General features: G+C 41.7%; 4 protein-coding genes and 1 long non-coding RNA gene across 7 annotated transcripts; 2 read left to right on the top strand and 3 right to left on the bottom strand.

Moving 5' to 3' along the window:
• Window positions 1-5,226: 5,226 nt before the first annotated feature.
• Window positions 5,227-11,491, bottom strand: LOC120062682 (glycolipid transfer protein). Its single transcript, XM_039012733.1, has 5 exons — window positions 11,342-11,491; window positions 7,682-7,740; window positions 7,445-7,578; window positions 6,900-7,050; window positions 5,227-6,597 (listed from the first exon to the last, which is right to left on the bottom strand). Exons 1-5 carry the CDS (start codon window positions 11,442-11,444, stop codon window positions 6,415-6,417), a joined length of 630 nt encoding a protein of 209 aa, XP_038868661.1. The 5' UTR covers window positions 11,445-11,491; the 3' UTR covers window positions 5,227-6,414.
• Window positions 11,492-13,134: 1,643 nt separating this feature from the next.
• On the top strand, window positions 13,135-18,662 carry LOC120063078. Its single transcript, XR_005478460.1, has 6 exons — window positions 13,135-13,231; window positions 13,456-13,635; window positions 16,629-16,784; window positions 16,891-16,966; window positions 17,321-17,443; window positions 17,828-18,662. It is a non-coding gene; the product is annotated as an uncharacterized LOC120063078 (long non-coding RNA).
• Window positions 18,143-53,754, bottom strand: LOC120063077 (ARF GTPase-activating protein GIT2-like). 3 transcript variants are annotated; one of them, XM_039013209.1, is made up of 19 exons: window positions 53,488-53,754; window positions 32,948-33,081; window positions 32,688-32,794; window positions 32,182-32,287; window positions 31,991-32,077; window positions 31,520-31,650; window positions 31,263-31,357; window positions 30,824-30,869; window positions 29,126-29,177; window positions 28,922-28,994; window positions 28,580-28,677; window positions 28,281-28,392; window positions 28,033-28,163; window positions 27,747-27,896; window positions 25,451-25,723; window positions 21,614-21,696; window positions 21,297-21,482; window positions 19,811-19,874; window positions 18,143-19,647 (listed from the first exon to the last, which is right to left on the bottom strand). In XM_039013209.1, exons 1-19 carry the CDS (start codon window positions 53,537-53,539, stop codon window positions 19,435-19,437), a joined length of 2,193 nt encoding a protein of 730 aa, XP_038869137.1. In that variant the 5' UTR covers window positions 53,540-53,754; the 3' UTR covers window positions 18,143-19,434. The 3 variants fall into 3 exon arrangements, with proteins under 3 accessions (XP_038869137.1, XP_038869139.1, XP_038869138.1); XM_039013211.1 differs by lacking the exon at window positions 25,451-25,723 and having other exon boundaries at window positions 21,297-21,479; XM_039013210.1 differs by lacking the exon at window positions 25,451-25,723.
• A 2,272-nt stretch (window positions 53,755-56,026) lies between these two features.
• On the top strand, window positions 56,027-64,033 carry LOC120063079 (ankyrin repeat domain-containing protein 13A-like). Its single transcript, XM_039013213.1, has 15 exons — window positions 56,027-56,291; window positions 57,780-57,915; window positions 58,446-58,570; window positions 58,670-58,715; window positions 58,807-58,950; window positions 59,091-59,280; window positions 59,400-59,466; window positions 59,683-59,764; window positions 60,057-60,118; window positions 60,266-60,396; window positions 60,834-60,991; window positions 61,322-61,480; window positions 61,713-61,882; window positions 62,172-62,236; window positions 62,352-64,033. Exons 1-15 carry the CDS (start codon window positions 56,193-56,195, stop codon window positions 62,554-62,556), a joined length of 1,839 nt encoding a protein of 612 aa, XP_038869141.1. The 5' UTR covers window positions 56,027-56,192; the 3' UTR covers window positions 62,557-64,033.
• Window positions 64,034-85,158: 21,125 nt separating this feature from the next.
• LOC120063537 (sodium-dependent serotonin transporter-like) lies at window positions 85,159-100,173 on the bottom strand. The gene is made up of 13 exons (XM_039013900.1): window positions 99,951-100,173; window positions 96,498-96,632; window positions 95,952-96,171; window positions 95,433-95,571; window positions 94,985-95,119; window positions 90,010-90,113; window positions 88,238-88,365; window positions 87,929-88,041; window positions 87,643-87,774; window positions 87,300-87,399; window positions 86,946-87,046; window positions 85,447-85,614; window positions 85,159-85,242 (listed from the first exon to the last, which is right to left on the bottom strand). Exons 1-13 carry the CDS (start codon window positions 100,171-100,173, stop codon window positions 85,159-85,161), a joined length of 1,782 nt encoding a protein of 593 aa, XP_038869828.1.
• Between the last annotated feature and the right edge of the window lie 44,006 nt (window positions 100,174-144,179).

Raw genomic sequence — 144,179 nt, forward strand, 5'->3', positions numbered from 1 at the left:
GAGGGGTGACAAATGAATGAGTCATCGGCCAGGCGTGTTTGAGACTACTCTGTTTGAGTTCAAACACAGAATGAGTCCAGAACCAGGAGCTAATACTATTGTGTTCACACCAGTGGAAGCTGACTTCAATTTAATGGTTCAATGCAGCCGTTTTTTTTATCTCAATATCAAAGCATTTCAGGGTAACAATATAAGTACCTTAAGGTGATCCTTTTCAATTAAAATGGTCAAAAAAATAACAAAAATGGTTTCTTAGCAGCTTCTTCAAGCAAGAATTATGCTAGGCCTGTCTGGGAGTGGTCTGAGTGGGGATGGGAAAACTGAAAATGTGCTGTTATTGGCAAAGAAGTTTGTAACTCTTCTTATTGGTCTATTAACTAATTTACCGCATGGTGATGTCACCATGGAAGGCTAAAACTCCATCCCACGAAAACAGGCTGAACCTTCAGGCAGACTTTTCAAACAGCTCTTACACTAAAAGGGGATCATTATAAATTGCACATATTCATATTATTATTCCAACCTCATAGTATGGAAATATATATAAAAAACATAGGGAAATCACGTTTTTGACTGCACTGGTACTTTAAATCAGAGGACAGGCTCATTAATGCAATGGAACTGTGTCAAATACAAAATGTATAACGTTCCATTAATTCAATTCCAGCCACTACTATGAGCTGTCCTCCCTTCATCAGTCTCCACACATTCACACACTCCTCCAACATATTGGTAGTAGTAATGATTTATGATGACATGTCAGCTGGGTCAGACTGAGGATAACTATCCCCTTAGAGACACAGTGTGACTTCCTTAATCCTCCTCTTGGATTTAGTGGATATGATCCAGACCACTGGGGAATGTCCGGGTGCAAATATGGTTGTGGGAAAATGGGGGTTAGCAAAACAAGTTCCACTATTGTTTCAACCACAGCCCCCAACTCTACAATAGGTTTCACATTCATGTGGATGCATGCCTGACAGCAGAGGATATGTCCATAACCTCAATGTCTTAAAACTACAATATGTAACTTTTCGGGCAATCTGAGCAAATTCACATAGAAAACTGAGTTGTAGATCTTTCATTCCCGTTGAAAGCAAGTCTAAGAAGCGCTAGATCTGCTCTATGTGTGCTATTTCTATGCTTCCCATTCTGAAGTTTATTTTTTGTGTCTTTTACTTTCGGTTTTGTACACCAGCTTTAAACAGCTGAATATACAAATATGTTTGGTTATGGATATATATTTCACAGCGGGTTAATGGTACAATGATTTTCTACACAATGACTGCAATTAGGCGAACTATTAGAATTTTAGAAACTAGGTAATGGCGGAGCGATTTCTGCATTTAATTGTATATTTTGGCCTTTTTACCCAAATCTGAATAGAAAAATTCAAATAAAAAACAATTAAAGATGCACTATGCAGAAATTGCTCTGCCATTTCCTGGTTGCCAAAATTCTAATAGTTCGCCTAGTTTATGTGACAAAACAAACAATCATTGTGAAGAGAATCGTTGTAGGCCTACCATCTAAACCACTGACATATTTTCCATAACCAAAAATATTGTATATTCAGCTGTTTGAAGCTGGTGTACAAAACCAATTTTAAAAGACACAAAAACTTCAGAACCGAAAGCTTAGAAATAACACACATAGAATGGGCACAACATGCTAGATACCTTCATAAAGTGTTCTTCAAATGCAGTTCTAAAAATATGAAATACATAGTTTAACACAAAATACTCTCTGTTGAAAATAGGAACCCTTAATGGGGTAAAACGTGTTCGTGCTTACCTTGTCCTGTAATCAATGGACCTTTTGTGCAGCGCAGTTTTTCATTCTTAAAGATAGGAAAAGTTCTAAAAAGTTTGTGGACACAACATTTGGATCGACTTCCTCCCGACTTTAGTACCCGAGTTACTTCTTTCTTCAACTATTTTTGAAGAAATTGGTGATCTGATTTCGCGTGTAGCCTAGTCCAGTCATTATTCAGCTCTCGAGGCAGTGTTCCCAGTTAAATTTACACACTGCTACAGCAGCATACATCAGTCCTTTGCTTTCCATGTTCACGCATCCAACTCACCGCCCACCTAAACAAGGGGCGCTTTATTAAAAGTGTTTGTGTGGGGACTACCGGTACAGTGACTACTCTTAACGTCAGTCCCACAGGATGACTTTTTTGTTTGTAAAACTACAAAACTCTTTGTAGTGGAGTTTTTCCTAATTCCATTAATTGTCTATAATCACATGCCGTCTAAATCAGATAGGCTACTGTAATAACTCAGTCTGAAAACCGCCAGAAAGTAACCCAGACGCACCCCAAGTGGATTATAAAACAACTTGACCTGTTTATTTTACCCATGAATGTATCTAACTGAACAAAAATATAAACGCAACATACAACAACTTCAAAGATTTCACTGAGTAACAGTCAATGAAATAAATTCATTTGCCAGCAGCATACTGCCCTGCATCCCAATGCTAGCTTGCTTCTGAAGCTAAACAGGGTTGGTCTCTGGATTGGAGACCAGAAACTGCTGGAGTGGTGTTGGAGGGCCAGTAGGAGGCACCCCTTCCTCTGGTCGAAAGAAAATATCGCAATGCCCTGTGTAGGGTGCTGTTTTTCGGATGGGATGTTAAACGGGTGTCCTGACTATCTGTGGTCACTAAAGATCCCATGGCACTTATTTTAAGAGTAGGGGTGTTAACCCTGGTGTCCTGGCTAAATTCCCAATCTGGCCCTCATACCATCACGGTCAACTAATCATCCCCAGTTTACAATTGGCTCATTCATTCCACCTCCTCTCCCTTGTAACTATTCCCCAGGTTGTTGCTTAAATGAGAATGTGTTCTCAGTCCTTACCTGGTAAAATAAGGGTTAAATAAATAGAAAATAGGACCTAAGGTATTGATTTCACATGACAGCGCAAGGGTGCAGCCATGGGAGGCCCACCCACCCACTGGGGAGCCAGTCCCAGCCAATCAGAATATGTTTTTCTCCCACAAAAGGGCTTTATTACAGACATAAATACTCCTCAGCACCCCCTCAGAAGATCCCTTAGGTGAAGAAGCCGGATGCGGAGGTCCTGGGCTGACGTGGCTAAACGTGGTTTGCAGTTGTGAGGCCGGTTGGACGTACTGCCAAATTCTCTAAAACAACGTTGAAGGTGGCTTATGGTAGAGAAATTAACATTCAATTCTCTGGCAACAGCTCTGGTGGACATTCCTACAGTCAGCATGCCAATTGCATGCACCCTCAAAACATCTGTGGTATTGTGTTGAGTGGCTTTTTGTGTCCAGCACAAGGTGCACCTGTGTAATGATCATGTTGTTCAATCATCTTTTTGATATGCCACACCTATCATGTGGATGGATTATCTTGGCAAAGGAGAAATGCTCCCTAACAGGGATGTAAACAAATTTGTGCACAACATTTGATAGAAATAAGCTTTTTGTGCATATGGAAAATATCTGGGATCTTTTATTTCAGCTCATGAAACCAACACTTTACATGTTGCGCTTATAACATACTTTAAACCTAGGCTGCTGTAACTGAAGTGTGTGGCCATGCACCATTGAATATCACAAAATACGCACACACATTGTCATAACAATGCACGATTCAATATGAAATTACAAACAATTGGTCATTGTTTATTGTGAAAATTAGTTTTCAATATTAGTTGAATATAATGTAAATTATCTTGCAGTATTAATGCACTGCAATTAAATGATTTTCATCACACAAATGTTTTCAGAGATAAATACATTTTCATAGCCAGAAAATGAAATACTGTTCAAATAGGCAATACATTTTCAGTGTATTTAATGTTTGCTTGAAATTTGCTATAATTCCATAGTGTCTTATTACATTCTTTGAAGTCCAGGCAACCACACAAATTCCTATTGCATAGGCATAGGGCATGGAAAGGGAAACATCTCACCTAAACCTTCTTCATCTTATAAGATTACACTATTTAAAGATTATCTTGAGGCACATGAGGTGGTATTAGGAAGAAATTCAGAATTGAAACTGAGGCATACCAAGCAAAGATACATGACATGGAGTATGATGGAGCAAGACTAACTATCTACAAGTGTTGTGTTCATTAGAACACACCGTAATAAAACGTTTTGGAACCGGAATGGAAAACATGCATTTCTTCCATTTGGTGATGAACATGACCCAACTCAAGAGGCAGCCATTCAGTAAACTTGCACTGTTGGATGAAGACAAAGATAGTGAGTTCACCCTCTCCCCTGTGTCACTAGCAGAAGGCACAGTTAGGTTAACTATATTAGAGGGCAATAGTCTGTGGTTTGAATCACCCACTTCAATTACAAAGCACACTTCAAATAAACCTGGTTTACTATTCATATTGAACACGGCATCATGATTTTATTTCACAATTAATCACATTTATTAACCTCTACGGGATCGGTGTCTCCACCCGCGGGACAGTTAAGCTAACGTAGGCTAATGTGATTAGCATGACATAAGTAACAAAAAAAATCCTAGGACATAGACTTATCTGATATATGCAGAAGGCTTCAATTCTTGTTAATCTAATTGCACTGTCCAATTTACAGTAGCTATTACAGTGAAAGAATACCATGCTATTGTTTGAGAGTGCAGAATTATTAACTTGAAAATGTATTAATAAACCAATTGGGTACATTTTGGCAGTCTTGATACAACATTTTGAACAGATGTGCAATGGTTGAACAGATGTGCAATGGTTCATTGGATCAGTCTAAAACTTTGCACATACACTGCTGCCATCTAGTGGCCAAAATCTACATTATGATCTTTCTCTTGCATTTCAAAACCCCCCCCAAAAAACGTATCTTTGTATTATCTTTTACCAGATTTCACACTTCCACAAACTTCAAAGTCGATGCATATCCTTGCTTCAAGTCCCGAGCTACAGGCATATTTGGGTAGGTCATTTTAGGCAAAAATTTAAAAAGGCTCATATCCTTAAGAGGTTTTAAACAGACTAAAATGAAATGTTCCCATGGATTGATTTCAATGTCACTCATCAAGTAATGGTTATACAATATTTCCTTTGTAACAAATGGCTTTATTTTTACACAACACTTTAAAAGTCTCACTTATTTGAATCTTAAACTTATAAAAACAAATCACTTTGACTTGTGTTTACTTTTGCAGGTTTATTGACTATATGAATACTAGTATCTTGTGACAAGACTGTTTCCGCAAGACAGATTTAGTTTTGAGTTCCAAGATGTGATTATGTAAAATTGCATTTTTATGATTATATAAGACACTAATCAATACCACAATATATTTAGTAACACACAATCACATTGATGTACCAATGGAATCAGCTCTTAGGATGGAAATTTAACAAAGAATAAATAACACACATTTTTTTTATTTATATTTACTGTCCTAATGATACAGTTGCATTATCAAAGTCAGAAAATTCTAACATATAAACAAATAAGAAATAGATGACATTTTCAAGTAGATAGAATCAATAAATCACATACCAGCAGAGTTAAAAAGGTTCATTAATATAAAATACAAATATTTGTATATTATTATTCAAATATCATAAGAAAATACATAATTATGAACTAAATATATTTTTGGTTTTGATTATTCTTTTACCACAATCCTCGAAAACATTCTCAAAGTGCATAGGTTACTCATGTGACTACAAACAATTACCAAATAGCAATTACTAATACAATCATTTCCTCCATCTCTACTGTTAGTAGTTTTAAAAGAGTACTATGGAACTGCCCGCTATGCAGTTGTGTATAATAAACTCAATGAAACGTACATACACAAAATAATAATATCTAAGTTACTTGGGTAAGATGAATTTATAATTACAGTAATTCTAAAACATATGTATTTCAGTGAAAATAAATTACAGTTGACCAAAATGTTTATCCATAGACTATACTTTCGACAGTTCAGATGCATCTGCAGTTTTGCTCTATTGGGGCAAGAAATGGCAAATGTTTTAAAACGATTTGCAGTGGAAAACAAAAATGATAATTCCTTATTGGATAAGTCCAGGTAGTTCCTCCCCATTTCAGTACGTTTTCTTTCATTTTGTGCCTAGTGAACCTGATAACAATCAAACACAAATCGCCATGTAGAGACTCGGGTCCTATTGAAAGCTATTCCCTGTAAGAAAGTTTGAGGCATTGAAAATAAGCCACTAAACAGTTGACAGAGAAACATACTGATTAAGAGCAGCAAGCAAATGCACTCAAAGGAGATCTTAAAGAGCACAGACTGGATGTGTGACACAACACCGGATCTAACAAACACACACACACACAAACCTGTAGGAAAGCATAGCAACTCTCACTGCTTGTAATTGTCCCAATGGGGGGCAGATCATTGAGGGAATCGGGGGTTAGCTTGCGTGGTCACACGGTGTAATCTAGCTCGGCATTCATCTTGGTGTACATTTCATAGACAGCATCATTAGCGGCAGTAAAGTTGACTAGAAACTGTCGGATTTTGTCCAGGCAGTCCTCTTCCTTGACCTTCCGCCCCTTGGACAGCGCCGTCAGGAAATCTGCCTTGTAGGGAGCTGCGAACACGGCTGCCTTCAGTGGAAGACATTCAAGTAAAGTCAGTTCAAAATGCAGACTCATCAGAATCATAAACAAAAGTTGCCTTTTAGATCTCAGTGAAGGTGACATCACTTGAACGATAGCCACTACTAGCACAACTAACTATCAATCGATTTATTTGAAAAAAAACTATATATAAATTTAAAACATCTATTAAAAAAAAAATATATAATAATAAATAATAATCAGCTACACTTGCACAGTTTAAATGGCAACGGAGAAGCTGTGTAATCAAGCAGTAATCTAAAGCAATCGTGCTATGGTGAGACGCTTACCTTGAAGAGCTTCTGCACCAGCCAACCATGGTACTTCTTCAGGGCCAACTCATAAGCTTTGGTGCAATTTACACGGATAAGGTCAGGGTTGTTCTCATCCTTCTCTCCATCCACCAGACTCTGCAGCAGGACCTGGATGAACCGGAGTCCCCTGGTCAATGAAGAACACGGAAACAAACAAATCATATAAAATCAGACAGACAATACAAACGTGGGGCAACATACAGTATAATCTAAGTAGACAGACTCAAGGGTAACAGAAATTTCAGGTGGAACGCTTTATAATAAAGCGACTAGGTACATCCCTTTATTATTATGAGCAGATATGAGGCTTTATAATGTCTTATAATAAGGATGATATTAATATCCCTCTATTGAAGTTTACTGAATCAAAACGGCTGGTACTTATTAGAATCATTATGAGATGACGCAGAGATCGTATGCTCATGACAAGTCTTATAATGCATTATATCTGCATCATAATGCATTACAGCTGTAGGCATTAAGTACCGACTCAAAGATCCAAAAATACAAAGTTGTCTGACCTCTTTAGCCACATAAGTGCCAGGGTGGCTCCCACTTTGGGCCAGTCTGCTCCATGCAGCTCCTTCTCCGCCTCCAGGATTTTTTGGAGGGTCTTGAACCTGCTAGGGTTGCTGTCAAAAACTGCTTTGATTGTCTAAACAGGGATAGTACAGTAATATAGTCGTTTGTTTCCTTATGGATCTAAGGTTACCAGTTTGAACTTTGACCGTATAAAAATGTTGCTGTAGGCTACTTACTGTGATGTTCCCTACAATGTCTGCTTTAATTGGAGCAAAAACAGTAGAGCCAAGGCAGTCTGTCGAGAGATGTAAAAATACCATGTTTGCCAGTACTGGAGAAATAACATCCTCCACAATTCACATGTCAGCTTTGTCTACATTCCCAAGAGCTAGGATAAGAGCTAGGATAATACAAGAGAGAGGGGTACAATTAGCATTACTGCAAAACTATTTTGCTGAAACTTCATTGTAACTATCAGTAAGACATGAATCCCCCAAAAATGGTCAAAAAGCCATCCATGGACATCCCACACCAATCCCAACAACAGGCTGCAGTATCTCTGTCTGACGAGTAGAATGGAGCTGCGGGTCAAAGTATTGTTTCTTCAGCCTATGTAATGTATTTGGTGATGTTTTTTTCCCCCTACTGTTCAGAGAAATTAGTTATTGAAGTTGTTCGGTTCATGTCCCATCCTGCATCCTGATATTACCAGGTTCTGACAACTAAAAGTAACATCATGGAGTTACACAATTCAATTTTTGGGCCTACCGAGTGGCGCAGCAGTCTAAGGCGTTACTACAGGGTTCATTCCTGGGCTGTGCTACAACCGGCCGTGTCCGGGTGTCCCATAGGACGGGGCACAATTGGCCCAGCGTCGTCCGGGTTAGTGGAGGGTTTTGACAGGGGAGGAGGGCTTTACTTGGCTCATCGCACTCTAGCGACTTCTTGTGGCGGGCCGGGTGCCTGCAGGCTGACCCTGGTCACCGGTTGAACAGTGTTTCCTCAGACACATTGGTGCTCCTGGCTTCCGGGTTAAGCTGGCGGGTGTTAAGAAGCGCGGTTAGGCGGGTCATGCTTCAGAGGACGCATGACTCCGCCTCTACCTCTCCTGAGCCCGTTGGGGAGTTGCAGCGATGAGAACAGATCAAAAATTAGGGAGAAAAAGGTGGGTGAAAATACAACAAAAATGAAAATGAAAATGCTAATAGAGGTACAATTTATTTGCATTGGATTTGTGCCACAATTGCTTAAAAGTTAGCAGTTGAAACAGTGACCAACAAAACCAAAGCATGGGTGGCTGTCATACCTTGTCTATAGACTGCTTACAGGGTAAGAAAACCAATGTAATTTGGGTGAACTATCCCTTTAACATTGAAAGGGGGGGGCTTCAAACTTGTGGTCAGAACTTGGTAATATCAAGATGTAGGATGGAACACGCACCTTACAACTTCAATGACATTTCTCTGAAATACGGAAAATAAACATCACCAAATTCACTGGGAATACATTACATAGGATGAAGGAACAAAGAATACTTTGAGGGGCAGCTCCATACTATATACTTGTTGTTGGGGTGGGATTGGTGTGGGGTGTGAGGGGTCCGTGGGTAGCTTTTGACCACTCCTTTGGAATCCTTGTCTAATTTTTTTAAAGTTTGGTCCAATTCAGATGTTTGTTACAATATTTCTTGAATATTATATGAATCCTATAAATTAAAATTGTCAATTTCGATGCAATCAATTAGATCAAATAATATTTCAACAAAATAATCTTCTGTTTCTAATAACATGCATAATTTCAGAACAATTTGAGATGGTGGGTGTGCTTTTTGAGGTGGAACGAGAGAGAGAGAAAGAGAGACAGGACTACCTGTGGCCTCAATGGATCACGTCCCTTGAAGATTAACAATGCAGCCTAATAAACCCCTACGCTCTGTCAAATACTTTTGGCAAAACAAAGCCATTTCATTAGAACTAGAAAAACACAGGGTTGAGACAAACAGAGAATAGCATTCTGAGCTCTATGACTATGACTGAGCATGACTTGAATGCTTTTGATACAAAATGGTAGGTCGACAGCAAACTCTTATTGAACTTGAAAATCAACAAAATGCTAAATAATTCACTCTGCTCAGAGCACCTGACAGATTTCTGAAAGCACCAGAGAGACTCATAAAACTTTAAGTAGGTCCTAGTATCGTGCCAAATCCAATGGGTCTAATCCAATGCATCCCATCATTGGCCCTAAGCCTATCTATGCAACCGGAAAAGGAAATATATCCTCACATCATCTGTCTCTTTGAACCTTGGCGAGACCTCGAACAGGACCAACATTTTGTCCCACATTTTCAAACAGTTTATTTCTTCTTCATAGCAAGGTATTGGCTAGTTCTGTATAGTAACCTACATGTGCACATTCAGTTTAAAGACTTCCAACAGTTTGTCACAATGCATTCTTCACTTAGCCTCGTCTTTCCCCAAGCCATTTACATAACTACATAAAAGGGGGCCTGGCTGTTAATTTGGGGTAGCCCAGTGGACGACTTACATTCCGACCACACACGGCTTAAAGTGGAATGCAACTGACAACTGTTAGCCCTCAGCCCCAGAAGGCTATCCATTGTGCAAGTGGTACTGGTATCTTCTCTAGTTACAGAGAAGCCCCACCTTTGTCCTTATCATTTAGAGAGAGACATGCCTCTATCTATCCTGAATGTTATTCATTCATGACTACCACCAAAGATGCCCATCCCTCATTTTCCACCCCATACAAATAAAACCCTTTTCTCTCTCTCAATTGCTTCCACATAATGCTTTTGTGCAGTTGCTTTGGAAGGTCCAGGCTATGTGATGAAAGCAGAGGTCATCAATTTATTATCGATGAATCCTAACATCAAGTGTAAATACACAACTGAGGTAAAGGTTGGTGGAAAAACAAAGAGAAGATCCTATCCTAGGCATATCCTCCAAAGAGATTTGAAATTCCAACATTATATACGCTAGTCACAACTCAATGTAGCAGTTATGTATAATTGAGTTGCGACTGATTATATCATGACACAAAATTCGTTACAGCATTAAAAAAAAGATAGAACACAAAATAAACCATACAAACACATATCCAGTTTCTTGAGTTGATAAGGTCAAATGGAAAGTTGCCTAAGAAATTATTAGGTCAGTTGGATCAATGATAACAAAATGGAAAGATGTTAATTTCAACACCAGACTTGGGTGTTTTCAGGGGTTTCACCTGCCTAATTCAGTAGAGTATCTTTGGCATACAGGATGAAGCCACACAATGATGCCCGGTGGGCTACACAGTCAGTGAATAGCCAAGGGGAACTCAACACCGCGCTAATCAATTTTAACAACTTCAAATCGAGGCCAGTGAATTAAATTATTAATGCAAAAGGTTTGTTGACTGCTTGATAAAGAGACATACGATCCAAAAAAAAGATTGGCCCTTATGGCATTTAATTGCTTGGGATTGACAGAGGTGTTTTTGACAGATTGCTTCTCACATTCTGAAATCCCAAAAGCAAACTATCCCACAGGCAAATCAGACTATGAAGTTAATTTAAGTCCGTTTTCTACACATATGAATGTTTCTCCTCACTCCTGGCATTGTCAGGTCAATCAAATGTTGATAACTCCACCCTTGCAGGCATACAAAATATTCAGAGAAAAGCAATTTGCCTATGACAAGTTGATGGCTAGCCACAAGAGTGTGATCATAAATTGTCTTTATCCATGATGGGCTGTATTAAATGGTGTGGCTTAACGGACAATATGTTGTTTGTTGCAACAAAATAGCGAGCAATTTGGGTGGTCGTCTATGCACAGACTGTGGCTAGAATTCATGTAGCAAGCTGAAATCATAGTTTGCAAGCTACTTACCAAAGAATGGCGGAAGATATGACACCGACTCCAAGAATGATCTAGTTTCCACTTGTTTATCGGCTGGAAGCTGTTTAAATTGGTGCTCCATAAGAAGAGCCATCGTTAACACTAGACACAATATCTCTGACAATAACCGCGACCAGTGAAGTGATTTGTAAAACCCGGAACTGCCACCGAAGTGAGTTTGTGAGCCTCTCCAACAGTGCACGCCCCTTTCTGGTCCGAAAGATGCCTGGAAAGCACAGAAGCTGACTCAGAATGCTCATTTAAATAGATGGGAAGCAGTGCATCAATCACGTGAAAAATGAGGGTTATTAAAACACTACATGGAATTTTGCATAGGTATCTATCTCACAGCAGAACGTCTCAACATGTAGTACATTATGTAATAGTAGCCTATGCAACTTGTAAAAGCTGCCTTTTTAAATGCTTAATTGGTCAGGGAGCTGGGTACTTTTTATACATCATTATACGGCCAAGTGGATTATATCCCGTGGTGTAATCATTAGCCAAACAGTTGCAACTAAAACACGAGTTTCTATTGGACAAATTCAGATAGTTTCCTCCCAGTTTCGTTCCGTTTAAGAAACGTTTTGCATCAGAATCGGCGTAATGAATATGCCCCTGTTTGCTGTTTTGGTGTCAGAAGATGGATGATGCTCACTCATGTGGTCATTGAAAAGGACTTGTGAAAGTGATGTAGGTATTCCTGCAACTGTCTAGTGATCAACAATACAATTAGAACAAAATGAGCATACTATATTCAAATTGAACTCATTGTGCGCTGCTAGACGTTTCGCAGAGAAAGGAAGATAAAACCTTGTACTTCTGGTCTAATTCCTTGATATAGCAGATACAGATGACAAAGGCCGAGAATGATCTGTTCTCCATTAAAGATTTAGCTATATATAAATAATTCATCAGACAATTATGTCTCCACTTAAGCCTACTCCTGGTGTGCTTCTTTATGCAATGTGGAATCACAACTTGGTGACAGTGGGCCAAGAACGAATTTGCATACAATTACTGCAGGAAATGTACTCCCGAAAATTCTGAGGGTTACCTCTACCCAGGTCACTGCGACTGTCAGTCCAACACATTACCTGCTATGCAAAGACATCTTGACAAGGTCGCTAGGAGTTGTACTTATAGGTGTATACACACAACCCCTGTCTTCAGAAAGCTCGTCCCTTCCCACATTTCACTCGAACAAGTCCCTTGATCTTGCTCCTACGTTGGGATATGCTGTCGAAGACTACCCATGTACGTTTCTCACACTGAACGCTTAGAAGACATTATCGATGTCTGCAACCAAGGGTCATCCCTCTTCTAACACCAATGTAGCGAAGTCAGAGGGCACATTGAACCACATACATTGAACTGTCACCCAACCCTTAGCCGTTACGGAGAGATCTGAACATTCATGGTGAGGTCGCTAGGTGTTTGGTTAGTCGCTACAGTAGCATACAGTATGTTGCACTGGCCAATATGAAGGCATGCGCTGTTCCTTTCGCTGATTTGTCCCAATCAGGGATCCCACCTACCCATCACCTCACCAATCAATCAATCAGCAAATTCACTAGTTTCAGTTTTTGGCAAAATTCAATACCACCAGCTGGTCTAAAGCAAAAACGCTGAATTAAAATCATGGATTTGGGTTGAAGTGCTGCGTGTATGCTTGGCATACATTCATCAATCGCCAATAAATTACAACGCCATTCTCGTTGCGCTGTTTGACCCTTGTGATGCGCCATAGTGTAACTAGGAAGAGAATTGGTTACTAAGTGAAACGGGAAGAGAAAGAAATGCAAGGATTTTCTCCAGTTACAATCTAACATAGCTAGCTAATTTATATGAAATTATATTTTGTAGAAGGAACGTAGACCGGTAAGCAATGTTATTCAAAAATATCTCTGTAAATACAGATGCGAATTTTACGCTAGCTAACGTTTGCTACGACTTGATAATGGTTTGCTAGCGTCATGACACGTCATGATATTTTGAATCTACGTTAGCTAAATTAGCAAACCTAAAGCGTTAACTACCTAGCCAGTAACGGCTTTGTCCATTGCGGTTGTCTTTAACACCAGCAGTTTTGTCTTTCTAAATAGCTAACTGAATAGGTGAGTTTTTCAATCTGGATCAATGGCTCTACCAACCCTCTCTGCCCACATTGGCCGAGTCGAGTTCGTTCTCTGGAAAGCCAGATGGTGCGGCAGGGGGAACAGGAGGCACGTTGGCGGCAACACTGGGAGCTGCACGCAATGCACTAAAGACAACAACAGAACATTGTAAGCATTAAGCAGGCACACTGGAGTTCTCGTCAATCATACCAGATGAGGCAGGCTAATTAACAACGCAACTGCATTTTCTGTCCACTGTTTCGTTGATACTTTTGAAACTGATCATTGCCTGAGACACTATGATGGGAACTAGTCTGTTATTGCTAGTGTGTGTGTTTTATTTATATCTATATATATATATATATGTATGTGTGTGTGTGTGTGTGTGTGTATGTATATATATGTGTGTACAGTTGAAGTCGGAAGTTTACATACACTTAGGTTGGAGTCATTAAAACTCGTTTTTCAACCACTCCACAAATTTGGCTGATTTCTTTTTGCATGACATCAAAATAAATCAGCCATATTTGTTGAGTGGCTGAAAAACGAGTTTTAATGACTCCAACCTAAGTGTATTTAAACCGACTTCAACTGTGTGTGTGTGTGTGTGTGTGTGTGTGTATATATATATATATATATATATATATATACACACACACACACACACACACACACACACGGGGTGGCAGGAAACCTAGTGGTTAGAGCGTTGGACTAGTAACCGAAAGGTTGCAAGATCGAATTCCGGAGCTGACAATGTAAAATCTGTGGTTCAGCCCCTGAACAAGGCAGTTAACCCACTGTTCCTAGGCCGTCATTGAAAATAATTATTTGTTCTTAAATGACTTGCCTAGTTAAATAAAATAAAAATAAAAATATATATATATATACATACACACACACACACACACACTTGAAGTCGGAGGTTTACATACACCTTAGCCAAATACATTTAAACTCCGTTTTTCACAATTACTGACATTTAATCCCAGTAGAAATTCCCTGTCTTAGGTCAGTTAGGATCACCACTTTATTTTAAGACTGAAATGTCAGAATAATAGCAGAAAGAATGATTTATTTCAGCTTTTATTTCTTTCATCACATTCCCAGTGGGTCAGAAGTTTACATACACTCAATTAGTATTTGGTAGTATTGCCTTTAAATTGTTTAACTTGGGTCAAATGTTTCGGGTAGCCTTCCGCAAGCTTCCCACAATAAGTTGAGTGAATTTTGGCCCATTCCTCCTGACAGAGTTGGTGTAACTGCGTCAGGTTTGTAGGCCTCCTTGCTCGCACACGCTTTTTCAGTTCTGCCCACAAATTTGCGATAGGATTGAGGTCAGGCTTTGTGATGGCCACTCCAATACCTTGACTTTATTGTCCTTAAGCCATAATTTTGGAAGTATGCTTGGGGTCATTGTCCATTTGGAAGACCCATTTGCGACCAAGCTTTAACTTCCTGACTGATGTCTTGATGTTGCTTCAATATATCCACATAATTGTCCTACCTCATGATGCCATCTATTTTGTGAAGTGCACCAGTCCCTCCTGCAGCAAAGCACCCCACAACATGATGCTGCCACCCCCGTGCTTCACGGTTGGGATGGTGTTCTTCGGGTTGCAAGCCTCCCCCTTTTTCCTCCAAACATAACGATGATCATTATTGCCAAACAGTTTTATTTTTGTTTCATCAGACCAGAGGACATTTCTACATAAAGTACAATCTTTGTCCCCATGTGCAGTTGCAAACCGTAGTCTGGCTTTTTTATGGCGGTTTTGGAGCAGTGGCTTCTTCCTTGCTGAGCGGCCTTTCAGGTAAATGTCGACATAGGACTCATTTTACTGTGGATATAGATACTTTTGTACCTGTTTCCTCCAGCATCTTAACAAGGTCCTTTGCTGTTGTTCTGGGATTGATTTGCACTTTTCGCACCACCGTACGTTCATCTCTAGGAGACAGAACGCATCTCCTTCCTGAGTGGTATGACAGCTGCGTGGTCCCATGGTGTTTATACCTGCGTACTATTGTTTGTACAGATGAACGTGGTACCTTCAGGCGTTTGGAAATTGCTCCCAAGGATGAACCAGACTTGTGGAGGTCTACAATAGTTTTTTCTTAGGTATTGGCTGATTTCTTTTGATTTTCCCATGATGTCAGGCACTGAGTTTGAAGGTAGGCCTTGAAATACATCCACAGGGACACCTCCAATTGACTCAAATGATGTCAATTAGCCTATCAGACGCTTCTAAAGCCATGACATCATTTTCTGGAATTTTCCAAGCTGTTTATAGGCACAGTCAACTTAGTGTATGTAAACTTCTGACCCACTGGAATTGTGATACAGTGAATGATAAGTGAAATAATGTCTGTAAACAATTGTTGGAAAAATTACTTGAGTCATGCACAAAGTAGATGTCCTGACTGACTTGCCAAAATTAACAAGAAATTTGTGGAGTGGTTGAAAAACGAGTTAATGACTCCAACCTAAGTGTATGTAAACTTCTGACTTCAACTGTACATATATATATATATACGCACACATACATACACACGTATATATATATATATATATATATATATATATATATATATACACACACACACATAGATCTATATACACACAGTTGAAGTTGGAAGTTTACATACACCTTAGCCAAATACATTTAAACTCAGTCAACAAGCAAGGGAGTCCACACGTTGGCAGCTATTTATTAAATAAAGTATAAAACTACAAAGGAAAACTAACCTGTGACGTGTGAAAGTAGGCATGTGAGGGGTGTAATGGAGATATAGGTCAAATGTGTGTAAGTGTTGAAGGGTGCACCCTAATCAAAAAACAATCAACCAAATCACAAAACAAAATGGTGCTTATGGAGAGAGCCAGGACTGGGCACCAGGAACTTTTATATCGTAGATGATCCCAAACCCAGGCACAACTTGTCACCTTAATGACCCAATCAGCTCCACCTGTCCCCAATCTGCAAAGAAGACGAGTCAAGTGACACAAGCCTCATTTGAGGCTATTGCACTGTCCAACTAAAGAGCCCAGGATGAGCTCTCATGTCCCCCTTGTTTTTTTTAACTGCATGTGAATTGACACAATGGGATCATCCCCCTTCACCAAAGGGACCTCTGCTTGTAATGTCTGTGTTGTCCACCAGGAGGAGTACTGCAGACTCCTGCCAGACCTGTTGTAGTAGGAGCAGGGGGACCAGAGGCTGGAGAGGGCGGTGGCAGACGCCGCCAGGAAGAAGCATGTCATCGAGGAATAGCTCCAGTTGGAGAGGTGGTGGGAGGCTGTTTGCTGTCCTGTACAGGTTAGTAGTATCACCACTTATGACTCCCGCTGCCAGTCTAGGTCTGACTAAGGGGTGGAGATCTGCATTTGTGTTGCAAAGTGAATTGAATGTCTTGTCCTGCCAGGGAGAAGTCCCAGCGTGTTTGGGAGAAGTTGGAGGCAGAGTAGGAGAGGAGAGCCAGGGAGAGGCTCATGCAGGAGGTGAGTGGACTTGAGGGGAGGGCATGTGCAACACACCAAGGAGTGCCAAGCTTGTCTTTGTAGTGACAGCAGACTAGAGAATCCCAGCTCTCTCCCTTTGCTCCCTGAAAGGCTCTTGCAGATGGAGCTCAAGATGCAGGAGAACCGTCAGGCTCAGAATGAGTCTCTGAGGAGGCGGGGGGAGGGCTGATCCAGGAGCTGGAGAGGCAGACCAGACGCCGAGAGGGAGGAGGAAGAGGGCCAAAAGACGGCTCGGATACAGGAATAGCCTGTGTTGACCGGGGTCAGTTGGCCGGGTTAGATGGAGTGGAGGGAGGCCCAATGATGTAGCTCATTGTTCTCTCTCCCCTGCAGGTGGCGCAGTGGGAGGAGCAGCGCCAGAGGGGGCAGGTGAAGGAGAGGGATGCTCTAAGGCTGCAGGAGGAAAAGCGGAGGCTGGAGACTCGTAGGATGGCCCAGCAGGGCTACCAGGACATGGTACTGGTCCAGTTCCATTAGGGCAAGCAAAGCCAACGTTTTTACCTGGTAGCTAAACAGATGACAATCAATTTGGCAAATATACATGCCCCTCCATATGTATTTGGAGGTAAAAATGGCTCATTTCTAAACAGTAAATCAGATATGCATGAAAATACCTTAATAAAAGGTGACATTGTGTACTGTTGTCTTATGACACATTTGATCTTAAATCCAAAATGCTGGAGTATAGAGCCAAATCTTGCATCACTGTCCAAATGCATGCGGAGTGGGATGTAAGCCTATTGCAGTCGATTTGCATTGCTATGTTTTTTGTGTGTTAATTGCTGAAGCATTGGATTCGTTTTGTCCCCTGTATTTACTCTTGCCTTCCTCCGCTCATAGATTTTTAGCAGACCTGATCAGCCTGGACATGAGGATACCGTGAGGCCAAAAGACACTCCTATCATGTTTTTATACACAATTATTCTTAACGGGTTTAAGATGTGTCAAGTATTCCTACACCATGCTTATATCAGCTGCTGCATGTGGTGGTTGTAAGGTATGTTACATATTTAGCAAACTGGTTTAAGGGTGTTGTAATCCTGGTGTGGTTTTATGTTTTTCTGATGGAATAGTTTTTTACATTAACATAATTTCTTTCTTTGCACGTTTCTCTACACATCAGTTGCACAGTACGTGGCCAAATACGACATGGCATGAGGTTACAATTATAAATTAAGTTTATTTAAAAAAAATAAGGCTTCCCCCCCAACTGTAGCTATGATTACTGCACAACTGACACCTGTTATGAAGTCCATTCAGAACAAGAGTCAAGCAGAGGGACATTTCCTTGATTACATTTCAAGTATAACACAGCTCTGAACCATATGCTGACGACAACCAGCCACTTGTGGAAATATCTACAATCCAATTAGCTGCACATGTCATAAAGCTAGCAGCATTATAGAACGGAGCACAAACACACATGGAAGAGGGCAAATGATTATTTGCGCTGCAAATCTATCCACTGTCACAGTACTAACACTGTTCTAGCACAAGACTGTGTCTAGCATCTTAGCTTATAAATAAAAAATTCACTAGAACTCAATACAAGTACAACATATTGCTGGTGAAGAGCATCATTTGCCCCCCTGAACTAGTGTTGAAATGCAATAATAGATGGCTCTAGTAGATGCAGTTTGAAATTAAAGCAATTACACTTGGACGGGGGAGACATGGGCATTGCAGGGATACAAAAATGTGCACAGATGAGTGATGGTTCATCAGATCCAACTCTCCCAACATTCCTCCCTACGCTTGCTGGAATTGTATTAAATGATACATTAGAATTCCATAGTTATGTAGCTCCAAGGTGAGTAAAGTTTGTTATACACTTACGGCTTATTCATAGCTTTCACCACATCCTTAACCATGTGGAATACTATACTGGATCGCATTTGGCCTGGGGGCTGCCAGTGTGAGACCCCTGGTTCTGAGAAGGCGCATCAAAGTGGATGAAAGGCATTTCTCAGGAGGAGGGTATAGGTGTTAGGGAGCAAAAAAAAAAAAAATGGCTTCTTCGTTGGTGTGAGAAATACTGTATCTGGAAGTATGTAGAACCACAAAACTAAGAAGTGTGGTTAGGAAACTGCATATTAGCAACAAAGGATCTCCTGGAAATGCCCAATCATCTTGTCAGTATTTGGCTGTACTGTGGATTCCTGTAGTAGCTCACGACAAACAGCTTCTCCCTTCCAGTTAGTAGAGCTACGGATGATTTCCCATAGCTGTTCAGTCTTTTTGTCCCAATATTTATACTCTCATTTTGTACATTTTGTATTTAAATAAATTACATGCAAATATCAAACACAGATTTTTTTTTAAACGACCACAGTAAAACAATGCATAAAAAAAAAAACATAAGTTAATGGATGAACAATACATTAACAAAATGGAGACGTTACAGGGCCATACGGTATCTAAAAGCCCTGCGACGGTGGCCATGATGGTCAGTTGCTGTTCTCCTTGGTGGTGATGGTGACAAGCTGCTTGGCAGCTTTGGCAATGTCATAGGCACACTGGATAACCTGCTGGGTGACCAGCTGCAGGTCGGGCCCTGGGCCTTCCTCGGGGGGCGCTGCCTTCCGACACTCACCCTGGAGCCGGAAGGAGCTAGACGTCAACAGGCGCAGGGGGCCTCTCACCATCTCCGAATGGGGTCTCTGGAAAGCGTAAGGTGAGATGAGGTTAAACACATCATGCGACTATGAGCTGGGTTGTGTTCATTAGGAAATAAAACAGAAGAGAAAGTTATTTTCCGTTGCAAAACATTTTTAAATACCTTTGCATGTGAGTGATGGAACCATGGAGGATTTGTAAGCTTACCTTGGGAAAGAGAGCGGCCATCTCTGTCACGGCCACATATATTCTTTCGGAGCATGGTATAAAGCTGTAAAAGAAAAGGCATCAGGAGAGTGGTTAATAAGACAGTCTCTTAACATAATTATTTCATGGAGGAAATCCAAAACTTGGATTAAAAAGTTACCTTTTGCGATCCCAAAACAACACTATTCAAAACAAGTCACAAATAAAAACTTTTTAGTCTGGGTGAGGAGGGGAGGCAAAACACAACACTGGCCAAGCTACATGCTGGAATACAAACCGCAGTCCCAGGTTAATGCTTGGTTAATCTATTTTACTATTCCAAATATTGCATTCTGACATGGTCAGACAGCAGCTGCCACAATTCTTGTAGCCTGGATGCCAATCTGTTTCTGCACTATGGAGTAGGCAAGAGGCAGTGGCAACCAAGCTACTGTATAATTCACGGTTAAACAATAGGAGTGAGGGATTAGAGCTGATCATGTGATGAACTATCAGCTACACCAAAACAAGAAAATATATATATTTTTAATAATTGCTCATATGGATATTAGACTACAGGGCACAATTCCTTAACCTAAACGCATACATAAATGATCTAAAATTGATAAGACTGCTTGTATTCATTATGCGCTTGGTGATGGACTACTATGGATGCAACTAGCTCCAGCTCTACTCTAAACACAAGGAATACCACACATGGGTACCTTGAATATCAAAGCTCTTTGATGGGTTGTCTGAGTTTAGTTGAGGTAGTGGTGTTTGCAACAGAAGAAATGAAGAGAGTAGGTGAGTGAGAGTTCATTAAGATCAGTCTTTCACTCTAATGCCTAGCAGACAACACACCATAGCAAAAGGAGGAAATCATCGGAATTGGGAAACAGCAGGGGCAGGAGAGAGAGAGAGATAAAAGACACTGTGCCTGGGAGGCAGGGACAGAGGCTAGTAGAGTACCGGGAGGCAGGATCAGGGGAGCACAGTCTGAGGGGCTGCATGGGAGAGGGGGCCTTCTCAGCCCAGGGCACCAGGGTGCTGAAACAGCCCAGACTGTGCCTGAGCCGGCGCACACCCTCACAAGGTCTGCTTACAGGAATAGGATAGGGGAGGGGGGCAGAGACACCCCCACCCCCGAAAGAATGAAATGCCAGCACGAGGAGGGGAGAACACAGAAAGTGGAAGAGGTGAAATCATAGGGAAGATTATATTTTTTTAAACTGAACCGAGAAGAACACATACTGTAAAAATGCAATAAACAGTGACAGTGGGGGAACTGAAGAAGAATCTAGAAAGTGGAAGTACTTTGAATACAAAAAAGGGAAAAGGCGACGCTGCTATAATGAATTCGGTTAAACAAAAGGGGGGTGACTATCTGGAACTTTTCAAGAAACACAGAAAAAGCCTTGTTTTATCTCCATAGAGATAGTTACAACAGAGTTATATTTCATTCGGCTTCATTGTTCGAGCTTGTGGCCTGTCACTTCTTCCTCACCTGTCGTGCTTGTTCTCCTGCGCGGCACGGAGCAGCTCCTGGATGTTCTTGGTGATCTGCTCCGTCTTGCGGATGACATCCTCAGTGCTGGGGAGCACTGAGTCCGGTTCTGCCCCCAGGTCATCCAGCTCAGGGATGGAGCTGCCCTCCCCCAGCCAGCCACTGCTCCTCAGCCTCCCACGTCTACTAAGGGGTAGACAGGATCATCCAGGATGTTACTACAATCTCTGCACCCCTACATCCAGCCCTAACTGTCCACCTGATGTGCAACACAGAAAGCAGTGGCAACTTCAAAGTGACACAGTGTGTGTTCCTACCCAGAGTCCTTCATCTCATGGTCATTGGTTGTGTTGTCATAGTCACTGTCTGGCATGCTGCTCTGCTTGTCCAGCTTGGAGGCCTAACATGAGGGAGAGAAAACGAGAGTAACAAAAATGTGTCACAGTGACAAATGCCAATGATAATGCAAGCAGAAAGAGGATATAGAGTTCTAGATAAAATCCCAATTTCAATGCACTGCATCATACTCACAACATACAAAATAGTTTCTAGCAGTGTAGCACAAACCATTGCATTATATCTATCCCTAAAACATAAATAGTAGCTGACAGAAATTTGACTTTGAAACAGTTTTACATCGTTGTATGGCAGTGACAAATGAAACTAACTAAAAACCACGGGAAAGCAACATGGAGAACGACAACGCATTAAACAAGTCAACAAGCAAAAGCATGGAAGCACAACAGAAAATCATAGTAAAGCCTTTTCAATTTCATTGCCAGGGTTAGTAAAAAGAGGTTATCCGGGGGTTAAAAACATGTTTTTTTACCCTCACGCAATTGGAAAAAGTTGCAAGTTCAATGTCTATAAGCTATTGTGACAGAAACCACACTGGACAAATGGAATGGCTGATTGATTGGTACCATGCCAAGTGGAGATGCTAGGCTGGTTCAATGTCTATTGCGTGTAAAATATGGAGACTTTTGGACGATATTAAACCATGGCGATGAATCAAGGGCCAAATGCATAGTCCAGGAAAAGCTTCAAACACTGCCACGCTGGCTGCACCCCTTTTTAAAGCCATATGCCAAGACAGATGAAGTCAGGGATGTTTGAGGAGAGAGAAATCGCTGGATAGCTATCACACAGAAAGAAACAACCGCTACTGAATTACATCAGAACCATGATCCATTCCAGATCTCTGATCCAAGACTTTCATTAAGAGTCATAATAACTTTCATGACATGGAATCAAGGTTCCGATGAATTCGGGTCAAAAGTCAAGAGGGGAAAAAAAAGCACTGTGACAATGGACAATTGTGTGGCACAAATTCAACGTAAGTCATTGGCTAAGACGATGCTGATGGAGATACTGCTTAACAAACGTGTATTTGACCATCTAAAGTTGGCTGTACTCAATACGCAATACTGTGTGGTGCTCCACCCAGCCTGTAAGCGTTGGTGCTGCGTCATGAGACTGGTGGACAATATCGCTTGAGCTGTACTCTAATATCAGATAGGAAGCTTTGGGTGCACAGCACTGACCCCGCACTGTCACATCCGCGCAGATCCCGCCCTCTTTCTGCACAGAAGAGAAACTATGTAGGAGGAGGTGCGTTTTCAAAGAAAGGAGCAGAGACAAACACCAAGAGGGACACAGGCCACATACCGTACAGTTACATACCCTTTCCAGCCTAGCCCAATAGACCCGCTCAAACAACATCCTCTTCCTGTCTGCAGGACAAGATGCCAAGACCCACACAAACTACAGCAAACTGCCGAAAGTGGGATTAGCTCATACAGGTGTTTTGTTGATTTCTCTCCCACTGGGCTTGCAGTTCTGCGCATGTCAGTCAAAGGCCCAGTCCAGAAACAACCCCTAGCCCCTACCCCCTAGACACTTGTGGAGATTTGATAGGTTTGAGCAATATGGTGATAGCTCCACCTTGCCCTCTGATAGGTTCGGTGGAATTGTTATCATATTGCTTTAAATCTACTAAATCCTCTCAGATCTTCGACAAGATCTCAGCAAGTGTCTAGGGGGTAGGGGTTGTTTGCTTCTGGAAAGGTCCACAGTCTCAGTGAGGAACAGACTCCTGGATAACCGGAGAGTTTGGGTGTTACTAGAGGGGAGGGAGGGCGTGCTGGATGAAGCTCACTGGGCGACAGCCGTGTGCTGATTAGAGATGGAGAAAAGAGGTCATCAATAAAAAAAAAAATGTTGGCTATGGAGGTGGAAGGAGCCCAAGGCTTTTTTTTTTGGTTAAAATTAACAGCATGAGGAATTTGGGAAAATGTAAGAAAGAAAAATCTCAATAGACTGAGCGCTTAACCTAGCAGCTGGTCTCACGGAGAGTAGGCAAACCTTTACATCGAGATGGGTGTGTGATCTTGATGCATTGAAAACCTTCTAGCTGATTGTAACAGGCATGAGGATGAGGACAGTGATGGTGGAGATGCGTGTGGGTGGTGGTGCTGAAGAAAAGGCAGCCCATGGGGGGGGGGGGGGGGGTTTGGCTCATGCAGCAGGACAGGTAGGGAGCAGCATATGGAGGGAGGGAGGGGCTCCCCCAGTAGATTTGCTGCGTCCCGAGAGGCACGGACCAAGTGAGGAGGTACTTAACCCTTAGAGCACTTTTGTCCCGAGACCAGGACAGGGTGGATGGGAAGGAGGGGAGGGATGAAGAGGCCACAAAAGCACCCCTTCCCATCTAGAAAGGGGTTCAAATGATATGTTTTAAAGAAATAAAACAATGGGTTTTATAAAAACTAGTTAGTGCTCTCAAGAATAAAGTCTTGTTTAAACCACATCATGGAAATAACAGGGTTTGGGAACACTAAAATAAAAATATCATTCAAGAAAACAAAACCATAGTAAGAATGAAGAACACCATAAATTGTGATTATGACAAGGAATTACACTTAAATGACTGCATTTCAATTCCTTGTTGGATCTGAGCATACTGTACCTCAAATCCCATACCTTGAACGTTATAAACATCTAGACAATGAACATATTTTATCATTTGATATCGCATAGTACACGTTTGTTTCATAGACATTGAAAGGGGCAATCCGGGATTCGAACGGCAACAAAGCGTTACCCACCACCTGTTTTGGTGAACAGCTGAGGGAATGGGGCTGGAGAAATGCAAACCCTCAAATTCACAGAGCTACAGATGAAAGGACAGACCATCCATGAGATTGCAGGGTAAAGTTTTTTATTTTATTTTTATTTTAAGCTTTAGACTATTGTTTACAATTACATTGTTAACAAACAATGGCGTGAAACAATCTTACACTTTGAGTTCTGACCGTGTAGAACAAATATATGTGCCAATCCCGAATTGCTCCTCTTGAAATACTGTACCAGAACTAAGAGATTCGTTACAATTAGAAAAACACAAAATTCCCATATATGTTTAAAAGAGAAATGACAATGCACCTGGATTTAGAACCAGAAATCATCTTGTTAGTCAGAGACAGAATCAAATAAACACTGAACAAATTTGAATGGGATGTTTAATTCTTATTTGAAGTTACATGAAAACCTTCAAAATATTTCAGATTCAACCTTGAAATAACATTTGTCTATTGTCTACCTGAGAAAATGTTTGAACAGAGTACTCCGAATACCTTCAAATGCACCCGGCCTTTTCTTTGAGGAAATCGCTAATCTAAACACATTAACATTGGTGAAAGCAACAGAGTGGAAATGTTTGCACACGTCCATTCACGTAAAGATCAGGGATTATCTCAAGGAAGAGAGAGGAAGGATGCATGTTAAAGGTATTGGAACAGGGGCCAGGTGAACATTGTGGAAACCAACAGCCCTGAGAAGAATCCTATGAGACTGCAGCCATTCAGAGCAGACACCGAGTTGAGAGTGGCTATGTGTGACCTGTGTGCTTGGCATTGTATTGGCTGATTATCACCATCAGGTTCCAAATAACAGCTACAGGCAAACACTACCAGTACACCAAAGAACAACAGATTTGAGTAAAAGTAGAAAGGAAAGGGAACAATCAGAAAGAAAAAAAAGGACTGCAGAAACAGACACAATGAGAAAAAAAAGGAGGAGGAAGAGGAGAAGACGCCTAAAAGATGGAAATGGGAGAGGAAATAGCAAAGGCTGGATGTGGGATTTTTACTTACATGAGGTGGGAGGAAGGGTTGCAGGGTGGGGACACCCTCCTCTGGGTAGGGGGTGTCCCCCTTAGGGAGGTGGGGCTTCAGACCTGAGCCAGTCTCATAAATAGACATGGACATGGGCCGGCTGGCCCGCGCCGACTGCCGGCGCTTCATGGCCGAGGGACTGGAGGAAGAAGGGTCAGTGTACTCTGACCCGCTGCTGATGGGGACCTGATAGATATGGGTGGTTGGGCCCTGCCGCCTGAGAGACGTGTTCTCGCTTTGCAGAGAATGCAGCTGGAAGAGACGAGTCAGCAAATACACTAAGAGGACGCTTTTCTTATCAGCGAGCAAGGTGACTTGTTTTTCTAGCTTTAACGCATGCTTTATTCTCTACAGGGCGAATCCTGACTTTCACTTCAGTTGAATTTCACTTGTCATGAATTGATGTCAATAGGAGACTAAGTGAAAATGTAACTAAAGCGGATGTTAGGATTTGTCCCCATTTCCCCTTCCTCTAAATGTTTACTTCAGGTGTTGGGAACTGTCAGCATCCATCTGTACGAAGCTAAGGCCAACGCTACTACTCATGTCTTTATAACATCGTCTTGTTAAGCATTTCCCCGCTGGTGTTACTCATGCTAGGCATCCGAAAACTCCACTCAAAAAGCAAGGGGTAAGAGCAAGCAGAAAGTGTTGCAGGCAAGCCAAACAGTTCAGATAGCTCGTCTCTGTCTAATCTATCTGAACTAGATAGATAGATAGGACAGACAGGATAGATATATAGGACAGATAGAAAGCCCTCAATGGCGCCCTCTATCCAACTCTATGGTCTGTGCTATTTATTCAGAGAGGGCAACAGGGAAGTTCTCTGACGGCTAAGAAAGACAATCGAATGTGCCATCAGTTCAATCAATGCCAGCCCACACAGCTAAATCACATACTGTACACGTCCACCACTGAGGAATGCCAGTTTGACTTCTACTGTCTGTTCCATAGAATATTATTGAGAGCATTTTTTTTTTTTCTTTAAAAAGGATGCACGACCCAGGATAAAGAAGGGGTTCAAATGCACGATCCGGAGCCTACATGTCTGCAACAACAGCTGTTCAAACCACGACAAGAGCATCTCACCACCTTGTAGAGTCATACCCTATATTTCTATGGTTACTCAATCGTTCTCGTAAAAGGCGTTTGTCACCATTTATGCCTTTTAGGTTGAACAGAGGCTGTTGATTGGGGCAACGACAGTTTGGTCTATTGCCAAATCAAGTGGTGGGCCTGCTGTTGGGCTGAAACACACACTCCGGATTGTGACTTGAAAATCATTAGGGATTCTGTATGATAAATCATAGGGGTCATATGGATAAGAAGACTCCAATTTAGAGTCAAACGATAGTGTAACACTTTGTAACACCGACTGTGGAGGAGAACTCTGGAAGTGACAGTACTCCTGAGCATTTAAGATTATTATGAATGGACACAGGGGCCCTGATCCTAAATCAGCACTCCTACTCTGAGACGCTTTATAAATACAGCTTTGTTAGGAAACAATCAGACGTAAAGAGTCTTACTAAAACCACAGCAGAGGACCATTGGAATGTTTTCGAATGACAAAGGCAAATGCTGCACCTGTGTAGCAATAAGAGCTGTGCTATCGAACACCTTCAAGGAGGAGTCTTCTGATGAGCGAACATCAAGGTTAAGAAGAAAATCCCGTATAATTGATAAGCTTGTTGAAATCACAATGCAGGGTCACACAGATAGAACACAAGATAACAACAATGCTATGCTTACTATGTTAGTCACCATACAAACGACTAGAGGAGGGAAATTCACAGTGTGAGTGATGTCATGCTGTTTACTTGAGCATGCCTGTTAGTCGTACCATAAGAAAGAACACCGCTTTCAGTGTATGATACACTGTATCCAGGGGGAGGGAGATAGTTTCCCACAATAGAGTGGAGCAAGAATGCATCTCTTGAACACAAGTAAAAAAAAAAAAAAAAATGCGAAGAATTTGTCAAGCTATAGAAGCCATTGTCTGAACATGGACTGAAACATGCTGGCCCAAATAGTGGAGCTAGATGGAGAGCAGTCTTGCCTTGCAGGAGAACCTTCCCAGCAGCCTGGTGGTTACCGGTTAGGATCCTCACTCGAACCAGTGTGTGAAGGGAGGTTACCGTGAGGGGAGGGACCAGAGCTCAGCTGACCAACCGCTGTGCCCCCCTCAGTCCAGCCCTCCGTCCCATTGGTCGAGTGGCAGACGGACCGAACGGTGTTAGTGATCTGATTGGTGGATCTCTGCAGTGGGCGGTACCTTTTTCTGCATCAGCCGCAGCTCGTCGCTCAGGTTGCTGTTGACCTTCATCAGCTGCTGGATCTTGGCCTCCGAGGCCGACAGGGCGTTCTTCACCTCCAGGAACTCCTGCACCGTGACAGGCCCGTCTGACAGGTCCGAGTCCAGACTCTGTAGGGGGAAAAGTCAGAGAGGGTGGGCTTTAGGACTTGTCTGAGTCCAGACTGCGGGCGCTCATTTTCAGGTTAAGTAAGTACTACTTCAAACCCTTTACTAGGTTTGCGTGCCAAGAGATCACATTAGTCACCTTGGTCCGGTCCTTGTCCGAGAGTGTCTCCTTATCCGTGTCCTCGTCAGAGGCCACGCTGTCGTAGTCCGGTTGGTCGTTGTCCAGACCATCGCCACCACTCCGGCTTTTTAGGATGAGTTCAACGTTTTCTGTAACCACAAAGCAAATGACCCCTTTCTCATTTCATATAAAGACATGCAATTTTAATTATGACCATAAGCCATGTGTGTCTGAGATAGTAGGTCCATTATCTTCCAGTACTTTACCTTTGGGACGTATCGTAGAGTTCCCCAGCTGTCGACGTTTCGAGTCGCTTAATATGTCGATGACAAGAGTTGCAAATTCATGTGCGTTAAATCTCGCAAGCTTTTGCCGTCCCTGGAGAAAAAATAAAAAAGCCTAGCAAAATGCATCCTCTCCTACTGCATCTGTTGAAACGTCACTGAGGGAACCGAGAATCAGTCATATTTAAAGGGGGAGAGAAAACCAGCAAGGGGGAATGTATTTAACTAAAGCAATCAGTATCAAAGTGTTAACTAGGGAAGGAGTTATGCAGCAGACTTGCCTGGTTTCGTGTGGATGAGTACTCTGGGTTCACAGGAAGGAAAGGCACCACTGTGGTCTCTGTCACCAGGGTGCTGTGGTTCTGTGTCGCCAGCCATACTGTGCAGAACATAGAGGAGTGTTGCATCAGGGCCATATTCATTAGGAAACGCAAACGGAAAACGTTTTGCAACGGACAACAAAAATGTGTGTTTCTTATTGGATAAGTCTAGGTAGTCCCTCCCTGTTTCAGTCCGTTTGGTGCCAAATGAACGCCACCCAGATGTTTGACTGGACATGGTGGACCGAATGCTTAAGAAACATGCACCGACCATTACTCCGCATCACTGTCTGTCCGTCTTACCAGCATCGGTCTCCCTTCGGTCCACTTCGTCAAACACGTCCATCGCCAGCTCCTCAAATAAATGATTACTAAGCTGAAATGAAATGTGTGATTTGTAGAAAAATCAACCCAGAACTAGTTGTGTGAATACGTTTTTGATTACATAGGTCTCTAGATTGTAATATCATACAACTTATCCATTCAAATCTTAAAGTGAACACTTACAGACTGGAGTTTCTTCTTTGCCGCCTTTGCCAGTTCTGATAAATCTAAACTGCTATACATGGGGAAAAAATAAATCTGCTTAGCCTCTCATGTTGAATGGGAGGGGAAATGGTCAAACCTAATTATGATAAAATACTTACATGTTCCTTATCCATCAAGACAGCAATAAAAAAGAGAACATGTTTTGAGTTCAAATATCAGAACTATGCTATAATAAGTTAATAATATGCTGTAATAAGACCAACCAAACTGTAGCAATTTAGCTCAGATATGTATTATTAATATTATGGTGCAATAACAATACTGGGTACATTCACACTAGTCATATTAATAAAATAGTTTGACTAAAACGTTTACATGCTTTGCAAGAAGAACAATTTCCCTAATAATCCGGTTTACATGGACACATCTGAAATCAGGCTACCTGAAGGGACTTTGATAAATGCAGAAAATTGTCAATCAAAATAAATGTTCTACCACAGCGACCATGTTCTTTTTTGGAAGCCATTTTGATTTTGAGTTCGGACATATGAAGTATGTACTTCAAAACCATTTCTAAGATGTATACTTTTAGTTTTTCCCGAACTCACTTCCCTCGCGCAAAAGGAGGTAGGCTTGCGCTGCTGGTGCTAACACATTCCCAGACCAAATACACCGCTGGAACTCAGATTAAGGTGTTTATATGTCCTAATAATTACAACAATTTCCCAGAAAACCTGGTGTTTTAATTGCCGTATGCTTACTTAAATGATGACCTTACACCAATTAATATAAGCAGAGTAAGGTGTTTACATGACTAATGCCATACTCGGCCTACGGCCATAATCGAATTATTAGTGCGCATGTAAATGTACTCAATGATTTAAGGGGAAGATTATGATCTTGACAACATGTAACAATTGCTTCAGCCTGTTTCATCTCATGCCTGTTACAAAAAGCCACAAAATATATGTCCTAGCAGGCTCTAGAGTTGGATTGCACTGTCAAACAGCTCACGTTTTCTTTGCCCCCCCCAAAACACATTTAAAACTTCACCCACTTTACTTATCCTAGAACAAGCCCCCCCAAAGTGCTATTTAATTAGTCTGGTCCCAGATTGGTTTAAGCCGTCTCGCCAACTCCTACGGTCATTGTCAGTTGGCAATGACAACGACGAAAGGGTTCGGCTATTTTTCATTATACCTTTATTTAACCAGGTAGGCAAGTTGAGAACAAGTTCTCATTTACAATTGCGACCTGGCCAAGATAAAGCAAAGCAGTTCGACACATACAACAACACAGAGTTGCACATGGAGTAAAACAAACATACAGTCAATAATACAGTAGAAAAATAAGTCTATATACAATGTGAGCAAATGAGGTGAGATAAGGGAGGTAAAGGCAAAAAAAAAGGCCATGGTGGCGAAGTAAATACAATATAGCAAGTAAAACACTGGAATGGTAGATTTGCAGTGGAAGAATGTGCAAAGTAGAGATATAAATAATGGGGTGCAAAGGAGCATAAATAAATAAATAAATACAGTAGGGGAAGAGGTAGTTGTTTGGGCTAAATTATAGATGGGCTATGTACAGGTGCAGTAATCTGTGAGCTGCTCTGACAGCTGGTGCTTAAAGCTAGTGAGGGAGATACGCGTTTCCAGCACAAAGCCTGGGACCAGGCTACTATTTTATACATTGAGCCACACAATGCTTCCTTACCTGTCGGCCATCTGTGGGACGATGAAGTGTTGGCCATTTTTATGATCTGAAAGCAAGCACGGATGGGTTGTGGTGATAAGAAACCTCATGGGAGACACTGTATGCGATCAGTTGAGTAACCCCTGAAACTAGGCTGCAAGTGTTGCGTGTGCATTGTTTCTTGCCTGCTATACCAGAACCGTAGAGGCAAACATCTAAAATGCATGCCACTTCTGTGTGTGCTTCAGAGAGGCATGTCTCTGCCCTAGACGTGAAGCGGAAAAATGAAATGTTTAGCGACCCACGAGTTGCTTCACTGACGTGCTGCTTCTGTGGCTGGTGTAGCATTTCTCACTGATTACTGTGGGTTTGTTTCAGCTGTGGCTGACGGACGCTAGGATAAGCGGACACGCAACACTTGCAGTCTAATTTGAGCAGGCGAAAGCCTCTCCTCACTTACTAGGCTTTCTCCCACAGAGATAGAAAGCCAGTCTGTCAGTAAGTTCATACTGGATCTCTACCAGCCTATCAGCCAGGTCATGGTAGCCAGCTTGCCTGAGAAAGAGACACACAATAGAAATCAGTTAGGCCTCTTTTCTTGCCCATTAAGCCTGCCTGGTCACACAGCCACTAAAACATGAAAAAAATGACTTTGATAAAATAAGTTAACATCCTAAATGTTAAACTATCCCTTTAAAAGGCTGGATGTTGCAGTACCTTGCATAGTTGATGGGGGTCTTGGCGTTGGAGTCGGGGGCGCCGGGGTCAGCCCCGTAGACGGTCAGCAGCTCTGCCTGAGACACCTGCCCTGCCTTTGCAGCCACATGCAGCGGCGTATTTCCTTTTTCCTGGAGAGAAGGTAAGACACCACCCATACGTGAACAATTAAAACTAGGGGGGAAAAATACTAAAATACATAGATAGGGTATGAGAAAGGGTAAGGGTCGGTTCATACTGCTTGCGGACATTTAACTGGTTGTAGTGCAAGGTTGCAATTAATCCAATGAAAAGGTTTCCTTTTTGGCATAGTTTTTTTCCACAAGCAGTGTGAACGGTCCTTCCCTCTTTCTATTAAGTTGCTCTCGTACCTGTGTGGCAAAGCAGTATTTATGGAAGTAACACTGTTGTATTAACATGTTGTTAAGGATATGTTTAGAAGCTGGATGGGGGAGAAATGAGATCTCTTACTGGGTCAAAGAAATTGGCCTGGGCTCCAAGAGAGAGTAACCTCAGACATGTCTCCAAGTTACCAGTGCGGACGCTGGAGTGAAGTTGCTGAGGAAAAATAAAATCAACATTTATTGGTAAAATATTGCTCATTCAAGCTTGATACACCTTCATTAGGGAATTGTGTGGGCACAGAGTGGCAGATGTCTCACCTTGCTTAAGTCCTTGGCTGTGAAGCTGTCGTCATCTCGACAAGGCATCCGGTGGACAAAAGCCAGCATTTGGTATTTGGCCTTTATGAACTCTGTCTTGTTTGGGCTTTGGGAATAACATAAAACAGAGGGGGGTTAACAGAACAGCAGAGCATTGTAGGCGGATTTCAATTGAAGCACTTCCAACTTCATGCAACAATCACTCTTAGGTTCAGGTGAATTGACCCGACCATAAGTTAACTGAAGCAATTCAGGTTTCTCCAGCATTGTGTGTTCCTGCTGAAACCCATACACTTTTCATGCTATCATGCTGAACCAAACCAGTACTTTGGTGGATGTGTATCCAGGCCAGTGCAGTTCAGCCAGTTAATTCCTCATTTGGGTCTCGAGCTGAAAAAGCTTAAGAACCTATGTACTAGTGTAACTGGGCCAATTGCCTTTCCTTCACTAGTGAACAAGGCTGCACTCCTGGCTCACTCGGCAGCCATCAAAAATACATGACTCACTGCACTTTGTCCTGAGGGTTGGCCTTGCGTTTACCACTCATCATCGGGTCCAGTAGACAGTGCTCCCATATCGAATTTGCACCATTGTTGTATAACGTCTGAACCATCTGATTAAAAGACAAAGAGATATTATCCATTAAATGAAATATACAGACAGCCTATTCTATCACAAAAGCAGAAAAGGGGATACCTTTGACCAAGGTAAAGAATAGTGTGTGTGTGTGTGTGTGTGTGTGTGTGTGTGTGTGTGGAGATCTTACTTGTAGCTGTGTAGGAGCCCATGGTGTGTGAGTCAGGTGACGCACTTGGGAGCTGTGTCTGCCCAGACTCCGATGAACACTACAGCACTCGTCGCAGATCAGCACGCCCCTGTTCACAGAGGCCCAGCGAGGCTCTAAGCATAAAGGAAACAAATACGTATACTAAATAAATACAAAGACATTCATCTGAATATTTCATCACCTCAATTGCAAAGCCTTATTTAGCTTTCGTTCATTCATTTGTAATGCCACGTAGTAAATATACTGCGAAGGACATGTGGGAGTAAATACACTGACAGTGCGTGTAACCTATTCTTATAACCTATTGCTTAATAGTCACTAATTTTAATAACTGGGCAATTCCACAGTAACAGAATTGCAAAAAGACAAAAAGATATTTCACTTAAAATATATTCCAAACAAAAAAAACATTGATTTCAAAGTGTAACTCTACGCACAAGGAGTACTTTTAACAATTTACACTGAACATTTAACAAAAACACATTTACTGGAACAACTGTGCAGATGCAAAGTTTGGCAACAGAATATCTGTCAACTTCTCTTTTTTGTTGTTGTGTGTGTGTAAACAACAAACTCAAATATCTTCTCTGAATTAAGATTCAAATATGTCGGCAGAAAGAATGGGGCTATGACTTGACATGCTTGACTCTGAAAAAGTTTTACACCAGGTAACGGAATTGCAGTAACGGAATTTCGTTGTGGGTCCCTTATCTGTAAGACACATAAATTAATAATTATGGAAAGGAATGTCATTACCTGCATAGTAATGTCCTGTACTTTAAATAGGTACACAAATGTAGAAATATGCAATATCCACATTTGCATATTATTCTACACACTGGCTATTATTTTAATGAGCTCTCCTCCAAACAAGACCAAATTTGGTTGGTCCGAACGAACCAAATCTGAACCAATCATAGACATCTATGTTTCACAAGTTTGGACATCAACGTACAGCACAGTAAGAGTTCAGTGGAGTACAGTACAGTAGAGTCAGGGTTTCCATTAGGAAAATGTTGCCTGTCAAATGTCCAGCGCCACATATTCATTTACAGGACTTTTGGCGTAAACTAATTAGGGCGTCCACCCACGGTGCTCAGAATTACATAATTCCCCATTTAGAATATGGTAGGCTAATTCATATTAACAGAACATGCAAGTCTAGGATGCAACCATTCTTACTGAATTCTGATGTGCACTTTGAACGTGTTAGAATAACTGCCCACACTTACTTTTCCTCGAGTACCAAAAAGCAAAATCACTAGGCTACGTCAATCTACTATAGTAGAAAAGTTTAGGCTATTCTATTGGTCAGCTTGTCGTGAAAAAAATTGCCTATTCCAAACAGACTCTGGGAAAGTTGTGGGACGACAGATTCATTCATACAACCTAGGCCCATTAAAAAATTAAAAAACACCTTTAAAATAAATAAGTTTGATGCAACAGATCAGAACGTTTAGCTTAAAATGCTGATAAACTATTATTTCTTCACATTATAAGCGCAGCAATGCACACAAGGCAGTATGTTACACATGAATGTTCGTTCTATAATGCAATTAGCGGGAAAACGCCGTTGTCAAAAGGGCACCGCACACGCGAGTGGTTTCACGTGACAGAGGTGAAAATATCTGTAAGAGATTTTGAAAGAGAGTAGACATAATAGGCATTCCTCATAATATGTATGAAAACGTTCAGGTTTCAAAACAATTAAGTATAGGCTATTTGTATGCTGTACGCTTCTGATTAATAAGATACATAACTAATATACTGTACACGCACGCCAATTTAATGCCACAAAATTATGCAAACTACCTATAGACGGATAAGCATGACCTGTCAAATGTATTTCCATCGACTGGTATTTCCATCAATGAATAAGCTAAAAAGCATTATTTCGCAATGGGATTTATTCTTCTCCCAGACAGTTGGCCGGCGCCTATTTATTTAAATCGGCTTTTCTATATATCCTTTTTAATTTTTTTCAATCGGACAAAAGCCGGCTATTACCGGCTAATGGAAACCCTGAGTAAAGTATAGTACAGTATAGTAGATTTCAATACATTAGTGTACTCAACTCTAATGTGCTATACTGTGTACTGTACTGAACTCTACAGTACTTTAATTTACTGTACTCTACTGTGCTATCCAAACTTGTGAACCCAACCGCAGTTTGCAGACTACTATGTTTCCCATCCCCCCATTTTCAAACAGTCCATTTATATTTTCCAACTGGCCTATACATTTGGATGAGTTTTTTTTCTCTCGCCTGAGTAGCCTCGTTTCACTGCCAAAAATAAAATTAAACCATCTAGTGTTCAGCGAAATAACAACAATGTTAAATACAGGTAAGCCTAGTCAAATAATTAACATCCAATCACATTAACCGGTACTCTCTCGCAGGAATTCCACTAACGGTCTGTATGTAGCTGCTGCTCATTCCGTTTACTTTTTTTTTTAAAGTAAGGCCCGCGTCCTGCTACTACCAGCAGTATAACACCTGCACCTGTTGACGACACAAGTTTTTCTGCTTCCACGAGCACATCCAATGCTAGCATCAGTAATTCTACATTTATTGTTAGCCCAGCTAGCATGGACACTGACAGTTGTGAATCTGATGCAGCCGAAGAGCTACTCTCTCACAACTTGATGAAGCCTTCATTCTTTGCGCAGACATTTAGAAACAAAACATGCCAATTTGAAAAATAAGCCACCGGAGTTTTTTGGGTGAGAATTAAGACGATTTTCGAGTAGTTAGACATGTATAAAAGCAACAGATACCATTAATAAGTAGGGTCTAGAAGCGTCTTATATGGTGAGCTACCAAGTGGCTAGGACAGGCAAGCCCCATACTATTGTGGAGGACTTAATTCTTCCTGCTGCTGAGGATATGGCTGGGACAATGATGGGGGAAAAGGCCCCAAAAAAAATATACAGACTAGAGGTCGAACGATTAATTAGGGCCGATTTCAAGTTTTCATAACAATCGGTAATCGGCATTTTTGGACACCGGTTATGGCCGATTACATTGCACTCCACGAGGAGACTGCGTGGCAGGCTGACTACCTGTTACGTGAGTGCAGCAAGGAGCCAAGGTAAGTTGCTAGCTAGCATTAAACTTATCTTATAAAAAACAATCAATCTTAACATAATCACTAGTTAACTACACATGGTTGATGATATTACTAGTTTATCTAGCTTGTCCTGCGTTGCATATAATCGATGTGGTGCCTGTTAATTTATCATTGAATCACAGCCTACTTCGCCAAACGGGTGATGATTTAACAAGCGCATTCGCAAAAAAAGCACTGCCGTTGCAACGTGTACCTAACCATAAACATCAATGCCTTTCTTAAAATCAATACACAAGTATATATTTTTTAAACCTGCATATTTAGTTAATATTGCCTGCTAACATGAATTTATTTTAACTAGGGAAATTGTGTCACTTCTCTTGTGTTCTGTGTAAGCAGAGTCAGGGTATATGCAGCAGTTTGGGCCGCCTGGCTCGTTGCGAACTGTGTGAAGAACATTTCTTTCTAACAAAGACCGTAATGAATTTGCCAGAATTGTACATAATTATGACATAACATTGAAGGTTGTGCAATGTAACAGTAATATTTAGACTTAGGGATGCCACCCGTTAGATTAAAATATTTTACTGAAAAAATAAACGTTTTGTTTTCGAAATGATAGTTTCCGGATTAGACCATATCAATGACCTAATGCTCGTATTTCTGTGTGTTATTATATTATAATTAAGTCTATGATTTGATATTTGATAGAGCAGCCAGACTGAGCGGTGGTAGGCAGCAGCAGGCTCGTAAGCATTCATTCAAACAGCACTTTACTGTGTTTGCCATCAGCTCTTCGCTGTGCTTCAAGCATTGCGCTGTTTATGACTTCAAGCCTATCAACTCCCAAGATTAGGCTGGCAATAGTATAGTGCCTATAAGAACATCCAATAGTCAAAGGTATATGAAATACAAATGGTACAGAAAGAAATAGTCCTATAATAACTACAACATAAAACTTCTTACCTGGGAATATTGAAGACTCATGTTTAAAAGGAACCACCAGCTTTCATATGTTCTCATGTTCTGAGCAAGGAACTTAAACGTTAGCTTTTTTACATGGCACATATTGCACTTTTACTTTCTTCTCCAACACTTTATTTTTGCATTATTTAAACCAAATTGAACATGTTTCATTATTTATTTGAGACTAAATAGATTATGTATTATATTCAGTTAAAATAAAAGTGTTCATTCAGTATTGTTGTAATCGTCATTATTACAAATGTATATAAAAAAAATCGGTATTGGCGTTGAAAAATCATAGTCGGTCGACCTCTAATACAGACAATGCCTTCATCAAACAACACTGTTTCACGACACATCAATGACATGGCAAGAGATGTTTTGAAACATTTACTGCTTCGCATACAAGCCAGTGAACTCTATGCGTTACAGCTGGATGAGTCAGACGTGGCGGGCCTGGCACAGCTCCTGGTATATGTCCGTTACGTTTATGGGGGGTCAATTAAGGAAGACATCCTCTTCTGCAAACCACTGGAAACCAGGACAACAGGAGAGGAGAGGATTTTTTAAGTACTGGACAGCTTTGTGAGATCAAATGGACTTTGGTGGTCTAGATGTGTTGGTATCTGTACTGATGGCGCAAAAGCCATGACAGGAAGACATAGTGGAGTGGTAACGCGCGTGCAAGCAGTTGCTCCCGACGCCACTTGGGTACACTGCAGCATCCACCGAGAGGCTCTTGCTGCCAAGAGAATGCCTGACAGCTTGAAAGACGTTTTGGAAACTACAGTGAAAATGGTTAACTTTGTTAAAGCAAGGTCTTGAACTCTCGTGTATTTTCTGCATTATGCAATGATATGAGCAGCAACCATGTAACACTTTTACAACACACAGAAGTGTGCTGCTTATCAAGGAGCAAAGCATTGACATGTTTTTTTAAAAATTGAGACGAGCTTAAAGTTCTTTACTGACCATCATTTTCACTTGTCTGACCGCTTGCATGATGACAAGTTTCTCACACGACTGGCCCATCTGGGTGATGTTTTTTCTCACCTGAATGATCAGAATCTGGGATTACAGGGACTCTCCGCAGTTATATTCAATGTGTGGACCAAAATTGAGGCTATGATTAAGAAGTTGTAGCTCTTCTCTATCTGCATTAACAAGGACAACACACAGGTTTTTCCATCATTGTATGATTTTTTTGTGTGCAAATGAACTCAAGCTTACAGACAATGTCAAATGTCATATAGAGCAGCACCTGAGTGAGTTTGGTACGCAATTACGCAGGTACTTTCCTGAAACGGATGGCACAAACAACTGGATTCGTTATCCTTTTCATGCCCTGCCTCCAGTCCACTTACCGATATCTGAACAAGAGAGCCTCATCGACATTACAACAAGCGGTTCTGTGAAAATGTAATTTAAATCAGAAGCTACTGCCAGATTTCTGGTTTGGGCTGCGCTCAGAGTATCCAGCCTTGGAAAATCACGCTGTTAAGACACTGATGCCCTTTGCAACCACGTACCTATGTGAGAGTGGATTCTCACATAGCATGAAAACTAAATACAGGCACAGACTGTGTGTGGAAAATGATTTAAGACTGAGAATCTCTCCAATACAACCCAACATTGCAGAGTTATGTGCATCCTTTCAAGCACACCCTTCTCATTAACCTGTGGTGAGTTATTCACAATTTAATTTAAAAAAAATAAGGTTTTAAATGTAAGATGGTTAAATAAAAAGAGCAAAATGATTGATTATTATTTGTGCCCTGGTCCTATAAGAGCTCTTTGTCACTTCCCACGAGCCTGGTTGTGACAAAAACTCACACAAATATTTAATGTTTAATAAATGTATCGTATATTGTGTGTGTGTGGCAGGCTAACAATGATGGCAAAAAACAACATTTGAGAGTGCGCTGACCCTGGAGCTAGAGGGGGTACGCAGCTGGAGGTTTAATGTTTGAAGGGGTACGGGACTATAAAAAGTTTGGGAACCACTGCCTTAGACCTATCAATTAGTTAGTGTTTATCATTACTTGTTACTTCTGTGAACTTTCATTATTCTCACTCATGAGGGAGAGAAATTAGAAAATATCTTAAAGATGTGGGTTTTGGTAACGGAATTTCATGTTTCTTAAAAAACTTACAGAAGGCAGAAACATTTCTCCAAAAACAAATTGTTGATATTAGTTGGCAGGGGTCTATTTACTTCAACATTGTGTTTTGATGTATTTGTAAAACTTTTAAAGACTTAGTCCTGGTAGTTGTTTACCAAGACTCCTTTTCCATCTATTTGACCAGAAATCAAAGTATTTGCGTACTCCAAATTTTTAGGATGGAAAATGGTTGAAAAATGTATATGCGCCTTAACTTCTCAAAACATATAAACTCTTATCTTTCATTTGACACCAAATTTGACATGCACTTCATGTTAATGCTCATGGGTCCTTTTACATGGAAATGACCAAACTGCCACTTTTAATATCATCAATATTCTACAGTACATCAGCAGTCAAGCTTTAAAGGAATAATTTGGATATTGGTAATAAGGCCGTTTATCTACTTCCCCAGAGTCAGATGAACTCATGGATACCATTTTTATGTCTCTGTGTGAAGTTTGAAAGAAGGTGCTAACCAGCGCTAGCGCCATTGCTAACTAGCGCTAGCACAATGACTGGAAGTCTATGGGTATCTGTTAGAATGCTAACAGACACCCATAGACTTCCAGTCATTGTGCTAACGCTCAATAGCATTGGCTTGCAAAACTACCTCTAACTTCATACTGGACACAAACATAGAAATGGTCTCCACAAGTTCATCTGATTCTAGGGAAGTAGAATTAGGGCCCCATTGCCAAAATCCCAAAGTGTCCTTTTAAGTCCAGAGAAGTTTCTGAAATCCATCTTCAAGCTAACACTTAAGGCGTCCACATGCTTCCCAGCCGAAACAGTTCGGAAGTTTGTGCATATAGCATGACAACATTTTGTGGCGTTCTCATTTTTTTGTTTTTACTTCGGTAAGTTTTTTTTTCAGGTTGTTCAGGCACAAAACATTTGAGGCAAGCCGGAGTCGGTATCCGAAGTCTACACCCCTTCGTCAGTGATTGGTCAGCAGTAAGGATTCTTCAGTAAAGTCTGTCATTCAACGAGAGACGACTCGTTTTCATGCACGTTTTTTCATTGAGAAATACTGCACCAAACAAACATCTAAGATGTAAAATTGCGTGACTAAGATCTCCTCAGCAAAAACGTTATAATTAGTGACAGATTTCTTGAATTATCTTAGATTATTTCTGACTATTTTGAGGAAGTGTAGACTGTCTACGGCATCTCAAAATGAACAAACAGTGCACTTGCCACTTTAAAAAAATATAGTTTTTCAAGCAAAGGTTGACTTTTAAGAAAGTATCCAAGCACACTTGTTTGGTTCGCCTAGCCGTCTTCGGCTAGCTGAACTGAAGCATGCTGATGTCTTTACACAATCACAGCTTATCTTGGTTTCTTACACCTTCCTTATGACTGGGTTTTTCCACTGCTCCTCACATTCATTATTCAAATTTCTGGCACGCCGCCTTTGGCATCTAGGCCACTTCACGTCTCACTCAGCTGCGAACTCACTCTGGCCCCAGCCTCTCCATTCTTGTGGCATCCCAGTTAGGCTACATTGACGGGACAGCCGTCCCAAACACACCTTTGGAACCTATACGCCTGAGGTCTAACTGGTCCTGTTTAGATGCCTTTGTTGATTAAGGAAACCCTATTTAGGCTCATGTAACCTGGAGACAACCTCGGGGCACACTATTCTGATAGCAGATAAGAGTGAGGCATCTAGTCTGGTCAGTTAACTTATTGTGACAGTTTTTTTTCACAGCTGTCATATGCAGTGCATTCGGAAAGTATTACCACCCCTTGACTTTGTCCAAATTTTGTTACATTACAGCCTTATTCTAAAATGCATTTAAAACAAAATTGTCATCAATCTATACACAATACCCCATAATGACAAAGAAAAAGTTATCTTGTGCAAATGCATAAAAAATATATGTACTTAAGTATTCAGAGCCTTTGCTCAGGACTTTGTTGAAGCACCTTTGGCAGCGATTACAGCCTCGCGCCTTCTTGGGTATGACGCTACAAGCTTGGCACACCTGTATTTGAGGAGTTTCTCCCATTCTTCTCTGCAGATCCTCTCATGCTCTGTCAGGTTGGATGGTGAGTGTCGCTGCACAGCTATTTTCAGGTCTCTCCAGAGATGTTCGATCGGGTTCAAGTCCGGGCTCTGGCTGGGCCACTCAAGGATATTCAGAGACTTGCCCCGAAGCCACTCCCGAATTGTCTTGGCTGTGTGCTTAAGGTCGTTGTCCTGTTGGAAGGTGAACCTTCAGCCCAGTCTGAGGTCCTGAGCAGGTTTTCATCAAGGATCTCTATACTTTAGTCCGTTTAGCTTTCTCTCAATCCTGACTAGTCTCCCAGTCACTGTCGCTGAAAAACATCCCCACAGCATGATGCTGCCACCACCATGCTTCACCATACGTATGATGCCAGGTTTCCTTCAGACGTGACGCTTGGCATTTAGTCCAGAGTTCAATCTTGGTTTCATCAGACCAGATAATCTTGTTTCTCATGGTCTGAGTCCTTTAGGTGCCTTTTGGCAAACTCCAAGCAGGCTGTCATGTGCCTTTTACTGAGGAATGGCTTCCATCTGGCCACTCTAACATAAAGGCCTAATTGGTGGTGTGCTGCAGAGATGGTTATCCTTCTTGAAGGTTCTCCCATCTCTACAGAGAAACTCTTGAGCTCTGTCAAAGTGAACATCAGGTCCTTGGTCAGCTCTAGGAAGAGTCTTGGTGGTTCCAAACTTCTTCCATTTAAGAATTATGGAAGCCACCGTGTTCTTGGGGACCTTCAATGCTGCAGAAATGTTTTGGTACCCTTCCCCAGATTTGTGTCTCGACACAATCCTGTCTTAGAGTACTACGGACAATTCCTTCGACCCCATGGCTTGGTTTTTTGCTCTGACATGCACTGTCAACTGTGGGACCTTATATAGACAGGTGTGTACCTTTCCAAACCATGTCCAATCAATTGAATTTACCACAGGTGGACTCCAATCAAGTTGTAGAAACATCAAGTATGATCAATGGAAACAAGATACACCTGAGCTCAATTTCGAGTCTCATAGCAAAGAGTCTGAATACTTATGTAAATAAGGCATCTGTTTTTAATTTTGTATAAATTAGCAACATATTAAAAAAAAACTGTTTTCGCTTTGTCATTATTGGGTAGTGTGTATAGATTGATAAGGAAAAACATTTATTGAATTCATTTTAGAATAAGGGTGTAACATAACAAAACGTGGAAAGGGGGAAGAGGTCTGAATACTATCCAAATGCACTGTAATTACAATGCTAGTAATAAGAAATAGCTCCCATATACACTCAGTGTCCAGTTTATTGGGTATACCATCCCGTTCACGAAAATGGTTTGCTCCTACAGACAGTGAGTCACGTGGCAGTGGTTTGCTATATAAAGCAGCCATACAGGCATCCAGTTACTGTTCGATTGAACGTTAGAATGGGCAAAACGAGGCTGGTGGCGGTGGCGTAACTGTGTGTGGAATGTTTTCCTGGCACACGTTAAGTCCCTTGATGCCAATTGAGCAATGTTTCCATGCCCCAGAGAATTCCGGCTGTTCTGGAGACAAAGGGGGGTCTGACCCAATACTAGATGGGTGCACCTAATAAACTGACCACTGAGTGTATAGGCCTATAGCCATATATATATATATATATATATATAACCCTAAACTGTACAACCCCCAGTTCACTACATTTAGGTAGTGACGTCATGCAGAATGCAAAGGGGAAGTTAAACCACACACTTCCATATATGGACAGTGTCAAAGAGACTGCACCAACATCTCGTCCTCTTATGTTTTGTAGCTGAGAGAGCAAAAGAGACATTTCCTCTTTCACTGACTTCCGTACAACCAGCCACAAAATATATGCACTTCACAGGCATGTGCACTCCACTAACCAATATATGGGGATGGTAGTCTCATTCTAGGCTCATGGTGTATTGCAGGGGTCTGAGTGGATATAATGACAAAAGGACTGTGCAAGAGACATTCAGCGTAGATCACACAGAGCTTCAAAGAGGATCGCTAACTGCAGAGAGAAATGAAACTTGTTTGAACTTGTGCATACCGTGCTGCTGGTAAAGTAACAGCAAACACACAGAGAGACAGAGGGATAGGCCTTCTGAGACAGACAGTCTCTACAAAATAAAATAAAAAGTCAGTATTAAAAGGCTTGTCATTAGATTTCTCTGACTTCTTACTTGAAGCAACAGTCGTTCCCCTAATTTAATTTCTTTGAAGGTGTGGCGCAAAGGCATCCAAAACATGCTAATGTATGCTAATCTTTATTTGTCAATTGAAACCAATAGAAGGCAAGCTTCCTTTGAGGTAGGGGGCAACAGAATTAACACGAGGACTGCCTCAACGCCCCAGGCATGCATTCTCCTCATGTGACCCCATAAGCCCAAGGAGAGAAGTGATCAACTGATCTGCATCTCCATTTAGAGAACTCTCTGTATTCTCTACAACTGAGCCCTAGAGTCAAAACTAAATAGGCTAGGCTGTGGTTTCCCTTCTAAACCAGTTTATAAAAATACTGAACAAAAATATGAACGCAACATGTAAAGTGTTAGTCTCATGTTTCTTGAGCTGAAATAACAGATCCCAGAAATGTTCCTTAAGCACAAAATGCGTATATCCAACTGACAGGTGTGGCATATCGAGAAGCTGCTTAAACGGCATGATCAATAAAAGGCCACTCTAAAATGTGCAGTTTTGTCAAACACCACAATGCCACAGATGTCTCAAGTTGAGGGCTGACTGCAGGAATGTCCACCAGAGCTGTTGCCGGAGAATTCAATGTTAATTTCTCTACCATAATCTGCTTCCAACGTCATTTTAGAGAATTTGGCAGTACGTACAACCGACCTCACAACCGCAGACCACGTGTAACCACACCAGCCCAGGAGTCTGGACCTCCGCATCCGGCTTCTTCGCCTGCAGGATCGTATGAGACCAGCCACCCGGACAGCCGAGGAAGGTGTGGGTTTGCACAACCAAATCATTTCTGCACAAACAAACTGTCTCAGGAAAGCTCATCTGGGTGCTCGTCGTACTCACCAAGGTTTTAACCTGACTGCAGTTTGGCATTGTAACCGACTCCAGTGGGAAAATTCTCACCTTTGATGGCCACTGGCATGCTGGAGAAGTGTGCTCTTCACAAATGAATTCCGGTTTCAGACGTACCGGGCAGATGGCAGACAACGTGTATAGCGTTGTGTGGGCGAGCGGTTTGCTGATGTCAACGTTGTGAACAGAGTGCCCCATGGCTGCGGTGGGGTTATGGTATGGGCAGGCATAAGCTATGGACAATGAACACAATTGCATTTTATCGATGGCAATTTGAATGAACACAGATACCATGACGAGATCCTGAGTCCCATTATCGTACCATTCATCCGCCGCCATCACCTCATGTTTCAGCATGATAATCTACAGCCCCATGTCGCAAAGATCGGTACACAATTCTTGGAAGCTGAAAATGTTCCAGTTCTTCCATGGCCTGCATATTCACCAGATATCACCCATTGAGCATGTTTGGGATGCTCTGGATTGATGTGTACGACAGCCTGTTCCAGTTCCCGCCAATATCCAGCAACTTCGCACAGCCATTGAAGAAGTGGGACAACATTCCACAGGCCATAATCAACAGCCTGATGAACTCTATGCGAAGGGGATGTGTCGTGCTGCATGAGGCAAATGGTGGTCACACCAGACACTGACTGGTGTTCTGATCCCTGCCCATATTTTTTTTTTTAAAGGTATCAGTGACTAACAGATGCATATCTGTATCCCAGTCATGTGAAACCCATAGATTAGGGCCTAATACATTTATTTCAATTGACTGATTTCCTTATATGAACTGTAACTCAGTAAAATCTTTGAAATTGTTGCAAGTTGTGTTTATATTTTTGTTCATTGTATGTTTTGAGATTAGACGTTCACCTTCCCTGGGTGACTTGCTCTTTCACTTCCTTGTGGTTCAATATAGAGATGTAGAACCTTCAGGGAAGAATTTTGGCGAGTACTGCAATGAATGTCTAAATACAATATTGGTGGCAGTGTGTTAGCTTAAAATACTGTTTGTGGCATTCTATTGAGCTGAATGTTGCTAGCTCAAGTTACACTGACAAACTTACCAACATATACAGTTGGTTGGCTGCCAGATTGACCGACAAACTAGCAAACAAAATTGCAACTCATAAACAGACAAGCAAAAATTGCAAATGAGTGGCAGTGGGGTTGTCATGTCTCCCTGGCGACAGCTGAAGTGTGTGTGTGTGTTAGGGGAGGGGGACATGGGCCGAGGACCAGGCTCTGACACCTGGTCCACCGTTCTTTTTTTATTTAACTAGGCAAGTCAGTTAAGAACAAAATATTATTTACAATGGACGGCCTACACCGGCCAAACTCTCCCCTAAGCCGGACGACACTGGGCCAATTTTGTGCCGCTCTATGGGACTCCCGATCACAGCCGGTTGTGATACAGCCCTGGATCGAACCAGGGTGTGTATTGACGCCTCTAGCACTGCGATGCAGTGCCTTAGACCGCTGCGCCACTTGGGAGCCGGAGTTCTGTTTGTCTCTTCGTCTTCCTATCCAGTGAGAGATTGGTGTTGTCAAGCCCAGTCAACAACTGGTAACAGCCCCAAAGAGGGGCAGTCCAGGCCAACTGGTGTTGGGAGGGAGGGACCTTGACAAATTCATTGTGATGGTCAGAGAATTGGATATAGAAATATGCTGAAATGGATGTAATGAACTGCAGTGAGTGGTAACCCTATCTGTTGGTAAATACATTGGGGAAAATCCATTAGAAACCTTTTTTACAGCATTTATTTTCAATTTTTTTGCTCATGGAAGAAATGGTCAGAATGTGACTTTTTGGAACTGAATGCCAAAACATTCCAGAGATAAAAGTATTCAAAGTTGACCCATTTTGCATACCCCACCATGAGATCCATGTCTTCATCACTGGAAAAGATACACTGTTGACTTTGATATCATTTAAAAGCTTACCAACAGGGTATGCAAAATGGGTCAACTTCGAGCATCTTTATCTCTTTAATGGTTTTGCCATTCAGGTCCAAAAAGTCACTTTCTGAGCACTTTGAAGTTGTGGCTGAACAAAGACATGGATATTATACATCTAGCTGTTTTTTCTATGCATAGTCAAGACTGAACGGCAGCTTCGGGTAAGGTTAACAGGGAGGTGTGTGTGTCTCTTTGTTAACAACAGCTGGTGCGCAATCTCTAATGTTAAGGAAGACTAAAGGTTCTGCTTGCCTGTGTTAGAATACCTCGTGATAAGCTGCAAACCATACTATTTATCAAGAGAGTTTATCTATATTTTTCATAGCCGTCCATTTACCACCTCAAACCAATGCTGCCACTAAGACCACACTCAACGAGCTATATAGGCCCATAAGCAAACAAGAAAATGCACATCCAGCGGCGGTGCTCCTAGTGGCCGGTGATTTTAATTAGAGGTCGACCGATTAATAGGAATGGCCGATTAATTAGGGCCGATTTCAAGTTTTCAAAACAATCGGAAATCGGTAATTTTGGACGCCGATTTTGCCGAATTTATTTATTATTATTTTTACACCTTTATTTAACTAGGCAAGTCAGTTAAGAACACATTCTTATTTTCAATGTCCGCCTAGGAACGGTGGGTTAACTGCCTTGTTCAGGGGCAGAACGACAGATTTTTACCTTGTCAGCTCAGGGATTCAATCTTGCAACCTTACGGTTAACTAGTCCAACGCTCTAACCACCTGCCTCACGAGGAGCCCGCCTGTTACGCGAATGCAGTAAGAGGCCAAGGTAAGTTGCTAGCTAGCATTAAACTTATCTTATAAAAAACAATCAATCATAATCACTAGTTATAACTACACATGGTTGATGATATTACTAGTTTATCTAGCGTGTCCTGCGTTGCATATAATCAATGCAGTGCGCATTCGCGAAAAAGGACTGTCGTTGCTCCAACGTGTACCTAACCATAAACATCAATGCCTTTCTTAAAATCAATACACAAGTATATCTTTTTTTAAACCTGCATATTTAGCTAAAAGAAATCCAGGTTAGCAGGCAATATTAACCAGGTGAAATTGTCTCACTTCTCTTGCGTTCATTGCACGCAGAGTCAGGGTATATGCAACAGTTAGGGCCGCCTGGCTCATTGCGAACTAATTTGCCAGAATTTTACGTAATTATGACATAACATTGAAGGCTGTGTAATGTAACAGGAATATTTAGACTGATGGATGCCACCCGTTAGATAAAATACGGAACGGTTCCGTATTTCACTGAAAGAATAAATGTTTTGTTTTCGAGATGATAGTTTCCGGATTCTACCATATTAATGTATGTATTTCTGTGTGTTATTATGTTATAATTAAGTCTATGATTTGATAGAGCAGTCTGACTGAGCGATGGTGGGCACCAGCAGGCTCGTAAGCATTCATTCAAACAGCACTTTCGTGCATTTTGCCAGCAGCTCTGTTGTTTATGAATTCAAGCCTATCAACTCCCGAGATTAGGCTGGTGTAACCGATGTGAAATGGCTAGCTAATTAGCGGAGTGCGCGCTAATAGCGTTTCAAACGTCACTCGCTCTGAGACTTGGAGTAGTTGTTCCCCTTGCTCTGCATGGGTAACGCTGCTTCGAGGGTGGCTGTTGTCGATGTGTTCCTGGTTTGAGCCCAGGTAGCGGCGAGGAGAGGGATGGAAGCTATACTGTTACACTGGCAATACTAAAGTGCCTATAAAGAACATCCAATAGTCAAAGGTATATGAAATACAAATCGTATAGAGAGAAATAGTCCTATAATTCCTATAATAACTACAACCTAAAACGTCTTACCTGGGAATATTGAAGACTCATGTTAAAAGGAACCACCAGCTTTCATATGTTCTCATGTTCTGAGCAAGGAACTTAAACGTTAGCTTTCTTACATGGCACATATTGCACTTTTACTTTCTTCTTGCATTGTTTAAACGAAATTGAACATGTTTCATTATTTATTTGAGGCTAAATTGATTTTATTTATGTATTATATTAAGTTAAAATAAGTGTTCATTCAGTATTGTTGTAATTGTCATTATTACAACAACAACAAACAAAAAAAAATCAAATAAAAATCGTCCAATTGATCGGTATCGGCTTTTTTGGTCCTCCAATAATCGGTATCGGCGTTGAAAAATCATAATCGGTCGACCTCTAATTTTAATGCAAGGAAACTGAACTCCATCTTACCTCATTTTTACCAGCATGTCACCTGTGCAACTAGAGTTGAAATAACTCTAGATCATCTTTACTTTACACACAGAAATGCATACAAATCCCTCCCTCGACCTCCATTTGGCAAAGCTGACCATAACGCTATCCATCTGATTCCTGCTTACAAGAAAAACTGAAAACAGGAAGTACCAGTGACGTGCTCAATACGTAAATGGTACGATGAAGCGGATGCTAAGCTACTGGACTGTTTCGCAAGCGCAGACTGGAATATGTTCCGGGATTCATCCAATAACATTGAAGAGTTTACCACATCAGTCACCGGCTTCATTATTAAAATGCATCAACGACGTCATCCCCACAGTGACCGTACGTACATATCCCAACCAGAAGCCATGGATAACAGGCACCATCCTCACTGAGCTAAAGGTTAGAGCTTCCGCTTTCAAGAAGCGGGACACTAATCCGGACGCTTATAAGAAATCCCGCTACGACTAAGATCGAATCCTAACACACCGGCTCTGACGTGCGTCAGATGTGGCAGGGATTGCAAACTATCATAGATTATAAAAGGGGAACCCAGCAGAGAGCTGCCCAATGACACAAGCTTACCAGACAATCTAAATTTCTTCTATGCTCATTTCGAGGCAAGCAACACAACCATGTATGAGAGCACCATCTGTTCCAGACAACAGTGCGATCTCGCTCTCCATAGCTGATGTGAGTAAGACCTTTAAACTAGGGCGGAATACCGGTATTGATGCACGGACTGGTTTGGGTTTTAAATTGACCTTATAACGGTATTTGAATTTTTGGTTTGTTAAATGTGAGATGCCGTATGTAACATCCATTTTTACAGTTTACTCCACTACTTGAGTCATCTCTCTCCACGCCGCTTTCCACACAGACCTAGCCCCGACCTTCCTCGACCACGAGACACTTGTGTTCAGTCTGCATGGTCAATGCAGCACATGCAACAATGTTGATGACAACGATGCTGTTTTCACTTTGCTTCTTAATATAAATCCACTAGCATTCTAAAATTACACTATTAGTTGTTGTTTTTTTTACATCTGCAAACAGCTAGTTTGTCTTTTCTTAGCAAGTTGGGCCTAAATCGTGTCAGCAGCTAATGCTAATTGCTAGTTAGCTAGCTAGCTAATAAATGTACTGAGTCAGAGCAAACGTAACTAGCTATACAGCCTGATAATACCAGTGATACTGCAGACCTAAATCAACATGCTGTTTGTGCAACAGTATCTTCAAAATCAAAGAGGAATACGCAAAGCATGAATATGTTAGCTACATGAAGTAGCTAAGACAAAAAAACGTAATGTAGCCAAAGATTATAGGGCCCCGTAGGAAACATTCCTACCCTGTCACAATAACTCCTCCCTGGCATTTCCATTCATTGTCATGTCAAACAACACTAAGTGCCCACTATTATATTCTAACTATTTCCATGAATTCTACAGTCCACCCAAGAGTTTGGCTCTAAATCACAATTGCAATATTTGGTTAAAAATACAGCCTAAATTGTTTGCCCATATCTTGCATGGCAGTGTGGAAATGATCTCAAATGAGCGCAGGAAATGCAGAAATGGATCAATTATTTTTGGTTGAAGTTGAATTGAACAGTATAAAACAATCAGAATGTAGAAAGACCCATTGAAATCACATAGAATGTATGTGTTGCCACCCTAGGGTCACGCACTACTCATAGAAAATGTGTAACTTATTTTTCAAAAACATAAATACAGTCATACCGTCAATTTCTTTTTAAATACCGTGATAGGACATTTTGGCCATGTCGCCCAGCCCTACTTTAAAACAGGTTAAGATTGACAGATTACTAGGAAGCCTACTCAGAGCATGCGCTGACCAGCTGGCAAGACCCTTCACTGACATTTTCAACCTCTCCCTGACACAGTCTGTAACACCTACATGTTTCAAGCAGACCACCATAGTGCCTGTGTCCAAAAACGCCAAGGTAACCTGTCTAAATGACTATCACTCCGTAGCACTCACATCTGTAGCCATGTAATGCTTTGAAGGGCTGGTCATTGCTCACATCAACACCATCAAAGACCCACTCTAATTCGCATACCGGCCCAACAGATCCACAAATGACGCAATCTCTATTGCACACCACACTGCCCACTTCCACCTGGACAAGAGGAAAACCTACGTGAGAATGCTGTTCATTGACTATAGCTCCGCGTTCAAAACCATAGTGCCCTTCAAGCTCATCACTAAGCTCAGGACCCTGGGACTGAACACCTCCTCTGCAACTGGATCCTGAACTTCCTGACGGGCCACCCCCAGGTGGTGAGGGTAGGCAACAACACATCCGCCACGCTGATCCTCAACACGGGGGCCCCTCAGGGGTGCGTGCTCAGTCCCCTCCTGTACTTCCTGTTCACTCATGACTGCATGACCAGGCACGACTCCAACACCATCATTAAGTTTGCAGATGACACAACAGTGGTAGGCCTGTATAGGGAGGAGGTCAGTGACCTGGTAGCATGGTGCCAAGACAACAACCTCTCACTCAACGTCAGAAAGACAGGAGCTGATCGTGGACTACAGGAAATGGTGGGCCGAGCACACCCCCATCCACATTGAAGGGGCTGTAGTGGAGCGGATCGAGAGCTTCAAGTTCCTCGGTGTCCACATCACTAAGAAATTATCATGGTCCACACACACTTCCCCTCAAGAGGCTGAAAAGATTTGGCATCCGACCGCAAGGCGCTACAGAGAGTAGTGCGTACAGCCCAGTACATCACTGGGGCTGAGCTCCCTGCCATCCAGGACCTCCATTTTATTTAACTAGGCAAGATAGTGAAGAACAAATTCGTATTTACAATAATGGCCTACCCTGGCCAAACCCTAACCCGAACGACACTGGGCCAATTGTGCGCCGCCCTATGGGACTCCCAATCATGGCCGGTTGTGATACAGCCTGGAATCGAACCAGGGTCTGTAGTGATGCCTCTAGCACTGATATGCAGTGCTTTAGACCGCTGCGCCACTCAGGAGCTCTATACCAGGTGGTGTCAGAAGAAAGCTCTAAAAAATTGTCAAAGACTCGAGCTACCCAAGTCATAGACTGTTCTCTATACTACTGCATGGCAAGCGGTACCATTCTATCAAGTCTGGAACCAACAAGACCCTGAACAGCTTCTACCCCCAAGCCACAAGAGTGTTAAACAGTTAACCAGACTATTTATATTTATCCTTTTTTTAATCAAAATTGGTGCTGTCAAAAAGTGAATGAATTGAAGTGTGGGGAATTCCATTGGGAACAGGTTGGTATGGGCTAGCCTACTTCAAAATGACCCTAGGCTAATGTATACAGCTTAACCTTGTACCAAGGTTCAATTGAGAGAGAGCCGGCTATAAGACAAGACTACATACAGCTAGGCCTACTTATTGTCACAATAATTAGGTTAGGCCTATTTCTCAACAAGGATATCCAATATTCTAACCAAGCAGTGTTCCTCTTTTAACTAAGAACATCAACCATTGACAAATTACATCTAACCTCCATGTTTAAAAAAATAAATAAAATGTTTTAGACAAATATTTCACAAAAAGGAAACGTGCAGATGCTTGTTCAATAGGCCTAAACTGATTTAAAACTCCCTATGATAGAAGAACCTACTGAGAGCAGTGGAAGAAAAGTACAAAAATAGGTGAGGCACATTTTATACTAAGTCAAATACAATAGCCACAATTCTCACTGCATCCTCAGCATCCAGTCAATTCACTCAACATCCTGTTTTTCTTCCTGTGCTCATTGGACATCACGTCATTCCTGTACGAAATAGTCTAAACATTATGCAAAACAACCCTCATAACACTTAGCCTAAATCTCACAGCTAAGCAGGACGTTACATGATTTCTACACATTTTGGATGAGCTCTAAATTGTTAGGAAATGTTCATTATTCTATCAGATAAACAATGTATGGTATTTGTAGTGGATTTCGTTTACTAACCACTGATAAAGAGCCTCTTAGTGGAGTGACAACATCAAATTGGACGGCACACCAGCATCATTCTTAAATCGCAGGTTGACAGTTGGTTCATTTCCCCAAAATGAACAGCAGTGTGAGGTTGTAACTAGGGGACCCATCCAAAGTTCAGATGTGGAAGCAGTGTGTACCTGGTCAGCTGTTCTCCTACTCTTGTCAAAACTCATACCAGAAGGCAATTGAAGGGAAGCACCTCTAGGTAGTAGAATCTAAAACCATGACCACTGGGGCAAATTCTTCTTCCCTCTGTAACGACTCTTCAGAAGCATGCAGCCAGACAGACACAGGAAGACAACCAACAACACTAAAGCGCCACAATCAGGTGTGCAAAAGGGCAAACACACTGAACTACACCACATTGTAACCATCTTCTGATATTTTATAGCAGAAAGAGACTTGATTGTTGTCTGTATCCCATGTCATACACATTTTACCTGGGCAGATGAGAAAGGAGATTTGCATGCCCTAACTTAAACTGAGACTAAGAGACAATGGCCTGTCTGAAAATGAACATATTACTTCACTTGCCAACCCGATTAAATACATTGTGGCAGCCCTTTGACAGGAAATCGTATTTGAAATGGTTATTCCTGCAAAATCAAAACACCACTACATTGGAATAACCGCACCGTGATCACATCACGCAAAGACTTGCATGACTCACGCAAGGACTCAGGAGATGGCTTGATGGTTTATTTTATAACCAATGACCCAGCAGTAATTACATTTTACACTGTAGTTGATAATGTTGGCTTCATAGAGAGAAGACACCGCTTGTAAAACTGTCATAACTAGCTAGTTTAGTTAACCTAATCGCATGCTTACGTTTGAGCTCAGTGCTAGCTTCAAACACCAACACATCAACTATTTTACTGATCAACGCTGGGTAGCTAGAAGCTAGCCAAGCCATACAAATAGATCTATCAGCTATTACTTGCTAGCTAGCAAGTACGCTCACTAGTAATAGCTGATAGATAGATCTATTAGCCATGTTAATAGAAGTATTCTGTCTGAATAATGTATGGCTTGGCTAGCTACCCACCTTCGATCAGTAAGTGACTTACCTGGGACACTGCAATCCGCGCAAACCTCACTATTCCTTAATCGTTTAGACATCCTTTGCAGAGAAAAAAAAGGCCTTCAAAAAAAGTCAAGGGAATTGATGTGCTTCTATACTCATTTGATAACCGGAAAGAATTTATCTAAGCGAATTACATATGACCAGTTGTTTAAAAAAGCAGTTGATTGGCGAGGAGCAAAATAGTTCCCTCTTCAATCTTAGTTTCTTGCCCCAACCAAGCTACCGCTAGCTAGCTTGCGCACAACAAGCAGCTGCGATTGTCAGGAAGGAAACTCTTGCCGCAAGTGGTCTGTAGCCGGATTTTCACTAGTTACTCCAGCCACAGTCAAACCTCGTCTATTTCTCAAATATATCCTCTAAAAAGCTGATTTTAAACCAAAACATAATCACACTGCTAACCTTATACCCAACCCTAACCTCGATTGAAGACCCAAAAGCAAATTTTTGTTTTCATGAATTTTTACGATATAGCCAATTTTGTTGGCTGTGGTAACTAGTTAAAACCATGTAGCCGAGTGGTTACGAATTATCCGTGGACAGCAGTAACACTAGATAAAACATACTTTGTAGATTGTGATCAATCGGCAGTCGCCCAATGTTAAACGACTAGTCAACTACTGACATTCGTTTAATTTAAAAAATAGATGTAAACTGGTAGAGTGTGCCAAAGATTTGCGCAAACTAGTACCAAAGACGATGGACAAATTAAGATAGTTCACTCAGGCCGTTAACCATTGACAAAAATGGTCAATTCCGGGGTACTTAACTCGGCGTGTCCATATACACCAATGTTATAGCAACTGGGTCTAGTCTACTTAGTTCATTGACTTGCATTGAACCAGGAGAAGAAAAACAGCGAGTGGGGTGTCTCGCTTCCTCTTCCCTCTCTGCTAGTACTAGCTGTGGTACAAGTAGTCGGAAGAGGAAGCGAGACATCTTACTCCCTCATTTGTTTCAGTGGAAGTCAATGAACTAAGTAGACCAGTCCCAGCTGTTATCACATTGGTGTCTATGGGAGAGCCACCCCTTAAGTACACCGGCATTTATATTTTGTTCAATGGTAAACGGCCGGAGTAAACTATTTTCATTTATCAACCATCTTTGCTATTAGCTAGTTGTTCAGTGGTCATGGCTAGAAGGCTTCCAGATTTTGTCAAATTCATTTCAGATTTGACGTTATGTAGCAGGTTAGGAAAATGAATGTAGCAGGTTAGGATAATTAGGTTAAGGTTAGGAAAAAAGTTGGGGTTTGCTATACTGAGCAAAAAAATATAAACGCAACATGCAAAGTGTTTGTCACATGTTTCATGAGCTGAAATAAAAGATCCCAGAAACCTTCCATATGCACAAAAAACATATTTCTCAGAAATGTGCACAAATGTGTTTACATCCCTGTTAGTGAGTATTTCTCCTTTGCCAAGATAATCCATCCACTGGACAGGTGTGGCATATCAAGAAACTGATTACAGCATGATCATTACACATATGCACCTTTTGTGAAAAATCTAAAATGTGCAGTTTTGTCACAATGCCACACATCTCAAGTTGAGGGAGCATGCAATTGAAATCCTGACTTCAGGACTGTCCATCCGAGCTGTTGCCAGAGACTTGAATGTTAATTTCTCTACCATAAGCCAACATTGTTTTAGAGAATGTGGCAGTACATCCAACTGGCCTTACAACCGAAGACCACTTGTAACCACGCCAGCCAAGGACCTACACATCCAGTTTCTTCACCTCCTGGATAGTCTGAGACCAGCCACCCAGACAGCTGATGAAAGTATTTGTCTGTAGTAAAGACCTTTTCTGTGGTGAAAAACTCATTCTGATTGGCTGGGCCTGGCTCCCGAGTGGGTGAGCCTTTGCCTTCACAGACCAACCGATGGCTGCATCCATGCTCAGTCATGTGGAATCCATAGATTAGGGCCTAATTAATTAATTAAAATTGACTGATTTCCTTATATGAACCTTAATAGTAAAATCGTTGAAATTGTTGCGTTTATATGTTTGTTCAGTATAAAAAAGCAAAGAAATAAAACACTTGACGTCCATTTGACAAAAGCTGGATCCCTTCTAGCCATGACCTTCGTAAGTGCTTGTTGTGGTTAAGGGATGTGACGTCGATGGTAAATAGGATCACAGAAATTGTTGTCATTGATTTGCAGTTTAATTGCGCAAATATGCACTACTTGAAGTAGCTTTCTATATTTACAATACTTAAATTATATGTACGAAAAAGTATTTGTATTTGGCACAAATTAGTAAAGCCTCGCTTCCCCCGGCCATAGCGTAACATGGTCACGTCCTTGCTTGAAAAAATATATATTTTCGCGAGGATTTTTTTTTTTTTAACAAATATTGAACTTAAAAACGTGTCTTTATTTAAGAAATATATACATGTAATAATATGTATTCATAAATATAGTCATATATTGGTCTTTATCCTCAAATAGTTTATCTCAAACACCCCTACCACAAGTCTCAACGTGACACTTCCTTGTTTTTCGAAAAGTTTTATTTGGTAGTAGTTGGCTATCTATGGCTAGCACAATTTGACATGGATCCTATTGGAATATGAGATGAGGTGCATTGATTAACATTTATTCAACTTTAAGGTTTAGCTTTTAGGTTGTCCATGGCTGTAAATATAGGCTAGATAAATTGAGAAGTTTAAACTAGTAGGGGAAGATGTTATCCGCGGGCAACGAAGATTTCAGGGTGAAGTTTCCACTACATTCCTTAGTCTGGGAAAATGATTACAGGAAATTGGAAAACGACTCAACAAAGGTAGCTATGTCAAAATATGGACAATGAGTTAGCTATAGGTACTTTTCTGTTTTGCCGCCTTTAGCTAACTACCGTAACTACAGATTTATCTGCTTCAAAATGTCTGAAGCTAGCTAGCACGTTACTAACTTGGCTACCTTGATAGCTAACGTTAGTTACTTGGCCTGACATGGATAACCATATACTTTGATTGGCGTAATTCCTAGGCTATGTATGCTCTGCCAGTTTAACCGTTCATGGAATGCCATGTTGCATTATTGATCATATTAACTACAGTACACATTTCATTCAGCATAGCTAGCCGCCTTGTTTACGTTACTACCTGGCTACTTTGTTCGACATCTGACAAGACTGGCCACTGATTCTTGAAGAACATAAACGCCTTAAGAGCTTAGGAACGGTATTTTCCTACTATAATAACCTAGCTGAGAATTGATGTGGAGTGGATAATTATCAGTAAATCATAACCCAAAGATATGGTTGCTTTACGCCATTCTAAATGTTTTTGTGGTCAGTTGAGTATTTGTTATTAACAGGAAATGAGGGAGTTCTTTTAACCTGAGCCGCGGTGAACCGGTCTATGGCCCGTGGTGAGGGAGGAGCGCCCTTTACAAATGAACAGTAATCTGAGCTGCTCGGTCAATGCAGCATTTAGCCTCTTTTAGAATAGGAGAGTGAAATACACTCTCGTCTCTAACATGTAGGCTCAGCATTCCGGAACAGTCTCATTACAAGCCAGAATGTTGAACAAACTCCATTTCAACTTACTTCACCTGTTGTCTTCCGATTTTGCCACTATGTCTGAGGTAATCTGATACAAAATACCCACAGGGAAGTGTTATCAATCAGACCTTCAGTATGCTGGTCTGTATATTGATTTGTATTTCCGGTTTTTATTTTCAATACTGACACAATTCGCACAAACACTTGCACAATATGGCCGAGCCAAACCGAACCACAGGGTGCATGTTGTCCCGCACAATCAGCTGGCAAATTTTACTAACACTTCCAGATTGAGGAAACGTGCTTCGGATGATACGTTTGGTTACATTTGGCTATTGTTTACATATTGTGCAATGCGTCGGGAGATTGAAAATAAAAGCGGCAGAACCTACTGGTGCTGCAAAAAGTTGGGTAAACAACACTTTCCTGTGTATACCCTATCTCCACCTCCTAACTTCAAAAGCACCAACAGCATGTACAACCGGTAAAGTAAGTGTAAATATAATTTTATTCAACATTGGCTTGTAGATACTCGTTTGTAAGCAGATTTCTTTCAGACTGAATATCCATGGGGAAATCTAATTCAATCACTTTTCACCCGGTGCAAACTCCTCCCACCTGGGTAACCCGGGCCAGATGATCGAATCTCCTCAGTGTAGCTATAACTTCCAGTGTGTATGATGTCGATCTCGAGAGATTCTCTTTAGGTAGCTAGGCTATTTGTTTTTGAAGGCATTGCAATGCTTGTTTGTTTATTTCTCTCAGAACGACGTCGAGGCTGTGGATCCCAGGGGAAGGACACCGCTCCACCTGGCTGTGTCGCTGGGCCACCTGGAGTCGGTGAGAGTGCTTCTGAGACATGGCGCTGAAGTTACCAAAGAGAATGCCAAGAATTGGACAGGTTAGGCCGGCTATCCTCCATGACATACTACAATTCAGACCTCTGTGCTTTGCCTTCATTAGCCATATAAATAGTATGCCAAATTCATGATATTTATAATAAACATTTACGTTTTGATATTGTCTTTTTTATTTATGTAATGAATAAAATATAACGTATATCCAAATGTAAATGTTTATTAATACCATTACTTTGGCAAACTATTTATATGGCTATGGCTTCATCGGACGCGCCTTGGTATAGGTCTATTTGTTGGTTGTTAAATTGTGTGATCAAAGTCACTTCCACAAATTGACCTTGGGGGTTTCCGTAACAATTTCACACAATATGTACGCTTGAATCAATAGGTGTCTTTTCCAGTCGGAGTGGGACACTTTCTTTCTACTGCTTCACACAATACCTCTTGTTACTACACACACAGCTTACTAGTTGATGCTGGCCATAACAAATGTATACAAAAGTAAGAATTGTTATCACAGAAGATGTTATATGTTAAAAATATCTTGTTGTAAGCATGTGTTTGTGTGTAGTGCTGCAGGAGGCAGTCAGCACCGGCGACCCAGAGATGGTGCAGCTAGTGCTCCAGCGGCGAGACTACCTCAAAGCCTCCACAGCTCTGGGAGGAGTGCCTGAGCTTCTGAGCAAGATCCGTGAGGTGTTCTCTCTCTCTGTTTGCTCCCCTCTCTGAAATGTTTTTCACTCATCGCAAAAAACTAAGAACTGCAAACTCAAGCCTCTTTTCAATCCCCCCCAGTCCCCAGATTTCTACATGGAAATGAAATGGGAGTTCACAAGTTGGAGTAAGTTCTACTTGAAAATCCCCCTTTACAATTGGCCATGTGTGGATGTTTCCAACGTTGTAGTTTACATTACTTTCCCATCCTTTCCCAGTCCCTCTCGTTTCCCGGGTTTGTCCCAGTGACGTGTGTCGGATCTGGAAGAGTGGGGCCAGCCTGCGTGTGGACGCCACTCTGCTAGGCTTCGAGAACATGACCTGGATCAGAGGTCGTCGGAGCTACATTTTCAGGGGAGATGGTGAGTCCCTTTTTCCCTGAGTGAGGCTTACACACAGCTGTGTCCTCCTGACCTCTGTTTTAGCAGGCCGTCTCATCTTTGATCTCGTCTTTTGCTCTGTTGGCTTATGTTTCATAGTGTGTGTTTGTGCCCATTGGCAGATGCCTGCACAGAGTTGATGGAGGTGAACCATGACGAACAGGTGGTGGACACGGAACGCTTTGACATCTCCAGGGAGATAGAAGACGTAACGCTGGACTCCATGCAACCTGCAGAACAGGAAGTGGCCAAGCGGCTGACCACGCCCGTTGTCAATACCTTTCTGGACACCAGGGACATTGCTTTTGAGAGGCAAGACCCAAACCGTACTTTATCTTGTTTCTCTATTGTGTAGTATAATGTGTCTGTTGAAGGATGTGTAAACTTGTATAGGGATTTATAGTAACATGACATTAAATTGTTTTTCACAGAAATAAATCTGGGTTTTGGGGTTGGAGGAGTGATAAAACGGAAGTTGTCAATGGTTTCGAGGCTAAGGTTTGTGCATTTATTAAAGCATTCTTGTGTTGATATTTAATTATTTTGTCGCTTGTCTATGTTTGCTGACCTTACGCAAGTCCCTTTCTTTAATTTGACAAGATCTACAGTAGATTGCCAGCTTTTTTAAAAATAGTTAGTTGTTTTCTTTTAGTACCAGTAAACGGAAGAATAGTATGCGGTATACTGCACAAGTTGTTTTTCTTTTCATTGCAGGTTTTCACTGTGAACAATGTAAGCGTGGTGATCCGGACGAGGACAGAGCATCTCACCGATGAGGAGAAGGCTAGAATAAAAAGTATACACTCTTTGATCCCTCGAGGAGGTGGTAGAGGGACATACCAGTTAGTCTGTATCTGAAATGGCACCCCGTTCCCTACGTAGTGCACTACTTCTGGCCTAAGAGACATGGTCCATATCTCAATGTTTAATAAGCAGAGTTTCAGTTGCAGTGTAACGCTAGGAGACTCTTGCACAGCTATAATAACCCAGAGAGACCTGTCTCGGTTTAGAAGGGGACTTGTTGGAGACCAGCGCTCTGTCAGACACAATAACACTTTGTGTGGATTGTCTCTTTTTTTGGCTTCTAGGTGAGAGGAATGTTCTGGAGTCTCTTCTGGGCACAGTGGAGCAGCAGATAAGTGTTCAAGGGGTAAGAGATCAGCAGACCTGAATTTGAGGTTATTGCGGGATTATCCCATCAAATTTCTGTAATACCTACATAGACAGAATCTTACTTGCCTATTTGGTTTATAATGGCTTCAATAAGAATGCTCTACTCTGGTCATATTGTGGATAGGACCTCACGCTGGAGTACGCGACAGCCAACAACCCCACCGCCATCACACCGGAGGAGTACTTTGACCCTGCGTTTGACCTTGAAGACCGAGACATTGGCCGGCCCATTGAACTTACCATCCGAACCCAGAAGTAAGAAAATTATGCTGCAAAACCCAAGAGAGAGCGAGACTTTCTGATCAGTATTCATGTCATCAGAAGTCTTGATTGTCTTTATAACAGGTTCCCTCTCAGTTCATATGAAGGTGTTGGTGTTGAGGTTTTAGCATAAGGGTGGTTGTATTGAGATGGGACTACTTTGCAGTGTGCATAATCTACAAATCGCCATATCTACAAATGACTACTCATGATGGGATCAAGATTAGCGATTCTGCGCTTCCTCAAACTGATTCCTCAAACACGATCAGAGTGTTTTCTGGTTCGTATTCATTAGGCACCAACAGAAGAAAACGGGACTGAAACAGGAGGGACTACCGTAACTTGTCCAATAAGAAATTCTTATTTTCATTTTCCGTTGCAAAATGTTTTGCTACGGTGTACAATAATGAATACCACCCTGATGTGTTCAGGTTCAAGGGTACATTGTGGATGAGCGAGGAACACCCCCTCTCCCTGGTGGAGCAGGTCACCCCCATCATCGATCTCATGGCCCGGACCAGCACCCACTTCGCCCGGCTGCGGGATTTTGTCACCCTCAAGTTCCCTCCAGGGTTCCCTGTAAAAATAGGTACAATCACGCCTCTGGAACAGCGTGACGAAATGAGTATGTTTACACAAAATGCTAGTGCCAATCAGCTCATTCAAGCGCAACTGTATCAAGCGTCTCAGAGGAGGTCTGCTGATCAAGGATCAGTCCTGTCCATATAACCTTATTCCTTGTGAACTAAAAGGCAAATCAGCACTCCTACTCTGAGACGCTTCATACATACAGGGCCTGATTGAGGGAAAAACTGCACATACACATACAAGGTATCACAATGAAAAGCCCACCATAGAGACGTTTGCTTATAGATAATGGGATCCGTGGAGTGACCCGTCTTTGTTTCCTCTCACACAGAGATTCCCCTATTCCATGTGCTCAACACCCGCATTTCATTTGGCAGTGTCAACAAATGCAGTACGGGCGAACCCTTGGAGACACCCCCCTCCGCTGCCACATCCGAGGAGGAGGAGGTGAGGGAGGTGAGGGAGGAGGGCGGCTGCAGCGAAGCTGCAGGTAGGCAAAGCACGCCCATGCCGCTGACCAGGGTGACTCCGGCATTCGTCCCCATGGGGTCTGAACAAAACAAATCGCACATTTAGTCATTTCTCAAATGTATTTCTTCAGTTGCATTTAACAGATGAACAACCAATACTAATGTTTCTATCCATATCACTTTTGGTCGAAATGTCAATATTAACAGCCACCACTAGTAACATCATTCTGTATGACTGTTCCCTCCACCCAGTTCCCCCTCTATTCCAGGTGTGCCCGTCGGTGTTTGAGGTGCCCTCACACTACCGCCACCGAGGAGGGGGTGGCAGCCGCCACACGCCGGTGTCAAATCATGACGAGGAGCTACTGCAGTATGCCATCCACCAGAGTCTGCTGGAGTCCGGTGGTGGAACCCTGGGACAGGTCCTAGATGCCACACACACACACCCCTCCTACTCATCTGTTTCACTCCCTATCTGGTCCTCTTGCGCTCACGGCCATCCGCCTTAGTGTTCATCTGTTCGACCGGTGGGCGGTCTGTTCAGGAAGCTGCAATGTTGTAAAACTTCTAGATAGAATGTATTGCGTGGAAAAGATATTATTGTTTAACATAAGGAATAGGGAACTCTGTCCGTTACATTTATGCAAGTTTTATTTGCGACGTGCCGGGAGTTTCACCTTTCTAACTCCACCTTTTTGTTTTGTCCTCTAGGAAGTGACCTGGGAGGATGCCAATGGTGACCTCACAGACCCCATACTCAGTAGCCAGAGTGACGGGTACACCAAGTATTCATGCATATCATTATCTACACTTTTCACTTTTGTCCAAAGTGACTTCCAGTTAGCGCATACAGTATATTCAGACTATATCCATATCCCTCTGTTGTTCCAGAAGCATCCCAGAGGGGGTGCTGGTGGACCTGGGAGACACCACGTCGAGTCAGGCGAGCTCGGGCACCTCGGCCTCCAGCCCCGACACTGACCTCCGCATGGCCATGGAGCTGTCGGCCCGGGCCCAGGCCGAGGAGGAGAGGAGGAGGAAGGAGGAAGAGGAGGAGCTGGAGAGGATATTGCAGCTCTCGCTCACAGAGAAGTAAAAAAAGGAAAATAGGAGGGAAAAAAATAATAATTAAGGCCATGCCTTGCCATAACTGCATTAACTTTTCGTTGATCAAGAAGCGGCCACCACCACACCCCCAATCCAGCCCCACCCCACCCTCCTCCTTCACTACAATCTGCCATGACACTGGAAAAACATCCATGTAACATATGTCAAACACAACCATCTGTATTTAATACTTTAATACCTATTTTTGTAAAAAAAAAAAAAAATTTGAACAGATGTATTGCTAGATTTGTATTCTGTATAACACTTAGGCTCTGTCTTAAAAGTGTAGAAGCTGTCAAATCCTTGATTCCTCCCGTCCTTTTAAAACAGAGCCAAAGCCACTCCGCTCTCCCGAAGAGGTATCCAGGTATTCTTTGATATTATTTTGGGAAGGATTTCCATTGGAGTGTAAGGGTTCCAACAAGTGATTGTGTTTGTTGGGTGTTGTGAAGAGCAGGTTAAACTTGGGACCGGTAGCTGCTTTAGTTGTGGCTCTGGAAGGTTGTTGTTTTAGAGCCCTGGGTCATGTTCATTAGGCACCAACTGGAAGGGAGCAGAATGAAACCGAGAGGGGCTACCTGCACATTTTCAGTTTCCTGTTGCAAAAAGTTTAAAACATGTTTTATTTTTTTATTAAGATGACCCTGGAAATGGCATTCCAGTCACACAGCCATTTGAAAAATTGAATATCTCAGGGTTCCATTGTTCTACAGTTCCTCTGAAACTAGTGAAAGTGCAGTATGTTAGTTTATTGTAGACACATCGAACATGGTTTTCTGGTCATCAATATGGATTTTTTTCAAACAATATGACTTGCTGGTGCTTCCAACCCTTTTTCTTCTCGTGCTGCAAGAATTCATGTTTTGGATTTGTGTTGTCATTGACGCAATGTTAAAATGAAAGTGAACTACATGATCATTCAAACAGGTTTTGACTTGCCCCCAGAAACCAGGTTTTATTCAAAGGGCTTGTTATGTAAGAGGGTTTGATCTTGTTGGCCATGGGCACCATCAAGCATCAGAACCTCAACAAAGCAATAGCAGAAGCCGCTGTGCCTACCTGTGGATGACAAAGGAGCATACACACGGTTCAGTGGTGCTCGCAAACAAACAAGGTCGAAACATTGATTATCGTAGGCTATCCATTGTATAACTCTTTATCCTTTCTTAAATGTCAAAGAATCTGTCCATTAGACTTCAAACTCAGCAGGGTTCTAAGTTCTCCTGTTAGGGCTGTCTTTTTTATTTTTTTATCTTGAAACTACAGAGACCTGTGAACTGAGTGACGTGTGAGATCTGCTCCATGTAGCATCATCATTTTGTACTGAAGGAAGCGATCCCCTCTAACGTTCCCAATCCCAAATGGATCTTACCTACAGTGCCTTCGGAAAGTATTCATACCCCTTGACTTTTTCTACATTTTTAGTTACAGCCTTATTCTAAAATTGATTAAATAGTTTTTTTTCACTCATCAATCTACACACAATAACACATAATGACAAAGCAAAAACAGTTATTTATAAATAAAGTATTCGAACCCTTTACTCAGTACTTTGTTGAAGCACCTTTGGCAGCGATTACAGCCTCGTGTCTTTTTGGGTATGACGCTACAAGCTTGGCACACCTGTATTTGGGAAGTTTCTCCCATTCTTCTCTGCAGATCCTCTCAAGATTTGTCAGGTTGGATGAGGAGCATTGTTGCACAGCTATTTTCAGGTCTCCAGAGATGTTTGATCGGGTTCTGGCTGGGCCACTCAAGGACGTTCAGACTAGCCCCGAAGCTTCTCCTGTGTTGTCTTGGCTGTGTGCTTAGGGTCGTTGTCCTGTTGGAAGGTGAACCTTCGCCCCAGTCTGAAGTCCTGAGCGCTCTGGAGCAGGTTTTCATCAAGGATTTCTCTGTGCTTTGTTTCGTTCATCTTCCCTCGATCCTGACTAGTCTCCCAGTCCCTGCTGCTGAAAAACATCCCCACAGCATGATGCTGCCACCATGCTTCACCGTAGGTATGGTGCCACATTTCCTCCAGACGTGACGCTTGGCATTCAGGCCAAAGAGTTCAATCTTGGTTTCATCAGACCAGAGAATCTTTTTGCTCATGGTCTGAGAGTCTTTAGGTGCCATTTAGCAAACTGCAAGCAGACTGTCATGTGCCTTTGACTGAGGAGTGGCTTCCGTCTGGTCACTCTACCATAACGGCCTGATTAGTGGAGTGCTGCATAGATGGTTCTCCCATCTCCACAGAGGAACTCTAGAGCTCTGTCAGAGTGACCATCGAGTTCTTGGTTGCCTCCCTGACCAAGGCCCTTCTCCCCCGATTGCTCACCTTGGCCGGGCGGCCTGCTCTAGGGAGAGTCTTGGTGGTTCCAAAATTCTTCCATTTAAGAATGATGGAGGCCACTGTGTTCTTGGTGACCTTCAATGCTGTAGACATTTTTTGGTTCCCTTCCCAGATCTGTGCCTCGGCACAATCCTGTCTCGCTCTGCGGACAAATTCTTCGACCTCATGGTTTGGTTTTTGCTCTGACATACACTGTCAACTGTGGGACCTTATATAGACGTGTGTGACTTTCCAAATAATGTCCAATCAATTGAATTTAACACAGGTGGACTCCAATCAAGTTGTAGAAACATCTCAAGGATGATCAATGGAAACAGGATGCACCTTAGCTCAATTTTGAGTCTCATACCAAAGGGTCTGAATACTTATGTAAATAAGGTATTTCTCATTTCTAAAAACCTGTTTGCTTTGTCATTATAGAGTATTGTGTGTAGATTGCTGAGGATTATTTTTGTATGTTATCCATTTTAGAATAAGGCTGTAACGTAATAAAATGTGGAAAAGTCAAGGGGTCTGAATAATTTCCAAAGGCACTGTATGCTCTTGTGCAGACCTGAGAAGATTTGATAGGTGTACGTGATATGGTAATACATTTAACTTGCCCTCTGATGGGCTTGGGGAATAAAAATTTTTAAAAAATTGTATTGCCAATTACAGTATATCACAAAAGTGAGTACACCCCTCACATTTTTGTAAATATTTGAGTATATCTTTATGTGACAACACTGAAGAAATTACACTTTGCTACAATGTAAAGTAGTGAGTGTACAGCTTGTATAACTGGAAATTTGCTGTCCCCTCAAAATAACTCAACACACAGCAATTAATGTCTAAACCGCTGGCAACAAAAGTGAGTACACCCCTAAGTGAAAATGTCCAAATTGGGCCCAAAGTGTCAATATTTTGTGTGGCCACCATCATTTTCCAGCACTGCCTTAACCCTCTTGGGCATGGAGTTCACCAGAGCTTCACAGGTTGCCACTGGAGTCCACTTCCACTCCTCCATGACGACATCCCGGAGCTGGTGGATGTTAGAGACCTTGCACTCCTCCACCTTCCGTTTGAGGATGCCCCACAGATGCTCAATAGGGTTTAGGTCTGGAGACATGCTTGGCCAGTCCATCACCTTTACCCTCAGCTTCTTTAGCAAGGCAGTGGTCGTCTTGGAGGTGTGTTTGGGATCGTTATCATGTTGGAATACTGCCCTGCGGCCCAGTCTCCGAAGGGAGGGGATCATGCTCTGCTTCAGTATGTCACAGTACATGTTGGCATTCATGGTTCCCTCAATGAACTGTAGCTCCCCAGTGCCGGCAGCACTCATGCAGCCCCAGACCATGACACTCCCACCACCATGCTTGACTGTAGGCAAGACACACTTGTCTTTGTACTCCTCACCTGGTTGCCGCCACACACGCTTGACACCATCTGAACCAAATAAGTTTATCTTGGTCTCATCAGACCACAGGACATGGTTCTTAGTCCTTAGTCTGCTTGTCTTCAGCAAACTGTTTGCTTGCTTTCTTGTGCATCATCTTTAGAAGAGGCTTCCTTCTGGGACGACAGCCATGCAGACCAATTTGATGCCGTGTACGGCGTATGGTCTGAGCACTGACAGGCTGACCCCCCACCCCTTCAACCTCTGCAGCAATGCTGGCAGCACTCATACGTCTATTTCCCAAAGACAACCTCTGGATATGACGCTGAGCACGTGCACTCAACTTCTTTGGTCGACCATGGCGGGGCCTGTTCTGAGTGGAACATGTCCAGTTAAACCGCTGTATGGTCTTGGCCACCGTGCTGCAGCTCAGTTTCAGGGTCTTGGCAATCTTCTTATAGCCCAGGTCATCTTTATGTAGAGCAACAATTCTTTTTTTTCAGATCCTCAGAGAGTTCTTTGCCATGAGGTGCCATGTTGAACTTCCAGTGACCAGTCAGTATGAGAGTGTGAGAGCGATGACACCAAATTTAACACACCTGCTCCCCATTCACACCTGAGACCTTGTAACACTAACGAGTCACATGACACCGGGGAGGGAAAATGGCTAATTGGGCCCAATTTGGACATTTTCACTTAGGGGTGTACTCACTTTTGTTGCCAGCGGTTTAGACATTAATGGCTGTGTGTTGAGTTATTTTGAGGGGACAGCAAATTTACACTGTTATACAAGCTGTACACTCACTACTTTACATTGTAGCAAAGTGTAATTTCTTCAGTGTTGTCACATGAAAAGATATACTCAAATATTTACAAAAATGTGAGGGGTGTACTCACTTTTGTGATATACTGTATATCTCCACAAGTGCATAGTAGGGTCTTGATTCCATTTGGGCTTGGGCCACAGACATGATTTGGTTGGGAGGATCAGTGTTCTACTGCTACTTAGGCCAGACCTACTAAAGACAGCAGAGAACATTTGAAATGTCTCATCTTTAAAGCTGTGATCAAGGGGCTTAAAAAAATGTTTCCCGTCCAGTGGTGTTGCTGGACATAAAATTAATTAACCAATGTAGTTAATTACACTGATAACCAACAGCACTTTGGGCATGTTACTGATGCGTCTTTTTGTATGTTTTCTGGGGGCTTGAGCTCAAAACGGCTAATGATCAAGTTGCCAAACAGCAGAACATTCTCTAAAGTACTAGAGTTCACTTTGATTAGATTTCTGGGGAACAGTCTTCGTACTGCTTTATTTGCTAGCAGGTAAGCTTATTTTTTTAACAGAATTCAAGAAAGCATTTGTTAACTGATGTTGGTTTCAAATTGTTTTCTTTCTTAAATAAATGCACTTTATTTCAATTTGGGTGAACTATGGCTTATTCTTTTACAAGTAGCTGTTTCCTAGCCTGCTTCTTGCTAAGAATAACAGCAGATGGCGCAAACCCATTCCTTTTTCTGATCATAAAAACACAATCGTTTTTCAGACACAAATCTGCCCTGATCATTGACTGGTGAATGACCCCTGAATTGCTGTAAATTTTCAGATTTCACCGTTTTACAGGACTGGATTAATTGGTCACAGCAATGCCCTTTGTATTGTTTCATCAATAATCCTTGGTATATATGGTTAGATTATCACATAGATCTATGAATGGGTGGTATGTTTTGTTTGGCTAAATATAGTCACCGCCTTCATTCAAATCCTGACATCTGCTCTGTGCGTACCACACTGACCAATTAGAGCATCTGAACTGTTTACCGTAATCCAATTGGATGCTATAAAAAATATTATGGTGGATATACACGGGCACCATATTGTGTAAGAGGAATCAACTCTGAAAATGGAATCGAAAATTCTATTAGCCCTCTCCATGAACTGAGAGCGATTATTCATAATCAGATACCTGTCATCTTTCCAAATTTCACATTTAAAAAACAAAATTAGACACAAAATGAGCAACAGGGAAATGGTTTTGGTGTCTTCAACTATTTCTATTCTTTATTGATTTTATTACAATTTGACATTTTAGTCGAGGGATCTGGTTTGAGGTAGATTTTCAGTTTAGATGCTTGTAGTAATGCTGTCACCTTGTGTATTATTGACCTTTTCTAATCTTGACAGCATGTGAGTGAGTACCAATTGTGAATCTCTTTGAAAGCGACAGCTACATCATGGTGTCATATGTTTTAAGCACCATGCAACCAGTCTCACTTCGATGTCTCCTGTAACACTTAAAAAGGGAAAAACAGGCAACAACAAAATATATAGGCATTTGAACACTAAGAAGGTGATTACACACTGATGTAGCTTCCAAATGGTGAAAAAGTACTGTGGATAATTGCACTATTTACCTTTTTGGCAGCTATGAGAAGTCCCTTTTTTTTCAATTATCCATTTAAGTGTATTTTCTAGCCAACTGTTACCTGATAAAGGTGTGCGTGCTAACTTGTCTAACAATGAGAACAACCCCATTTTGTAAGATACCTTAATGCTCTGTCACAGCTTGGTGTTTGGGGTTCTTTTTCACATGCATTAATTATTTAACTCTCAAGCCACCAGATGGCCCATCTCTAATATGCTTCTCTACTATTCCAAATTATATTTTTTCTCCCAATTGGGAAATTTGTTGTGCAGTCGGGGTTCAACAATAAAAAACATTCAAAACAGTGACAACCATACAATCGATATAAACACAACATGAAACAATGAGATGGATAAAAAGGAGTAATCATTGTGCAGAAGTGCAGCAATAGATGGACATTTCATGTGCAGATTCAGAAAGTTAATGGCCTGCGGGATAAAATAGTTATTGTATATGTTGCTATTGAGTTTGGGAAGTCTTTGATGACCTGAGGGGAGAAGTGCAAAATGGTCAAGGAGGGGGTGACCAGGACAGTCTGATACCGTTAGTTCTCTTCACCACTTGCTTTCTGAACGTCACTGAGCTGTGCTTGTTGCCTTCTGATGACCTTGCTGGCCACCTTAACCACCCTGTACAACCTATTTCTGTTGCAAACATTAAGATTGCCAAACCAAGCCACCTTTGAGAACATCAATACGGATTCAATAAAACTCCTGTAAAACAGTGTCATCATTGTCTTGCTGACAAAAGAGTTCATCTTTCTCAGATGGTATGTGTTCTCCTCAAACGTCAACTTGTTGTCCAGCACTGTTCCCAGGTACTGACCAGCTCAATGTCATGTCCCATGACCACAGTGGGTGTGGGGTTCAGTGACAGCCTTCTGAAGTCAATATCTTTAGTTTGGGAGACATTCAGTTGGAGGAAGAAGTTCTCACACCATGACACAAAGTCATCTACCACAGGCCCATGCTCAGACTCTCCATCCTGTAGTAGACCGACGATGACAGTCATCAGCAAACTTGATGTACCTGTTTTCATATTCGCTACGACAGTCATTAGTGTAAAGTATGTACAGGAGAGGAGAGAAGACACAACCTTACCAACCGGCGGAGGAGCAGAGCTGCTTTGACATGACGCCTTTTACTCACACTTGTTGGGACTGGTCGGTAAGGAAGTCCACTATCCAGCCCACAATGCTCACATCCAGCTTGATGTGGGAGAGGAGCTTCTCTGCTAGTATGTGAGGCTGGATAGTATTGAAGGGAGACGAGAAGTCCATGAACAGAAGCCTCGTGTGTTTTTTTTTGGCCCTCCAGGTGCTTGTAGAGGAAGTTGAGTAGGGTTAGAGTGGGGTCCTCCATCCCTCGCTTGGCCCTGTATGCAAACTCAACCTGACGCAGTACATCCTTCTTGATTAACTTCTCAAAATGATTTCATCACCGAGGACGTCAGTGCCACTAAAGTCATTTAGCAACTTGGGGAATTTGCTTTTTGCCACAGGAACAACAGTAACATACTTCCAGAGTTTAGGCACCTTCTGCAGCTCGAGTGAAAATGTGATGAAAAATTCCACTGAATTGTTCGGCACATGATGTAGGTACCTGTCCATCAATGTTGTCTGGTCCTGCGCTCTTTTTAACTTTGGTCTGTCTGAATACGCTCGTGACACTGGATGCTAAATTCAATTTTGGGAGTAGCAATTGTCCTCATACGCATCTCAGTAATTCCTCCACTAAAGGTCTGATTGTCAAATCTGAGATAAGCTAAATGGTTTTATCAGCCAGTCCTTTGAGTTAAAACCGTCAACCTGTATCATCTTGTTTCCCTTGTCTTGTAGCCCAACCACAGTTCTCATTCCATTCCAGGCAGCCCTCAGATTGTTGCTACTGAGTTCATCCTCAATCTTCTCATATTTCAGTCTAGATTCCCTTTTAGCAGTCACATAGCCTTCATAGAAAGCAATATTTATTTTACACAATAAGCCCTTCAAGGGATAAATAGTAAACATTTTGCTAGGATTGCTGTATTTTCACAGAAGGAGATGTAACTGCACACCACATCAGTGAGTTCATCTATATTGGCGCTATAGAGACTCAGAGTCTGGGATTAAAAAGGTTTAATCCAGAATATAGTAAATATGCTAAATACAATTATAAAGATGACCTAATGTAGAGGAATAAAGTTCAGACAACTTTTAGATTTCTAAATATATATCCCTGTGAAGGTTAGTATTTGACTCAAACCCAATCCCCATCTGGTGTTTAGAATAGAGAGCCAAAAATGGGGGCATGTGTTGATCCCTCCCTCGGGCTCTCGGCACATGCCCAAATTGCTTGGGACATGATCAGAACTCCTACTCTGAGATGCTTTATGAATATGGGCCTGGGTCCCGTTTTCCACCACTTTAACATGAAAGAAGGGACCAGATCCAACAGAGCACTCTGTTTCCATGACTTTGGATTAAGGGGATGAGTTCACTCAACCACCTTAACCTGTTTTTTAATGAATGTAAGAACGAATGTAAATCTGATGCTCATTGATGAGTGGTGCACATGTGAAAAGAGGCTTTGTTGAGTGGCATGCCCCCAAAAATTACTGTTTGTCTGTTGCCCTCTCATTCACATTTACACTGATGCTTCAGTCCATGTCTCAAACCTGAATTCTGTTTTTATTTTTAAGTAACTTGCTTTGGACTCAATAATGCCTAACTCTTTATAATAACTTTAATGAATAAACATGAATAGACTATTTATAAACTATGAATAAGTAACATTAATAATCTGTTAACATTTTTAAACATGTATAAGCAGTTAATAAGCATATCAAATATGTAAACCATTTAGAATGGATTATTCATGAGTTATATTATACTGAACAAAAATATGAACGCAGCATGTAAAGTGTTGGTCCCATGTTTCATGACCGGAAATAAAAGATCCCAGAAATGTTCCATATGCACAAAAAGCTTATTTCTCCTACATTTTGTGCACAAATTTGTTTACATCCCTGTTAGTGAGCATTTCTCATTTGCCAAGATAATCCATCCACCTGATAGGTGCGGCATATCAAGAAGCTGATTAAACAGCATGATCATTACACAGGTGCACCTTCTGCTCTAAAATGTGCAGTTCTGTCACACAACACAATGTCACAGATGTCTAAAGTTTTGATGTAGCATGAAACAGGCATGCTGACTGCAGGAATGTCCACCAGAGCTGTTGCCAGAGAATAGAATGTTAATTTTTCTACCATAAGCCGACTCCAACGTTGTTTAAAATAATTTGGCAGTACGTCCAACAGGCCTCACAACCGCAGGCCACTTATAACCACGCCAGCCCAGGACCTCCACATCTGGCTTCTTCACCTGCGGGATCGTGTGAGACCAGCCACCCGAACAGCTGATGAAATTGTGGGTTTGAACAACCAAAGAATTTCTGCACAAACTGTTAGAAACCGTCTCAGGGAAGATCATTTGCGTGCTCGTCGTCCTCACCAGAGTCTTGACCTGACTGCAGTTCTGCATTGTAACTGACTTCAGTGGGCAAATGCTTACCTTCGATGGCCACTGGCACGCTGGAGAAATGTGCTCTTCACAGATGAATCCCAGTTTCAACTGTACTGGGCAGATGGCAAACAGCGTGTATGGTGTTGTGTGGGCGTGAAACAACTGACGCCGGAGACAAGAAGCAGGTACGGAGAGTTGATATTTAATTAGGAACCCACGGATATACAATGACAAATGATAATCAATGCAGCAGCGGGGAACCGAGCTGGGGAACTGACAAATATAGGGGAGGTAATAAACAGGTGATTGAGTCCAGGTGAGTCCAATAATCGCTGATGCGCGTGACGGGGGGAAGGCAGGTGTGCGTAATGATGGTGGTAGGAGTGTGCAATGCTGGGGAGCCTGGCGCCCTCGAGTGCCAGGGGGAAAGAGCGGGAGCAGGCGTGAAAGTGCGAGCGGTTTGCTGATCTCAACGTTGTGAACAGAGTGCCACATGGTGGTGTTATGGTATGGGCAGGCATAAGCTACGGACAACGAACAATTGCATTTTATTGATGGCAATTGGAATGCACTAAGATACCGTGACGAGATCCTGAGGCCCATTGTTGTGCCATTCATCCGCCATTATCACCTCATGTTTCAGCATGATATTGCACGGCCCGATGTCGCAAGGATCTGTACACAATTCCTGGAAGTTGAAATTGTCCCAGTTCTTCCATGGGCTGCATACTCACCAGACATGTCACCCATTGAGCATGTTTGGGATGCTCTGGATTGAAGTGTACGACAGCGTGTTCCAGTTACCGCCAATATCCAGCAACTTTGCACAGCCATTGAAGAGGAGTGGTACAACATTCCACGGGCCACAATCAACAGCCCGATGAAGGTGTGTCGCGCTGCATGAGGCAAATGATGGTCATACCAGATACTGACTGGTTTTCTGATCCATGCCCCTACCTTTTTTTAAGGTATCTGTGACTAACAGATGCATATCTGTATTCCCAGTCATGTGAAATCCATAGATTAGAGCCTAATGAATATATTTCAATTGACTGATTTCCTTATTTGAACTGTAACTCAGTCAAATCTTTAAAATTATTGCATGTTGATTTTATATTTTTGTTCATTGTATATAAAGTGTTACCCAATAATTTGGGTCATTTGCATACAGCATGCCTGGAGAAATGGGAGTCTTTAAGTAAAGGATTTAAGTACAGTATTTCATTCACTTAATGAATTTTGTCAAAATAAAAACCTAAATAAATAATTACTTATGTTTGTTAACCCTTTTAAAACTTCTTATGGCTGAGATCCCGTTAACAGGATCGACTTGACAACAGCCAGTGAAAGTGCAGAGCGCCAAATTCAAACAGAAATCTCATAATTAAAATTCCTCAAACATACAAGTATTTTACACCATTTTGAAGATAAACTTGTTGTTAATCCCACCACAGTGTCCGATTTCAAAAAGGCTTTACGACGACCATCTGATTATGTTAGGTCAGTACCTAGTCACAGAAAAACACAGCCATTTTTTCCAGCCAAAGAGAGGAGTCACAAAAAGCAGAAATAGAGATCAAATTAATCACTAACCTTTGATGATCTTCATCAGATGACACTCATGGGACTTCATGTTACACAATACATGTATGTTTTGTTCGATAAAGTTAGTTTACATTGGCGCGTTATGTTCAGTAATGTTTTGCCTCCAAAACATCCGGTGATTTTGCAGAGGGCCACATCAATTTACAGAAATACTCATAATAAACATTGATTAAAGATACAAGTATTATACATGGAACTTTAGATAAACTTCTCCTTAATGCAACCGCTATGTCAGATTTCAAAATAACTTTACGGAAAAAGCACACCATGCTATAATCTGAGTACAGCGCTCAGAGACCAAAACAAGCCATACAGATATCCGCCATGTTGTGGAGTCAACAGATGTCAGAAATAGCATTATAAATATTCACTTACCTTTGATGATCTTCATCAGAATGCACTCCCAGGAATCCCAGTTCCACAATAAATGTTTGTTTTGTTCGATAACGTCCATAATTTATGTCCAAATACCTCCTTTTTGTTTGCGCGTTTAGTTCCAAAATCCAAATTCATGATGCGCAGGCCAGACGAAAAGTAAAAAAAATCCATTACAGTTCGTAGAAACATGTAAAACGATGTATAGAATCAATCTTTAGGATGTTTTTAACATAAATCTTCAATAATATTTCAACCGGAGAATTCCTTTGTCTGTAGAAATGCGATGGAACGCAGCTACCTCTCATGGGGGCGTGCCTCGTGGCACTCTGCCAGACACCTGACTCAATCAGCTCTAATTCCCTCATCCTTCACAGTAGAAGCATCAATCCCATAGAACATTTGTGGGCAGAACTGAAAAAGCGTGTGCGAGCAAGGAGGCCTACAAACCTGACTCAGTTACACCAGCTCTATCAGGAGGAATGGGCCAAAATTCACCCAACTTATTGTGGGAAGATTGTGGAAGGCTTCTCGAAACGTTTGACTCAATTTAAACAATTTAATGGCAATGCTACTAAATACTAATTGAGTGTATGTAAACTTCTGACCCACTGGGAATGTGATGAAAGAAATAAAAGCTGAAATAAATCACTCATTTCACATTCTTAAAATAAAGTGGTGATCCTAACTGACCTAAGACAGGGAATTTGTACTTGGATAAAATGTCAGGAATTGTGATAAACTGAGTTGAAATGTATTTGGCTAAGGTGTATGTAAACTTCCGACTTCAACTGTACATGAGACAAAAGTCCCTAGAGGACTGACAAGATATGACGGCTTATTACACAAAGATGGAAAAGGGGGTGAGGAAAATAGAAAGATAGGGGGAAAGGGACATTTTTCGTACATTTGGTAACTACGCTCACAGTAACCATATACTTTGCACACGAGCCGCTGCCCGTTTTGGTAAGAAATGCAATGTATTTACGTGTAGATGTCTTTATCTGTCGTCTCTCTGTTGAAACCAATCGATCCTTCTATGGGGAATGGCTCGATGGGTGTAAGGCTCTGGTTGTCCACCAGAGGTCACAATGTCCTTCTTCTTAGTTTTGGTCTTGTAGTGGAGTGTTCAAATAGATCAGATACTCTGTGATTGTCTGAGATGGGATTTTCTTCCTTCCCACCTTGTGTCTTTAGTCAAAGTTCTAGATCCCTTTACATGCACAGCTGCAAACTCAATGTTTTGGTCTAGTGAGTTTTTCTTCACCCCGTGTTGAGTTTCCAACCATTTCAACGTGTGGCCACGGCTTCACGTCTGCTGTTCTCAGTTCAAAGTTTCGAACCATTTCAACGTGTGGACCACAGTCTCACGTCTTTTGGTCTACATGTTCATTCTTAACGAGTCCTTTTAAGCACTCTGGTCGAAAAGAGCGGTTCCATCACACTGACACGCTCTTCTGACCTCATTCGGGTGTGGCTTAGTTAATGTGCAATGGACATGAAAACTATGATCTCGTTAGAAAACTAAAATCACATTCCTATCTTAACAAAAATAGGCTCATCATTATGCATATTGTATTAACATCATAATGGATGGGGTTACGTTTTTTAAAAACACCACACAATGAAAAGCAATATGACATGATTATTCTTTAGATCCCCACTAACCATTCTTAACATTCCTATCTTAGAAATATTGTTCCAATATTCACTTTTTGGACGTTATAGTTTTGGTGGCAAAAGTTACCTGGAGGACAAAGGCGTTCCTTTGGTTGGTACTGAAGAGCAGGAGAGGGTTCTTTGCTGCATAAAATGTACGATTGGCGTGAGATGTCATACAACTGGCCCAGCACCCCCCTCTCCTGTGAGAGAGAGGGGGTCTGGCTATCTGCCTGCCCTCGACCTGCCCTGGCCTGTCCCCTGAGAACTGTACAATCCGCCTCCTGTGTCTGCATCTGGGTCATATCCTGAGTCGTCATAGTCCGGGAGGTGACCAAGAACCCAATTTCTCTCTACAGTAATTCAACAATCTTGGCTTTATGGGAGAGTGGCCAGACAAAAGCCACTCTTGAGAAAAAGGCACATGACATCACGCCTGGAGTTTGCAAAAAGGCATGTGAAAGACTGAGACCAAAAGGCAAAAGATTCTGGGGTCTGATGAGTCAAAAATGTAAGTCTGGCCTGAATGCAAGGTGCTATATCTGGAAAAAACCAGGCACAGCTCATCACCCGTCTAACACCATCCCTACCGTGAAGCATGGTGCTGGCAGCATCATGCTATGGGGATGTTTTCAGAGGCAGGGACTGGGAGATTGGTAAGGATAGAGGGAATAATGAATGAAGCCAAATACAGGCAAATCCTTGATGAGAACCTGCTTCAGAATACAAAACGACAGACTGGGGTGTAGATTTACATTCCAACAGGACAATGACTCTAAGCATACCGCTAAAGCAATGCTGGAATGGCTTCAGAATAACAATGTGAAAGTCCTTGAGTAGCCCAGGCAAAACTCAGACTTGAATCTTATTGGAAATCTGTGGAAAGACTTCTTGATTGCTGTTCAATGCCGCTCCCCATCTAATTTAACAGAGTTTAACAGAAAATCAGCAAGGCAGAATGGAAGAAAATCCCTAATCCAGATGTGCAAAGCTGTTACAGACATACCCAAGATGACTCCCAGCTGTAATCGCCTGCCAAGGTGGTTCTACAAAGCATTGACTCAGGGAGGTGAATAGTTATATAAATGAGATTTCTTTATTTATTTTCCACTAAATTGGCAAAAATGTCTAAAAACATGTTTTCACTTTGTGATCATGGGGTATTGTGTGTAGATGGGTGCGGGGGGGAAATCAAATCCATTTTGAATTCAGGCTGTAACAACAAATGTGGAATAAGTCAAGGGGTATAAATACTTTCTGAAGGCACAACTAATCATCCAGTATCTCAGGGCAACTAAGCAAATATCTTCAAATAAATACAACAATGTTATGAAATAAAGATAAATAACGTGAACAATCATTTAACCTGTCTGACTCTGGCGTTCCGCTAGCGGAACTCCTCCCACATTCCACTGAAAAGGCAGAGCGCGAAATTCAAAATATATTTTTTTGAAATATTTTACTTTCATACATTAACAAGTCCAATACAGCAAATGAAAGGTACACATCTTGTGAATCCAGCCAACATGTCCGATTTTTAAAATGTTTTACAGCGAAAACAGCACGTATATTTATGTTAGCTCACCACCAAATACAAAAAAGGACAGACATTTTTCACAGCACAGGTAGCATGCACAAAGCCAACCTAACTAACCAAGAACCAACCAAACTAACCAACAAACAACTTCATCAGATGACAGTCTTATAACATGTTATTCAATAAATCTATGTTTTGTTCGAAAAATGTGCATATTTCAGGTATAAATCATAGTTTACATTGCAGCTACAATCAGAAATTGCACCGAAAGCAGCCAGAATAATTACAGACACCAACGTCAAATACCTAAATACTCATCATAAAACATTTCTGAAAAATACATGGTGTACAGCAAATGAAAGACAGGCATCTTGTGATTCCAGCCAATATTTCCGATTTCTTAAGTGTTTTACAGCGAAAACACAATATAGCGTTATATTAGCTTACCACAATAGCCAGAAACACAAGCCATTCCCCAGTAGTAAAAGTTAGCGATCGTGACAAACCAGCAAAAGATATATAATTTTTGACTAACCTTGATAAGCTTCATCAGATGACAGTCCTATAACATCAGGTTATACATACACTTATGTTTTGTTCGAAAATGTGCATATTTAGAGCTGAAATCAGTGGTTATACATTGTGCTAATGTAGCATATTTTTCCCACAACGTCCGGATATTTTTCTGACACTTTTTCTGACACACATATTCTGACCAAATGACTATTCATAAACATAACTAAAAAATACATGTTGTACAGGAAATGATAGATACACTAGTTCTTAATGCAATCGCCGTGTTAGAATTCTAAAAATAACTTCATTACGACATCCAGCTTAGGTATAGCGAGAGAGTACCCAAAAGCTGGGCGCAAACGACTAGCACAACATGTTCGACAGATATATGAAATAGCATCATAAAATGGGTCCTACTTTTGCTGATCTTTCATCAGAATGTTGTACAAGGGGTCCTTTGTCGGGAACAATCGTTGTTTGGATTTAGAACGGCCTTTTTCCCTCTCGATTTAGCAAGCACACTTGCCAAGTGGCGCGAATCTCTCCATGTCAACAAACGGAAGAGAACGGAACACGGCAAAACTCCCGAAAAAAATTCAATAATCTGATTAAACTATATTGAAAAAACATACTTTACGATGATATTGTCACATGTATCAAATAAAATCAAAGCCGGAGATATTAGTCGTCCATAACGGCAGCTTATCAGAAGGCAAATCCAGGTCCCTCCTCGCGCTCTCCAGAAAACAGGAAACTGGTGACACGTCATGCCAAGAGCTATGATTCGAGTCCAGATCAAGTTACACACTCAATTTCTTCTCTCACTGCTTGTCGACATCTAGTGGAAGACGTATGAAGTGCATCTAAACTAATAAATAACAAGGACTTTAATAGGCAGCCCCTAGAAGAGTGCATCGATTTCAGATTTTCCACTTCCTATCAGGAAGTTTGCTGCAAAAGGAGTTCTGTTTTACTCACAGATATAATTCAAACGGTTTTAGAAACTAGAGAGTGTTTTCTATCCAATAGTAATAATAATATGCATATTGTACGAGCAAGAATTGAGTACGAGGCCGTTTATTAAATTGGGCACGATTTTCCCCCAAAGTGAAAACAGCGCCCTCTGTCCTCAACAGGTTTTAACAGCAGCAGGAATATTACGTCACATAAAAAAATACATCAAATCATATCAAATAATATGGTGTAACCGAGACACACAATCCAGTGGTATGAACTTTATTAGGCTAAACAAAACAAAAAAATTCAAATGAATAAAGGTTTATACAAATGATGGACACTGTCCCTGATGTTTTATATTCCCGTTTATCACATCACATGCTGACTAGACCGGGCATGCGTGTGCGTCCTCGTGCGCATGTTGATTTTGTCCATCTACACCAGACGCGATCAGGACACACAGGTTGAAATCGGTTGTTGACTCACGTGAGCAGTTTGGATAAATTGATTGAATGACATGTATGTGTAAATGGCTTTCGCAACGCTCACTCACGCAACGCGGGCGGTGTGGTCAGCATGTCAGACAGATACAGCAAGCTATGCGTATGGATTTTTGATTGTTGAATCCCTTGGTTGTTGATTCCCCTGGATCCAGTCGGACAGCATGACGTCGCTGCACTGCTTCACCAGTGACTAAATGGTTTATATACACAAACTGCCATGACAATCGTCACCACCAGGGAATTTGTGTGACCGGACCTTTTCAAATAGTACTTGAGTAGCCCTGGGCAACAGTAACCCGCATAAAAACTTTACACAAATGTTGATTCTGTAGGACCACATATGCCCTGAAAAAAAAGTCCTACAGGAATCCTGCAGGAATTCAACCATTTGTGAAGTAATTGTTCAGGTGTCCTGCAGGGATCCTGTAGGATTGACAAAATCCTGCAGGAAAAGTCCCTGATGCTCCTGCAAGAGTATGACTTGTCCTGCATAAATGTTGAAAATCCTGCACAAACATGACAATTCATGCAGGAATCCTGCAGGACCGAACCCTGCAGGATTTTGATATTCCTGCAGGATATGGCAATTCCTGCAGGACCAAGTACATTCCTGCAGGAATCATGTAGGAACAAAACCTGCAGGATATGGCAATTTCAAGTTAACTATAGGATTTGAGATACAGTATGTTGTGATAACAGAGAAAATAGACTTTTGAAATATAGTGCAATATCAGACATTTCAACTCAACAAATGAGAAATGTAATAAATGACCATGTCCAAACGCAATAAATATAGTGTGTTATTTTTATTTGATAGATACCAACACAATTGATAATGGTTTCAGTAGGCCCACAGTTCAGTCAATGTAATAATGCATTTATATTTGGGTTCCCAAGTGGCGCAGCAGTCTAAGGCACTGCATCTCAGTGCTAGAGGCGTCACTACAGATTCCAGGCTGTATCACAACTGGCCGTGATTGGGAGACCCATAGGGCGGCGCACAATTGGCCCAGCGTCTTCCGGGTTAGGGTTTGGCCAGGGTAGGCCATCATTGTAAATAAGAATTTGTTCTAAACTGACTTGCCTAGTTAAAATAAAAATATCATGCTGCCAGTTTAAGAAACAGCTTCATTCATTCAACAGCTCTGAATAAATAAATATAATGTAAAGAAAGTTGTATACAGTTAACTCCGTTTTATTTATTTGTTCGAGGGCCTACTGTATACATGAGGCCAACTTACCATATTATACCGGAGGCATAGCTACTAACACACCCAGTCTCATTACTTTGCGTGAATGATATCTCTCAACTTTAAACAATGCAAAATTCGAATACAAAATCATTTGTTTCGCTTCTTTCTTTTCAAACACAAAGGGAATTCAGCGATTACAATTGTTTACTTCATCTTTGTGGGTTCCTGAGGAAACGGTAACATCCATTACTGTAGTTAGGTTAAGTCAACCAGTACTCTATGGCTCAGCGGTGTGCTGATTCCAAGATCCAGACATGAGCGAGTGCTCGGCTCATTCTGACACTGTGTGCACCCGTACGCATGCTGAAATCTACACCCCAAATGACATGTATTTAAGTATTTGTTGTTGTAGTGGGGACAGCGACAGAACTTTGAAAAATGTTTTTATATTATTATTATTATTATTACATTTTTTATGTTTAGCTCACATAGTAAAGGTATGCATTAAGGTGTCTGTACTAGAATAAGTGTTGCAAAAACAAGTGTAGACATTAAGAAATGCATTTCTATACCTTCAAAGTTATTTTATACAATTGTGGGGGATTGCCAAAATGGAGGCACGGTGGCTTCAAAACACAGTATTTCAGTTGCGTAGCCTATCTATCACTCAGTATCATCTAGTCGAGTAATTCTACTCAGTTTCTTATTTAATTAGGCCTAGAGTGTGACTTGCGGTTAAGATATTTTTTGCTTCATTGTGATTTCACATTAGATACTGAATAGGAAATTGTGTACAGTAGGGTTATCATATCGGATAGAATAGCCGTAAAGGAAATGCAAGTTATTTGTACTATACTGTATAACTTTGCAAGACTAGCCTATTCTGTGTTTCTCTTTGAGTATGTTGGTCTCTTTTCTCTTATATTATGAATTCTATAGCCTACTAAATATCCGTTAAAGAAAGAAAACAATTCAGTAATTATAGATCATGTAAGTGTGGGCTTCCATCATTACATTCCCTACATTGATTAATGTCAACGAACCAATGGGGTGATGTCATAAAGGTCAAGATGCTTGTGGTTACAGACTCTAACATAATAATGCGAATGACTGATTTATTTGGATTTTACCACTTCATCTGTTGCAACAAGTAAAGCAGATGTACCATTACAAACACTCTTTTCTGCTCTTAATGACGAGCCCCAGAAGCGTAATGTGTTCTGGAGAGTGTCTCTACCACATAGGGCTGGAAATGAAATTGGAGGCTTCCTAGCCCCATAAATCATCACTGCATCACTAAAGAAGCACTCTGGAACTAGACTTCTCCACCAGTGCAGCCATGCTGCGTGATTTTGTGGCAGGGTTAAGATATTGTTCAGAGACAAACTAGTTGCTGAGTTGATGTTATATTTTGCAAGGACCTGGGTGATTGTGGCAATTATACATTCTCTCTCTCTCTCTCTCTCTCTCTCTCTCTCTCTCTCTCTCTCGTGGTTTGACCGATGATGAGAAGGCAGGCGCTCTGGACTAGATTATCCATTTGCAAGCAATCACTCTGTTTTTGTTTTTAATGTTGTTATTTTTCTATATTTGGAACATGAACTTAGATCTCAGGTTAACATTGTATCTCTCTTCTTCCCTAAAAACCAGATGGTCCATCTACTCTGTACATGCGCTTCATATTGATTGACAGCCTTGAAATGGAACTTGAACAGATTACATATTGGGTAGCCTAGAGGTTAGAGAGGCTGGTTGCTCGTTCAGATCTCAAGAGTGATTTCCTTGATCTTAAAATGACAAGAGACAAAGTATACTTCTTGTGTGTCCGATTTTAGTCTGACATTGTGTCACACTGTGTAGATCCTCTGGTTACAGTGTTGCCCTTATGTTTCTCTGGTGTTTCTTCATCGCACAGTGAAGTTTGCCGAGCTGTTCATTTCTGATGGTAATAAAAGAGCAGCCATTGAGCCAGCGCTCCTTTCATGTGTCTCCTCTGCAGGTCTGTTTGAGAGACAACTCTACCGCAACGGTCCACACAAAGGAGCTTTGATGTGTGTCACTCAGCTTCCCTCTGTAGAAATACCCAAATGAGCAATTGTCTAATCCCATTGATTTTCTCTGCTTCTCATACCAGAGGTCCTTGACGTGATCAAGCCTTGCTTAGCAGGGTTGTGTGCGGGGGACTATGGGTTCTGGGGGGGTTCTGTTTAATAAAACATTTCATTAAAACCATTTGAAGCGGTTCTATTACCTTGCATTTTGATCGTTTCTGGATATTGCAAATCAGGCTGTTAATTAGAATCTCTCATTGAGGTCTACAGCGACAGCTACCACAATGACATGAGAGGGACAGCTATCAGTAATGGACATCCCTACTTCGGGCACACGTTCGGCTCTGCGCGTTTACATTTACTGTTTCAGTCAAGTTGAACAGCAGCAAGCAATCGAATCGGTGGCAAATGTGCTTAGTTGAAATGTGGCACGTTAAGATGGTTTTGTTGTTCTAAAAATGAATAGTTGGCTCAAGAAGGACAAAAACATGAGGATGTAATACACGTTTATATATTTAGTATCTTTTTAAACTTCTCATTACATGTATACGAGAAAGTTGCCGTCACATCCTACAAATACAGGGACCTGCTTCCTTTTTTATTTAGAAAGGTAAGACTGAAATCACAAAACATTCCAAATATTATATAGCATAATTAAAACGACTCGTCACATTATTCTCTGGAGATAAATGAAACAAAGGTTGAGAGTAAATGGAAACGTGTTACAATCCCTGATAGGCTTTGATTTGGGATTGACTAACAGTTCAAACAGTCTTATCACATAGAGAAAATAAAACCTTTTTTTTGTTTGTCTGGAGAGGCATAATATCAATACAGAGTCTATAATGCTTTGACGTATCTACAATATTTAGGCAGATTTAAGGCAGAATATACCCGGAAGTTGTTTATCCCAACAACAAACACTTAGGAGAAAATAAGTTAACAATTTATTTTGTAGTCCCAATGTAACTGGAATATACCAGAAACTGCTAAAAATGGGTACCAACCAATAATGTATATAAACCCTGGATTGCTGACGCTATGCATTGGCCATTAAGCGGCTTTGAAGCCACCGGTCAGCCATATTGGCACTCCCCAGTAGGAGCAATCCTCCATAGGAATGAATGGAATTCTACAGTATTTCAATTAAATGTTTAACTGACAAAATACCATGTATTTATGTATTTGTTGTTGTAGTGGGGACAGTAACTAAAAATGATACTTTCAGGGAAATGTATGCATTTTTTAAACGTTATGTTTAGCTCACATAATATAATTTAAAAGAATGCATTAAGGTGGGTAATAGAATAAATGTTGCAAAAACGAATGTAGACATTAAGAAATGCATTTAGAATTTTTTTTCTTTCTCAACGGTGGTGGAGTGCCAAGATGGAGGCACAGTGGCTTCGACACAGCGCCCACAATTAGACATCTAGTGTATATCTAAATAATTGGTACCAACTGGTTCAAAACAATTGGTAAACACCCAGGATACCAATTACGTAACAATAATTATGTCATTACCATTTTACCTTCATTTCCAAGAAAATTACAGGTAAATAGCGGACTATGAAATAAAGCATAACCTAAAAGGAAAGACTTTTAGCAGCGTATTTGGTCTCATCCGCTAACTGCATTCTTTGAGGTAATCCTTTTAACTTGCATGTTGGTGAGGAACTATTGTCGGTTAAAATCTGTTCAAAAAACCTTTAAGACATCAACCATTTGTCAGCCACACAGTGTAACTTTTTACTTATCACACAAAACAAATGACATTATCTGCTATACTTTGTATGAAACCCAGTTATTAATAAAGGTTTTCTGGTTATTGATCTTATCTTCAACACACAAGATACTTTTCTTAAAAAATCTCCACTGCATGTAATGTTTTGGGATTTTAATGAGACAATTTCCAAAGCTGATTCTCACTGTGGTTGCTTAAAAGGGTACATCATTAAAAAGAAAACATGCAAGGGTAATTTAATGTGACTGGGTCATGTTTTTTGACTGTTAATAATGTAGCAGAAAGAAGTATGGATGGCAGGTAGCCTAGTGGTTAGAGCGTTGGGCCACTAACCGAAAGGATCAAATCCCCGAGCTGACAAGGTAAAAATCGGTTGTTCTGCCCCTGAACAAGGCAGTTAACCCACTGTTCCCTGGTAGGCCATCATTGTAAATCAGTATTTGTTCTTAACTGACTTGCCAGGTTAAATAAATAAACAAGTAATTGGTGAGAAGTGACTGCCTTATCTTAATAGCTGTAGAAGTCTGTCTTGTGATCAGACCTACATTTTTCTGTCCAAAATAAACTGTATACTGACAGTATTTGAAGGACGCGTTCACACTGAATATTAATTCATATGAAATGTTTTCTCTTTACATTAAGTCCCCTCTTGCAGACAATTTGTGTTTATTGTACTTACTGAGCTACAAAAAAAAAAGACTTGTTGAACACTCCATGAGATTGATCTGTATCTGCTGAGTTGGTTCTCATTCAGGAGCCTATTGGTAGAACATGATGTGCCTGGCTGGGTTCTTGGCAACATAGGTCCTTCTATGGAACAGGACTCATGTTGAGGGAGTCTGTGTGGATCTCTGGCATAATGGTCCTCTCAGGTCTCAGACATACGGCTAGGCGCTGGGAACAACAACAGGTAGAGACCAGGGATGGAGTAACAAGAGATAACAAGTGTGTATGATTAATTAAACCATTTGCCATACACTCATCACATATTGAAATATATTAACTAGGTGCTTCTTTTTAGGACAATAAGTCACACAGACCACACACTACACATCCATTTCTTCTCAATAGTCAACACGGTACATGAGTCCATCAGACCTGTTTCAGTGATCCGGGGGTCCACACCAGCTTGTAGACCATATAGATAGGGATCCACATAAAGGAGGAGGCCCCGATGACGTAGCCCACCGTGATGCTCCAGTCTGGGTATTTGTAGTCAAAGAGTTGGAGGGGAGGTGGCTTAAGCAGGGAGCTCACTATTATATACTGTGAAAGGAGAGAGACAAGTCTCAAAAGTCATGCTCATATTTTTCTCAATTAGAATTCACATATGTGACAATGGCATTAGATGCCTGTGTGCCTCCCCCCCAAAAAGCAGAAAAGCCATTTCAATACATAAAAATGTATATCTTTATTTTACGAGATTATCACAGACCAACGAGGGAGATGAGAGCAGAAACAAAAAAGGGTGAATAATAAAGAAGAAAATGACAGCTCTTTCAGCAGCGGAAGGCTAAGAGAGATTAAAGGAGATGTATGCAAAGTGGAGGCAGGGATATTACGTTATGCAGGCGAATAAAGTTGACATTTAGGATTGTAGAATATGAACAGGAGAAAAAAATATGAGACATTAAGGCTGAGTGTGAGCTGGGTGTCCTTTACTTCCAGACTGAAGAATTGAAGGTGGAGGAGGGTTCTATGCTGAAAAATATGGTTGGCAACACTTTATTTAAAGTCTGCACGTATAATGCATTATGGTGTTATTATAATACATTGTAATACTTGTCATGAACATTCATGACCCTCTTATAATGTCTTATAATCATATCATAATGAGCCTGATTAAATAACAGCCATTTTGAGTTAGTTGAAATGTTGAAACTTAGAGACAATGGCATTTTACAAACTGTATATTAAGCCACTATAAAGGATGATACATGCTTATTACAAGGGACAAAGCGTTATACCTGCAGGCTTTAAGCAAAATATTACCATGCAATCTCTAGCAAAGTCCAAATGAAATGTTAGCACATCTGATCCTACACTGACCATCCACCCATGTCATTTAACCTGCCATGTCCATTGATCCGGACAGGGCAGGTTACCAGAAAGGGCCATGAGGAGGATTTGAAGTTTGCGATATACGAGAGGTTTACAAAAAACTGTGTCAACTATCATTACGCGCACCTGCTCCCCATCGTTATGCACACCTGGACTTCATCATTACCTTGGTTACGTACCCTTTGTTTAGCCCTCAGTAGCCCCAGTCTTCAGGCAGTATTGGTTCTGTTCGCGTTCAGTACGGTTCTCCTGTTTTGTTCATCTGCTTATTCTCATTACTAAACTCACCTTCTGCACCTGCTTCCTGACTCCTAGCGTATACGGTACAGAAACTCTGTGACAGGGAGCTGTAGGCCAATCAGATTGAGTCACCTGATGTGCGTCAGATTTGTGAACTAGTGGATGACGAACACTGTTAAATCAGTTTTAATTGTCTAGATGAGGGTATGATAACAAAGCTTCCTGTTAGGTGGATTCGACAATATATTCCGTCATTTCAAATCTTATTGGTTGGTTTCCCCTCCGGGTCTGCTTACCGCTAGAAATGCAGGACTGATGGCCACCCAGCACACCTTCCAGAATAATCCAGGAGAATAGCCTAACATGGATTTAATGTCATTGCTGAATCTCGTGATACCTGGAAGCAATACAAATTGAAAAGAGAGCATTCAACAACACTATGATAAGAACTATTAAAACAGTTTCTTGTCATGTGAAACCTGAAAAAAGTATTTTTGTCAATATAATTTAGGAGTCAGTAGGATGCATAATGCATTACTTCCGCTTTAACAACTACAAGAAAAAATAAATGATGATTTCTGTCTCATGCAAGACTACTGGGAGTATAGGAAGCGTGAGATGTAACATCACCATTAAATCACCATTCTTACCATAGAACCAGGAAACGGCGATGGCCTCAAGAAAACCAACAGCAATGATGGAGGAACCCACCCCAAATTCCTCCAGCAGTTTCACCACATAGGCCCCGCCCTGAGAGAAACACACACCTGTCACTTATGTGGTGAAAGGTTCCTTCTGGACAAGTTGATCAAACTAATATAGATTGTTAATTTAGCGTTTGTTTCTATTGAAACGTAATTATTTGATTAATCCTGTGCCATCTTATAACGACTACTGTTGCATCAGGAGCTTCCAGATCCCTCATGTGCCCTTTTTTTAACTGTTGCAAAGTTTGTCTTCAAAGTGCTACATTCTTATTTACATGTTACCTACATTGGTAAGGGTGCTGAGGGAGCCCAAAAAGCACACAACAACCAAGCCCAGTACAAACAGCTCCCGTCTGTTCGCCAGGTAATCAGGGTATTCGTCCATCACAGCAGTAATGATAGCCTCCAGTCCTCCAAACTGAGACAGAGACAGAGACGAGAGAGGGCCACGTCAATGAGTGTGATTACACATGACCTAAGGACATCACTTAGTTCAGAGATAATCTGATACATCAAGTTACAGGCAAGTCTCCTTCTTCTGATGAGACACTTCAACCCAAGTTCTGTCATACCGTGCTGTCGAGCCCAAGAGTGATCATCATCACGAAGAAGATGATGGCGAAGAATGTTGACCCTGTCATGTTGGCTATGGCCTCTGGATAGGTGATGAAGAGTAAGCTTGGACCTGGGGATGAGGTGTTCGGGGGTAAATCCCATATTGATAACAATCTAAAGGCTACAATTTCCTACTGTTGCACTAGATATAGAAATACATTCCTGTTGAACATGTACAGTCAGTTACTTAATAAAACAGACAAATACACTTGAAACAGGTATTCGGGGAAAAAAAACATTTATCTAGAAGAGTTTTGGCCACTGACCTTTGTCTCGGGCTACATCCTCCACATTCACATTTCTCTTCTCTGCCATGTACCCCAGCACAGTGAAGATCACAAAACCAGACATGAAGCTGGTCAGGCAGTTCACCAGGCTGGTCACTATGGCGTCACTACGGCATCACAACATAGAGACAAACACGGTGCCTGTCTGATCATCTCAAGTATTGTAATTCATTCGTATATATCTTTCTCTGGTTTGGTTGGGAACAGTGGTTACATTGGGATGTTGTAAATGGAGCAAATGTCCCCTAAATGGATTACCTTTGTAAGACATGTTCTTGACCGAGCTCACTTGCTAGCAAGCAAACACAAACAGTGAGTGGACCATTGAGATATACAGTCATCTAAATGCCATTTCTATTTATATGGAATGGGCATTCACTTTTGTTTCATTAGGATAACCCTGTCAGCAAGAGTAAGTCCATTCAGATTCTGCGTGATTCATCAAGTTCTCCGAGAAGCAGCAGTGCCACTGTTTCCTCATGTGCGCCACTGTTACTGTACTAATCACATTAACCACGCACGTGACAGCCGTCTCACAGGGAGCATACAATTCAATTTCTTCAGGAGAGCCCCGTGATCCTTTCATCTCCCACTACGCTGGATTCACCACTCCCTTCTCATAATTGTAATTACATTGTCTTAAAGAGTTGCTGTGGGACATCCGTTTGAGCTCATCTATTCAACACATCATAAATAAATCCCCTTGATTGGCCGGTGTTTCCTCCTCCTCGACGACACAGGGCTGATGCGAATAAAAGTGAGGGCTATAGTTATAGGCTGCCAGAGGCGCATGTTTTTGTCACTGGATATCAATGCATGACAGCCTTTTATGAGAGAGATTGGAAACGCTACCGTAGGGATCCAGCCATACTCTATACTCCTACATCACTGGTGTATGGGAAATTCAGGAGGAGCAGTCTCCTCTTCCTCCCTGGATACACTTACCTCCTCTGAGTCATTCTAGTTTGTCCTTTTTACTTGTTTGGAAGTGATTGATGTGGTTGACAGTTTCATATGCTCTCAGAGGTGTGTGGCTATGTTGGTAGTGGGTGGAGCTAGCAATGCCAGGTTTGTGGGTTTGATTCACGCTGGGGCGACCCATATGAAAATGTATGCACATACATTTGGATGCAAGCTTAGGATACAAGCGTCTACTAAATGGCATAGGTGAATACAGGCAGATACACTGAGTGTACAAACCATTAGGAACACCTTCCTAATATTGAGTTGCACCCCCTTTTGCCCTCTGAACACATTTGCCGGGGCATGGACTCTACAAGGTGTCGAAAGAGTTCCATAGGGATGCTGGCTCACGTTGACTCCAATGCTTCCCACAGTTGTGTCAAATTGGCTGGATGTCCTTTGAGTGGTGGACCATTCTTGATACACGCGGGAAACTGTTGAGCGCGAAAAACCCAGCAGCGTTGCAGTTCTTCACACTCAAACCGGCACCTACTACCATACCCCGTTTAAAGTCACTTAAATAATTTGTCTTGCCCATTCACCCATTGAATGGCACACATACACAATCCATGTCTCAATTGTCTCAAGGCATAAAAATCCTTCTTTAACATGTCTCGTCACCTTCCAGTACAATGATCGAAGGGGATTTAACAGGTGACATCAATAAGGGATTATAGCTTTCACCTGGATTCACCTGGTCAGTCTATGTCATGGAAAGTGTATGTCATGTTTTGTACACTCAGTGTATATTTATTATTATTTAAGGGAGTTTTAGTATCAGCTCTTACCGATAACAGTTGTTGGTGAACGGGTTGTAGCTGGAGAGGGCAAGGAGCACCCCAAAGCCTGGCCCCAAGGAGAAGAAGATCTGAGCCGCAGCATCTACCCACACCTACAAAACACATGGATATGAATTACACACAAATGACCGAACCTGAGGGATTTACCTGCAATCTCAGAATGTCAGATTCAGTGCTTTGACTTGTATAGCATCCCTGTATATCTCAACAGTGTAAAGACCTGTGTCAAGCTACTGAAGCCTAACTGTTCCTGTCTGTCAGCCAGCCAGTGTGTCTGTCTATCTCTCACAATCTTCTGCTATTGTGGGGCTTTAGATGTAATGCTAATTCATTTCTCACGTTCAAATATCCCTGTTGGACAGCTGATTCCCTCCAAGCATCCAAATCATATCATATCATATCATATCTGTGCACAGTGTTTCTTGTTTAATACAAATGTATATAATAAGTGACAGGTAACATTTGAAATTAAAGTCTGCACATGTAATAATGTATTACTAGTTAGTGTGCTTGCTGAAGGCAAGACCACTCTAGATTTCTTACATACTCAAAGCTTTTTTTCCACTCACTCTAGCACTTAAACCACATAAGCTATTAACACTAAACCAACTTTAGAATGTGCAGACAGACCATCTTCAGGTTGCTTGAGAAAATATTTTTGATACTATTTACAGTTTTTGTACTGCAACCATATTTGCATAAAACTCAATGCAAGTCAATGGCCATAGACTTGAACATTTTTTTAAATAAAAAACCTGACATCCCTTTATTTCAGCGTTTAAGCTATCAACACCAAACCAACGTTGAGATGTTCAGACTGACCCTACTTAGATTGTTTGCGTTCAGATTTTTTATACTATTTATACTTTTTTAACTATAATGATTTCAAGTGGGTAATGTTTACATTAGCGTCAATGGCACCACGAGAGGTAGATTTTTACAGTGCCACTGCTTTCTAACGATTCAATCTAGAACCTCCAAACCAACTTCAGCATGACGGAAACACTTCATAGATTCAAGCATTCTTTCATTCTTCCATCCTTTAATCAGTTTACATTTCCTTAAATGTGCATATTAGAGCACCGCAACTCTGTAACCGTATAAACAAGTGGTTCCCAAAAATGTTTGGTTACTGTACCACCAACTGAATTTTGCTCTGACCGGAGTACCCCTGAAGTACTCCCTCATGTGCATTTTACCAGTAGACCTATGGTCTCATCAGTCTTATCAAGTTCCCCCTGTGGATAGGCCAAGTCCTTGTACCCCTGGTTGGGAACCACTGGTATAAACTCTCAAAGCGAAGCAACTTTCAAATGTACAGATTGCCCCAACTTAGTTGACTTAAAAAAAAAATGGATAGTATCTATACTTTTTGTACTACAACAATATTTAATTGAGCACCCAATGCATTTCAATGGTAATAAAAGGGCCATAGAATTACATGGGGAACAATTGTCTGTGGTACTTCTCTTGAACCGTTTAAGCTATCAATTCCAAACCAATGCTGAAATGTGCAGACTGACTCAACATACATTGCTTGCATACAGGTTTGTGATACTATTTATACTTTTTGAACTATAACCATTTAAAATGTGCATAAATGAACATGAGTTTAAACGACAACCATTGGAATACAGAGGTACCTTGCCATTCAAAATGGTCCTGCTCCTTGGCCAATAAAGCTACAGCACCAACTTTAACATTCAGGCTCTCCTGACTTAAAATTATCTTAAACATGTATAAATTATAATAATTTGAATTAGCACACATTAGCATACCACTTAAGGGATTCAATGACAACCATAAGAACACTGTGGTAGACCTATACATGCTCCTGTTCTTAAATCATTTCAGCTGCAAACATTAAAACAACTTTAACATTTTCAAACGTTCTAAATTATAACAATATAAATTAGCCAACATTGGCATAAAATAACCCACCAGCAGTAGTAGTAACTCTTGAACCGTTGAAGCTAAAGACACCAAACCAACGTTTATATGTTCAGACTATCCTGTCCTATCAACCATACATATTTCAAGACAAGCTAGCAAGCACACACATTTTCTTTGGGAAATGTACTTTTCTAATTATTTCCATGTGCCTTTATAATGTCTACACACATTTGGCTCTTTTGTCAGGATAATAAGACATTATAAAAGGGTCATTCATGCTGATGTCAAATTTTGCAATGCATTGCACATCATAATGCATTATCCTTGCAGCATAAGCACAAATTGCAGGGTGTTCATTGAATAGCCAAAATTGTCATATTTTCCAATGGATTACTGTGACCTGTTGTGTCAAATGACATTTCTGCTAAATGATAGCCTCATACAAATCCTATTTCACAGCTGTACTGAGAGAGATCTGAAGAGAAGCATGCACTTGAAAAGGGAGAGGAGGACGAAAGAGAGAGAGTGTATGTGTGTGTGAGAGAGAATGGGTGGGGGGGGGGCTTTGTTAATGGAAAAAATCTAAACCAACTATGCATCTCATTATCACGTGGCTTATTTATGCATCTCATCTCATCCATATTCCCTTGAACCAAAGCGCTCACTCATACTGAGCCAACAATACAGCACTGTACCATCAGAGAGTAGAATGCAAGAAAGCAAAGTTAAAGGACATTATGGTAGAGGAACTTTCCACAGGTTGGCAGAAAGTGTATGTTTACAGTTTTCAGGGATTCAGTATTTTCAACCTCTTCCGTTTCCCCTGAAAAACAGATGTGGGGACTCCGCTCAGGCATTTTTTATCACCTTCTATGTTATGGTAGAGGTAGACTCAGACTGTTCCCAATATACTGGTTGCAATGACATCAGGCTGACATCTTTTTTGATGTCATGGTCAGGTTGTTTGAACAGCTTTATAGCCACCAGAAAAATACCTCCCCATAACCAGAACACCAGATGCATTATTCAACCTCGGACAACATTTTCTCAGGAAGCCCAATTCCCCATTCAACCACTGGTGCAATCCCTTCACAATGATCTGTGTTTCTAATACCCAATTAAATTAAACACATAATACCCTTTGCTAATCAGTAAACTCTTAGGTATGTTGTGGTGGACTGTCTTCACAGAAACCTGGTAAAATTATGTTTATAGTGTGGCTAGCCATGAATTCAGTCAGCATGCAGTCAAAACTATAACCACTTTAGTGATCTCAAATCATACCCGGATGTCGGCAAAATATGTATTCATAACATTGCTAACTTAGCTAGTTAACATACATTCTGAGAAAACAAGGGAGAGACACGCCTGGTGCCCAAATTGATGACGTTAGTCACGCAGCGAGAGTCGAGTGGAGACAAACGGATTCAGTTCAGTCAGTCGTCCTGTTGAGCCCTTCCCAGCTAGCTAGTTTATGCTTGAGGCTAGAAACTTCAGAGAATTTGAAACTTCTCTGCCAAAGTTGGGACTTGGAAGTGTTCAGAATCATTCCATTTTTATCGGAGTAATAGTATTTTTTTTATTTTGCACAAAAATGTAACATTAGATGTTAATGCCGTAGTTGTACATTTTTGGTGAAAATCACTACAATAAATGTGATTTAGCTGTCACACTGGCCTGATACAGGCTACACTATCTAGCACAGTGGTGGGCAACTCCAGTCATCCAGGGCCTGATTGGTGTCACACTTTTACTCCATCCCTAGCAAACACAGCTGATTCATCAAATTGCATTCTAAACTGAAGATCATGATTAGGTGATTATTGGAGTCAGGTGTGTTAGCTTGGCTGGGGCAAAACTGTGACATCAATCCGGCCCTCGATGACTGGAATTGCCCACCCCTGATCTAACAGCTACCCTCTCCTTACTGCAGCAAGCGGGAGTGACTGACACTATGTCCCGTGTTGTTGTGTTGCCGGCTTGGAGCACAAACTCTCCCCATTGAGCAGTGTAGACTGTATCATTGTGACATCCAAATGGTTACTACCAATATTACAAGTTATTTCTCTTGTAGGCTCCTGTCCTACTCTAAATAAAATGAAGTGGGATGGAACAAATTGGAGATGGTGACCAATACTACAAGTTATTTCTAGAAATAAACACAACTTTCTTTTACAAGTTTTAACTAACGCCATACTGCTGTTGTTGCCAGCTAGCCAGCATAAACTTGCTCGGAAGGGCTCATCAGGATGACTGACTGAACCGAATCCATTCGTCTCCACACTCAACTCTCAGTGGCGTGTCCGTATACAGTAACCTCCCAGAAAACAAGTTATATTAAGTGGCTAGCTAGCGTTTGCAACGTTTGGTGGTCAATGAGACAGAGTTAGCTAACCAGCTGAGCAAGAAAACAATGTAACAAAAGTATAATTTCGCATTCTAAAAAATACTCCATCAACAGGCTCTGCATTTCAGGAATCACAGTAGCAAGTACTTCTGGTGCACTGTTAAATTATTTAGCCACTTAAACATAATTTTTTTTTAAGAAAACTCAGTTTTTTCCATATCTCTCACTGGCTTTCATACCATTTAATTGTGAGCTTGTCCGAGGTGTCGGTCTCGACAACAGTTGTTATCCATTGAAGCACTGCGATTGGTTGCGCAAAATTATGGGGCGGGGCTTAGCGAAAGGTCAAATTGAAATAACAAATGCCACATCCTCTTCCTCACTAGGGACATTACATTATTTTGTATATGATTGACTGTGTTTGATCACTGCTGTGCACTGCCTTTCACCAATTTTGACACAGGAGAGTGCAAAATGCTGTGCTGTGACACACGCAAAAAAATGACTGCATCTGTACATTCAAATAACAACGTTATAACATCCTATAGCAAATTTAGCCCGCTCACTGTAACAAACAAATTGTCATTTGAAACGGTACCAAAATGATCAGACAACACTGGGAAACTCCTCACCCTATTTGAGTGTTTCCCGCTCCAAACAGATGATCATATGGAATTGATATGATAATGGACAAGTGTACTCTGTTTCTTCTCTATAACTCACACTGGTCTCAAAGAGTTTCTCCCATTTTGGCTGTAGGTAGAAGACCACTCCCTTCCATGCACCTGGTAGGGTGGCACCACGGATCAACAGGATGAAGAGCACCACATAGGGCAAGGTGGCCGTCACCCACACTACCTGGCACGGGACGGGCAAAGCAGCAGAGAGAGAGCGAGAGAGAGATGGGGGACAGATGAGAAGGGAAGATGAATGGAGATTATAGACAAGTAAATCACACTGGACATTGCATTGTAATGACCCTGGTACTTGATAAGCCCATTGTGAACACCACCCACTGAAATATTTCTCTGTGGCTAGTACATTAGCCTTGGGATTGGATGACCCGGAACGGTACTAATCACAGACGTTTTGCTACAATGTACAACAATGATCCGGGAATTATCCCCACACACTGATGCGGTTTCCTGGAAGAGTGGCTTAGACATGCTACCTTCCCTGATGTCTTCACTCCCTTCCAGAGACTGAAGTAAACGATAGTGAAGATGAGAAAAAGGCAGAGCATCAGCTGCCAGCGAACACCCCCCACGTTACGCAGCCCATCGGACTTGTGGATCTCCAGAACATTCCTCCTGTATAGGAAAAATACATTAGTACTGTGTTTGCATTTACTTACCTTTACCTGTAGGCTTACCTACATTGCTAAAACTAATGGTGCCTTGTGGCTCGATATAGATCCATTTTTAGGGCTATATATGAAGCCAGCCATTGAACTATTTTTGTTTTGATAGAGCACCATTTCTTCTGGTCTATCAGCTTTACATAATCACAGCATGTTTCAGCACTTGTGAGCAAGTGTTTAATTGAAACGTTTAAATGAGAATACAATGAAAATGTATTTTGAAACATTTGAATGCGATGAAACGATGACAATGATGTCAAACAATTGACGGGACTATTCAAGGTCACGGTAAGGTATTCCCTGTGCTGTCCGCCACTTACATGGACTTACGTGTAAAATTCCTCAGCAGGTGACCTGGAGTAGTTGTTCCAGGTCACGTTGTCTTTCAGGAAGTAGTTGGTGCAGTTTTCAGTGTTCCAGGCGTTGTCACAGTTGGTCCAGGGCAGGACGCTGGCAAAGGACGAGTAGAAGTAGAAAAGTGCCCAGGCGATGATGGTGTTGTAGTAGAAGGAGACGTACAGCGCGATGACACAGATCGCATACCCAATGCCTGAAACCATAGACAGATGGATCAGAGATTAGAGACACGTGCCTCTATGCAACATGATGCCATTTTGAAATGACCAATTACTATGTAGTTATAGGCCTATAGTGTACGTTTCATATACTGAGGACTGTACAGTACTTTACCTTTCAATTGACCCACTTTCCAAATGATTCCATAGTTACCTTGTTCTCATCGATAAACTTGTCAACAGCAAGTGCCACGTGAACGTGAGAAGAAGATGTGTAGTATGCAAGTAATGTAAAGACGTGCACTGGTGTGGGGTCAGTGAGATGTGAGGTGGGTTGTTTTGTAAATTATGCTAGTCCTACCTTTGAAGATGGGGCATATGTGTTTCCATATGGATATGGCGCCAGTTCTGTGGAACTGTCCCAGGGCCAGTTCCATGTAAAATAGTGGCACCCCTCCAAAGATGGCCATGACAATGTAGGGGATGAGGAAAGCCCCTGTCCAGAGATGTAAAGAGGGAAAATCACATGTCTGACTCATAACTATATGGACATCACATTGTGTTGATGAAGATGCAGGCCTAACCTCGTCCCCAGGCTACTGTCACAGCACAAGTGTCAGACATGCAAGATGTGAGATGTAGTAGTTTAATATGTAAGGAAATCTGGTAACACGTTACGTATAGAATCCATTTCATGCATTATGATGAAGTTGTAATGCATTGTATAGACATGCAGTAATAATGCATGCAAGACTTGTAAGTCATGTATGACCCGTTTATAATGTGTTGTAACCATTTCATAATGAGCTGGACTAAATAGCAGCCAGTTTAAGACAGTTGAAATGCTATGCATAGAGAGACAGAACATATTATTTATAAGCCTTTCTATAACACATTAAAAGGCTCATACAGTATTATCAACTCATAATAAGCTGGGGGGGTGAACATTTTTATTTGGCCTTACTGCTATTAACCCATACAAACGCATTGAATAACAGATTCACTTCACGGAACAACAGATAGTCATTACTGCTGTTAGCCCATACAAACACATTGAATAACAGATTCACTTCATGGAACAACAGATAGTCCCCACAAAAACATCAAAAGGAAGTTTGTTCTGAAGTGGCTGTCCTATATCTGAGAGATATAAGAAAGATCTGGAAACATAATTATTCTATTTATTTTTTTTACATGTAATTAAACCCTTATTTTTGGCTCGAAACAGTCTCCATATATACTTCAACTAATTGTTTCAACTGGTACCGGGGACCTTCAGACGAGTCTTGCGAGGCCTGTGGGCGTCCTAGATCAAACATAAAATGAGAACACCATCGCGCTCGTGAGAGTCTCATCTTTCCATAGAGAGGTTAAACCGTTTGGCCAAACCGTTCGGACGCTACAGACGATTGTGTGAGAAGACTGATTTTCGGGATGTCTCATGGTCTGATCTGCCACCTTTCACTGCAGATGCGGAAGTGCGACATCGGCGGATATCTCTCGCTTAATCTGACAGATTTTTATGGGGACGCGGACATCGATTTAATTTTTTTTTAAACAGGTTATAAAACATTATACCTGGATGCTTTAGGTTAAGTGTTTATCTTTAACGAAGCAATCAGCAGTTGAAACGATAACAAAGTGCAGTCCCCGCCTCTCTTTTGGCAAAAAGCTGAGGGATAGGGATGGATAAATCTAGCCACTCTAAAATGTATAAACACAGCTATGGATGCAAGGACTGACCATTCATGATATCAAAATTATAGTTTTAACCATGTTTTGAGGATAAATAGTGCTTCTTTACATTTACTTTGTTTACAAACATTGGAGTAACACATGCTTATATTTTGGGTTATGATGGGGTACAACCGTTGAACTAAGCGATCATGGGGCATTTATAAGTTATTCTTCAAGAATTAATGGGTACATAACATTAATTTATAAGTCCAAAAATGGATGTAGCAACTGCAGATTGTCCCTTTAAATACACTATGACTACTTTTTGCACAAATGTATGTGTATTTATGTATTCAATGTTTTGGCGAAGGTTTATTGTAATTAATTACATTCATATCATCCAAAGATTCGAAAAGTCTTTGCTTTTTAATCAGATCATCTGTCAAATGATTGGTACACTCTTAGAAAAACATATGCTATCTAGATCCTAAAAGGGTTCTTCGGCTGTCCCTATAGGAGAGCCCTTTCAAGAACCATTTTTGGTTCCAGGTAGAACCCTTTCCACAGAGGGTTCTACACGGAGGGTAAAAAAGGGTTCTACCTGAAACCAAAAAGGGTTCGCCTGTGGCGATAGCCAAATAACCATTTTGAAACCCTTTAGAGTGTAGGGTTTTCTGTATATCCCTACACATTTTATAACTTAAAACAAATATTTCTTTCAGAACAGAAGGTACATGCAAATGGATACATGGTCTTGCCTACTTTTAGACAGTGGTGGAAAAAGTACCCAATTGTCATATTTGAGTAAAAGTAAAGATACCTTAATAGAAAATGACTCAAGTAAAAGTGAAAGCCACCCAGTAAAATACTACTTGTGTAAAGTCTGAAAGTATTTGGTTTTAAATATACTTAAGTATCAAAAGTACATGTAATTGCTCAAATATACTTGAGTATCAAAAGTAAGAGTGAATGTATAAATCATTTCATATTCCTTATATTAAGCAAACCAGACGGCACCATTTTCTTGTTTTTTTAAATGTACTGATAGCCAGGGGCACACTGCGACATTCAGACATAATTTACAAAGGATGCATGTGTGTTTAGTGAGTCCGCCAGATCAGAGGCAGTAGGGATGACCAAGGATGTTCTTTTGATAAGTGTGTGAATTGGACCATTTTCCTGTCCTGCTAAGCACTCAAAATGTAATGACTACTTTTGGGTGTCAGGGAAAATATATGGAGGAAAAGTATATTCTTTTCTTTAGGAATGTAGTGAAGTAAAAGTAAAAGTAGTCAAAAATATCAATAGTAAAGTAGAGTACAGATACTCAAAAACGACTTAAGTAGTACTTTAAAGTATTTTTATTTACGTACTCTAAACAACTGCTTTTAGAGAAGCAGTTGTGCCACTGTAAGGTGCATAAAATTACTGCAACAAGTGAAATATTCCCTCTAGTCAAACCGCAAACGGTAGCCTTCTACACGTGAGGTGCAAACACAACGGTAATTACAGATGTAATACAATTTTTTTTTTTCATGCAACCAAATACAATATTGAGAGACTTTTTAATTCGTTTATAGCCTATAATCGCGATAGGCTAGACATTTTCCACTTTCCATTTCCCATAATACTGATCAGATTAGAGGCAGGCCTATGCTTTGTAGCCTCATTCAGTACCGCGTCCGACGTCGTTTGGGACATTTTAAACAAGTCCATTATAGAACGCTGTCTTTTCGAACTCATCTTGGCGGATGAACTTTCCTAATAGTCTAGGTTATAAACAGGAAAACCTATGCTATACATAGTACAATACTTTATTTACTTTTATGCTTAACTATAATGTTTTACTTCAGTGTGTTTCAGTGAGTAAATTGGAGTGGGTTGCAGGCTCTCGAGCATGTGAAGCTAATTTCAGCACCATGGACAGGAGGAGGTATAGCCTTCCCAAGTGCGCGCATGAGAGCCACTATCGTTCTCAAATCCTTCATTCCAAACATATACTATCTAAAGAATAATATAAAAAAATTATATTCAGCCATATCTAATATTAAGAAAGATAAGACCACATAAATGTAAGTAAGGTCATAGATTAGCCAACTAAAACAGAAAGCAAATATTTAAAGAATTGAACTCTTACCGCCTCCATTTTGGTAACAAATGTATGGAAATCTCCACACGTTTCCTAAGTCTACCGCGAAGCCAATGACTGATAAAAGAAAATCCATCTTTTTGCTCCATTTGTCTCTTGAGTTCGTCTGTGTGATCACAGGTACCGGCACTGGGTTGTTGTTGTAACCGGTGTTTGAGGGGCCCTGTGCGCTCAGGCTTCCCGTTGGGGTCGCTGTGTCTTGGCGGGTCATGGTTGGCGGACTATCAAAAGCCAGTCTGCCGTCTGAGCAGGTAAGTTTGAAAAAACTGACAAGCTTCAGAGGCACAGAAGATTCTCATATTATGGGCGATGACAGGTCAGAGTGGGAGGTGTAGGAGGGACTGCACATTGCTACTTGATAGAGTTGCCAATCACTAGGCTCATGGAGTAGAACTCCCTCTGCACACATTAATATCAACAAAATGAGCTCCACTCCAACCTCGACGAGTTTTTGGTTCCCTAAATTTGGCTACAATTGTAGAAACCCTGGCCTCTATTAACGCACATTTTAGAAACTATTATTTAACAACACTTTTCAAGAGATATACTACTTGGTCTACTATTTGATAAGCGGCTTGGTTGAATTTATGTATTGTTTAGGTTCCCTAAAGCCCAATATCATTATTAGGCTACTTACTATATGTGTCTTGATGTATCTTGTCAGAATACATTTTTGAATTAATTTGAGTATTTAGTATTAAAGAAGTCTGTGGATCTAAATGGTAACTTGCAATGGAGGGGAGGAGGAATTAAGCTACTCAAATTCACTGTATGCAAATGTTATAATCCACCACATCTTTAGAGGTCTTGACTTTATGGCACCATGGTAGCATGCAGAATCATGCCTACAAGTCCCAATCTTGACAGTATGACGCAACTTTTAAAAGCTCTTGTCGGCGTTGAATCCACACCTGACAATGCAAAGTCCCATGTCAAAAGATTGGTAAAAGACGGCTAAAGAAAGGTGTGTGTGTGTTGGTGTGTGTGTGTGCGCGTATGTGTTCGCGTGAATGAAATACACGTGAACCTTGACCATTTTGAACTCTTTAAGTACACAAAGTCCCGAGGCGTCTTGGCTCCCTGAGTCCAGGGTAATGCTTTTGGTGAGGAGACAACAGCACAGACCAGAAGCTCTGTGGCTTAACTGGACTCGTTAGGGAAACCTAATTAAATGACCTTGTAATTGAATCCACCACTTTTAGCACTGGCCGTTTCAAAAGTCCTACAGAGTCATAACCAAATATACAGACTGTCATAATCTTGCAGGTCAATGAGTGGAGAGTGCACCAAATGAAGTTAGTTTGGAAAATGGATATGACAATGTGATTGGACGAGCAACATTCAACACCATCATGAACTTGTCACTTAAAGCCAAATGGTAGTTGCTGCTGCCTGGCCTATCTAAAGTTTCCTCCTCTAACGTTCATACTACTGATTCTATACTCTTGTTTTATACTGTTAAGACAAATAATTTAATTGAAAATGTTAGGAAATCGTTTTTAGAGGGGAATATACAATAATAATCCCAAGGCTACATGATATTTGCAGTAGGCCTACTGTGAGTGTCAAAAGAGTTGGTCCCCCATTTGCTGCTATAACAGCCTCCACTCTTCTGGGAAGTCTTTCCACTAGATGTTGGAACATTGCTGCGGAGACTTGCTTCAATTCAGCCAAAATACTGGGTACTGATGTTGGGCGATTAGGCCCGGCTCGCAGTCGGCGTTACAATTCATCCCAAAGGTGTTCGATGGGGTTGAGGTCAGGGCTCTGTGCAGGCCAGTCAAGTTTTTCCACACCGATCTCGACAAACCATTTCTGTATGGACCTCACTTTGTGCATGGGGGCATGGTCATGCTGAAACAGGAAAGGGCCTTCCCCAAACTGTTGCCTCAAAGTTGGAAGCATAGAATCGTCTAGAATGTCTTTGTATGCTGTAGCATTAACACTTCGAACACACCGACAGCGTCATTGCGCAAAATAGTACGCAGCATCATCTGGATATGTATGCAACAAAAGTTCAACATTCACCTTCTGCTACCATTTCTGTCAAGCCATCTACGCATACAGTTTGACGCATACGTTCGATAAATCCAACATATGCAACACACTGAACACACTACTTCAAGGCAAATGCAGCATTTCATTGGAAATGATTGTAATTCTAGTGTACCAAAATGCAATAACGCTGTCGGTGTGATTGAAGCGTAAGCTTTTCCTTCACTGGAACTAAGGGGCCCAGCCCTAACCATGAAAAACAGCCATAAACCACTATTCCTCCTCCACCAAACTTTACAGTTGGCACTATGCATTGGGGCAGGTAGCGTTCTCCTGGCATCTGTTAAACCCAGATTCGTTCATCGGACTGCCAGATGGGGAAGCGTGATTCATCACTCCAGAGAACGCGTTTCCACTTCTCCAGAGTGCAATGGCGGCAAGCTTTACAGCACTCAACACTTCAGCACTCGGCGGTCCCGTTCTGTGAGCTTGTGTGGCCTACACAAGCTTGTGTGGCTTGTGTGGCCTTGTGTAAGCCATTGTTGCTTCTAGACGTTTCCACTTCACAATAACAGCACTTACAGTTGACCGGAGCAGCTCTAGCAGGGCAGAAATTTGACAAACTGATTTGTCGGAAAGATGGAATCCTATGATGGTGCCATGTTGAAAGCCACTGGGCTCTTCAGTAAGGCCATTCTACTGCCAATGTTTGTCTATGGAGATTGCATGGCGGTGTGCTCAATTTTATACACCTGTCAGCAACGGGTGTGGCTGAAATAGCCGAATCCACTAATTTGGAAGGGTGTCCACATACATTTGTATATATAGTGAATCTCATGATGAGGACCTTTTCAACAGCTCCTATAGCTCAAACCTTATATTGCAAACATCAACCCACTGCTAAAGCTGTGACAGGAGACTCAGGATAGGGTGAACAGCCAGTCAGGGGGAAACGCCATGTCTGCTCAGGCAAAGACTGGGGGGCCCTGAAGGCCAAACCACCACAGCCACAAATCCCTCACTATATGGCACTGGCAATCTTCTACATACAAGCCTGTCAATCTGCGTTGGCACAAAAGGGCAAAAGAACATCGGACTGACAGGGCCTCCCTGCACATGCCCTGGTGTCCATTAGAGACTGTCGACTCTGATCACACATGGACGTGTGCAAGATGGCGGCCTTGCACTCATATCTCAGGGGAGCTGTCACTGACATCTCCGCGCCCACAGTCCGAGCGATATGGATATGCACCGTAGTTGTTATTTTCTCATCATTTCTTTGCACGTGTTTTTACTGGTCTTGTTCTTCTTTTGTGTACCCATCCTAATTTTTTTCTCCTCTGCACCTGAAGCGCAGATTTTTTGGGGAAACATTCTCCTGTGAACACATCCATTCTGACTCAGAATAATAACCTGTGTCTTGTTATCACTCTGAGTGGAGATTTCCAGCCATCTACTGGTGCTGTAGTCAACCTGGGCTTCCAGTGGATTACAGACAGGTGATGGCGTCATTTGGCAAAGTCATTTCTATGAGTTTTAAGGGAATTAGGCACCAAACAGAAGAAAATGGACATTGCAAAACATTTGTTGTTGTTGTGTGTGTGCCTGAATGAATACAACAACCCTGTTGTGCTTTTTTGTATTGCGCTGGCGTGAGCGCTGTGATGATGTGAAGATCGATGGGCCTGCCATCCATGAGTAAGTGGATAGGAACTGGGTACAAAGTGTAGTCAGAGAGAAGTCCTGGCATGGAATTAAGCTCAGTACATTATCTAAAATAACAGTAATGAGTGAGTCATCCCAGGAAGGGAATCCCAGTGTTAAAGGTACAATGCAGAGTTTGTGCTGTCGGTCGACAATGAGCAATCACAATGACAACATGATAATAACTCTCCTTATCATAACATTCATCAGAAATCAGTGGAAGAAGAGCACTTCCCAAATCCTTTTAAACTTCACATAGGGACGGGGGGGGGGGGGGGGGGGGACGGGGGGGGGATGGGGGGGGACGGGGGGGGGGGGGGGGGGGGGGACGGGGGGGGGGGGGGGGGGCGGGGTATTAAATGGCACTGAGAAAAGATATTATAATAAAAATAATATTACTAGGCTATAAAGAGGTATTAAATGGCACCGCCAGCGTATCTACTTTGACAGAAGGCCTTCAATGACAATTCGATTTGTGAAATGAGAATGTAGGAGTATTGCTATTTCACACTCTCAGTTTCCTATTTATCTAATAACGTCATCCATAGGAGGTGGCAGATGGGTTACAGATGGGTTACAAAATCTCAGACAGTATCACTTTTCCTCGGGTTTATTTCAGCTGACCACTTTATGACCCTCTTCAAAACGAGTATGTGAACATGTCTACATGTCATGTTGTAAAGCATGTGTCTGCTCGTTGGTATTTTGACAGACATCAAGAGAGTAAAAACCCCAAGATTCAGTGGGAGCGCGGGGGGAATAAAACATCCTCAGAAGGCAGAATGGCAATGAGAGAGAATGATGGTCAAGGTCCATAGCATAGGAATAAGAGGCCGGTGTCTGGCCTTGCTAAGCAATGTCCACTTCCTACTCTGTCATCCTGCATTACCTGTCTGCCCTTTCACCACCTGATCTAGCTGACAGGTTGCCCCCCCTGGGCCCCCCATCTGCAGCCAGGGGCCAGAGGGAACCCAAGCTGCTCACACTCCAATGGGCTACACCAACAAGGGTTTGGTCAAGTCCACACCCAACACATCTACTGTACTACCTGTCCTCATCGTTAGACAAGCCCAAACATAGAGTTTAACTTACCATGATGTCAGAAAGGGATATATGAGGCCACCAAACGGAAGAAACTGCTGTAAAATGTTGGTGGCACCTAAAATGATGCAGAAGGAAACAATTGTGATTACTTTAGAATTATTTTTGCATTAATTACAGTACATGCACTCAGGATCTGCTTCCATTTTGGTCTAGAAAAAAAGCTCACTTTGGCACCTGAAGAAATCATTTCTAATGACACTATCACCATCTAATGGACAAAAGTTATTTCTTAAAAAGGTAAATAAAACGTCTCAGGATTTCACTAATCAAAATGTTCCAAATTACGTAAAAATAGCTAATTGTTTTTTGAAAAAAAACACATTTCCCATAGTGCAAAGACAATGCTGTAGCCTACAAAAGCAGCTGATCTTAAGTAAATGCAGAATAATTCATGTTTTTAGGATTTCTGATAGCATTTCAGTGGGGGTAGTAAATGGCACGAGGCTGAGAAGAGGAATTATAATAATAATAATATTACAGGCTAGGAAGAGGTATTAAATGGCACTTCCAGCGTAGCTACTTTGACAAGAGCCCTTCAATGACAATTCGATTTGTGAAATGAGAATGTAGGAGTATTGCTATTTCACACTCTCAGTTTCCTAGTTATCTAATAACGACATCCATAGGAGATGGCATAGAGTGTCATGCTCACCAGAGACGAGGGTTACAAAATCTCAGACTGTATCACTTTTCCTCTGGTTTATTTCAGCTGACCACTTTATGACCCTCTTCAAAACGAGTATGTGAACATGTCTACATGTCATGTTGTAAAGCATGTGTCTGCTCGTTGGTATTTTGACTGGCATCAGAGAGTAAGGAAGGGCAATGAGAGAAAATGATGGTTCGGGCCCACAGTGTAGGAGTAGGAGGCCGTTGTCTAGCCCTGCTAAGCAATGTCCACTTCCTCCTCTGTCATCCAGGATTACCTGTTTGCCCTTTCACCACCTGATCTAGCTGACAGGTTGGCCCCCCTGGGCCCCGCAACTTCAGCCAGGGGCCAGAGGGAACCCAAGCTGCTCACACTCCAATGGGCTGCACCAACAAGGGTTTGTTCAAGTCCACACCCAACACATCTACTGTACTACCTGTCCTCATCGTTAGACAAGCCCAAACATAGAGTTTCACTTACCATGATGTCAGTAAATGATATATGAGGCCACCAAATGGAAGAAACTGCTGTAAAATGTTGGTGGCACCTAAAATGATGCAGAAGGAAACAATTGTGATTACTTTAGAATGACTTTTGCATTAATTACAGTACATGCACTCAGGATTTGCATCTACAGTATTTTGGTCTAGAAAAAAGTTCCCTTTGGCAGAAATAATTTCTAATGAAACTACCACCATCTAATGGACAATGTAAACCTTGCAAGTGTCAGGATTTCACCAATCAAACGTTTCCAATTTTGTTTTAGAAAAAAACACATTGCCCTTTGTGTACAGACAATGCTGTAGCCTACAAAAGCAGTTGATCTTAAGTAAATGCAGAATGAATCATGTTTTAGGAATCAATCCATATACTGTAGGCTTATCTGCCTCAAAACATCACAAACAAATGTCAACACGTTTCGGCATGGTGTCAGCCTTCATCAGAACGTGAAATTATTGTTTTTCATTTCAATGTGTTAGTTTTACATTACATTTACATAGTCATTTAACAGACGCTTTTATCCAGAGTGATTTACGGTTACAACATTCATCTTAAGATGGCTAGGTGAGACAACCACATATCACAGTCGTAGTTAGTACGTTTTTTGCTCAATAAAGAAGTTATCAGCAAGTTAGTTCTAATAGGAAAAGACAAGGGCAATTATCAATTTCTTTTGACTGAGAGGTAGGCTTTCAGATGTTTTCTGAAGATGGGCAGGGACTGTCCTAGCATCAGGGGGAAGCTGGTTCCAAGATTGGGGGGCCAGGACCGAGAAGAACTTTGACTGGGCTGAGCGGGAGCTGACCTCCAGTGTGGGTAGGATGGCCAAGAGACCAGAGGCGGCAGAATGGAGTGCTCGGGTTGGGGTGTATGGTTTGAGCATAGCCTGACGATAGGGAGGGGCAGTTCGCCTTGCTGCTCCCTAGGCAAGCACCATGGTCTTGTAGTGGATGCAAACGTTCGACTGGAAGCCAGTGGAGTGTGCTGATGATCAGGGTGACATGGGAGAACTTGGGAAGGTTGAACACCAGTCGCCCTGCGACATTCAGGACATGGTGCAGGCGTTTGATGCCACAAGCGAGGAGCCAAAAGAAATTTGCAGTAGTCCAAATGGGAGATGACAGGTGCATGGATGAGGACCTTTGAAGACCGCTTCCTGTGTGAGGAAAGGTTGTACTCTACTTATGTTGTAGAGCAGGTATTCCCAAACTGGGCTACGCGTAATGCCGTCAGGGGTACGCCAAATAAAAATGTGATTCACATTTTAAAAAAGCTATTGAATTTTTTTCTTTTTTTTCTTCACATTTTCAAACAGCCCATTTAGATTTTCCAACGGAGCTATACATTTGGGTGAGTTTTTTTTTCTCGCCTGAGTATCCTCGTTTCACTGCCAAAAATTAAATTAAACCATCTAGTGTTTGTAACGCTCGTCGGAAGAAGTGGACCAAGGTGCAGCGTCGTACGTGTTCATGATTCTTTATTCACTCAGAACACCCAAACAAAACAACAAAAGAATAACGAACGTCATGTTCCGTAGGCTTCACAGAGCTAACAAAAAACAACATCCCACAACCTAATGTGGTAAAACAGGCTGCCTAAGTATGATTCCCAATCAGAGACAATGATAGACAGCTGTCCCTGATTGAGAACCATACCCGGCCAAAACATAGAAACACACAACATAGAATGCCCACCCCACATCACACCCTGACCTAACCAAATAGAGAAATAAAACGGCTCTCTAAGGTCAGGGCGTGACAGTGTAAAAATAACAACACAATGTCAAATATAGGTAGCCTAGTCAAATAATTAACATCCAATCACATTAACCGTTACTCTCTCGCAGGAATTCCACTAATGGGCCCTATGTAGCCAAACGTAGCTGCTTCTCATTCCGTTTGCTCGAAAATTAATTCATGGTTAGGAAAAGTAAGGCATAGAGACATATACCAGCTCTACTGGTAGTACTGCTACTACCAGCAGTACTACACCTGCACCTGTTGACGACACAAGTTGTTCTGCTTCCACGAGCACATCCAATGCTAGCATCAGTAATTCTACATTTATTGTTAGCCCAGCTAGCATGGACACCGACAGTTGTGAATCTGATGCAGCCGAAGAGCTACTGCCCCCTTACCCGGGAAAGCACCGAACAACAGACAGGGATGTTGGACCATCGAAGAGGCGCAAATATGATGGGAACACATTGATTTGGGGTTCAATTATATTGGGAGTAGTACCTTTCCTCAGGCACAGTGTGTTATATGTGCAAAAGTACTCTCACAACTTGATGATTCCTTCATTCTTGCGCAGACATTTAGAAACAAAACATGCCAATTTGATTAAATAAGGCACCGGAGTTTTTTGAGCGAGAATTACGACGATTTTCGAGTAGTAAGACATGTATAAAAGCAACAGATACCATTAATAATAAGGGGCTAGGAGCATCTTATATGGTGAGCTACCGAGTGGCTAGGACAGGCAAGCCCCATACTATTGTGGAGGACTTAATTCTTCCTGCTGCCATGGATATGGCTGGGACAATGCTGGGGGAAAAGGCCCAAAAAACTATCCAGACAATTGCCTTCATCAAACAACACCGTTTCATGACGCATCAATGACATGGCAGGAGATGTTTTGAAACAATTACTGCTTCGCATACAAGCCAGTGAATTCTATGCATTACAGCTGGATGAGTCAACAGACATGGCGGGCCTGGCACAGCTCCTGGTGTATGTCCGTTACGTTTATGGGGTTCAATTAAGGAAGACATCCTCTTCTGCAAGCCACTGGAAACCAGGACAACAGGAGAGGATATTTTTTAAGTACTGGACAGCTTTGTGACATCAAATGGACTTTGGTGGTCAAGATGTGTTGGTATCTGTACTGATGGTGCAAAAGCCATGACATGAAGACTATAGTGGAGTGGTAAGAAGTTGCGCGTGCAAGAAGTTTCTCCCGACGCTACTTGGGTACACCGCAGCATCCACCGAGAGTCTCTTGCTGCCAAGGGAATGCCTGACAGCTTGAAAGACGTTTTGGACACTACAGTGAAAATGGTTAACTTTGTTAAAGCAAGGCCCCTGAACTCTCGTGTATTTTCTGCATTATGCAATTATTAGCAGTTGTTGATGTTATTCTTTAATAACACAGAACCCAAAGCAAATCAGGGGGAGGAAAATAGGTTTATTCAAATAGGACAAATCATGCTTGGAAGTAGATGGTCATTCTCCCATTTCATCAGTGATGCTCTCCTGAGACTCTCTCCTGTGGTTCTCTCCACAGAACAAAGGAACAGCATGTAGTTTTATAACCCAGCCCTAGCCTGTGGTTGACCAGTTATAATTCCTTGCAATAAAACCAGGCCAATGGTCAAATAACAAGTATACTATTTCACACTCAATATATAGACCAATTCCTCCCATGTCTCTGCATTAATCCCCTATTACAAAATAAACACTATTTCCATTGATCGTTAGTACTCTGTTGACTCTCGTCCTCTTGACCTCTCGTACTCTGCATTGTGTATTTATCTTCCACGTATTCTTACACTCTCCCGTAGACCATTTAAAAGATAAATATACTTCAGAAAACATGAAAAAACATGAAAAAATAGACATTATAAAAAACATTAGCAGTAAGCATTAAAATCATTCACAATAAAACACCTTGCATTTCTGTAAAACACAAATGGCATATTCTACTTGCTGTTGCAATAAGAAATAGATTTCAAACAAAGTTAAAGAAAATAAGTATTAACAGGGGTAATGATGATGATTCCTACCACATCCTGTATTAGGAGGGAAAAAAATATTATCTACAAGACAATAATTTTCAATTGTCCTATTGGAAAGGTAATCATTCACCAAGTCCTTTAAAAGTGATCAGCTCTTCCACACTGGTATCAGTCCCACATAGATAACCATTAGAAATGTTCCGACAGCCTGCCGGTAGTGAGGAATGATCTTCACCGGTGATCTTGTATCGTTTCAGGTACAGTCCTTGAATCGAAGGATATTGTTTCAGCTTCAGACTGTAGATTCTCATAACCTGTAATGAAGGAAACAAAAAAATGAAAGTAACATGTCCTGGTTTCAAGAGAAATTGATATTTCACATAGATTTTCCTAAGTAAGCATGTCCCGATTTTCAGGAAAAAGTTGGACATTTCACCTAGATATCCCTAATATGACGACTGCGGTATACAACATAGAAGCTTATCAGGTTCTGATCATCTTACTATGCTTCTTCACCTGAGATTGGCCCCCGATTGCTAATCAATCAGTTCTTTATTCTCCAGGCTCCACTTTGTCATCAAAATGGACAACCTTGCAATGAGTGACATGTATCCATCGTGAATTTCCCTGGACTTTTACTGCTGACCTCGTTATGAGCAAAACGTGATAAGAACCTTCCCATTTTGACCCTAATGTGTCTGTTACATCTTTTATTTACCATCACCCACTGTCCTGGTACTACGTCATGTCCCTCCTTGGGAGTTACTCCCCACGCCTCTTTTACTTGTCTGTCTTCTTCCCCTACCGCATTAGAGAGTGGTATGCAATAGTTAAGCATTGTGTCACTCATAAAGTGAACGTCTGCTTTTCTCAAATCTAACGTACCTGGTAGTGACATGGGTCAACCTGTGACGACCTCAAACGGACTCAACCCTGTGTTTTTGTTATGTGTTGCCCGAATACTACATAATACCGTAGTCAATGCATCTGGCCATGCCATCCCTTCTTGATGCATCATTCAGACTCTCAGCCTAACAGTCAGTCAAGACCGGTGGGCTGACGGTCTCATTATTGCAATAATTAAACGATATTAAATAAAGATGATTGTTTGAAGAAATGACCAAGTCTCTCTCAGTACTGAATTTCCACGACAGTTTCCCTCCACAGCATCCATCAAACTCTGCTGCTGAGCCGGAGAGAGCTTCTTAAATTCTACATCAGCATTGTGTCATTGGGACTGTTGTCATGATTCCATTTTCCCTTAGGCGGACCCTGCTACTTCTGGCCACTTCTCATAAAATCATGTTTTTTCCCCCGACATTCTTGTTGCCAGTGACTAGAAATCCCGCAATAATGACATACACCAGGTTCCTCTTCTGCTGAACGAATAATGTTGTTGGTTTCGCTCGGGAACCTGCACATCTCTGATAACAGCCGGTTTATTATGTTGATTGATGTCTCTGTCCAGCCGGGACAATCTGTCGATGATGTCGCCGTCGTTTTGTCTCTCCCAGTCATTCATTGTGGAAACAAAAGTTTTTCGCAAATCATCATGCATGGATTGTATCAGCTGATGAGTAATTGCACCATTTTTGGAGGACTTGAGTGTATGTTCATCTTCCATGTCGGGTAACTCACTGTGTCTAACCACCTCTGCTCTAAACCTTTCTTCAAATTCAACAAACGGTTCTTTCGGTTTTTGAACACATTTGGTTATCTCTCCCCAATTGGTGGTTTCTTTGGTCAGACCCTTAAGGAAAACATGTATGGCTCTCCATCCATCGGCCACATCTTGCTCTTCACAATCCACAGCTCTATAAACCTTTTCTTCATGTACACCATGTTCACGGTTGTTCAAAACAAAGTAACTGTAACCCATCATAAGGATGTAGATTGTAGAGTTTCTTGTCACTCTTCAAATGGTCTCACGTTTTCATACACACTTCTCAGGGATGTTTCAAAGTTTTCGACCATTCATCCAACTGTTTTGGAGATGCTGATTTATGTGAGATTACTGTCACACTGTCTTTACCACCTTTTACAGCCAGTGTTTTGGTTGGCCTAAGACATCGTTCATCACCGCTGTCAGTATCTGTTGACTCAAAGCCAGGCAGTGCTGACCAGATGCTTGAAACCCAATCATCCTTGCGCAACTCAGCCTGAGGGTGGATTGAAGAAACAAAGGGTCCTCCACATGTTGGAGCCAATTCTGGTTTTACGACCCTTGCCTGTAATTGTTGAATCTCTTCTTTCAAGGTTTTGATTTGTCCACCAAGAGCTTTCAAACTTTTTCATCTCTCTGCAATGTCCTATCATGATTCTCCAGAAAGAATTTCTCATCCCTTTTTCTTACTTCGGATAATACATTTAAAGACCATCGTGTCTTTGTCAAGGAATTAGACATTCTCTGTATTTTTCCCAAGCTTTTTGTATATCAGACAGATTCCATATTCCATCTTTGTCAACAATGACGGAATATTTCTTTATTATCTCTTGCCTACACTTCTCTCCTTTGAAATGGTTCTTCATATCACTAGACAGTGAATTTTAAATATTTTTCAATTTCACATCCGGAGGAGCTGTTCCACCCTTTTCCAGAGTGATTTTCTCACTTAATAACAATGGCATTATATTAACTTCAAAAGTTCTATAATATATCTCTATGTTTAGATATTTATTTAACCCCAAAATATATCCTCTTTTTTGAGGACTCAAACCTCTTCTAGAACACAAATTGTTTCTGTAGGGCCTGGCTACCCAGAAAACTTGTGTTCACTTCAAAAAGCTTGTTGAAGGCTTACATTAACCACACGTGTAAAAATCGCTACTCAACTAGCAACTCACTTCTATGCAACAAGAAGGTTTCACAAAAAGAAAAAAAGAAAAAGAAAGGACTTTAACCTTTTAATAGAGGACTTGAACCCCTATTATAGAGAACAAACAAAACAGAGGACTCTAACCTTATACATCACTGGATTTAACAAAAGGACTCAATCCTTATATAGAGGACTCGAACCCCTATACATCACAGATACGTATCACTCATTGCATGCACTTATTTTAACCTGATTTGGTTTATTTAAAATTATATTGGTCTAGACTCACCCAGGAATTATACCATCAATCAGGAGATTTTAGAATTGACTCCCAAAAGTGGGTTGCGGGCAGCCTTCTCTCTTTCCTCTGGATCAACACACAGTTGATAGGTTTTTCTTGTTGTTGTTGAGACCAATTAATTCGGGTCACGGCACAAAATGTTAGCAGTTGATGTTATTCTTTAATAACACAGACCCCAAAACAAATCAGGGGGAGGAAAATAGGTTTATTCAAATAGGATAAATCATGCTTGGAAGTAGATGGTCATTCTCCCCTGTCCTCAGTGATGCTCTCCGGTGATTCTTTCCTGAGACTCTCTCCTGTGGTTCTCTCCACAGAACAAAGGGACAGCATGTAGTTTTATAACCCAGCCCTAGCCTGCGCACAACCAAATAGAATTCCTTGTAATAAAACTAGGCCAATGGCCAAATAACAAGTATATTATTTCACACTCAACATATAGAAAAATTCCTCCCATGTCTCTGCATTAATCCCCTATTACAGAAAAAACACTATTTACATTGATCGTTAGCACTCTATTGACTCTCTTCCTCTTGACCTTTCATACTCTGCGTTGTGTATTTATCTTCGACATATTATTGCACAATGATATGGGCAGCGACCATGTAACACTTTTACAACATACAGAAGTGCTCTGGTTATCAAGGGGCAAAGTATTGACACATTTTTTTTAAATTGAGAGACGAGCATAACATTTTCTTTAGAGGACATCATTTTCACTTGTCTGACCACTTGCATGATGACGGGTTTCTCACACGACTGGCCTATCTGGGTGATGTTTTTTCTCACCTGAATGATCTGAATCTAGGATTACAGGGACTCTACGCAGCTATATTCAATGTGCGGGACAAAATTGAGGCTATAATTAAGAAGTTGGAGCTCTTCTCTGTCTGCATTAACAAGGACAACACACAGGTCTTTCCATCATTGTATAATTTTTTTGTGTGCAAATGAACTCAAGCTTACGGACAATGTCAAATGTGATAAAGCGAAGCGCCTGAATGAGATGGGTGTGCAATTAACTTTCCGGAAGCGGATGACACAAACAACTGGATTCATTATCCCTTTCATGCCCTGCCTCCAGTCTACTTACCGACATCTGAACAAGAGAGCCTCATCAAAACTGCAACAAGCGGTTCTGTGAAAATCTTATTTAAATCAGAAGCTACTGCCAGATTTCTGGTTTCCTGCCTTGGCAAATCACGCTGTTAAGACACGGATTCCCTTTGCAACCACGTACCTATGTGAGAGTGGATTCTCGGCCCTCACTAGCATGAAAACTAAATACAGGCACAGACTGTGTGTTGGAAATGATTTAAGACTGAGACTTTCTCCAATACAACCCAACATGCAGAGTTATGTGCATCCTTTCAAGCACACCCTTCTCATTAACCTGTGGTGAGTTATTCACAATTTTCAATGAACAAATAAGGTTTTAAATGTAAGATGCCTAAATAAAGAGCAAAATGATTGATTATTATTATTTGTGCCCTGGTCCTATAAGAGCTCTTTGTCACTTCCCACGAGCCGGGTTGTGACAAAAACTCCCTCATTCTTATGTTTAATAAATGTATCGTATAGTGTGTGTGCGGCAGGCTTGCAATGATGGCAAAGAACAATATTTGAGAGTGCGCTAACCCTGGTGCTAGAGGGGGTATGCAGTTGGAGTTTGAATGTTTGAAGGGGTACGGGACTATAAAAAGTTTAGGAACCACTGTTGTAGAGCATGAACCTGCAGGAACAAGTCACTGCTTTGATGTTTTCAGAGAACAGGTGGTTGTCCAGGGTCACGCCAAGGCTCTTTGCACTCTGGGAAGGGGACATTATGGAGTTGAGGAATAGCAGCTCCTTCTAGTCGAGGTTGAGCTTCATCCAAGCTGAGATGTCTGCCAGACACACAGCGATCCGTGTTGCCACCTGGGTGTCAGAAGGGGGGATGAGAAAAGAGGTTGAGTGTCATCTGCATAGCAATCTTAGGAGAGACCATGTGAGGATATGATGGAGCGAAGTGACTTGGTGTAGAAAAAAAAGGAGAGCAGTCTCGGTTGAATGACTCATCTTGAAGCCAGACTGGTTAGGGTCACAAAGATCGCTCTGAGAGAGATAACAAGAGAGTTGGTTAGAGACAGCACGCTCAAGTGTTTTGGAAAGAAAAGAAAGAAGGGACACCGGTGTGTAGTCTTTGACGTCAGAGTCGAGTGATGGGTTCTTGAGGAGCAGAGCAGCTGGCCATCTTGAAGTCAGAGGGGACGCAGCCAGTGGTCAGGGATGAGTTAATGAGGGAAGTGAGAAATGGGAGAAGGTCTCCAGAAATGGTCTGGAGAAGGGAGGAGGAGATGGGTTAGATGGTGCAGGTTGTCGGGCGGCCGGACATCACCAGTCACAGGATTTAATCTGGAGAGAGACGGGAGAAAGAGGTCAAGGCGTAGGGTAGTTCTGTGTGAGTGGGACCAGTGGACTCAATAGGCTGAGTAAATGAGGAGCGGATGTCATCAACCTTTTTTTCAAAGTGGTTAACAAAGTTGTGCGCAGAGAAGGATGAAGGAGGGGGAGGAGGATTAAGAAGGCGATAGACGACAACAATGTTAAGCTTGAGTGAACAAGTGACAGTGACAGCATGGAATAATTCAAATGAGGAGATGGACAGGTGAGTGATGGAGACAAGAGAAAATCTCCAGAAACAGTAGCCCTGTGCAATCACCGTGACGACCAGATGCTCTCGGACTATGAGAGAACACGTAGTCAGATGAAGAGAGAGCAGCTGGAGTAGCAGTGTTCTCTGGGGTAATCCATTTCTCCACCAGGGGTGCTAGATAAGGTAGGCTACTTAGCCCCGTACTAGCCAAGTACTCTACCACCATCTACCACCCTCAGAATTACGGTTCAACATTTCACCACAAGATGGAGTAATAATACAAGGAGAGGCTACTGACCGTGTGTCTAAAACAAATAGAAGTGGAAACTCCTTATTATACAAACACATCAAGCGACATCACTTTGGTTCACCAATGAACCAATACTATCCCCGTGACATATTTCATTCATTCTAATCAATTTTAAAGGATATTGTGCCCCCACTCTGCAACCTGAAGGCATATGGGATATATGTGGACTTGGATATCCCCACTAGACAGACTAGACTTGAGGTTTGTTGGCTCTCCAAGATTCTATTCACACCACTATATTTGTCCACAGCTTTTTGAAACGATTCCTGACCATCACAGCGTTATTCAAGCCTAGAATACACAAAATGGTTCTTATGATTTGTATTGCTTTGTATAGTGCCCCAGGAACATGGTGGATTATTTTCCAGTGAGCCCAGATCAATGTCTATAAAAAGCAATATAGATTTATCCAACAGTATATGATGCCATTTACCTCCAGAGATGGAGGCTGTAAAGACCAGGACACCAGATCTACTGATGAGCTCAAATAGCTCTGCTAATATGTTTCAGGTGGTTGCTTAGCAAAATATCTTATTGGTGAGGGAAAGCTTTTGTGTGTTTGTAACCAAATTTGCTGCAGGACAGGGCTCAGTTATTAGAATGCTTAATTATTATGGAAATTAATGGTTCATGATACGCTCCTGACTTTACAGAAGAAGGCCATGTGAAGAATATGGTACCTGTTTGGACAAATTCAGGCTATTCAGTATTTAATAGGTTACATTATGCCTAAATGGCACTGTCTCTTTGATGAGTTAGATAATCCAAAAATAAAATGTAAAAGATCTCGGCAAAGGTATAAAACAGTCACTTTATTCTTCACATGTATCAGTTTTATTTTGCGTTTCTGGGAAGAGTCTGTAGACCCGAGGAGGAAGAATCGAATTTAGTGATTGCTGTAGCTTTAAGAGGTGTGAGTAAAGCCTCAAGCGTTGACTTGCTCTCCGGTTCGATATAGCCACATAGAGCTGATGGTCTCAGTGTGAAGGAGCTACGCAAAGGGGACCGGATTCCATGCCAACAACAACAACAACAGCAGCAATGGCAGGTAAGAGAAAACACGACCGTTTAAAACATAACCAAATGAAGTATATATCATGTGCTGAAGATGTAGACGTATTGTAAAATAAATGACATGACACCTTTTCTGATATGTTTTAGAAGCAGAGATGCGTCAGAGGCTACTGTGCACCGTCAAGAAGGAGGTGGGTGTTACCTGACAGCCTGCAACAATTATCGAATCAGAAAAACAAACTATTTGGTTATGAGTTAACTTTCGACATTGCTAAAATAGGCCCGCCCTGAGTAGATTGGCTATGTTTGTTTTTTTGTTCAGTTATTTACTTTTACAGTAACTATTCACATTTTCGTTTTGTGAGTACAGATTAGCCTACATACTTTAATAGCTTGTAAAATAGCACTACATCCACTCATGTGTATTTGCTATCCATCATTGCAAATAAGATTTACATTTTTTACATTTAAGTCATTTAGCAGACGCTCTTATCCAGAGCGACTTACAAGTACATACATTCATACTTTTTTTGTACTGGCCCCCCGTGGGAATCGAACCCACAACCCTGGCGTTGCAAGCGCCATGCTCTACCAACTGAGCCACACGGGGCCTTACTTCATATAGATGAACATTGGGACAAGGTGTAATATCTATTTTAAAGTCGACCATATTCTTAGAAGTAATGAAGTGTTTAATTAGGGGTTTAGGGTAGGCTATATAGTACAGGCCTATAAATAATATGTTTATAGGGTCCAGTCATGGAACTCTAGCCTATAGGGTCCAGTTATTATTTGAGCCTTCATCAACAGATTGGCCCAAACTCATATGGGTTTTTGTGAAACATAAGAGTCTCTTGTTAAACCCATGTATTGTTAATATTTAACATCAAGTAAAATGTGTTTATAATGCAGTCATTCAAGACTCTTAAGCCACATTCTAATGTCGTAGTGACATCTAATTATGATACTAACTAAATAAGCTATAGGTATGTTCAATCAATCCATTGAAGAGTTGTTGCATAGAAATCCATGTGATCTTAAAGGTATAGTGCATTTATTTGTGTGAAAGTTAGTTTATTTTTTGACATCCCAAACACCCATGGTTTTGAATGCAATGCTAACTGACACAATCTGTGTTTACTAGTATTACTACCTTCTTCAAAAAATGTCTAGACAAGATATTCTGGAAATTAAAAAATGGAGGAAACAGCAACACCATAGAGAAGTCTAAAATAAGCTAAAACTGCACAAAAAAAGTGATTATCACTTCAATAATAAGGGTTTCTCCCACAGTATTTATATTCTCATCATCAGCATCTTCTTCATCAAATCATTTCAATCTTTCTGCGATGTCTTTAGGTCAGATTGTTAAGCACCACATGCTTGGTGTAGTAGGCTGATAATGGATCGGAGAAACCTCTCCTGTCTTCAGGGGTTCTTTGAGATGTGATTAGTCGGTTTTGTCTTTTGTCAGAGGACTCACTCTATCTTTATTGGTGTCATAAATGCGCAACACCCGTGTGTCACGCAAACAAAGACATCAAATCAAGTCTGTGTCTGAATGAAGGAGAGATTTCACCTCCTGTCGCGTACTCCTGATCTTCATAAAGGCCTGTCACCATCCTTATCAGTAGAGCACATACCACCCTGTGATAAAAACCTGCCTGTGTTGAGAGGCCCTACTGAGATTCGCTTCCCCCAAGATCCCACTCAGTTTCAGCTCCCCAGTGCTCAGCGCTTAAACTGCAGTGGAGCAGAGTGGGACCATAAGACCAACGCAGTCTGTCTTTCCCCAATGATACAATATGATTGCTACACACTCCATCCAGCAGACCCCCGAGGCACACAGCCCGAGCCAGTGATTTGATTGCCCAGAAGCAACTATTGGAGTGAGGAATGAAAGTAAAATGATGCAGACAGTGGAAAAAGCACATATGCCTCTGACCATGACCTTTGACCTTGAGCACCCTGCAGAAGAGGTTGCTGAAAGCAAATGGAACTTGAATCACTAAAAGTGAGTTGTTAAAAGCTTTTTTTTGTTTCCATTTCAATCCAAATAGTAGCTATAGAAGACAGGCAGTGGCCAGCTGTTGAGCTTTGAGCATCATGAACGTTCAACTACTAGGCTACATGCATCTGAAGAAAAAAATGGAATAGAAAGTAGTCTGTATGTAGACTTTGTTCTACAAGTCAAGTGTAGTGCGATGTCTGTAATCTGCCTTGAGTCACAGCCTTAACTAGCTAGCTACATTGGCAACACTATATATTAAGGTCCCTTAATAAATTATTTATAAACAGTAATGTAAAGAGTTTGCTTACCATTTATTAATCATTATTCCTACATTTGTAAATGTCTCTAAGTAATCTCTAAATAGTCTCTAGGCTAGCTGATACTAAAGCAGCCCATTGGATTCCATGAAAATGTGACACCTGGCGTCGGGGTGAGTTGCTGCCGGACACTTTAGCATTAGCTAGCCTAGCATGCTGGCGAAAAAGGCAGTTTAATTAAAATTGCTTTATAAAACTTCTAAGAATATGCTCGACTTTAAAATGTATATTACACCTTGCCCCAATGTTTATCTTATTTGCAATGATGGATAGCAAATACACATGAGTGGATGTAGTGCTATTTTACAAGCTATTAAAGTATGTAGGCTAATCTGTACTCACAAAATGAAAATGTGAATACTGCTGAAAAAGGCAGTTTAATGAAAATAGTGTTTATAAATGCGTAAATGACTATTTAGAGATCGCTTAATGACATTTTACAAATGTAGGAACAATTATCAACAAATGGGAAGTAACCCCTTTATCAATGGTTTATTAAGAGACCTTAATAAAAAGTGTTACCACTACATCGGCTAACCTTTTTTACAAGTAGCAAGCTGCCAAACTAGGATATCACCCACAAATGGGATCTATGTGCAGCACGCGTCTGGATCCGATCGTGAACGTTCGCCTGGACATGATGTGTTGTACTCGACGCTCTGTTTGTATTCATTCGTTCTTTCTCTCCTGTGTTTGCTTGGATACGGCTTGTCTGTTGACGTGGCAGTGAATGCTTGAATGTTCTCCCTCTCCAACTGGCTACGTGCCACTTTGTACAATGTCTACCTGGGTCTAGGCCAGAACATTATGCTTGTGGGGTTCAGTGAAGGAAGCATGCGAATAGTCTATACTGGACGTATCTGGGGGTCTCTCTCTCTTTCCCTCTCTCTCCCTCCCCCTCCCCCTCTCCTACACACACACACACACACACACACACACACACACACACACACACACACACACACACACACATCATCACACACACCTGTGTTTACATAAGGTGAGAGGAGGGGTAGGGCACAGTGGGCAACAGCTCACCTTTCATTTGCTTTTCTGTATCAGACACCTTTTTTTGCCTGGCTTCTTACTTAGGATAAGGTTTCAGCAAGGTCACAACCAATATATCGCATAATTATGACGCCCAGTCTCAGGGAAACCTCTCTCTGTGTCTCCAGGCTAATAAATATTTTTCATGGTCTCAAATCACACATGAATAGAAGACATTGTAGAATCATATTTTTACCTGGGTGAACAGAGACGCATGACAAATAACAGGAAAGGAACGCCTCTGTTGTCATTGATGAGGTGGTAATGAACCGGGTTCTCATGGCTTCATGGTTTTGCATATTTAACCTATCTTACTCAGGGGAATGTGTTATCAAGCTTTGTGTATAAATGGTGGTTATTACTATTCTTGGCAGCTGAATTATATACTACAAATTATAAATGAGTAACATTTGGAAACATACCCAACAATGCATCCATTTGTGATTATGAAAGGCTGTGTTCAAACTGTCCATATTTAGCAAAGGAGACTGACAATAGGAAGGGAAATCGTTGAGGCCTTACAAGGTTCTTTGTTTGCTTCCAGTAGTAGGGAATTGACTTCAAGACATTTTGGAATAGGGCGTTTTGAATATTGAACTACCTTTTTAACCAAGGCATTTCAATGTGAATTCATCTTGTCTCAAGTCTGTCACTTCTCAGTATTTGATTTTGGTGTACGAGTCATTCACTCTAATAATGCACAGTAGGAACTGTCAACAGATGATTTTAGCCAACAGCTTGGCTTACATAATTGTGCTAGTTGTTTTTCACTGTAACAGCCCATGGGGATGGGAAAAGGTGTATGGGCCTTGGTCTGTCTTCCCTCTTTTTCTGATTGTGGCTGTGTAGCAGGAGTTAATGGGAAGACTGTGTAAATCTACTCTATCCAAGCCCCCTTATGCAGTAGTGGAGGGTTGCCAGGTTTGATGAGATTTTATCCCCACTGTGACAGCAGAGATGAAGAGTGATACTTGAAAGAGAATGATACCAGCACTTGCCGTTGCAGAACACGACAGTAAAGATTCATATTGTGCATGGAAGTGATCTTGTTCTTTGGGCAATAAACAAGTTACCTATTAGCTGTCAAAAGTATTACTGCTCACATAGGGCACCAAATAGATTTAGCCTAAATGTCATACAAGAGAAATGGAAGAGAAGTGTACTGTAGCGTCAAAAGTGCACATAAGGTTAAACGTTTTTGGGAACTAGATTAATATACACAGTTTCAAAGGGTCTACATATTTATTGTTATAGAATTATGAAATTAAACACAGTCAGTATCCCTCCACCTAACTGTTTCCTATGCTGATGAAGGGAAATGCGAACCAATGATCATGCATAATACCAGTCATCTGTTTTTCTCATTGATTAATGGGCTTGTTGACGTTCTCTGTCACTGTTGCCTCAGTCCCCAACAGCTACAGTATCTCTCAGATAGCTGGTGGGGACTGAGGCAACAGAGTGACACGTGCCGTCGCCATAGAAACCCGCAGGTCGTCTACTAATACAGCTCACCAGTTAGATTCTGTGATGACTGAATGGGATCCAGATTCTGACTGGTGATGGGATAGAACCAGTAAGGCCTGAGAGAAGTGACGTGCCCCTCAGTTTGCACATTTACTTTAGCTGCTAACCAACCAATCAATGCACATTTGCTGTGCCCCATTGTATTTCAGCGGTTTGATTTTGTTTTGCGGTAAAGATTCACATGAACACATCCATGTGTTACACATCTATAAGCACATCATCAATGAACAAGACATTATAGCTACATAGCTACATAGCTTAATAGAGGAAGCAGACTCCGCTTGATAACGTGATGTTATAAAGAAATATATTTTATACTGAACGAAAATATACACGTAACATGTACAGTGGTGGGTGTTGTTCACATGTTTCATGAGCTGAAGTAAAAGATCCCATAAAATTTTCCATATGCATAAAAAGCTTATTTCTCTCAAATGCCAAGATAATCCATCCACCTGACAGGTGTGGCATATCAAAATGCAGATTAAACAGCATGATCATTACACAGGTGCACCTTGTACTGGGGACAATAAAAGCCCACTCTAAAAGGTGCTGGCTGTTTTGTCACACAACACAATGCCACAGATGCCTCAAGTTGAGGGAGCGTGCAATTGGCGTGCTGACTGCAGGAATATCCACCAGAGCTTTTGCCAGATAACTGAATATTAATTTCTCTACCATAAACCACTTCCAACCCCTGCCTCCCAACCGCAGACCACGTGTATTGCGTTATGTTTGTGAGTGGATGTCAATGTTGTGAACAGAGTTTCCCATGGTGGCGGTGGGCTTATGGAATGGGTAGGCATAATATTCGGACAACGAACACAATTGCATTTTATCGATGGCAATTTTAATAAACAGAGATACCTTGACGAGATCCTGAGGCCCATTGTGAGGCCCAACAGATGCATATCGTTATTCCCAGTCATGTGAAATCCATAGATTAGGGCCTAATGAATATATTTCAATTGACTGATTTCCTTATGTGAACTGTAACACAGTAAAATCTTTGAAATTGTTGCATGTTGCATTTATGTTTTTGCTCAGTATACTGTACATTACAATTTAGGTCTAGATTTTACATTTAATGTCCAGTTAGATCTGACATTTGTGAGTGCCTCCCCGCTGGGAGGAAGAGTTTCCGATGACGGGTCTTCATCTGGTGGTGGAGGGTCGGCTGTGAACCTTTTGTAGTAAGAGGCAAGTGAGAGAAACAAGAGTAAGCCTTCATTTAAATACATCACAACATGTATTCCCATTGGTGAGAAGAGAGCAAGGTAATTATTGCCCAGGTATGCCCATAGGTTGTTTAGCATTCGTGATAAAGTTGCATTTTTCAGCTGCTGTTCATTGGCCATAGAGTAATACGTGACTGACATTCTACACGAGGCTAAGGAGGAGGAGTGACATAACTTGAGCATGTCAACATCGGATATTACTATATACTGGTATCGACGCACGGACTGGTTTGGGTTTTTGCTTTACCTTCTATAATGGTATTTTAATGTTTGGTTTGTTAAATGTGGTATGCCGTTTGTAACATCCATTTTTATAGTTTACTTCGCCGCTTGAGTCATATTTATCCATGCCGCTTTCCACACAGAACTTGCTCCGCCCACTGTTACTCAAGGAGCACATTTGATGATGCTCGACCACGAGACACTTGTGTTCAGTCTGCATGGTCAGTGCAGCACATGCAACAATGTTGATGACAACGATGCTGTTTCAACTTTGCTTCTTAATATAAATCCACAAGCGTTCTATAATTACACTATTAGTTTCTTTCTGCAAACAGCTAGTTTGTCTTTTCTTAGAAAGTTGTGGCTAAGCCGTGTTAGCCGCTAATGCTGATCGCTAGCTAGCTAAGCAAACGTAGCTATACAGCCTAATACCAGTGATGGTGTAGACCTAAATCAGCATGTTGTTTGTGCAACAGTATCTTCTAAATCAAAGAGGAATAGGCGAAGCATGAATATGTGCCCTACATGAAGGGGCTAAGAGAATGCATTTAATGTAGCCAAAGATTATAGGGCTCCATAGGAAACACTGACCAAGACTTAGGTTCCTATTACCCTGTCACAATAACTCCTCCCTGGCATTTTAATTCATTGTCATGTCAAACAACACTTTATTCAAAGTACCCAATATTATCATCTAACTAGTTAAATAAAGGTTACATAAAAAATTAAAAAATGAATTAGAATATTCATTCATTTCCCATGATTCTAACATTTCACCTCACTGTTTTGATCTAAGTTGTAATTGCAACATTTTGTTAAAAATAAGCCCAGGATTTTTTTGCCCATGCAGCCCTGTGTGTCAGTGGGGAAATGATCTCAAATGACTGCAGAAATTAATGCAAATGCTAAAAGTTATTTTTGGTTTAAGTTTAATTGAACAGTATAAAACAATCAGAATGTAGAAAGACCCATTGAAATCACATAGAATGTGTCGCCACCCTAGGGTCACGCACTACTCATAGAAAATGAAAAAACATAAATACTGTCTTATACCATCAAAGAAATTTCAAATGTGATATTACATTTTGGCCAAATTGCACAGCCCTAGCTGTGCACATGGAGAGGAAACAACATGAATATTGTCACGTTCTGACCATAGTTCTTGTGTGTTGTGCTTGTTTTAGTGTTGGTCAGGACGTGAGCTGGGTGGGCATTCTTTGTTGTGTGTCTTGTTTGTCCGTTTCTATGTTTGGCCTAATATGGTTCTCAATCAGAGGCAGATGTTTTGTGTTGTCTCTGATTGGGAATCATATATAGGTGGCTTGTTTTGTGTTGGGGATTGTGGGTGGTTGTTTCCTGTCTCTGTGTTTTCTCTGCACCAGATAGGGCTGTATCGGTTTGCCACATTTGTTATTTTGTATTTGTTGTAAGTGTTCACTGTTTATTGTTTTAATTAAACATGTTGAGCACAAGCTACGCTGCGTCTTGGTCCGATCCCTGCTACACCTCCTCTTCAGACGAAGAGGAGGAAGGCTGCCGTTACAGAACCACCCACCAAACTCGGACCAAGCAGCGTAGTAACGGGCAGCAGCGACAGCAGCAGCAGCGGCCCATTACACAGGACTCCTGGACATGGGAGGAAATTCTGAATGGTAAAGGACCCTGGGCTAAGGTTGGAGAAAATCACCGCTCTCGTGAAAAGCTGGAGGCAGCTAAAGCCGAGGAGCGGTGGTATGAGGAGGCAGCACAGAAGCGCGGTAGGAAGCCCGAGAAGAAGGGGGGGGGGGGGGGGGGGGGGGGGGGCTAAAGGGGAGTGTAGCTGGGTCAAGTCTGGACACGCCCCAAGCAACGATTGGATCTAGAAATTGGAAACAAATGTATGAATTATATGGAAAAGAGATCCATGCAAAGAATGAAACAAAAGTGAAATGATGCTGTAATGGAACGTTTCAAATTAAACAATGAATGCATAGGGTGCTGAGTGCCAGAATTGAACATCTGCTGATGTGTTTAGATAGAAATGCAGGTCTGCTTGTACATAGAACCTAACCAAATGCTATGTAGATGCAAGTAGACCCTAACCATGTATGTGGTAATGTGATTTGAATAGATGAATTAATTATGATGACGCATGGCCTGCTGAGCACCAGAATCTTAGTTTCCAATGCTGCATCTACTTCTACGTAGAAACCGACCGAATGCTACGTCTGCTCGTACCTCGAATCCAACCACACATGCTGTAATGCGAGGAGGTAGGGACACATGTCAATGCATGCCTGTAGAGTGCCTAACATTGTTCAATTTGAGAATGTGTAATAATGAATAACCACCTTTCATTTACTATTACAATAATTACAAACATTTGTAATTGGATACTCAACAACTGTGGCTATGGAATGAGAATTATATGAACGAAGCAATAATGAATGACCAACAACTCTATATGCATGACTAATTATTATTCACATGAAATGACAAACTATCAATAACTATAATTTGAGGTATCGTGGAGCCATTATGAAGTTGATTAATTGAGCCTAACAAATGAAAGGTAAGCAGAGGACAACCAAGCAACCTACAGTAGTTGTTGGAGAGTGAGGGTACATAGTCTACGCCAGGTATCATTTTTATTGAGTGTATGGTCAGGGGGCCGGAACAGAATTACAAATAATTTATAGACTGCCAAAACATATAAACTCAGCAGAAAAAGAAACGTCCCTTTTTCAGGACCCTGTCTTTCAAAGATAATTCGTAAAAATGCAATAAAGTGGTGCGATAAAGTGGTGACTGTGGGACCAGCCGTTGTTAGCTGGGTAGGATGTGATTAGGGTTCTTAGTGCGTATGTAATAAAAACACATAGGAGAGTGATGAAATAAGCCCCACGTGGAGCCAATTTATCCAGTTATGCTAAATCTGATGTAAATGTAACTTTAAGACGCTGAAAAAGTTAATAATAATGCAATGTTGAAGAGAATAGCTATGAATTAGCATGATCATGATGTTAGCTCACCCTTTTGAAAATGAAAGTACTAGAGCCCGTGATACTTCCAAATACGATTTCACAAAATCGTCAACTGAATAGAGTCTTGGAAATCCAAATTAGTTGAATGAGTACTCAAGTAATCTTGAAGCTTGGAGCACTGGCCCCAGATATGGAAGGACGTATGCCTTGTGCTGCAACTACTTTGCTGATTAACTACGAGACCCTGCTTCAAAGACGAGAGACATGATGTTCAGCAGTAACCTGTTTAGTGACGAGAGCTTGTGATAGAAGTTGGCCCGCCAGGCCCAATTTGTGTACATAAATTATCAGTGGCATGAACGTGCGACAACCAATAAGCTATGATCACGCTAGTTACTTTGACATTGTATGGGGTAGACTGATAGCCAACCTGTCTATGCATGGTGTTTGGAAGATTCCCAAAGGTTCCCAAAGATTGGAAAGCAGCTGCGGTCATCCCCCTCTTCAAAGGGGGGGACACTCTTGACCCAAACTGCTACAGACCTATATCTATCCTACCCTGCCTTTCTAAGGTCTTCGAAAGCCAAGTTAACAAACAGATTACCGACCATTTCGAATCCCACCGTACCTTCTCCGCTATGCAATCTGGTTTCAGAGCTGGTCATGGGTGCATCTCAGCCACGCTCAAGGTCCTAAATGATATCATAACCGCCATCGATAAGAAACAATACTGTGCAGCCGTTTTCATCGACCTGGCTAAGACTTTCGACTCTGTCAATCACCACATCCTTATCGGCAGACTCAACAGCCTTGGTTTCTCAAATGATTGCCTCGCCTGGTTCACCAACTAGTTCTCCGATAGAGTTCAGTGTGTCATCAAATCGGAGGGCCTGTTGTCCGGGCCTCTGGCAGTCTCTATGGGGGTTCAGGGTTCAGTTCTTGGGCCGACTCTCTTCTCTGTATACATCAATGATGTTGCTCTTGCTGCTGGTGAGTCTCTGATCCACCTCTATGCAGACGACACCATTCTGTATACTTCTGGCCCTTCTTTGGACACTGTGTTAACTACCCTCCAGACGAGCTTCAAGGCCATACAACTCTCCATCCGTGGCCTCCAACTGCTCTTAAATACAAGTAAAACTAAATGCATGCTCTTCAACCGATCGCTGCCCGCACCTGCCCGCCCTTCCAGCATCACTACTCTGGACGGTTCTGATTTAGAATATGTGGACAACTACAAATACCTAGGTGTCTGGTTAGACTGTACACTCTCCTTCCAGACTCACATCAAACATGTCCAATCTAACATTAAATCTAGAATTGGCTTCCTATTTCGCAACAAAGCATCCTTCACTCATGCTGCCAAACATACCCTCGTAAAACTGACCATCCTACCGATCCTCAACTTCGGCGATGTCATTTACAAAATAGCCTCCAACACTCTACTTAACACATTGGATGCAGTCTATCACATTGCCATCCGTTTTGTCACCAAAGCCCCATATACTACCCACCACTGCGACCTGTACGCTCTCGTTGGCTCTCGTTCTCTGCTGCAAATGACTTGAACGAACTACAAAAATCACTGAAACTGGAGACACTTATCTCCCTCACTAGCTTTAAGCATCAGCTGTCAGAGCAGCTCACAGATCACTGCACCTGTACATAGCCCATCTGTAAATAGCCCAAACAACTACCTCATCCCCTACTGTATTTATTTATCTTGCTCCTTTGCACCCCAGTATTTCTACTTTGCACATTCATCTACTGCACATCTACCATTCCAGTGTTTAATTGCAATATTGTATTTACTTCGCCACCATGGCCTATTTATTGCCTCCCTTATCCCACCTCATTTGCTCACATTATATATAGACTTATTTTTTCTACTGTATTGACTGTATGTTTGTTTACTCCACGTGTAACTCGGTGTTGTTGTATGTGTCGAACTGCTTTGCTTTATCTTGGCCAGGTCTCAGTTGTAAATGAGAACTTGTACTCAACTTGCCTACCTGGTTAAATAAAGGTGAAATAAATAAAATAAAATAAAAAATACAACCATGAAGGGAGATCTGTGATTGCTACCAGTAGTTGTGGTATGACTGCCATGGCAGGCGGAATCGGAGGCTGAAGCTTGCATGGAGATGCACTCCCCCGATTCAGTACAGGAAAGATGTAGCCTGGTGCTTTGAAAGCTGAAGCACCACATGTAATGATAAACAATTGTATTAGACAACAAGCATGAAATCTAGCAGGTAACAAACTGCAGCTCACAGCCTCAATCGTTAATGAATATATTCCAGTCAATGACTGACTGCCCTGCCACTTGGTTTGCTACTGGGAGGGCTGAAACTGGGATCAAGGACCGACATAACAAATCAAAGTTAAGTTGTTTGCTGATATTGCTGAAGGATTACTGCTTTTTGAGGTCGGTTCACTTTTGGTTCAATTATAAAGAAATTGTGAAGTTTTTTTCTTTTGGCTTTGATAATTTTTTAAAACATTAAATGAGCTATGCATTATGTGGGTCGAATGCTTTAAAACCACAGAATAAAACAATGAATTAAAGTCCCATGATGGTATTGACCTTCCATTACTGCTTATCACTTCTTAACCATAATTATTCACATTACTTTAATAAAGTATTTCAGTTGTTGTGTCTACTACATTTGTTTTATTTGATGACGATTATTTAATTCCAAGTCATCATCTCTATAGAACTGCTGCCTATGCTGTCTGACAAAATCACGATTTTAGTAGTTCTTCAAAGTAATTAAGGTATACTTTTATGATTGCTGAACACCAACTATCAATCACTTAGAGCATGTATTTTCATGTAGAGATTCCTTGTGAAGCAACTACTCTCTCCCTCTTGATCGCGCATCTTCTGTCTCTTCTCTCCCAGATCGGACAAGTAGGCGTGCAATGGATTATGGTCATTGTAGTTAATGACCACGATTTCTGCCCTAAACTATGTCAAATATTGGCCTGTTGGAAACTACAACTAAACTACTTTGCACAGTTCATGCTTGATCTGATTTATCTCTTGAGAAACTGTGCATTGAACTCACAGAAATAAACCGGTAAATTATAGTTGTTTAAAAATGTCGGTTAATTGGTTAATTGGTTAATTGCTCGGATAAACACTTTGTTGACAACAATGAATAGTGATGAGAAAATAGGCAGTAGGAGGCATACTGAGCTCATGAAGCATTAATGAAATATTCCCCCACTGAAATGTTTTGGGTTAAAATAACAGCGATATTGCAAAACACCACTGTGAAGTAGGCTACAATTAGACCTATGCATTTAGGCCAACATTACAATGTAGAATCTGGACGATTATGCCTACAGTCCTTTAGGATAGGCTAGATGTTGCCACAGATAGCTGTACAATACCGATCCATGATTGCAGGCAATAGTGTCAGCGCTATAGGCTACAGTCAAAGACTGCATAACGATTTTATTACAGGGGGTGCAGGATTTTGTTTTGCCTGATTTAGATAGGTTTCTGCCAATAGTTTCTGACATTTTGGTAGGCTATTTGTTAGTCAAGTTGTCTATAATTAGATGCATGCAGCTTCTCTTTTATATGTTGCCCTATAAGACTAAATATACCCTTGCTCAACAGAAAAATGTAATAGATCGATAGAATGAATGCTTCAATCTAGTTGACAACGGTAATGTTTTTGTCATCTGTTGCAAAGCAGAGACGTTTAGGGACTGGGGAGAAAATACAATAAAGCAACAAAAAAAAGAAAAAAGATTTTCTGTGCAAAATGTCCAAATGACATCAGTTTGACCGGTTGTAAGGAAAAAGAGAGCTGTGAAAACGACCAACGCGTTTCTGATAAGATTTCAGTTTGGCTTCGATGCGTATTTTGTGGTTGAAATACTATGAGCTTTTATGATGCTTTTATGATGAAGACAGCACCTCTACAGATCTTCTGTTCCCAAAAGTAAAACATTTACCTGCATTTGATGTATCATTTTGCTGCAAGAAATGCTTCATTCTGCAGGAGTTATTATTAAGGCTATAGGCCTATTCGCACGGGACTAGGATTATTAGAAAACGTTGCTTATGTATGTATTTCTCCAGAATGTCTGTTACTCTAGAGGACGATACAGACAGAATAAAACATTTTCCAAACTAACCCCTGGAATTCTATAAAAATAAAAATAAATGATTGACAGTTATGACAGACGCCTGGAGTTTTTTTTTCTAGGTGTGAAGATATTTCTAGAAGTCCAGGTTATAACAGGCTACACTGATAACTCGAGCTTGGTTCCCAAGTTTCTAAATCATACCAAACCATCTTTGGTATAGTGTCGCCATAATATTTTCTGAATTGAGGAAGTGTGATCATAATCATTAGGATATTTTAGTGATCCACAGTAGAAGACGTCCTAAATGCCCCCCTGTCTTCAGATGTGAGCTAAACAGCTAACTTGCACTTGATATGCGTTTTTAGGCTATGGATGAGAAACTGAGTTTGTTGTGTGCTGCTTTGTGATCTATAAACATCAAGGGTTGGATTAAATAGGCGCAATATTTTTTATGATGCATTTGGCGATGTTCATTCGCATTAAACATAAACAAAAACATTCACTGTGAAGGTCGATACATGTAGGCTCTTCCATGTACAGTTGAAGTCGGAAGTTTACATACACCTTAGCCAAATACATTTCAACTCAGTTTTTCACAATTCTTGACATTTAATCCTAGTAAAAATTCCCTCTCTTAGGTCAGTTAGGATCAGTACTTTTTTTTAAGAATGTGAAATGTCAGAATAATAGTAGAGAGAATGATTTATTTCAGCTTTTATTTCTTTCATCACATTCCCAGTGGGTCAGAAGTTTACATACACTCAATTAGTATTTGGTAGCATTGCCTTTAAATTGTTTAACTTGGGTCAAACATTTTGAGTAGCCTTCCACAAGCCTCCCACAATAAGTTGGGTGACTTTTGGCCCGTTCCTCATGACAGAGCTGGTGTAACTGAGTCGGGTTTGTAGGCCTCCTTGCTCACACACACTTTTTCAGTTCTGCCCACACATTTTCTATAGGATTAAGGTCAGGGCTTTGTGATGGCCACTCCAATACCTTGACTTTGTTGTCCTTGAGACATTTTGGAAGTATGCTTGGGGTCATTGTCCATTTGGAAGGCCTATTTGCGACCAAGCTTTAACTTCCTGACTGATGTCTTGAGATGTTGCTTCAATATATGCGTACTATTGTTTGTACAGATGAACGTGGTATCTGTACACGGGTCCCGTGTGGCTCAGTTGGTAGAGCATGGCGCTTGCAACGCCAGGGGTGTGGGTTCGATTCCCACGGGGGGCCAGTACAAAAAAAAGTATGAATGTATGTACTTGTAAGTCGCTCTGGATAAGAGCGTCTGCTAAATGACTTAAATGTAAATGTATCTTCAGGCATTTGGAGATTGCTCCCAAGGATGAACCAGACTTGTGGAGGTCTACACATTTCTTTCTGAGGACTTGGCAGATTTTGTCATGATGCCAAGCAAAGAGGCACTGAGTTTGAAGGTAGTCCTTGAAATGCATCCACAGGTACACCTCCAATTGACTCAAATGATGTCAATTAGCCTATCAGAAGCTACTAAAGCCATGACATAATTTTCGGGAATTTTCCAAGCTGTTTAAAGGCACAATCAACTTGGTGTATGTAAACTTCTGACCCACTGGAATTGTGATACAGTGAAATAATCTGTCTGTAAACAATTGTTGGAAAATTTACTTGTGTCATGCACAAAGTAGATGTCCTAACCGACTTGCAAAAACTATAGTTTGTTAACAAGAAATTTGTGGAGTGGTTGAAAAACGAGTTTTTATGACTCCAACCTAAGTGTATGTAAACTTCCGACTTCAACTGTATATGCTATGCAAAGCACTTCAATTTATCGAATTAGTTATTGTATTCTTGCTCAAACAGCTGTTAAACTCAGACATTTCTCTCAAAACAGGGATGACGATTCGCACGGGACTAGTATTATCAGAGGATTTTGGAGTTTGTCAATTTCCAGATTCCAGTTTCCATTTAACCCATCTAAACAGTAGGCTACAGTTCCCTTGACATGCCAAAGGCTTATTTGAAATCCCGTTTTGTGACTGTCGAATTTGTATAGCACCTCACAATCATCACACATAACATAGCTGCAGTAGCGGATTTAGGTATAGGCGACATGGGCAGCCGTCCAGGGCGGCATGGGGCGCCCGCACCAAAAAAAATCAGGAATGGTGACATTTGCACGATCGGTTTTCTATCGCTCATTTGCACGTCACGTCAATGATATCATGTCACCGTGTGGGACTGTGGGTCAATTAACCTTGTTGGAGTGGGCGCCCTGATTCTAGTTTGTGAGCTAGGCAGGCTACTGCCTGGGAAGGTCTCCCAATCAGAAGTATGAGATGGGGAGGGGGGCAGGGGTAGGGTGACCTCAGGTCTCCCCACTGGAAGCCCGAGGTAGGGGGAGCGGGGGAATCTATCAAATAGCGCACCTCTAACTTTGTACAGTACTAATGCAATTAGTAAAATCAGTCACACTACGAAAAGCTACCAAATAAACCAAAATTCATTCATAATACTGTGAATATATAGTTTCACAGACATATTGTTGCATTTTTTTCTGGTTTGTGTGAAATAGTTAAGAATAATATAAAACACATCTGCACACCACCAAGGTGAATTGGTTTAGTCTTAACTCTTGGTTGACAGTGTTGGGGGATGGGTAATGTATTGATGCTCGAGTGCCAAATCAACACAACTTGCCAAATCAACACAACTTAGTTTCTATTTCTCATTGTTACTTATTTTTGTACAAATATTTGTTATTTAAATAGTTTTAGATGTTATGATTATTCATTTGTTCCAAATGTCATTTAAAAAAAATAATATATATATATAATAATTACAGTTAGTGCAGAATAGTACTTTTTTTTGTTGGCGGGGGGCACTGAAGGGGGGTTTGACTTTTACTTGAGTCATTTTCTATTAAGTTATCTTTACTTTCACTCAAGTATTACAGTTGGGTACTTTTTCCACCACTGGTGAGAAGAGAGCAAGGTAACTATTACCCAGGTATGCCCATAGGTTGTTTAGCAAGCGTGGTAAAGTTGCATTAGTCAGCTTTGCTCATTGGCCATAGGGTAATAGGTGACTGACATTCTGCACATGGCTAATTGATAGTAAAAGAGGAGGAGGGACATGACGTTGATGAGCACATCAACATCATATAGATTCCCATAGAGAGGAAACGATGTGAATATGGGATGAAGTCAAAGCAGCACACCCTTCAGACCGCCCTACTGATTGAACCTACATTATCACCTACACATACAGTGTGGCAAAAAAGTATTTAGTCAGCCACCAATTGTGCAAGTTCTCCCACTTTTCATCATAGGTACACTTCAACTATGACAGACAAAATGAGGAAAAAACCCCAGAAAATCACATTGTAGGATTTTTAATGAATTTATTTGCAAATTATGGTGGAAAATAAGTATTTGGTCAATAACAAAAGTTTCTCTCAATACTTTGTTATATACCCTTTGTTGGCAATGACAGAGGTCAAACGTTTTCTGTAAGTCTTCACAAGGTTTTCACACACTGTTGCTGGTATTTTGGCCCATTCCTCCATGCAGATCTCCTCTAGAGCAGTGATGTTTTGGGGCTGTTGCTGGGCAACACGGACTTTCAACTCCCTCCAAAGATTTTCTATGGGGTTGAGATCTGGAGACTGGCTAGGTCACTCCAGGACCTTGAAATGCTTCTTACGAAGCCACTCCTTCGTTGCCCGGGCGGTGTGTTTGGGATCATTGTCATGCTGAAAGACCCAGCCACGTTTCATCTTCAATGCCCTTGCTGATGGAAGGAGGTTTTCACTCAAAATCTCATGATACATGGCCCCATTCATTCTTTCCTTTACACGGATCAGTCGTCCTGGTCCCTTTGCAGAAAAACAGCCCCAAAGCATGATGTTTCCACCCCCATGCTTCACAGTAGGTATGGTGTTCTTTGGATGCAACTCAGCATTCTTTGTCCTCCAAACACTACGAGTTGAGTTTTTACCAAAAAGTTATATTTTGGTTTCATCTGACCATATGACATTCTCCCAATCTTCTTCTGGATCATCCAAATGCTCTCTAGCAAACTTCAGACGGGCCTGGACATGTACTGGCTTAAGCAGGGGGACACGTCTGGCACTGCAGGATTTGAGTCCCTGGCGGCGTAGTGTGTTACTGATGGTAGGCTTTGTTACTTTGGTCCCAGCTCTCTGCAGGTCATTCACTAGGTCCCCCCGTGTGGTTCTGGGATTTTTGCTCACCGTTCTTGTGATCATTTTGACCCCACGGGGTGAGATCTTGCGTGGAGCCCCAGATCGAGGGAGATTATCAGGGGTCTTGTATGTCTTCCATTTCCTAATAATTGCTCCCACAGTTGATTTCTTCAAACCAAGCTGCTTACCTATTGCAGATTCAGTCTTCCCAGCCTGGTGCAGGTCTACAATTTTGTTTCTGGTGTCCTTTGACAGCTCTTTGGTCTGGGCCATAGTGGAGTTTGGAGTGTGACTGTTTGAGGTTGTGGACAGGTGTCTTTTATACTGATAACAAGTTCAAACAGGTGCCATTAATACAGGTAACGAGTGGAGGACAGAGGAGCCTCTTAAAGAAGAAGTTACAGGTCTGTGAGAGCCAGAAATCTTGCTTGTTTGTAGGTGACCAAATACTTATTTTCCACCATAATTTGCAAATAAATTCATTAAAAATCCTACAATGTGATTTGCTGGATTTTTTTTTCTCATTTTGTCTGTCATAGTTGAAGTGTACCTATGATGAAAATTACAGGCCTCTCTCATCTTTTTAAGTGGGAGAACTTGCACAATTGGTGGCTGACTAAATACTTTTTTGCCACACTGTATCTGATCCACAGCAACATACAATCAGGTCATTCAACTTAAGTAGGTAAAACAACCATAAACATTCGGAAAGTATTAAGACCCCTTGATTTTCCCCACATTTTGTTACGTTAATGTCCTCATTCATCTAAACACAATAATACCCCATAATGACAAAGCGAAAACAGGTTTGTATTTTTGTGTGCAAATTGACCACATTTTGTTTTGAAATACCTTATGTACATAAGTATTCAAACCCTTTGCTATGAGACTCGAAATTGAGCTCTGGTGCATCCTGTTTCCATTGATCATCCTTGATGTTTCTACAACTTGGAGTCCACCTGTGGTATATTCAATTGATTGGACTCGGCGTTGCCTTAGGGCATGAGGGTATACCGCACCAGCTGTTTGAGCAGCTGCCCCTGGGCCCTGATGACACACAGCTCCACCGCCTCATCCTCTCCTATAAAGAAAAGGTCACGGGGCAAACCAAAGGGGACAAACTAGGGGTCAGAAGTGTTGCTGTTATTGATGTAGGTAAGCCATTGAGAACACATGGTCATTTGCAAAATTCAATATTCAACATGCATCACAGTAGATGAAACAGATGAGCATCAAAATGCATGATGCCTGTCTGTGTGCCAGACGTACGTTGATATACCAGGGTCCTCTGGAGAAGGGGGAGAACTCAAAGACTCCACCTGGGTTGTCGTTTTCTACAATGACTATCTCTCGACTGGTAAAGCCAGGCTTCAGGATCTGGTTCTCAACGTTAAACCTGCAACACAGAGGGGAACTCAGCGGCTAGACCAAAAAGGAACTCACAGGCCTTCATCTCAGTGGGAATGTGGGTTGTGGGGGAATTTTAAAACAGCCAGCGTGTACTGTTGTAAAACAACAAGGAGATGCACTTCAAAGCTTTCTGCAGAAATCAAGTATTTTCATCAACTTACCCTTCATTTTAAAAACAGTGAATGAGTAAATTCATTGTATTGTCTCGTGTTCAGTATTGACCAGAGGCCTGTTGTTTGAGCTGCTCTGATTAACCGTGTCACTCTGGCCTCCTGAGCCTCTCTCTCTCACAGCAGGGTGGGCCTGTGTGTTCTCTCAGCCTGGCCCCTAATGAGCAGGGTGTGTGTGTGTGTGTGTGTGTGTGTGTGTGATCAGACTTTGGGATTGCTATTGTTATCGTGATGGCAGCATGAGTCATGTTTGTGGCTGATTTTTAACATTGCTGCCAACGCTGACAAGGTTGTGAACTCAGACGGCCAAAGGCAGGGCTTTTGGTTTGAAATTGGTATATAGCATTTCTATTTTAATGCTTTCAGGGGGCCAAAATTGAATATGCGCTGTATTTACACATTAGTATCATCAGTTGTATCCAAGCCTTAGTTAGCATACTTTAATTACCATGGTTCAAGTCAAATATCATATGAGTCACCAGTGTTTTTCCCTTCTCAGTAAACTATGTAAATGGGCTTTGGGCCCAAGAAAAAAAAACTATATAAATCTAATGTATTTTTATTATCATTTTTATAATGAATAAGGATGAGTATTTCTGAGTGCATATTGACAAGGTTGAGCAGGGTGTGTGTGTGTGTGTGTGTGTGTGTGTGTGTGTGTGTGTGTGTGTGTGTGTGTGTGTGTGTGTGTGTGTTAAAAATCAGCCACAAACATGACTCATGCTGCCATCACGATAACAATAGCAATCCCAAAGTCTGATCACACACACACACACACACACACACACACACACACACACACACACACACACACACACACACACACTTATATGGTTAATGGTCAAATCTTACTATATTGCAATTAGGCATGCTGTCTGTTTGATTTCCAACCATTTAGAAAAGTTTTCCAAGGTTGATGACTTCATCATAAATCTGCCATAAATGGAAGCTTGTTGCGTGCTACAGGGAGGGGCAATTGAATGCAAGCTACACAAAGAAATGTAATTGTAAAAACAATTCTAGCCTGTCTATCTATTGGTAACAGAGTTGATGTTTTATGCTCAACCTGCTCTGTTTTCCGCCACAAAACACCAGAAAATGGCCAAGAAGAGTAGAACCAGCTCACCTGCTTTTACACTGATTTGACAATTAGATGTTCAATGTCTTTATTTTATTTTGGGGGGAAATAGTTTCACCATATTAAAATGAGAATTCCGTTCACGTAACAGGGTTGACCTTAAAATGAGGGATTGGTTTTTATTTCTAGGTATCACTAAACACATGAAAATAAATAATAATCTTCAGAAATGACTTTGTGAAAGCAACAAAAGAACTAGGGCTTTACAATGATGGTGAAAACTTGGGAGATACGTGGGCGGGATGGAGAGGGCTCAGGGAGCAATCAAAGGAATATAGGTATTCAGAGCAGCTTCACTTTTGTATAAAATCTATGCTTTTAATATTATATATATTTTTAAGACACGTACAGTGTCAGGAGTACAGGACAAAAATTGCAAAGCTTTGCTTCAAAATCCTAATTCTGGATGGACAATCCTGTAATCCATTCCTACGGGTAATATCTCCAGCCAGTCAACTGGTCCGGCATCATACCAGTCAGACAAATTAGAAAGATTTGCTCCCAAGGCCTCGGGTTGTCTCATTGAGTCAGGGTCTGGACAGGGAGACAATGAGAAAGGTAGTGGCAGAAATGTCAGGATAGGGCAGTCTGAACCTTACGCTTGTGTGTGTGTGCGTGCGTGTGCGTGTGTGTAAGAAAGGCCCTGGAGGAGAACGCAATTGAGAATGTTATTGCAGTGTTGGGGCAAATAACACATTTATTTAATCTTTTTTTAATGCAGAGTGGAGTTATAAATGTAATTTTGTTGATGATACTGTCATACAACATGGTTAAGATACAGTCTGGGCAACTCTGAACTGTCACGATCGTCTTGATGAGGAAGAGTGGACCAAGGCGCAGCGTGATACGAATACATATTTTTATTAGTGAAGATGAAACACGAAACGAAACACTTTGACAAACTAACAAAAACAACAAACGACCGTGAAGCTACAAACGAAAGTGCACACACAAGCTACTAACGTTAGACATAGACAATTACCCACAATAGCCTAATGCCTATGGCTGCCTTAAATATGGCTCCCAATCAGAGACAACAATAAACAGCTGTCTCTGATTGAGAACCAAACCAGGCAACCATAGACTTTCCTAAACACCTACACTGAACACAACCCCATACACTCTACAAAACCCCCTATACAATACAACCACCCAAGACGAGACAAATACACACAAACATCCCCCATGTCACACCCTGACCTAACTAAAATAATACAGAAAACAAAGATAACTAAGGCCAGGGCGTGACAGTACCCCCCCCCCCCCAAAGGTGCGGACTCCGGCCGCAAAACCTGACACAGAAGGGGAGGGTCCGGGTGGGCCTTCCTACGGCGGCGGCTCGGGTGCGGGACGTGACCCCCACTCCACCATAGTCAATACCCGCTTTGGTGGCGCCTCTGGCAGATCCTGGCTGACTGGCGGCTCTGGCAGATCCTGGCTGACTGGCGGCTCTGGCAGATCCTGGCTGACTGGCGGCTCTGGCAGATCCTGGCTGGCTGGCGGCTCTGGCAGAACCTGGCTGGCTGACTGCTCTGGCTGCTCCTGGCTGGCGGGCGGCTCTGGCTGCTCCTGGCTGGCGGGCGGCTCTGGCTGCTCCTGGCTGGCGGGCGGCTCTGGCTGCTCCTGGCTGGCGGGCGGCTCTGGCTGCTCCTGTCTGGCGGGCGGCTCTGGCTGCTCCTGTCTGGCGGGCGGCTCTGGCTGCTCCTGTCTGGCGGACGGCTCTGGCTGCTCCTGTCTGGCGGACGGCTCTGGCTGCTCCTGTCTGGCGGACGGCTCTGGCTGCTCCTGTCTGGCGGACGGCTCTGGCTGCTCCTGTCTGGCGGGCGGCTCTGGCTGCTCCTGTCTGGCGGGCGGCTCTGGCGGCTCCTGACTGGCGGGCGGCTCTGGCGGCTCGGGACAGACGGGCGGCTCTGACGGCTCGGGACAGACGGGCGGCTCTGACGGCTCGGGACAGACGGGCGGCTCTGACGGCTCAGGACAGACGGGCGGCTCTGACGGCTCTGGGCAGACGGACGGTGCAGGCGGCACTGGGCAGACGGCAGACTCTGGCTGGCTGAGGCGCACAGTAGTCCTGGTGCGTGGTGCCGGAACTGGTGGGCCCGAGCTAAGGACACGCACCTCAAGGCTAGTGCGGGGAGAAGCAACAGGACGCACAGGACTCTGGAGACGCACAGGAGGCTTGGTGCGTGGTGCCGGAACTGGTGGTACCGGGCTGGAGACACGCACCATAGGGCGAGTGCGTGGAGGAGGAACAGGGCTCTGGAGACGTACTGGAAGCCTGGTGCGTGGTGTAGGCACTGGTGGTACTGGGCTGGGGCGGGGAGGTGGCGCCGGATATACCGGACCGTGCAGGCGTACTGGCTCCCTTGAGCACTGAGCCTGCCCAACCTTACCTGGTTGAATGATCCCCGTAGCCCGACCAGTGCGGGGAGGTGGAATAACCCGCACTGGGCTGTGTTGGCGAACCGGGGACACCATGCATAAGGCTGGTGCCATGTATGCCGGCCCGAGGAGACGCACTGGAGACCAGACGCGCTGAACCGGCTTCATGGCACCTGGCTCAATGCCCAATCTAGCCCGGCCGATACGAGGAGCAGGTATGTACCGCACCGGGCTATGCACCCGTACAGGAGACACCGTGCGCTCTACCGCATAACACGGTGTCTGCCCGTACTCTCGCACTCCACGGTAAGCACAGGGAGTTGGCGCAGGTCTCCTACCTGACTTCGCCACACTCCGTTGTAGCCCCCCCCCCCAAGACATTTTTGGGGTTGACTCGCGGGCTTCCAGCCTCGCTTCCGTGCTGCCTCCTCATATCGCCTCCTCTCAGCTTTAGCTGCCTCCAGCTCTTCACGAGGGAGGCGATATTCTCCCGGTTGTGCCCAAAGTCCCTTACCATCCAGTATCTCCTCCCAAGTCCAAGAATCCTGTATGCGCTGCTCCTACTGCTGCTTATCACGCTGCTTGGTCCTTTTATGGTGGGTAATTCTGTCACGATCGTCTTGATGAGGAAGAGTGGACCAAGGCGCAGCGTGATACGAATACATATTTTTATTAGTGAAGATGAAACACGAAACGAAACACTTTGACAAACTAACAAAAACAACAAACGACCGTGAAGCTACAAACGAAAGTGCACACACAAGCTACTAACGTTAGACATAGACAATTACCCACAATAGCCTAATGCCTATGGCTGCCTTAAATATGGCTCCCAATCAGAGACAACAATAAACAGCTGTCTCTGATTGAGAACCAAACCAGGCAACCATAGACTTTCCTAAACACCTACACTGAACACAACCCCATACACTATACAAAACCCCCTATACAATACAACCACCCAAGACGAGACAAATACACACAAACATCCCCAATGTCACACCCTGACCTAACTAAAATAATACAGAAAACAAAGATAACTAAGGCCAGGGCGTGACATGAACCTTATTATTGTGAGAACACAGATCGATGGAGAAACATCATACTGGGTTAATTTATGCAAGCTTGTAGTAATGTACTCCGTTCTCCACAAAGTCACAAAGATGTAACGGGTATGATGTTTTTCATGGCTATGTTTTGTCTAAAAATGGCAACAGAAAATATTGATTAGCCCAGTCCTCTTTTAAAAACAAGGCTGGATTAGTAAGCTTCCCCAAGTATTGATTTATGTCACTTGATGTTGTTTCCCGGTCATCATGGCATTGACACTTGATCATTTTGACCCCTGTATGGGCCATGTGGATCAACAACAGTGATATTCTGGTGGATCACTTAGTTATTCTTGCCTGCTTCACAGCGGTCTTTGAAACACGCATCATTTCCGTGGCTTTTGTAAAATAACTATAAATTAACTGACTTATTTTCTAATAATTGTCAACATATAACATCACATTGTGTAGGATGTTCAATGTATTACAAGGAAAGATAGCAGGTCTATTTTGCTCCAGAGAAAGAAGCTCATTGTTCCCTCGATGGCACAGACAAAAGCCTAGCTTCCAACTAACGTTAGCTAGCTAGCTAGCTATCAAGCTAGTCAGGTTTCCTCCGCAGCTTGTACACAGCCCTTGTGGCTAGTATGACGGATTGTCCCGGCAGTGTGACTGTTTGAATCCCTGCTGTTTGCTGCTATTTCCATCTGCCCTCTGGAACTGCGAAGAGTAACAGCGTTGCCTACGTTGCTACCATGACAAAGACCAAATCTGGTGGGAGTACCGTTGAGGACAGTGGTGTCGCTCTATCACAGGTTAAGGATATTTTAAACAAACAAAAAGAGAAGAGCAAGGTGACAGCAATATGTAAGGCATTTGAGAGGACATCAGTTCTGTATGTGAATCCATGATACCAATGACAGAGAAATCAGATTATCTCGAGGGACAATCAAGTCGGAACAACATTTATGGATGGAATTGCAGAATATCCACATGAGACCTGGACGGAGTCTGAGGACAAAGTGAGGGAAATCATCACTGAGAAACTGAAGATGGACCACAGGAAGATTGAGGTGGAGCGTGCCCGCAGGATTGGAAAACCCACAACCGGCCCAGGTGAGAGGCCCAGGCCAATAGTGGTCAAGTTCCTGAGGTTCAAGGACAAGGTACTGTAGCTGTTCTGGCAAGAGCCAGAACAGCTACGAGGACTATCCTGAAGCGAGGACTATCCTGAAGCTGTGCACCAGGAGAGGAAAGAACTTATTCTAGCCATGAAAGCTGCCAGAGTGTGTGGGGACATTGCTTACACCCAATATTTCTTGCTTTGTTTGTTCTTTTCCATATTATGTCTAGATAAGCTACCCTAAAATAGCCTATGTTATATGTAGCCTTATACTGTGTACAGTGTATTCAGAACCCTTGACTTTTTCCACATTTTGTTACGTTACAGCCTTATTCTAAAATGTATTAAATTACACACAATACCCCATAAAGACAAAGCGAAAACAGGTTTTTAGAATTTTTTTCAATTGTAAAGAAAAACAGACCCTTTGTTATTAGACTTGAAATTGAGCCTCCCGAGTAGCGCAGCGGTCTAAGGCACTGCAGTGCTTGAAGCGTCCCTACAGATCCGTGTTCGACTCCGGGCTGTGTCACAGCCGGCCGCGACCGGGAGACCCATGAGGCGACTCACAACTGGCCCAGCGTCGTCTGGGTTAGGAGAGGGTTTGGCCTGCTGGGATGTCCTAATCCCATCGCGCTCTAGCTACTCATGTGGCGGGCCGGGTGCATGCACGCTGACACTAGCTTCTGGGTTAAGTGCCCAGTGTGTCAAGAAGCAGTGCGGCTTGGCAGGGTCGTGTTTCGAAGGACGCATGGCTCTCGACCTTCGCCACTTCCGAGTCCATACGGGAGTTGCAGCGATGGGACAAGACTGTTACTACCAATTGGATATATCATGAAATTGGGGAGAAAAAAGGGAAAAAATATAATTGAGATGGTTTGGGATGAGTTGGACCACAGAGTGAAGGAAAAGCAGCCAACAAGTGCTTAGCATGTATGAGAACTCCTTCAAGACTGTTGGAAAAGCTTCCAGGTTGTCATTGTAAATAAGAATTTGTTCTTAACTGACTTGCCTAGTTAAATAATGGTTAAATCAAATAAAAATTCCAGGGGAAGCTGGTTGAGAGAATGCCAAGAGTCTGCAAAGCTGTCGTCAAGGCAAAGGGTGGCTACTTTGACAAATCTCACATCTCAAATATATTTTGATTTGCTTAAGACTTTTTGATTACTACATGATACCATATGTGTTCTTTCATATTGTTGATGTCTTCACTATTATTCTACAGTGTAGAAAATAGTAAAAAGAAAGAAAAACCCTTGAATGAGTAGGTGTGTCCAAACTTTTGACTGGTACTGTATATATAAAAAAATATATATAATTTTTATATTTACAAAAAAAATATGGGGGATTGGAAATGATGCAGACAATTGCATTGATGGAAGCCACAATCTATCTGCAATATTAAAGCTGATCTACCCCTTGTTCACCCATGGCTGCGTGGCCACATATGCCTCCAAGTCAATCATCAAGTTTGCAGATGAAACAACAGTAGTAGGCCTGATTACCAACAATGACAAGACAGCCTACAGGAAGGATGTGAAGGTCCTGGTGGAGTGGTGCCAAGAAAATAACTTCTCCCTTAATGTCAACAAAAACGAAGGAACTGATCATGGACTTCAGGAGACATCAGAGGGAGCACGCCCCCATCCACATTGACGATAGAGAAGGTGAAAAGCTTCATGTTCCTCAGCGTACACAGCGCCTCTTCAACCTCAGGAGGCTGAAGAAATTTGGCCTGGTTCCTAAGACCCTCACAAACTTTTTTACAGATGCACCATTGAGAACATCCTGTCGGGCTTTCCAGAGGGTGGTCACCAGGGGCACACTGCCTGCCCTCCAAGACACCTATAGCACCCGATGTCACAAGAAGGCCAAAAAGATAATCAAGGACATCAACCCCCTGAGCCATGGCCTTGATTGGAGTCCACCTGTGGTAAATTCAATTGATTTGGACATGAATTTCAGAGCAAAAACCAAGCCATGAGGTCGAAGGAAATGTCAGTAGCGCTCCGAGACAGGATTGTGGCGAGGCAGAGATCTGGGGAAGGGTACCAAAACATTTCTGCAACATTGAAGGTCCCCAAGAACACAGTGTCCTTCATCATTCTTAAATGGAAGAAGTTTGGAACGACCAAGGCTCTTCCTGGAGCTGATCGCCCGGCCAAACTGAGCAATCGGGGGAAAAGGGCCTTGGTCAGGGAGGTGACCAAGAACCCGATGGTCACTCTGACAAAGTTCCAGAGTTCCTCTGTGGAGATGGGAGAACCTTACAGAGGGACAACCATCTCTGCAGCACTACACCAGTCAGGCTTTTATGGTAGAGTGGCCAGACGGAAGCCACTCCTCAGTAAAAGGCACATGACAGCCCGCTTGGAGTTTGCCAAAATGTGCCTAAAGGACTCTCAGACATTGAGAAATTAGATTCTCTGGTCTGATGAAAGAAAGATTGAACTCTTTGGCCTGAATGTTAAGTGTCACGTCTGGAGGAAACCAGGCACCGCTCATCACCTGGCCAGTACCATCCCTACGGTGAAGCATGGTGGTGGCAGCATCATGCTG

Source organism: Salvelinus namaycush, chromosome 18, assembly GCF_016432855.1.
Source record: "Salvelinus namaycush isolate Seneca chromosome 18, SaNama_1.0, whole genome shotgun sequence".
NCBI lineage: Eukaryota > Metazoa > Chordata > Actinopteri > Salmoniformes > Salmonidae > Salvelinus > Salvelinus namaycush.

Coding starts and splice junctions, on each gene's coding strand:
- LOC120062682 (XM_039012733.1), bottom strand. CDS start 11,444: ATGGCTCTTCTTATGGAGCACCAATTTAAACAGCTTCCAGCCGATAAA. Junction 7,741..11,341: donor ATATCTTCCGCCATTCTTTG/GTAAGTAGCTTG, acceptor ATCTCTCGACAG/ACTGCCTTGGCTCTACTGTT. Junction 7,579..7,681: donor ACATTGTAGGGAACATCACA/GTAAGTAGCCTA, acceptor ATCCCTGTTTAG/ACAATCAAAGCAGTTTTTGA.
- LOC120063077 (XM_039013209.1), bottom strand. CDS start 53,539: ATGTCTAAACGATTAAGGAATAGTGAGGTTTGCGCGGATTGCAGTGTC. Junction 31,358..31,519: donor ACCCCCATCAACTATGCAAG/GTACTGCAACAT, acceptor TCTCTTTCTCAG/GCAAGCTGGCTACCATGACC. Junction 27,897..28,032: donor CGGACAAGGACCGGACCAAG/GTGACTAATGTG, acceptor TTCCCCCTACAG/AGTCTGGACTCGGACCTGTC.
- LOC120063079 (XM_039013213.1), top strand. CDS start 56,193: ATGTTATCCGCGGGCAACGAAGATTTCAGGGTGAAGTTTCCACTACAT. Junction 58,716..58,806: donor ATGGGAGTTCACAAGTTGGA/GTAAGTTCTACT, acceptor ATCCTTTCCCAG/TCCCTCTCGTTTCCCGGGTT. Junction 59,765..60,056: donor GGAGAAGGCTAGAATAAAAA/GTATACACTCTT, acceptor TTTGGCTTCTAG/GTGAGAGGAATGTTCTGGAG.
- LOC120063537 (XM_039013900.1), bottom strand. CDS start 100,173: ATGACCCGCCAAGACACAGCGACCCCAACGGGAAGCCTGAGCGCACAG. Junction 90,114..94,984: donor AGAAACTCTTTGAGACCAGT/GTGAGTTATAGA, acceptor TGTGTTTTGTAG/GTGTGGGTAGATGCTGCGGC. Junction 85,615..86,945: donor TCAGTCCTGCATTTCTAGCG/GTAAGCAGACCC, acceptor CTCCTTTCACAG/TATATAATAGTGAGCTCCCT.